Here is a 117,745-nt window from a genome sequence, read left to right on the forward strand (position 1 = left end):
CCAAAATGCTGGCCAACTGGGTATCTTGTGAGAGCCTACTTTCATGTTTCTAGCCAGGATATTTTTGCTGTGTCCTCACATGATGAAAAGAACTAGGGATCCTGTGGGGTCTCTTATAAAGGTACTAACCCCAAGTGTGAAAACTCTGCCCTTATAACCTACTCACTTCTCAAAGGCCCCACCTCCTAATATCATCAACATATGAATTTTGGTTAGACACAAACATTCAGACCATAATACCAATAAAAACATATAAACACCTCTGTAGGAACAAGTCTTAGAGGAGGAAAGGAAGAATAAAATTTTTGGAAGATACTTTTTGAATTCAGGCCAAGAGTTTTCAAAGTTAGGTTTAGGAATATGTAATTTTTCTGGAGATCTGGATAGACATAACATTAAATAATGAAAAACTTGATGTCACCTTGAGTGTTGCTGGCCTGTTTTTGCAGTGATTTGTAAAGGGTGGAAAATTAATTTTGGCAGTTCAGAAAAAAAGAGTTTAAAGTGGGCAAGTCATTAAGTAACAAGTGAGGATACTAAGATGAAAACAAGAAGGAAAAGAAAACAATGACAGAGAAAGAGAGATGGAAGAAGAAGAAAGAAGTACAGAAAAGGAGCAAGAAGATGAGTTGTAGCAGAAACAACAGGTGAAGATCTTATCATCATTTACACTGTGCTGATTTGCTGTATAGGCAATTTCCTCATACATGAACATTGATATTGTTTGGATAATATATAAAATATAATATTACAAAGGCATTGTAAGAGAGAATTAATACTGTCTACAATTTAATTGAGTTTAATATAAAGATCAAGAAATAGGATCTCCTAAATTATTATGTTGACTTTTTGGAAGCTTTTTCATTAAAGCTCACATAATGCCTTAAAATCTTACATATATCATATTTTAATTTTTTCAGAAAATATCTAAATTTGAACATTAAGTAAACAATAAATATTACTATCAAGACCCACCCCACCAGAATCATTTCTCATATTTATAGTTCAGACATAAAGTTAAGGAGTTATTGCTCTACTTGAGAAGTATTTTGTATCATGGAGCCAAAATTATAAGGCATTCTTCCAGAATAAAAAAACAAACAAACAAACAAAAACCATAATTGTTCTTATGGGTAAGGTGGGTAAAAATGAAGGAAGCAAACATTTAAAGTCAATGAATCCACATATTAATAATTTAGACTGATTGTAAGGAATTGGTCTTTGTTTTGCTATTTATATATACTTGAATTCTTAAAAGTATTTATTTTATACCATAATCAATTAATTATACATTAATAACTAATTACAAAAAGTAAAAGCATCATAAATTTTAGAGAAACAGAAGGGACATTAGAATTATATATTTCAATGAAATTAAAAATTTTATAGCATCAACACTATTTATTCAGATGATATCTGATATGAAAAACTGATTATATAAAACATAAAATGCTGGGTAAAATTAATTTAATATGCTTCCAGATATATAGGTCTGAAGAAAATTAACAGAGTCCAGGGAATGTAATGGAATGTGGTTTCAGAAATGTTATTAAGCAATGAAGTTGCCAGATGCCATCAGGGAATAGATGGGACCTAGGTACTAGATCTCTTTCATATAAATATTAGGAGCTCCTCAAAGGTAGGTAGATGAATTTGAGAATACTACACATAAAGCTAATCTTAGGATGAAGTAAATACCTTGGAAAAAGTGAAAGAAAGAAAGAAGGAAAGAAGGAAGGAAAGATAGAAAGAAAGAGAGAGAGAGAGAGGGAGAGAGGGAGGGAGGGCGGTGGAAGAAAGAGAGAGAGAGGGAGAGGGAGGGAACTGAAGATCACAAAGAAAATTTTAAACCGATCTTGTTATTTGGTGATTTTTAAATACCTACCTACATACATACCTTTTGAGCTATAATGGGCATTTTAACAGTGGTTTAACACTGTAAATTCAAACTCTAATCTGTTACTAACTCAGGATTTTTAATTTAACAGAAACTAGGCTTGCAATGTGCCCAGGAACAAGATAAGATCAAGTATAATTTCTTTTGGTAGAACCATGAGGAAAGTCATCCACAAGAATTACCATAGATAGAATAACAATAATGGACTCACAATCAAAAATTATGAACCCCATAGGGAAGAAGCTCTATGAGTAAGAGTCATCTGAAACAACTAACAGAATCAAACCCATAAGTACTTCCAAACTTAAATATACTTTTAAAAATGCAATAATCATGTTTCTATGTTTAAAAAAGTAAAATAAGAAAAACAAAGTATAAATCAAGAACCCTAAACTATTAAAAATCGTTAGACATCCCTGTCATTTAGTCAAATGGAAAATTTAGAAACAATGCAAAAACACACACAGTTTTTTTTAATTTTATTTTATTATGTTATGTTAATCACTATATATTACATCATTAATTTTTGATGTAGTGTTCCATGATTCATTGTTTCCATATAATACCCAGTGCTACATTCAGTATGCGCCCTCTTTAATACCCATCACCAGGCTAACCCATCCCCCTACCCCCCTCCCCTCTAGAGCCCTCAGTTTGTTTTTCAGAGTCCATCGTCTCTCATGGTTCGTCTCCCCTCCGATTTCCCCCCCTTCAGTTTTCCCTTCTTACTATCTTCTTTTTTTTTAACATATAATGTATTATTTGTTTCAGAGGTACAGGTCTGTGATTCAACAGTCTTGCACAATTCACAGCGCTCACCATAGCACATACCCTCCCCAATGTCTATCACCCAGCCACCCCATTCCTCCCACACCCCACCACTCCAGCAACCCTCAGTTTGTTTCCTGAGATTAAGAATTCCTCCTATCAGTGAGATCATATGATACATGTCTTTCTCTGATTGACTTATTTTGCTTAGCATAATACCCTCTAGTTCCATCCACATTGTTACAAATGGCAAGATTTCATTTTTTTTTTGATGGCTGCATAATATTCCATTGTATATATATACCAGCTCTTCTTTATCCATTCATCTGTCAATGGACATCTTGGCTCTTTCCATAGTTTGGCTATTGTGGACATTGCTGCTATAAACATCGGGTTGCATGTACCCCTTCGGATCCCTACATTTGTATCTTTGGGGTAAATACACAGTAGTGCGATTGCCCGGTCGTAGGGTAGCTCTTGAGGAACCTCCCTACTGTTTTCCAGAGTGGCTGCACCAGCTTGCATTCCCACCAACAGTGTAGGAGGGTTCCCCTTTCTCCGCATCCCCACCAACATCTGTCATTTCCTGACTTGTTAATTTTAGCCATTCTGACTGGTGTGAGATGGTATATCATTGAGGTTTTGATTTGGATTTCCCTGATGCCGAGTGATGTTGAGCATTTTTTCATGTGTCTGTTGGCCATTTGGATGTCTTCTTTGGAAAAATGTCTGTTCATGTCTTCTGCCCATTTCTTGATTGGATCATTTGTTCTTTGGGTGTTGAGTTTGATAAATTCTTTACAGATTTTGGATACTAGCCCTTTATCTGATATGTCATTTGCAAATATCTTCTCCTATTCTGTCGGTTGTCTTTTGGTTTTGTTGACTGTTTCTTTTGCTGTGCAAAAGGTTTTTATCTTGATGAGGTCCCAATAGTTCATTTTTGCCCTTGCTTCCCTTGCCTTTGGTTATGTTTCTAGGAAGAAGTTGCTGTGGCTGAAGTTAAAGAGGTTGCTGCCTGTATTCTCCTCTAGGATTTTGATGGACTCCTGTCTCACATTTAGGTCTTTCAACCATTTTGAGTCTATTTTTAAAAACACACACAGTTTTGAATAATGGTGGTGTTAAACATCAGGTTAGACAGAGCTGAAAATAGAATTAATAAAAATTTAAAACTGGAAACAGAAAATCCAAGCTCTATACTCCAGAGTTTTTAGGGATAGAGTTTTTAAAAATGAGTAGAATCACTTAATGAAAGTCAGCATTCTGGGCGCCTGGGTGGCTCGGTCAGGTAAGCATCTGCCTTTGTCTCACTCAGGTCATGATCCTGGAGTCCTGGGATGGAGCCCCGCATCAGGCTACTCTTCAGTGAGGAGTGTGCTTCTCCTTCTCCCTCTGCCACTCCCCCTCGTTCATGCTTTCTCTCCCCTCCTCAAATAAATAAAAATCAAGAAAGAAAGAAAGAAAGAAAGAGAAAGAAAAAAGGAAGGAAGGAGGGAAGGAAGGAAGGAAAGTAGGAAGGAAGGGAAGAAAGAAAGAAAGAAAGAAAGAAAGAAAGAAAGAAAGAAAGAAAGAAAGAAAGAAAGAGAAAGAAAGAAAGAAAGAGAGAGAAAGAAAGAAAGAGAGAGAGAGGGAGAAAAAGAAAGGAAGAAGGAGAGAGAGGGAAAGAAAGAGAGAGAGAGAAAGAAAGAGAAAGAAAGAAAGAAAAGAAAGAAAGAAGAAAGAAAGAAAAAGAAAAGAAAGAAAAAGAAAAGAAAGAAAAAAAGAAAGAAAGAAAGAAAGAAAAAGAGAAAGAAAGAAAGAAAGAAAGAAAGAAAGAAAGAAAGAAAGAAAGAAAGAAAGAAAGAAAGAAAGAAAGAAGAAAGAAAGAAGGAAGGAAGAAAGCATTCTTCAGATTCAGGAAGTCTAAAAAACCTTACCACAATAAATAAAAATATATCCATGCCTAGTAACTTAAGTGTTAAACCACAGTTGACCAATGAAAGTAAAAAGTCATAAACCAGCCATAGGGGAAAAAAAAGTTTTCGGCAACTGGTAAAAGAATTAAATAATTGACTTCTTAAGAGCGACAATGGAAGTCAAAAGAAAATGGAATAAATCTGTGTTGAAAGGTAACCACTTTAAAGCACAGGAATATAAGTGCACTGAGCTATATTTCACTGAAGATTTTTTATACAAACATAATGAATGCTTAAACATAATTAGTATAAATAATTTTAACCTCCTTAAGTTAGAGAAACAAAACTAAATTACAACAGTACAATGTAAATTAGGAATCCAGTAATGTAAGTTTATTTATTTATTTTTTGCATGGCATGTAAAAAACCTCACTTTACATTTTATATTAATTTACATACATGCTAAAAATTGGACTACCTTAAACTGGAAGAAGTATATACACTTTAAACCAGGAGAAGGAACATTTAATAATGAAGGGGGTAAAAACCTCAATCAGACCTAAAGAAAGATGGAAAAAAATAAAATATAACAAAATAAAATAAAATGAGACAAAGAAAACCAAACAAAAGGCAAAATGTAATCTAAATATATAAATAGCTACAATACATGGAGGAAATGGAAATGGACTGAGTCAAATGCATGCAATTTAAAAAAATAACCTTCAATAATGTCTCCAAATCAGTGGGACATAAACATTTCAGATGATGATCAGACCTACAGTAATAGCTAAAAAAAAGGAATTTATAAAATTTTAAGATCTTTTATACATAATATAATGTATTATAATTAATATACATTTTAATTTATAACTGATTTGGTTTGTTTTATCATATATTATGTAATATATTAATATATAAAATAATTTTTATCATTTCCTTTATATATAAATAAAGGTATCAATGTGAACTTTGAATACAGAGATGTCTAAACAAACTAAATTCATACAAGGAAGAGCATTCCTCAGTTTGCATATATCAGTGGCTGCTTTCCTCAAAGAGGTAAACACTTCTTTATTCTGTGAATAGGGATCAGATCGGGCTCAATGTTGGCATCAAGACTCTTCAGGGCACATAACTTGGGCTTCCAACAAGCAACATTAAACTAAGTTAAAAATGCAAGTGTTACGGAATGAATGTCTGTGCCTCCCTGACCCAAATTCATGTATTGAATCCCCAAACCTCAATATGGCTATATTCCAAGATGGAAGCCTCAAAGTAAGTAATTAAGGTTAAATTAGGTCATAAGGATGGGGCACTGGTTTTATATAATTAGCATCCTTTTAAGATGTAAGAAAATACATTTCTATTGTTGAAGCCGCCCAATCTGTGGTGCTTTGTTATGTACCAAAAAGACATTTATTAAGAAGTTATGTTTATGAAATATTAAAGAAAAAGAAGTAAGCAGGATTGGGCAGGGAGATACTTTTTCTTTATGTTGAAACATTTTTTAAATTTAAATTCAATTAACATATAATATATTAGTTTCAGAGCTAGAGGTCAATGGTTCATCAGTCTTATATAAAACCCAGTTCTCATTACATCATGTATCTTCCTTAATGTCCATCACCCAGTTACCCCATCCCCCCACCCTCACCTCTAGCAACCCTCAGTTTGTTTCCTATGATTAAGAGTCTCTTATGGTTTGTCTCCCTTTCTGATTTTGTCTTGTTTTATTTTTTCCTCTCATCCTCTATGATCCTCTGTTGTTTCTTCTATTCCACATGAGTGAGATCATATAATTGTCTTTTTATCGCTGACTTATTTCACTGAGCATAATACCCTCTAGTTCCATCCATGTCATTTCAAATGGCAAGATTATTATTATTTTTTTTTTTTTGATGACTGAGTAGTTCCCATTGTGTATATATATGCCACATCTTCTTTATCCATTCATCTGCCGATGGACATCTGGGCTCTTTTCATAGTTTCACTATTGTGGACATTGCTGCTATAAACATTGGGGTGCAGGTGCCCCTTCAGATCACTACATTTGTATCTTTGGGGTAAATACCTAGTAGTGCAATTGCTGGGTCATAGGGTAGCTCTATTTTCAACTTCTTGAGGAACCTCCATATTGTTTCCCAGAGTGACTATACCAGCCTCATTCCCACCAACAGTGTGAGAGGGTTCCCCTTTCTCTCCTTCCTCGCCAACATCTATTGTTTCCTGACTTGTTAATTTTAGCCATTCTGACCAGGGTGAGGTGGTATCTCATTGTGGTTTTGATTTGTATTTCCCTGATGCTGAGTGATGTTGAGCATTTTTTCATATGTCTCTTGGTCATTTGTATGTCTTCTTTGGAAAATCAGGACTTCTAGTACTATGTTGAATAACAGTGGTGATAGTGGACATCCCTGCCGTGTTCCTGACCTTAGGGGAAAAGCTCTCCGTTTTTCCCCATTGAGAATGATATTTGCTATGGGCTTTTCATATATGGCTTTTATGATATTGGGCTATGTTCCCTCCATCCCTATACTGTGAAGAGTTTTAATCAAGAAAGGATGCTGTTCATTGTCAAATGCTTTTTCTGCATCTATTGAGAGGATCATATGGTTCTTGTCCTTTTTTTTTATTATGTAGTGTATCACATTTATTGATTTGTGGACATTGAACCCCCATTGCAGCCCAGGAATAAATCCCACTTGGTCATAGTGAATAATCCTTTTAGTGTACTGTTGGATCCTATTGGCTAGTATCTTGGTGAGAATTTTTGCATCCATGTTCATCAGGGATATTGGTCTGTAATTCTCCTTTTTGGTGGGGGCATTGTCTGGTTTGGGGATCAAGGTAATGCTGGCTCATAGAGTTTGAAAATTTTCATTCCCTTTCTAGTTTTTGAAACAGCTTCAGAAGAATAGGTATTAATTCTTCTTTAAATGTTTGGTAGAATTCCCATGGGAAGCCATCTGGCCCTGGACTCTTGTTTGTTGGGAGATTTTTGATTACTGCTTCAATTTTCTTGCTGGTTATGGGTTTGTGCAGGTTTTCTATTTCTTCCTGTTTCAGTTTGGTAGCTAATACACGTCTAGGAATGCATACATTTCTTCCAGATTGCTTAATTTGTTGGCATATAGTTGCTCATAATATGTTCTTACAATTGTATTTCTTCGGGGTTGGTTGTGATCTCTCCTCTTTCCTTCATGATTTTATTTGGGTCCTTTCTCTTCTCTTTTTGATAGGTCTGGCCAGGGTTTTATTGATGTTATTACTTCTTTTAAAGAACCAGCTCTTAGTTTCATTGATATGTTCTACTGCTCTTTTGGTTTCTATTTCATTGATTTCTGCTCTGATCTTTATTATTTCTCTTCTCCTGCTGGGATTGACTTTATTTGCTGTTCTTTCTCCAGCTCCTTTAGATGTAGGGTTAGGTTGTGTATTTGAGACCTTTCTTGTTTCTTGAGAAAGGCTTGTATTGCTATATACTTCCCTCTTAAGACTGCCTTTGCTGTATCCCAAAGATTTTGAACAGTTGTGTTTTCATTTTCATTTGTTTCCATGAATTTTTTATTTATTTATTTTTTTAAAAGATTTTATTTATTTATTTGAGAGAGAGAGTGAGAGAGAGAGAGAGCACAAGAGGGAGGAGCAGGAGAGGGAGAAGCAGACTCCCCGCCGAGCAGGTAGCCTGATGCGGGACTCGATCCCTGGACTCCAGGATCATGACCTGAGCCAAAGGCAGTCGCTCAACCAACTGAGCCACCCAGGCACCCCACCATGAATTTTTTAAATTCTTCTTTAATTTCCTGGTTGATCAATTCATTCTTTAGTAGGATGCAAACTCATCTCTGGAACAGGTGTCCGTCTATTCCTATTAGAACAAATCACTTGTCCCTCCAGAAGGTTCCCTATGTGCCACCATGCTGTTGGTAATGCCAACTAGTTGAATCTACTTGGTTGTCCAATTCCTTTTCTATGGTAGATACATTCTGGTGGTCATGAATATGAGACACAAAGATCTTCACACCCATGCCTACTCTAATATATTCACCCACAGGTGTCTACTTCATACCACCCTCTCTTCTATTTTCTAGGCTTTTTCCTTTTATGAACTTGAATAGACAATCAGACCATTTGCCATTGCCCATAAGTCCATATACATTCTTACCTTGAACCAGTATGCATTTCACATTAAGTAGAAGACTAGGTGTAGCACCCACAGACTGCCTCACTAAAAAGAAAAAAATAAAAAGATTTTCTCTTGCTACTTTCTTTCAAGGCCAACCCTGCGTGGCTATAAAACAGCTGTTGCCAATTTTTTACCTAAACCAACATACTGAGTCTTTTCATTCAAATAGGAAGCTCAGTTATTTTCCTTCTCCATCTTCTATGACTCTCCCCACTCTAATACAGCATCCCTTAATATGGCCATAGGACCAGGCTCAGTGAGAGGTGCTACTGCAACCACATGGGTGACACAGCAGTATTGGGCACACACCAATAATACAATGGCTGGTATACATATGTTAATATCAAATTAAACCGTAATACAGGAGTATTATCAGAGAAGAATAAGGACATTTCCTAACAATAAAATAGCCAATTACATAAGAACACCTAACAATCTTAAATGTGTTTATACCTAATAATATAGCATCAGTATACACTAAATTAAATGGAGAAGTCAAATTCACAATCATATTTGAAGGTTTTAACAGTCCTTATTCAATAATTGATAGAAATACAGAAAAAACAAAACAAAACAGTGAGGTTATAAAAGATTTAAACAAGATTTGAATCCACTTCAGATAACCTGTATATTATACACTATTTATACAACCTCAGAAAACCTGCTCTCTTTAGGTGCCTGTGAAACATTCACCAAAATTGACAATATACTATCTCATTAAGCAATTCTCAAAAAAATTCAAAATCATTTGGCCTGAGTAATAACAACTTGAATGTGGGGCGCCTGGGTGGCTCAGTTGGTTAAGCGACTGCCTTCGGCTCAGGTCATGATCCTGGAGCCCCGGGATCGAGTCCCACATCGGGCTCCCTGCTCAGCAGGGGATCTGCTTCTCCCTCTGACCCTCCTCCCTCTCATGCTCTCTGTCTCTCATTCTCTCTCTCGCAAATAAATAAAATCTTAAAAAAAAAAAAACACAACTTGAATGCTACAACCAATTAAGTTTGTAGCAAGCACCTAAACCAGTGCTCAGAAGAACTTTGCCACTTTAAATGATATATTATAAAAAAGTAAGACTTAAAATCAATTATATGAACTCCTCTCTCAAGAAACCAGACCAAGGAAAGCATATTCAGCTCAAAAATATTAGAAAGAACAAAATTATCAGTATAAGGAAAGCAATAAATGGAATAGAAAACAGATATAAATAGTACAAATCAATAAATCAAAAATTCATTTTTTGAAAGAGTAATAAATGTAACTCTTTAGCAATTTTGATCAAATAAATAAAATAGCAAAAACAAATTACCAATTAGTAAGGAAAGGCACACATCATTACAAATCCTAAAAAAAATTTAAAGGATATTATAAGCAGTACTACACCAATATATTTGAAGATTTATTTTTTTTTTTTTAAAGATTTTATTTATTTATTTGAGAGAGAGAGAATGAGAGAGACAGCACATGAGAGGGGGGAGGGCCAGAGGGAGAAGCAGACTCCCTGCCAAGCAGGGAGCCCGATGCGGGACTCGATCCCGGGACACCAGGATCATGACCTGAGCCGAAGGCAGTCGCTTAACCAACTGAGCCACCCAGGCGCCCATATTTGAAGATTTAAATAAAAGGAACAATGCCTGGAAAAAGAGACATTAATGAAACAGACACAAAAAGAAAAAAAAAAAAAAAAAAAAAAAAGAAAAGCAATCTAATAGTTATAGATAGACGCCTGGGTGGCTCAAGTTAGTTAAACATCTGCCTTTGGCTCAGGTCATGATCCCAGAATCCTGGGATTCAGCCCCACATCAGGCTCCCTGCTTAGCTCCCTTCTCCCTCTGCCCCTCACCCTGCTCATGCTCTTCTCTCACACTCTCTCTCTTTCAAATAAATAAATAAAATCTTTAAAAAAATAGTTCTAGATCTAGTATATATATACATAAAGACACTATATTACTTTAAGGATTACTATAAAGTTACTCCATTAATACTGTGTGAGATTCACATAAGTAGAGCCAAACATAACGGAACAGAAGAGAGGGCACAGTAGGTCCTCACTTCTATGGTCACTCAATAAAAACAACCAAACAATTCCATGTAGGAAAGAATATACTTTTAATAAATGGTGCTGCAGCAACTGGAAATCCAGAATGGAATGCATTAGCCTTGACTCCTACCTCTCAATATTCTAAACTTAATTCAAGATGAAACCTAAATATGAAGCTAAACTATGAAGCTTCTGGAAGGAAACACTGGAGAATATAATCATGGCCTTGTGTTAGACAAAGATTTCTGAAACAGGACATGGAAAATGTAACCAGGAAAAAAATGACGCATTTGACTTTATCAAAATTATTAAAAATCTGCTTATTGAGTACACTACTAAGAAAGTAAGAAGGTAAGCCATAGAAGGTAAGAAAATACCTGGAATTCAAATATCTGCCAAGGATTTCATATTCAGAACATAGAAATTGTACAAATTAATAAGAAAAGCAAGCAAACCAATTAAAAAATGAGCAAAGGATTTGAAAATTCTCTCCTAAAGTATAATATTCAAATAGACTAGAAGCACATGAAAAGTTGTCAAACATGATTATTCCTTAGGGAAACACAAATTAAATCAGAGTCAAAAACAACTAGACACTCATCCAAACAGGAAATCAAAACTATTTACAATCCCAAATTAAAATCACAATGAGAGACTGTTAGACACCTTATTAGAGATCGAAAATTAAAATGTGTTATCATGCAAATGCTATATAGCCAAAATCTAGGAACAACACAAATATCCATTACATGGAAAATGGAACAAACTACAGTGCTAAATTCATTCAAAGGAATATTAAGCAGTAATAAAGACCAAATTATGGATAAATGTAATAACACTTTACAATAAAAGAAATTTTGTAATAATGTGGAACAACTGGAACTTTTATATGCTCTTGTTAGGAATTTAAAATGGTATATGTCCACTTTGGAAAACAATTTTTTAGTTTAATAAATACTGAAACATAGACCTACCATATAGCACAGTCATTCTACTATTATTTATTTACCTAAGTGAGCCAGGGGACAAAATTAAAAAGGATCAAGGGAAAATGTGTTTTTTTTGGGGGGGGTAAGTATTATGGGTAGGTATATTCTCTTGATTATGGTTATGATTTCATAGCTGTATACATATGACAAAACTTACCAAATTATACACTATAAACATAAAGTTTAATGCACATAAAATACATCTTAAACTTGTTAAACACACATTTAAGACTTCTCAGAATTTGCTACTAAAATTAAACACACACACACCCAATAACTCAACAATTCTACTTCTGGAGAAAGGAGGGCCTATGACCACAAAACTACTTGGTATGACAAAGTTTATAGTAGCTCTATTCATCATAGCCAAAATCTTGGAATAACACAGATGTCCATTACATGGAAAATAGAACAAACTACAGTGCTAAATTCATACAAAAGAATATTAAGCAGTAATAAAGACCAAATTATGGATAAATATAGTAACACTGCAATAAAAGAAATTTTGTCTTTATTTGGTCGGTTGTTACATAATATAAATATAAAAATTACATATAAAAATTCATACATAAATATCAGGATCTACATTTAAGATTTTATTTCATTGTGTATGAATTATACCTCGAGAAAACACCCAAATGTATATACATGTGTATATGCCTATATTTATCTCTGTGTCTGGATATGTATATACCTCTTTTTCTTTTCCTTTTTTTTTAATAAAGATTTTATTCATTTATTTGACAGAGAGAGACACACCCAGAGAGGGAACACAAGCAGGGGGAGCAGAGGAGGGAGAAGCAGGCTTCCCATGGAGCAGGGAGCCCGATGGGGGCTGGATCCCAGGACCCTGGGACCATGACCCAAGCCGAAGGCAGACGCTTAACGACTGAGCCACCTAGGCGCCCCTATACCTCTTTTTCTATGTATATACATAGAAATACATACCATAATCAAGAGAATATACCTACCCATAATACTTACCCCCCCAAAAAAAAACCACATTTTCCCTTGATCCTTTTTAATTTTGTTCCCTGACTCACTTAGGTAAATAAGTAATAGGAGAATGACTGTGCTATATGGTAGGTCTATGTTTCAGTATTTATTAAATACTATATATGTATACATGTATACATATACATATACAGAAAGATATGTGATGGGGAGGGACAAAAAAGATAGGAAGGACAATACCAATCAAATTAAAGTAGGTATGTATTCATAATAGATAAAAATAAGAAAGTTTCCTACATAATGATAGAAGCTGCAATTTCAAAGGAGAATACAAGAATTCTATATTTGTACATCTAATAATAATTCAAAAACAAGAAAAATTTAACAAATTAAAATAGAAAAATAGACAATTCCACAAAGTATAAGATTATGTTAAAATCAGCCAATTAAAGCTATTAAATATATCAAGATTATCAATTTGTAATAAATAGAAGATTTTAAGAAAATATTTTATTCAGTGAGGGTGTGTATTTTTTTCTGTACTCAATTGGAAAACATACCTGTAGTATAGTACATTTGAGAAAATCAATGCGGTGTGACATACAGAAAATTTCAGAGATTCTGTATCACACATGATATATTTTCTGAGCACTGTACAACCATGCAATTATGTTGAAAATGATGATGTAAACATTTAAAAATTCCCATCTACTGCCCAAAGAAATAAAATATGCCAGTAATACTTAAGAAAACCCAGAAAATGAACCTAAATTTAGACATAGAAGGAAATTTACATAATATGTTTATAATAAATATATATGAGGTTAAAGTTAAAAAAAATTGGGGAGTTAGAAAACAGAATGAAATAGAAATAAGAACAGACTATGGATTGGAGGAAGTTAAGATGACAGAATAGTAGGGGGATCCTGGGCTTGCCTTGACCCTCAAACACAGCTAGATCAACATCAAATCATTCTGAACACCTAGGAAATCAATCTGAAGATTAAGAGAACAATCTGCACAATCAGAGGGAGACATGTATGCAAGTATGAGGTATGGAGATATGAACTGGGGGAGAGAAAAGCTGCAGTACCACAGAGAGGAGGGAGTCCTTGATGTGGAGAGAGGACAGAGAAAGAGAGGGGGAGAGAGGGCAGTGGGTCAAGTTCCCGCAAGAAAACACTCCCCCAAAACCAGTGACTGGGGAAGCAAGAGGAACTGATTATCACAGGTTTTACAAACAGTGAAGCTCAAATTCTGAGGTTTTAGAAGCCTGCACCATTTGGCAGAGTCAAGCAAGGCAGGCGGTGGTGCTCCTGGGGAGAAGGAGGGCAGAGGCCCAGGAGCAGACAGTAGATGGCACGGTGTAGGGATCCCCTCGGTCGCACTGGGAAAGAACGTTCCGTTGCTGGAGTACATTTGGAAGAGGGTATACTGCCTCTCCAAGGACAAAAGACCCACCAGGAGCCACTGAACTGCCATTCATAAGCAAAAGACAGAAGTTCACACAGAGGTCAGATAACCTGGTTATAGCTTTTTGCTGTGCTTCACAGAAAACTCCAAGCACCTGTGGGGCCATGTGACTGCTCTTCTGGGACAAAACCACACCAGACACTCTGGAGCAGGTCTGTGCCTTGCTGGCTCCTTTAAGATTTCGAGTTTTGAATTCCAGCCACCAGCCAGAAATAAAGCATAAGAAACTGTGGCACCGGGCGTGCCTATGTCCTGGGCACAGGCAGGTTGAAGGCAGGGCTCTGACCAAGGCCTGGGACAGAAGAAGGGACATTGTTTGCTTTTCTGTGAGGGCTTCCTGAACAGAAGCAGGTGCAAGCTCCCCTCCCTGGGGATGAGAGAGTGGGGTCACCATCTTCCCCCCAACCCACTAGCATGGTTGGTCTTCAGTGAGCAACACAGTGCCCCCAGTGGAAGCTGGAGCCACTTACACCAAACGTCCCTCCCACCCCTCCCTCCCCCACCCGTGCCCTCAGGGGCATCTTTAACAGGGCAGGTCTGTGAGCAAATGCAGCTGGCCTCTCCCCTAGAGGACCAGCACGGGCCCCTGGCATGCAACAAGTCTACTGATCATAGAGTGCTCCAAAGTGTCAGCTTCAGTTCAGCTGGAAATAGGACCAGGCTTTTTTTTCTTTTTTTTCCCTTTGGAATCAGGCTTATAGTTTTTGTTTGTTTGTTTGTTTTTTCCTTTCCTCTTCTCCTTCTCCTCCTCCTCCCCTCCACCCCTCCTCCTCCTCTTCTCCTCTCCTCCTCCTCCTTCTTCTTCTTCTTCCTTTTTTTTTTTAATCAAGCTTATTTTAACAAAGAAATCAAAGCACACCTTGTTAATGGTCCAAATACTCCCCACTACAAGTAAGGAGGAACTCAGCAGAGGGCTAACCTGTGGGAAAGAGCAGCCAAAACACAACGGCAGAGTGAACACAGCATACACCAGAAACACTTCCTGAACCACCAGGCCCTATAGAGTGTATGACCCCTTCTTAATATAGCATTACTCTCAGGAGCAGGAAACATAACAAGACTTCATAATATGCAAAAGACAGAAACCTAGAGATAATGACAAGATGGAGGAATTCTCCCAAAAAGAAAGATTGCAAAGAAACCACAGCCAGGGATTTACTCAAGACAGATATAAGCAATATATCTGAACAGAGAATTTCAAACAACAGTCATAAGAATATTTACTGGGGTTGAAAGAGCATAGAAGACACCAGAGAAACCCTGGCTGGAGAGATAAAAGATCTAAAAACTAGTTAGGCTAAAATTAAAAATGCTATAACTGAGATGCAAAACTGGATGTAATAACAACGAGGATGGAAGAAGCAGAGGAACAAATAGGTGATACAGAAGATAAAATGATGGAAAATAATAAAGCTGAAAAGAAGATGGAAAGAAAACTATTAGATCACGAATATAGACTTAGGGAATGCAGCAATTCCATAAAGTGCAAAAATATCCATATCATAGGAGTCCCAGAAAAAGAACAGTGGGGAAAAAGGGGCAGAAGGTTTATTTGAACAAACTATAGCTGAGAACTCCCCTAATCTGGGTAATGAAATAGGCATTCAAGTCCAAGAGGCACTGAAATCTGGACCACATTTTTATGTCATACACAAAAATAATTTCAAAATGGATGGATGAGCTCAATGTGAGACAAGACACCATCAAAATCCTAGAGAATACAAGCAGTAACCTCTTTGACCTCAGCCATAGCAGCTTCTTATTAGACACGTCTCTGGAGGTAAGGAAAACAAAAGCAAAAATGAACTATTGGGATTTGATCAAGATAAAAAGCTTTTGCACAGCAAAGGAAACATTCAACAAAACTAAAAGGCAGCCTATAGAATAGGAGGAGATATTTGCAAATGACATATCTGAAAAAGGATTAGTGTCTAAAATCTATAAAGAACTTATCAAACTCAACACCCAAAAAACAAATCATCCAGTTGAGAAATGGACAGACTTGAACAGACATTTTTCCAATGAAGACATCCAAATGGCTAATAGACACACAAAAAGATGCTCAATATCACTTATCATCAGGGAAATACAAATAAAAACCATGATGTGATACCACCTCATACCTGTCAGAATGGCTAAAATTAACAACACAGGTAACACAGATGTTGGTGAGGATGAGGAGAAAGGGGAGCTCTCTTGCACTGTTGGTCGGAATGCAAACTGGTGCAGCCACTATGAAAATGTTCCTCAAGGGGCGCCTGGGTGGCTCAGTCGTTAAGTGTCTGCCTTCGGCTCAGGTCCTGATCCCAGGGTCCTGGGATCGAGCCCCGCATCGGGCTCCCTGCTCAGCAGGAAGCCTGCTTCTCCCTCTCCCAATCCCCCTGCTTGTGTTCCCTCTCTCGTTGTGTCTCTCTCTGTCAAATAAATAAATCTTTAAAAAAAAAAAAAGGAAAATGTTCCTCAAAAAGTTAAAAATAGGGATGCCTGGGTGGCTCAGTCAGTTAAGCATATGCCTTTGGCTGAGGTCATGTTCCTGGGGTCCTGGGATCAAGTCCCGTATAGGGCTCCTTGCTCAGCAGAGAGCCTGCTTCTCCCTCTGCCTGCCGCTCCCCCTGCTTGTGCTCTCTTTCTCTTTCTCTCTCTGACAAATAAATAAAAAAAAATCCATTTTTTTAAAAAAGTTAAAAATATAACTACCCTATGACCCAGCAATTGCACTATTAGGTATTTACCCAAAGGATACAAAAATACAGATTCGAAGGGGTACATGCACCCTGAGGTTTATAGCAGCATTATCAACAAAGACCAAACTACGGAAAGAGCCCAAGTGTCCATCTACTGATGAATATATATATGTATGTATAATATATATATATATATAAGCAATAAAATATTATTTGGCCATAAAAAAGAATGAAATCTTGTGATTTGCAACAACGCAGATGGAGAGTGCACTTGTGATGAGCACAGGGTATTAATATCACACTGTGTGTGAACCAACTGGAATTTAAATAAAAACTTAAAAAAAGGGAGAACGTGGAAGTAGTTTGTAAATAAAGTGCTATATAAACTTAAAAAATGTTAACTAAAATTAAAAAAAATTTGACAAATCTATGACAATATTAATAGAGATCCTAAACCCAAAAATATATGTTAATAAAATAAGTATAGCTACACATGCTGCAAATATTTTTTAAAAACATAAAAATCTTTGTTGAAGAAATTTTAAGCAGAAAAAATATTCTTATTAATTATAACTTGCCAAAACTGACTCAAGAAAAAATAAAAACTTGAAAAGCACTAAACAATAAAAAATTGAATCAATAACTTCCTTTTCACACACACAGAATATGGCCCAAAAAATTTTTAAGTGAGTAAACTCCATCATTTTAATCTGATAATAGCATTTAAAAGTAAACCTGTTCTGACTGAATCTGCAGCTTGAGGTTTTGAAACTACTGCTTGGGCCTGTTGCCTACTCCCCTCTGAGTTACACTCAGACCCAAGTCCTGTGAGTAGATTAGGTGGTGAGTGGCACCTCTGCATTTATAAAGTATGAAACCACTGAGCAGCGGCCCTGCCTGAAGGCATTAAAAGAATATAGTCTGAAAAGCACGATTTGGTCTAACCATTTCAAATTGTATGAAAGGATATTGAGAACAAAGTAAGTGTTTTTTCAGGGGGAAAGAGGGCAGAACTGGTTCTTTAAATATCAATAATGTCAACTGATTTTGAGTCCAGTGCCTTTTCAAAATTCTGCAACAAAAATCTTTTGAATTAAGATATCTCAACCCTATTTAACCTGATTCTCTTTTTGCTGAAAGTAAACTGAAACAGCATCTTTATCTCAATAGAGAAAGAAATATGTGATTGACAAATTATAACTCCAGACCCATCCTCAACATCCAATACAGAGAAGAGTCATCTCCATTTTTCAGCAAATAAATTGGGAAATCAGATGCTATGATACCACCTACAAACTTCAGACATCAAAAAAAATATATTATTGGAGGAAAAATTTTAAAAAACTTTAAAAATTTTAAACTTTAAACTTTAGGGCGCCTGGGTGGCTCAGTTGGTTAAGCAACTGCCTTCGGCTCAGGTCATGATCCTGGAGTCCCTGGATCGAGTCCCGCATGGGGCTCCCTGCTCGGCAGGGAGTCTGCTTCTCCCTCTGACCCTCCCCCCTCTCATGTGCTCTCTCTCATTCTCTCTCTCTCAAATAAATAAATAAAATCTTTAAAAAAATAAATAAACTTTAAACTTTAAAATTTTTTAAAAAAACTTTAAATGTTTACTACTAGAAAAATGGTGTAAAATGATTTTAAATGATTTTAAATGATTTTAAAACTAAGTAAATAAGTATTTGTGGGGTATCTTACTCTTTAATTTTTTTTAAGATTTTATTTGTTTTGGGGCGCCTGGGTGGCTCAGTCGTTAAGCGTCTGCCTCCCGCTCAGGTCATGATCCCAGGGTCCTGGGATCGAGCCCCGCATCGGGCTCCCTGCTCGGTGGGAAGCCTGCTTCTCCCTCCCCCACCCCCCCTGCTTGTGTTCCCTCTCTCGCTGTGTCTCTCTCTGTCAAATAAATAAATAAAATCTTTAAAAAAAAAAAAAAGATTTTATTTGTTTATTTGTTAGAGAGGGAGAGAGAGAGAAGAGAGCACAAGCAGGGAGAGTGGCAGACAGAGGCAGAGGGAGAAGCAGACTCCCCGCTGAGCAAGGAGCCCAATGCAGGACTCGATCCCAGGACCCTGGGATCATGACCTGAACTGAAGGCAGATGCTTAACGGACTGAGCCCCCCCCCAGGTGTCCCTCTTTTATTTTTTTTAATTTAAATTCAATTAGCCAACATATAGTACATCATTAGTTTCAGCTGTACTGATGAATTATTGAACACTACATTTACTCTTTTAAAACAGTTGTTAAGTAGGAACTGTCAGTTAACTCACATAGCAGAAGCCAAGTGGCCAGGAGGCTTATATGACTAAAATGACAGAAAATAAAATACATGAAATTATACCCGTTCATATCTAAATTAGGAACATATCTAAAAAATAATTTTAACAAGAATCCCTTCACATTTTTTCAGGGCAATTAGTACACCTACAGCTTAGAGTCAATGATACATTTCTAACTTATGTTAAAAACATTTTATTTAATTATGCTCTTTATACTACAAATAATCCAAGAAATGCAGATCACACATGTGCTTTTTTCAGCACTGCTTAAATGTAAAAGAAGGATTTTCATTTATCCATATTTAAATATGTCTTTCTTTTCTTTTTTTTAAAAGATTTTATTTATTTATTTGACAGAGAGAGACACAGTGAGAGAGGGAACACAAGCAGGGGGAGTGGGAGAGGGAGAAGCAGGCTTCCCGTGGCGCAGGGAGCCTGATGTGGGGCTTGATCCCAGGACCCCGGGATCATGACCTGAGCCGAAGGCAGACGCTTAACGACTGAGCCACCTAGGCGCCCCTAAATATTTATTTCTATCTCCTGTAGAACAAGTAGACATAAAAACAAACTACAAATATTATTAAAATTTTATTGTGCCTTGTTATTGATGGCTCATATTGTGGAAATCATTTTTATAAAAAAGTAAATTATTGAAGCATTTACTAAAGAAAAATCACCTTATTTAAAATAGTTGGCATGTTGAAGATGTTTAACATATTTGTACAGGAACTAAATGAGTAAGATTTCTCATTTCAGATAATTAAAAGGCATGTATACTTATCTTCCAATTGTAATTGATAGCTATATTTTAACTTGAAACTACTCTTTCTAAATAGATAAAAATGTTTTTAAGTAGTTAATATGACTTAAAAAGCTGATTATTGTATAATGTGTTTAAGTTATGATCTCCTACTTAAATGACCACATAAACACACACACACACACACACACACACTGCTATAAAAGAATAGTCAAACTTTTAACTTTCCTATCATTTCAAAGTTTGGTATTCTCTTATAACAATAATCAGTATCACAACAAAAACAGCAGCATTTAATGGCACTATTAACTCTAAAACCTAAAACAGCAACTACATTAATTATATTCATTATACTTAATTGAACATAATCATCTAACCTAACAATTCCTGTACACTAATTAATAAAACAGCATGTCTTCTAGATCAGAAATATATAAAAAGAGTCTTTCTTTTTGAGTAGATCTTTTTTGGTAAAACGTGTTGAGCCACAATTTAGTGTATACAGAAAATACTGAAAAACATTTATTCTTTTTTTTTTTTTTTTTAAAGATTTTATTTATTTATTTGAGACAGAGAGAATGAGAGAGAGAGAGAGCACATGAGAATGAGAGAGAGAAAGCACGAGAGGGGGGAGGGTCAGAGGGAGAAGCAGACTCCCTGCCGAGCAGGGTGCCCGATGTGGGACTCGATCCTGGGACTCCAGGATCATGACCTGAGCCGAAGGCAGTCGCTTAACCAACTGAGCCACCCAGGCGCCTGAAAAACATTTATTCTTAATATAATTTTAGTGTACCTTAATTTCATATTCTTGCTGATAATGATGTAAGAATATAGTGCCAGATTATTTTTTTAATGTAAGCAAATGTTTTCCAATAATCCTGGGATTTTTACTGCTCTTGTCAGCAAGTAATTTTGGAGAAGGTTTTACCCTTGATCGTTTTATTCCAAATATCATCTCTCATCAAATGCCTTACCCAAACCTTTTCACCCTCATTCCTCTTAACATGATTTTGCATCCTACCTAAGAAAATGCTTATTGCAACTTCGTTTCTACAAATAAAAAACTATATGTGGATATCATTATATTTTACACCCCTCTGAATGGAAAAGGTGTTCCTTCTTCTCCAAAATTTCTGTCCGCAGTGACACAACCCTTGACCAGGTTAATAATCACTGCCATTATTATTCTATCTCACAGAGACTTTTCATTTTTTTTTTTTTTTTTTTTTTAAATTTTTTTATTTATTTGACAAAGAGAGAGATAGTGAGAGAGGGAACACAAGCAGGGAGAGTGGGAGAGGGAGAAGCAGGCCTCCCGCAGAGCAGAGAGCCCGATGTGGGGCTCGATCCCAGGACCCTGGGATCATGACCTGAGCCGAAGGCAGACGCTTAACGACTGAGCCACCCAGGCGCCCCTTTTCATTTGTTTTGTATCTTTTCTGCACCCACTGACTGCAGGTCCCCTCTCAAACTCCCTCTCCCTGTTTCTCCTCCCTCCAACTTCCCAACTTCTTCTTTATAAGATCTCTCATATTCAGCATCAACTTCACCCACCATCATTTACTTGGTCTTCCTTTCCACCATTTTTCTCTTAGTTTTTACATTTTATTTCATTCAAGTTTATAGATAACGTTGTATCCCAAAATCTCCCAAATGGTATCTATAATTTTCCCCCACTATACAAGCCACATTTGCTAATGAAAATGATAAAGCAGTTTCCAAATGCCAACTAACACTAAAATTATGTAATCCATAATTTTCAAATCAACTCAATATTTTTTTTTTTTAAGATTTTATTTATTTGACAGAGAGAGACCCACAGCGAGAGAGGGAACACAAGGGGGGGAGTGGGAGAGGGAGAAGCAGGCTTCCCGTGGAGCAGAGAGCCCAACGTGGGGCTCGATCCCAGGACCCTGAGATCATGACCTGAGCCGAAGGCAGCCGCTTAACGACTGAGCCACCCAGGCACCCCTCAACTCAATATTTTGTATTAATAATCCTCTTTCATGGAAAACAATGTTGAGGATCAGAGAATTTAAGTTGTTTAAGTCTTCACAGCTTATAAACTACAAAGCCATGATGAAAATCTTAGTTTGATTACATATGCATGTTTTTTCTACCAAGACAGGTTGTTTCTCCATATCCAAATGTCTTAGATGTTCAATATATGCCTCACACTCAATTCCAAAAATGATTCTTTTCCATCATCTCTATTCCTCTACCTCCATGCTTTCTCTCTCACAGTGAATGGTACTGCATTTCAAATCCATCATTCAAGCCAAAAATCAGTGAAGTATATAGACTTCTTCATGTATAATCTGTACAGAATTCCTATGGATTCTATTTAATATATTTTTTGAAACCTAGTTTTTCTTCTGTTGAAAAGACAACCACTGATACTGCTTCATGTTAAGCCCTTACTCTTTTTGGCCAGAAGCAGCCCAAAGATTAGTATCTTTCTTCCTTAGAATTCATCTTCTACATAGGAGTGAAAGCGATTTTTTTTTTTTTAAGATTTTATTTATTTATTTGAGAGAGAGAGCAGGGGGAGGAGCAGAGGGAGAGGGACAAGCAGACTCCGTGCTGAGCACAGATCCCACAATCCTGAAATCATGACCTGAGCTGAAACCAAGAGTCGGAGGCTTAACAGACTGAGTCTCCAGGCTCTCTTGAAAGTGTTGGGGATTTTTTATCCTAAGCCAAATCTGGTTACCTGTCTGCTTGAAACAATCCATTGTAGTGAAATCAAAACTACATTTCTTAAGATAGTCTACAAAGGACTAAATGAAGTGGTCCTTAAACACTTCTCATCTTGTACTCTCTCCCCAGCTCCCTGCACTCCTGCCTGCTTATGACTCTCAGTCTAATCCTCCAGCACAACCAGTGCTTCGGCCTTTCCACTTGATGTAAGATATTCACTTCATTGGCTCCTCCTTTGCCATTTAGGTCACAAATTACATATTTGCCCCATTTAAACAAGATTCTTCCTCTACTCATTTTCTATTAAAATGCCCTAATTTTCTTCAAATCATTTTTTTTAAATAGTGGTTATATATTTGTTTACTTGTTTATTATCTCCTCCCAGTAGAAGGTAAAGTTTATGGGAGCTGGAATCTTATTCATCAATACTTTGATTTCCTAAAACAGTATGGGTAGTAATTCAAATATTTATTGAACATATGAAAATACTTTACTGTCTTTCTGAATCTGAATTTAAAAAAGGATACCTATTTATGATTAGATAATTTAAGGAATTATTTCTAATTTCCACATGACATTTTATTGAAATATACCTTTGACTTTAAAGTTACTAGTCCCTCTGCCATTTCCTACACATTTGCCTATATAATTCACGGTCTTTACTCTAGGCATATATTTCCTGACAGAGTACCTGACATAGCTTTTAACCTAATCTGGCACAGATATTTTATACTATAAAATAGGGGGTAATGTAGAGCCCTTAAAGCACTTGTTACTTTTGGAATATTAAAAAAATCTAAGACATACACGGAACTTTCCATTTCCAGGAATATGACTGCATGGTTGCTCTGTTAATATTATGTTCAACAGAACAGAATAGGTATTAGGGCCACCTCTTCCATTGAAAGATGAATTGAAGAGATGATAAAATAAGATTTTCTGCCCCAAGTACAGGAGAAAGCAAAACACAAAGAATTAAATTACTCTTGAAGTTACTCTTCCCATGAAAGCATTTCCTAACCCCAGGAACTTGAACATCAGATTTTTCTGTTTAGGAAGCACAACAATGGAAACCAAATGCAGGATATGTTCCACATGGGCTGTGGAGTGGAGATATATTCACCATAAATGTGGGATCCCAAAGGCTACCCCTCAGTATAACAATAAACCCCATTAAGCTGTTCTACCACTCATTGCCAGAAGCCTGCCAGGAATTGCCTTACATTCAGCAGATCTGTCGCAGGGAGGAAGAAGCTCCACAGAAGCTGTAACCAATATATCTAAACAGCTTATAATTCATTACTTTAGCACATACTACTTCAGATTAACTTGATCTTTGTAACAAACTAGTAGCTAATGTTCATCAAGCAATTGTGCTTATCCCTCACTTTATAGATGGAAAATGGAAAGCAAGATAGGATAAAGTACTTTGCTCAATGTCACTGAGCTAGCAAAGAACACAGCTGAAACTACCCAAGGCAGAAATCTTTCTAAGCTATTAAAGTGCTTCCCTGTTTCATGTTGCTACACAAAATATCACTTAAAAATTTTGACTGCAAAATTCATAACTCAAAAGGATATGTTCCTGCACTCAACTAAAATTTCTGATTGCCAAATTCATAACTCAAAAGGTTGTATTCCTATACTCACTTCAGGTTTTATGGAACTAAAATGTCATGATGTGTACGGTGTATGCGTCGTGTGTGAGCACTGACTCCCTTTCAGATTCCTATGGTGATTTTCTGCCACTAAACTAAAATGTTTATACATTTCATAGGCAATATTTACAAGATAAATGTTTCAATTAAGATAGTTGAATACATAAAAACTTAAAAATAGAGGACACAATAAATTCCTTAAGGATCATCCATTTTATAGATTGTATATAATAACATGTAATAGATGTATACATATATGTATACATATAATTTGCTGAGTTCCTTTAAAATAATAATTTCAAGTATCTCATTCTCTTTTGTCCATTTATTTTTAAGATAAAAATCTTGGGCACCCGTGTGGCTGCGTCGGTTAAGCATCTGCCTTCAGCTCAGGTCATGATCCCAGGGTCCTGGGATCAAACCCTGCGTCAGGCTCCCCACTCATCGGGGAATCTGCTTCTCCCTATCCCCCTACCCCTCTCCGCAACCCCTGCTTGTGCTCTCTCTCTTGCTTTCTCTCTCTCAAATAAATAATCATTTAAAAATTAATAAAAAAAATAAAAATCTTAAATCTATTTTAAAAGAATCTAGAATATCACGGGAACATTACAATATGAACATGTTCTTTAAAAGGAAGGAAACAAGATGTTCCCTTAGATACAAAGGCTAAATAATGATACCACTGTTACTAACCAAATGTATGTCCAAAATGGAAGTTAAGTAAAGATAATTTGGAGTATAATGAAATTAGCAGTAAGAAATAAAACCATTTAAGAGAGCTTGCTGTTGATAAATTAATAATAACAATTCTGGTCCATAATAATGGATTAGTTTAGATCCAATAGGAAGTAAAACATAGGAGTAATGGGAGAGGGGAAATCCCTAACTCCTCTGAATTGTAACTCAACATCATAACCTTACCTGTCTACAAAACCCAAATCGAGTCCTTTCCCCTCTACAACATATTTTATTTGATCTTCAGTAGTCTTTGACCATCAAAAGTTAAGGAAGGGTCTCATGTTCCAAAATACCTTCCTGCTTCTGTAACAGACATTTAGGAGCAGGGTAGGTAGAACCATAACATCTGAGATATGTCAACTTGGTTGCTGAATCTCTCTCTCATACAATGACCCCTTTCTACATGGTGGTTGTCTCTATAATATCGCCTCAAAAAACCATGTGGTAGAAGGCTAATGATTTTAAAAGCACTTTGAACTTCTTACACATATAGATGTCTTCCTATAAGACCATGTGTATTCCTTTGTCATGGGTTTGCCTTTTAGGAAAAATTCACATACTTGACTTGTTTTTCCTCATGGCTGCAAACCATTCTCAATGTTCACAAACTATCTGATAATATATTTTTGATAATAAATACAACCAGATACCAAAAGAGAATTTGTAAAATTAAGTTCATTGATTTACTTTATTTGTAAATGCATACTGCTCATTTACTGTATCCCAAGCACTGAGCTTGTTGCCTTAGATACGACTGTAAAAAGGAAAGACAAGATCCCTTGGGTAATTCATTGTCAAGTAGGGAAGACAGACATTAAGACTGTGGCAAGTGCTTAGATGGAAGTACAAAAGACCAAATAACAGAAGTTCCTAACCAGGCTAAGACTCCAAAAAATGATTCCTAAAAGGCAATATGTAAGTTAAAATCTGAAGACTGAGTAACAGGTATTGAAGGATGAAAGGAACAGTATATGGAAAATCTTTAAGCAAAATATCAGCACACCTGTTCCAGGAAATACAAGAAAAGTTTAGTATGTGTGGGACACAGATTAAAAGACAAAGAAATCAAACAGAAAAGACAGTCTTAGACCAGATGATGCAGGACTTTGCAAACCATGTTAATATTCTGAAGTTTTATGTTAAGCATAATGAAAAGTCTTTGAATCATTTAGATCAAGAAAAAGAATATGATCAGTTTGCATTTTCAAAGATCACTTAAGTTTAGTATCCTAAGTCAACTGTCAGTAGATACATTACAGACATGTGACTAGTTATGAAGCTACCATAATGGTTAAGATATGGATTCATAAAACCAGAATGGCTTCAGGGCTATTCTAGAGCACGAATAAACTCGATCTGGTGGCCAATCTGAGGTACAATAGTGAAGGGCAGGATGAAACCAACTCAGACGAAATATCATGGGATTAGCTTTGGATGAGAAATGGTTCCTCTTCTAAGTAAAAGGTGATGGAAGTGTTGCAGGTGTAAATTTAGGTCTGTTGGCAATAAGTTTAATGAATTTATTAGACAGTTTGTTTTTTCAGGGAAGTGGGGGGGGGAGAGTAATGTGACAGTTTAGAAGCATAAAGAGACAATAATGAAGAAAGTTAATTATTTAATATAGCAAACCAAGAAAAGTGTTGTTGACACAAATAATATTGGATCCTCAGGTAGTGTTAAAGACAAACTATGAGGTTATAGTGGTGCTAACCAGCTGAGAGATTTTTTTTTTTCCCCAGTGGATTAGGTTGTGGTTTTACCAGGCTGGTAGAACAGGAGCAAGGGGCTACAGTAATGGAGCAATATGACCAACTGCCCTGGTTTTGCTGGGATTGTCCTAGTGTTGGCACTGAAAGTCCTGTGTCCACAGACACCTCTCAGTCCAAAGTAAGCTGTGATGTTTGGTGACCCTAAGTGTTAGAAAAATCTATCATAGAAAGGTGGAGAGTGCTAGATAAAATTAGAGACAAGATGGACTTGAGGAAACAACATGGTAGAGGGGAAAAAAAATTAGAGGATTAAAATGAAAGAGGAAGTTGTTAAAAAGAAGTTTTGTTGGAAAGGAATGTCTGAATTTATTCATTCACTAGTCCTACATTTGCAGGTGCTGAATTCTAGGATATAGGTAACTGAAAGGAGTTATGGATGATATGATAAGCTGTTATTGGTGAGAAAGTCAAGAAACTGAGAAGTCATATTGTTGGGTGGGTTGATAAGATCAATATTCTAATGCTGCAACTTACGGGGCAACATTTTCAGTAAAATGGTAGATGCTATTGATTGGTACATTGGGGTAAAGGTATTTTATTCCCATGGCATGGGCTTTAAATAGGCAAGGTTGTTTTTTTGGGTTTTTTGGTTTGGTTTTGTTTTTTTTAGTATATGTGCTGCCGAAGCGAGCACTTGTTTTGTTTTTTTTAATTACATCAAATTAAAACAGCATGGAAGAAGCTGAGGAACTGAAGAGAGCATTTACCATACCTTCTGGACAGTACCCAAAGTGTGAAAGAACAAATAAACTCCACATGGAAGAGAGGCAAAGAAGTAATTTCCTAAGGAGAGTGTTAGGTTTTTGTTAAATCAGAATTATGAGAAATGTTGGTTGAAGAGATTGATCAGATAAGAGCCTTCATTAATCCTGAAAAGTGACTTCTAGAGGCAAATAAAAATGCTATCCAACTTGGTAAGTGGACCATGAATTTTTCCTTAACATTTTTACCACAATTACCAGTGGGCACTAAATTTTATCAGGAGGTATATAAACTTCAGACCTTGTTTTCAGTTTTTCATAGTGCCTATGCCAGTGAAAATTTTGACCAAGTGTATAGAATGATCTGCAGATGCTATATAAACCATTTAATTATACCCTTGTAAATATAACCTATACTCAGGGTATAAGCACTTTTTGTTCTGTTCCCTCTTTAATAAATTAAATAAAATCTGTGATATGCTTATTTTATATCTCTATGAGAGTCATGATTTTATTATCCTCTTAAAATTTCTCTTTTAACTCCACAGCATGGAAATTTTAAATTAAAGTTTAATATTCTAATAGACTTCTACTGGTGTGGGTGTTTTACCATCTTAAACTGCAATAATATGAAAACATAGCTGCTAATATTTACCTAATACCACTATAATTACTACTGTGATTAAACCACACACACACACACACACACACACACACACACACACAAACTGATGTGACCTAAAAAGAAAGAAAGAAAAAAAGTGCATGATTACTATAAAAGCTTATTGTGTTTTTTAAAAAATGTAGTGAGTGAGGTGATTCTATACACCCAGCTTTGGCTGTTGATATTTTATACATAGAACACCTACCCAGAGCAAACCCTTTTCCAAAGGCATCACATGAGATGATTGTTAATAGTAAAGACAGCTTAAGGTAACCATCATGGGATGGTGAACTAACTTCACTTATCTTGTTTTTAAGCAGCGCCTACTGATTACCTCTTATCCCCAAGCAGATCCCTTTTCCTTCCCCATTTCTCTTATTTGAGAAGTTTATTATTCTTATTGAACACTTTTTAATAACAAAAACTATACATTTTGTTTTGCTTTTCAGATAAAAATTAAATTGCATGCCAAACCTTATATGAAATAATATGTGAGAAAGTCTGTTTCTATGATAAAGTACCACAAATTATAAAATGTAGGCTTGTCACAAATCAGATGATGAGATAATTGATAGAACAATGCTAAGGGATACAGGTTGAAGTGGAAAATTTAGCTTGATGAACCACAAACAAAGCAGCCTTCTGCCCAGAGATTCAAGCTTCCCTGGCTTTCAAACCTTCACAAATTCTGTCAACTGCGAATAATAATCCCAGCTCTCCTGGTGTAACCTCAGCACACTCCTGATGTTTACTATAAGGTTGAGTGCATCAAAGCTGGCTTTTTTCCTTTGTCACCCAAGGTTTTACACCTGCCTGAGGTATCATATTGTTGAAATTAAAAACATACTATTTATTATTAAAGAATGAGGATATATTGATCTAATGAGCTTTAATAAAATAAGTGCTAGATACAGAATAAGCTATAGACCGTACTCTTAAACAACAAGAAATGCTAAAAAGCTTTGAGTTTTTTTGAGTTTTTATTTAGCCACTGAGTGTAAGAATAAGATACAAAGGTAAATTATGATAGTGACATTCCAATTTTAAATACTTTTTCAAGTTTCTACTAATTTAACAATTTTTAAATTTGCTATATAAAATGTTGAACTTGATAAAAATCTAACTTTTAAAAAATGTATTCCTTTAAAAAAGAAATCTTTAGGAATTTGAGGTTTTTTTAATCAGCAAATACTCTGACCAAAAAAAAAAAAAAACAGTGAATGTTAAGTCTAATGATGCAATGTATCTAGTTTGTAGCCTTATTATAAATTACAGATTATAAAATTCACTTACCACATTTGTCCAATATATTCCTATAAGTTTTCAATATTTTTATAAGTGTTAGACTTAGCATTACAAGGAAGTTCTGGCAAGAATATTCTGTCATGGTCACATTTACTAAAGCAATTCTTATTCAAAAACCTTTTATGATCTATGTGCAAAACTCTGTGAAAGATACAGGATAAACCAAGAAGCAAAAGCAGATAAATTCTAGTTTCTGAATATTTGAAGCTTATATTCCAGCAAAGGGAAATATACATAAATAAACAATAAAATCATAATAAGGACTGTAATAAAGGTATATATGAGTTAATAGCTAAGAGTAGGGATTGTATGGTAGAAATACAGACATTAGAGAACTGAGTGTAAGCCATAAACAGGAATTAAGTGCTGAAAAGCACAACTAGTAAAGCGAGAGCAAAGGAATAAAGATAAGAGAATATAATTAATAAATTTCAAATAATAAAATGTATTAGCTTCCTAGAGCTGCCATAACAAAGTACCACAAATGGGGTGTCTTAAAACAGTTCTGGAGTCTGGAAGTCTAAAATCAAGGTACTGACCCTGGTGGTTCTTGAGTGCTCTTAGAAACTATTCCATGCTCCTAGTAACAGACGGCAGCCTTTGGCATTCCTCAGATCGTAGATGCATCACTCCAATCTCTGTCTCAATCTTTACATGACATTAACCCATATCGCTGCATCTTTACATGGTCATCTTCTTGTAAGGACACCCGGCATTGGATTAGAAATCCACCCTAGTTCAGTATATCCTCATCTTAAGTAATTACATCTGCAACAACTCTATTTCCAAATAAGGTCAAATTCTGAGGTGCTGAGTAAGGGTTAGGACTTCGACATACCTTTTTGGGAGACACAATTCAACCTATATTCTAAGAGCTAATACATATTAAGTAGTAAGAAAACATTTTATATGCTTTACGCATTTTGCTCTCACAATATTATTTTATAATAGTTAATATTCTAATTTTGATTTTACCAAAGTAATTTTACCAAAGTCAGAGAAAGTTAAGTGACAGAGTAAGCCCTCAAACACCAGAGCTAATTTAAAAGTCCATTTTTTTTTTTTTTTTTTTTAAAGAATTTATTTATTTATTTGACAGAGAGAGACACAGCGAGAGAGGGAACACAAGCAGGGGGAATGGGAGAGGGAGAAGCAGGCTTCCCGCGGAGCAGAGAGCCCGATGTGGGGCTCGATCCCAGGACGCTGGGATCATGACCTGAGCCGAAGGCAGACGCTTAACGACTGAGCCACCCAGGCGCCCCTAAAAGTCCATATTTTTTAACCATTAAGCCATCTAAGCCATTATTTAACAGCTATGTTACCCTGCCTCCCAGAGTCTGATTTAACTGGATCTATGTATGGCATACGACTGAAAAAAAGAGTTGGGAAAGTAAACGAATGACATATCTGAAATGGATGGAATTCATACTTCACTTGGAGACAATTACAAATAATAGTTATTTATTAAAGAGGCATTCATTGTCAGATCCCTGTTTTGCTAAAAAAATGGTGGAAATATGAATCACAGCAATTTGGGGAGATGTTGGAGGAAAGAAATAGTTTAGAGGTTACTGTAATAATATGTAAGGATGTATGAATGCCTAGACTTTGGGACTGGGAAGTGTTAGCTTAAAAATGAAGAGAAAAAAATTCAAGAAAAATGGAACTTGAATATAATTACACGTGAGGCTAAGAAAGATGAATGATTCAAAGATGACACTATGCTATTGTACCACTAACTAAGACGAAGGGGGAGAAGATAATCACTTTACTCATTTAATCTAATGGATATAAATTATATTTTGAGTTAATTTTCCCCATTGTTCTCTGTTGTTTGCTTTGCGTCTATTGTTTAAGTTTGATAGGAGACTATGTCACTTTTTAGATAAAAGCTAGGCTCTGGGGTCTCAAAAGTGTGGATCTCAGGAAATCTGCCACTCATCAGTGAACCTCACAGCAAAAACATACAGTATGAAAGGCAAAGCACAGATATTAAATATATTAATATATCAGATTGGGATATGTATCATAGCCAACTTGGAAATGACTTTTAAATTTCTGTGTTATTTTATTAGAGGTCTTATCCTTAGTATATATGCCAACGGACTTAGGATACTGGGTTCTCTTCGTAGGGTTTCCAGGTTTCCACATTCCACATCTTTCTTCTCTTTAGTAAGTTATCTTTTATCTACTCTTTTCTTTATAGATGTCAGGTTTGTTTGTTACTGGTTTGGCATAAGTCTGCTCAGCAGGCAAGTTTCTAAAATGAGGGACACAGCAGAAGTTTGGGCCAGTGATTCAGACTCTTGTAGGTGGGTTTTTATCTTCTGTCAGTACGTATTGACAACCAACACACGGTTAGGAGATGAACTCTAATTTTCTTTATCATTGCTGGTTGGTAATAAATTTTGTTTCAGTGTTTTGCTGTCATCCTTTGAGAAGGATAGCTTTTGTGATTGCTCATGTAATGCAATAATTAGGATTTTTTTCAATAATGCTGAAATTGTATGGGAAGACAGCACATTGTTATCTTTTCATATTTTGAAAGATAAGCCTTCAAGATACATGGTGACGATTTAATATTTTTATACATTGCAAAATTATCCCCATGATAAGTCTAGTTACCATCTGTCACCATACAAATATCGAATGACTATGATGTACATCTGAAACTTATAGGGCATTGTATGTCAATTATACTTCAATCAAATAAAATATGCTAAAAGAAAAAAAAAGACACGCAGTAGCTTGAAATAATAAAGCTTTGCATGTTGAAAGTATCTATCTTTCATAGAATTCTTGGTTTCACCATGCAGTTGATATGCATCTCCAACTGACTATTAGGCATTTTTGATTAAGAATAAATTTACTGGGTGGCTCAGTCTGTTAAGCATCTGCCTGTGGCTCACGTCATGATCCCAGGGTCCTGGGATCGAGCTCTGAATCAGGCTCCCTGCTCAGCAGGGAGTCTGCTTCTACCTCTCCCTCTGCTCCTCCCCCCTGCTTGTGCTCTCTCTCTCTCGCTCTGTGTATGTGTGTCAAATAAATAAATAAAATCTTTACGAAAAAGAACAGATTCACCAAGTGGCTTATAATAAAAAAAAATATTGATAATATTTTGCTGACCACATAAGCCTCAAATATCTCTGTTAGATTATTTTAAGAAAGAAGAGGGTAGTAATAGGCTACTGGTTGTCAACTTAGATGCACGTAAGAATCATTTAGGGGTATTTTTGAAAAATGCTGAAGCAAGAGATCTACCTGCAAAGATTCTCATTTAATTAAATGTTGATGGATTGGGGACTTGGATTTTAAAACTAATTTTCGTATACAGCCAGTATTGCAAAATGGTGGGTTGAAGAACCCAATCTCTGTGCACTAAGTCTGCCCCTTTAGATTGATTCCTTTGGCCCTGAGTTCAAAACTAAAGGATCCCCCTGCCTACAACAGCATGCTTTAGTTTTGAAAAACAACAGTAATGATGAACAAAACTGAAATAGCTTATTAAACTATCATTGCTGAATTTTGTTGTTTTTTTTTTTCTCTTGATGAGCATAACTGAGTTTTTGAAGCTGAAAAAAGCCTGCAATTAACCCTATTATTTACAGCCACTGTGATTTGCCAGCGGAATCTAACACTTGCTGGGTCAAATGGTGTCTGAAGAAATATTTGTCATTTTTCTCTGCTTGATCTCTTTATGTTGAACAAATGTGCCCAACAGAAATAAAATATGATGTGCCATGATTGATGAATCATGTTACTATGCATTCCATGTGGCTCATCTTTTTGATAAAGTTGTAAAATATTTTTCTCAATATCAGAGCTTTATAAATTAAAACTCAAAAGATTCTCTCTGAACAGTAATGTATAAAGGCAGTTAACATACACATCTATAGTCCTGAAATTATGTATTTGTTTTTAAATAATAGCATCCTGCTTACTTCAATTTATTTCTAATTTAAGTTTAATTCCTAGAGTTGTGTAAGTGCTATATCAAGGATATATACCAGAGAATCTTCAATTCCCTGAGAGTGCTCATGCAAATTGTGAGATATCTGATTGGTTGACTGTTTTCTTTAGGAGGGGTCAATGCTAGCTACACTTATGAGTCAATTTTATACCATTCTATACTGTAGTTTAAAAAATTAGAAGTAAAACTATCTCCAATGACTTCAGTTTTATTTCAGAAAAAGAAAAAATATTAGAATGATGAAAATTGTGACTTATTTTTTTAATATTTATTTGAAAATTTATACTTTGAAATTAAAATGCTGTGCAACCTAATTGTGTAGAGTGGTATGAAATTTATAAGGAAGTTTACTTTGTAATATACTAAAGACCTAAATTTAAATTAGAATGATCTGTATCTTCTTTCAGTACTTTCAATGGATAGCTGCTAAAACTTGTTTAGAGATAACATTAAAACTTGTTTTGAAGTCCTAGAAAAATATTAGATGCAAAACATGTAACTCCTTTATACCACAACTTCAAACCCAGAGTATACTTTGCATATAAACCTCAAAATTTTAAATTTCAGTGATCAGATATGATCAGATCAGTTGTCCACATTAAAGTAAATGAAGTGGTTGTATGAAGTACTTTACTTCATTAAAGTAAATGAAGTGGTTGTATGAACTGTACACTGTCAATCGTAGTATCTTTCAGTTCCTCTAGAAATGTCAAACAAGATAATTTAATCAAGTCCTAACTTTTACAATTGTAAATAAAATGCTAAAAAAGTTAAAGATGTACAAATGTGATCAGTACCTAGAGCTACTTAATATTAGAGGTAGGAAAAGGAGCCACATATTTCAATTTAAGTTCAAAGTTTTTCCACCTTACCAACTACCCCATTTGCAAAGGTTTTCTCACTTGAACTGTACATTCAGTCCACTGTTTTGTAATGCCTGTTTCATTTATCTAATGCATTTTAATATATATGCCCTTTATAGTCTGATCAAATTTTAAGTTACTACTACTGAAAGATCTTGTCTTATGATTATTCTTTGCTCTGTAGGTTATAATAATATAAAAACAATTAATAACATATTTTGGATTCTTAAATTTAGCATCCCCCCATTGATCTTTTCTTCCTACTCAGTAATATAAATAAGTAATAAATATATATAAATAGGTTCTATATCTATCTCTCTATATATATACACACACACACATATATGAATAATATGAAATGATTTTGGTAAAATTGTCTAGAATGTGAGGTTGATAAAAAAATTAATTATCCCTATTTTAGATATTGTGTTGAAGCTCAGATTAAAATTTAGACATGGCATGGGGATTGCTTTTATTATTTTTGAAATTAACATTTTTATGACTGAAAAACAGTATTTTCTAGAACAGTATGATCATGCTGTAGCCTTGTTCAGCCATTTGAAATGTGAACAGTCTGACTTGAGATATGTTTTAAGTGTAAAATGCACAATGGTTTTTGAAAATCTAGTTTGAAAAAAGAATGTAAATGTCTCATTTTTTAATATGGCTGATATAAAATTACATTTGTTGTTCACATTATATTCTGTTGTACAGCACTATTCTAGAACAGTGGTAAAAGTACCTGATAAGCATAAATAACATTAATAGATACTTATAAAGGAAATCCTTATAGAATTTTATACATTTGTGTTCAACTTTTGGCTCAATAGTAGTTATATTAAGTTCATAATCTGGCTCAGTTTTAAGTGTAATCAGTAACTCCTACTTAACTTAGTATGTGCACAAAATTTATTAGAGAGGATATCAGTCTTAATTTTCTGCCACTGTGAAATGGTCAGGAGGTTATATACAATTCAGTGATAAAACAGGATTGTTAGTGTTTTTTTTTTTCATTTTATAGGATATAATTAGTACATCATATTTAAGATCTCACTTAAAAATTTTAATGCTGTAAGTACCTAGTCTTTAGAATTTAGTTTGTTTCTGTATTTGATTTGCTCTGTTAATTCAACTAAAAATGAGAGCAGGTCCATTTATTGAGATTCTATTCTGTTTCAGGCATTACACACTTGAGAAATGTTACCTCATTTAAACTTTGAAACAATCCTATGATACCGATATGATCATATGTTGAGGGTTCTCTCACAAATGGTTTTCACTATTAATTCAGCTGTTTTCAGTCTATCCTAGAAAGAATTAAAATGCAACATTTTGTAATTTGGGTCCCTCTAAACAAACACCAGAGGGAACATGGCTTATATTTTGGTTGCTGAATACAGTAACTGCTATTTCAAATAGAAAATAAAGATTTTGTCATATTTCCAAAAGTAAGATGTGAATAAACAAAAAAAATAAGATCACTGTGTGTAGTGAGAAAGGACTGCACCAGAAAACTGATGGATTTTGTTTTTCAGGCAGTGACTCCCAACGTTGGTTTTGACGCATCCCGAAATAAGATTGCTTCGTTGTAGTTTTTTTTTTTTTTTTTCAGTTTTGTTTTTGTTGTTTTGTTTTTTGAACAATTGAAAACAATTCTCTTCTATGGAACTCTTTGTTAATAAACTATGACATGAATTTGATAGTATGTTTTGTGAATTATTACACCAAAACTTTAATATTAGCAAACACTTACATGTACAATGTTCACAGTATTCAAGTGACTTGAGATATAAATTCAACTCTTACAGAAACTAAGAGTAATATATTATCTCAATTTTAAAGTGATACAGAATGATAAGTAACTTATTCAAAGTCACATAGTTAATAGTCAGGATTCATCAAATCAGGCATCTCAAATCATGAATATGGCAGAGCAAGTATACAAATACTTTGGACCTCAAAATCCCTTTTCTGTTTGCTGTTGTTGTTTCGGTGAAAGTCAAATTCAGTAAAGTAACAGTAAAGACAAACTTCTTTCTGACATTGGTAAGGCCCACTTCCATATCCAGAGGATATAGTCGAGATTTGGAAATGTAGAGGAAGAAATCACTGTCAATTTCCTTGCCTGCTTGCCTCTTCTGGTTCCAAAAGCTGATAGTTAGATATGTAGTCACTTTGTTCTAGACAGATCTCTAATTACCACAAGGAATTTCACAGAATTCTGAAATAACGGTAATTTGAATTTTAAATACTTAAAATAATTATGTGTCATATAGCTTTTGGGGACAGAAAGGGGTTTTACACTATTAACTGTAAAGTTGGAGGTTTCAGCCATCCAAAATGCCAGAAATAATTATTACAGAATTTCAAGCTGAAATTAACCAGGACAGCACATCTTTTCTTAGGTTTGATAGAGCACTTTGAGAGAGTCAAATATAGGTTTCTATTCAGTGTATGAATCTCTTTTTTTAAAAAAAATTAGCACAAGGGGTGTTTATAACTGAATCGAAGTCCTCCAGCAGGATGCTTCAATGGAGTGCACTGTTTAAGTCAGTGTCCGTTCATGGTGACAGGATCTTTACTTGATACGTACTTTGCCAATCACTTTGAAATGGCAAATATCAAAACGGAGAATTTTCTATTCATGACACTATTCAACCAAAGAACATTTATTACTTTCTGCTAATAGTAACATATCTTGAAAGGATAGAAACAAACTTCACTCAAATGTCTTCATTATCAAATGGAGTATTAATCTAGTGTTAACTCTTTTGTGGTTATACAATATTGTGTAGACTCAAATATTTAAATGTATAATTATCTTTTTAACTTTATTTCTTTCTTCAATGATAAATGTCTGTAAAATATAGAGAAGAACATACTTGTAGACTGAAATAAGCAAAGTAAGCTAAAGGCTGAAATAATCATACCATAGAATTTCTGGCTTCCATGCTGACAATTAATCAGCTTGGAAGTTGTCACTCCTGCCTTCATAACAACAACAACAACAACATGAAGAAACTAAAACCAATGGCTATTCTTGCACCCATTATAATCAATGATTAGAAAATAAAAATTTCCCCCCTAAGATCTTGAGGAGGCAAGGATGTCCTCTCTCACCACTTCTATTCAATATCAAATTCTAAAATGTAGCTTTCCAATATGTAAGCAATGAACACTTGGGAAAAGGAAAAAAAAATAACAAAAAACAATGCAATGACAACAGCACCAACAATAGAAATATTTAGGTAAAAACCTAAGAGAATATGCACAGCATTTATATGCAAAATACTAGAAAACTCTGATGAAAAATCAAAGATCTAAATAAATAGTGTTCTTGGTCAGAAAGACTACTGTTAAGATGTCAAATCATCCCCACTTAATTTATAAATAAAAGGGGAAGAAGAGACAAATCTCCTGTGCAGAAGAATTGCAAATAATTTATGTCGATACTCCACACTCAAGAAGTGGGGAGCATAACTATATCTCCTTATGGATGAACTAGGCATAGCAAATTCCTTCCAAAGAGTATAGTATGAAAAGGGTGCGGGGAAGAAAAAGAAGAATTTTACAATGGAGAAACCCTACAAACCCTACCTCAGCCAGGGAATCAGGCCAGCATGAGTGTTCATAAATCATGTTGATAGTATGTACCTTTGATACAATGTGATGAAAACGGCATTTTACCTCTATGGTCATCCTTCCCAAAACCCATAACCTCAGTCTCATTATGAGAAAAACATCAAATTCTAATAGCTAGACATTCTAGAAAATACCTGACTAGTTTTCCTCAAAACTAACAAGGTCATCAAAAACAAAACAAAATGAAATGAAACAAAAAGCAAAAACAAAAAATGAACCAAAAAAACAAAGTGTAAGAAAATGTCATTGCTAAGAGAAACCTAAGGAGAAACAATGATTAAATGTAATGTAGTGTCCTAGACTAGATCCTCCAACAGAAACATGACATCACATAAAAATCAAGAAAACATGAATAAAGTATGGATTTCAGTTAATAACTTACAACCTTATAACTAATGTATCATACTAATATGTTAATAATAAAGGAACTAGATTTGGGGTATGTGAGAACCCTACTGTCTTCATAGTTTTTCTGTAAATCTTGACTGCTCCATAAAATAAAGATGGTATTTTTAAAACTCCCATAGTCATTTACGCTTGGAACAATTTCATTTTAAATCTAATTATTGTGTGTATACTCTGGAATATTTTAAGCCTAGTTCTGCTAGAATCTCATGTAGTTTGTTTCATTTCTTTACAGGTATACTATATTTACACTATGTTATCAAAATCTTCAAAACAGGGGCACCTGGGTGGCTCAGTCGTTAAGTGTCTGCCTTCAGCTCAGGTCATGATCCCAGGGCCCTGATATTGAGCCCCGGGAAGACTGCTTCTCCCTCTCCCCCTCCCCCTGCTTGCGTTCCCTCTCTCGCTGTGTCTCTCTCTGTCAAATAAATAAATAAAAATCTTTAAAAAAGAAAAGAATTTCCAAAAGAGAAACATACAACTAGTTAATAATAAAAAAAGGAATAATTTTATTTTTCTTTCCTCATAAAAGTGGTAATTCATAATTAGCAACCCACAATTAACAACACACATTTTCTCAACATTTATTTAACATGACATCAAAAGTGTGATCCACAAAAGGAAAAAAAAATCCTAATTTGTACATAATTAGCAACCCACAATTAACAACACACATTTTCTGGGTCATGATCTCCAGGTCCTGGGATCAAGTCCCGCATGGGTCTCCTTGCTCAGCAGGGAGCCTACTTCTCCCTCTGCCTGCTGTCCCCCCTGCTCGTGCTCTCTCTCTCTCTTTCTCTCTCTGACAAATAAGTAAAATCTTTAAATAAATAAATAAAATTAAATAAAATAAATAAATAAATAAATAAATAAATAAAAATAAAGTAAATCATTTAACTTCTCTAAGATAACACAGCCAAGATAATGAATTTTAGGTCACTTGACTTTTGAGAAAGTTGTAATAGCAATTCAAAGAAAAAATTAATCTTTTCATATTTTACTGGAAAAGCTTCAAACCACACTGAAAATCTTATACCTGAACATAAGACCTAAAATTCTAAAATTTCCCGAAGAAAACACTGGAGAAATATTTGTGAACTTGGGTTAGGTCAACATTTATTTAACATGACATCAAAAGTGTGATCCACAAAAGGAAAAAAATCCTAATTTGTACTTTATAAAAATTAAAAACTTCTACTCTATTCCTAAGATACTACTAAGAGAAGGAAAAGGCAAGCTTTCATATGAGAAAAACTATTTGCAATTATATATCTAATAAAGCACATGTGTCTAAAATACATAAAGAACTCACACTAAGAAAGCAAACAATTCAAAAACCAAATGGGTAAAGTACTTGAATAGGCACTTTGCCAAAGAAGATATAAGGATTTCAAATAAGCATAATTAAAGATATTTAACATGATTAGGAAAATAAAAATTTGAACTACAAGGAGATATCACTGTACATTTATTAGGAAGGCTCCCCATTCCAAGTTTTGGTAAGGATATAGAGCAAGTAAACCTCCCAGACACTGGTAGTGAGAAGGGAAAATGGGACAGCCACTTTGGAAAGTTTGGCAGTCTCTTAAAAAATTTAAATATCTATCATATAACCCAGACATTACTACCCCCAGCCCCCCCCATGACAAATGAAAGTGTGCATCTATAGAAAGATTATTACATGGATATTAATAGCAGATTTGTAATAGCCCCAAACTGGAAATGGACGAAATGTACATCAATAAGTGAATGGAAAAATAAATTGTGGTATATCCACATAATGGAATGAACTCCTGATATGCACAAAAACAGACTTTTCAGAAAAATTATGTGAAATGAAACAGGCCAGATAAACAAGAGGCCAGATAAGCAACAGAAACATATTGTAGGCTTTCATTTATATAAAATTTTAGAGTATGAAAAAACTAATTGACAGAAACAGGTTAAGTTGTCTTGAGATAGGATGAAGGGTTAGGGAGGGGTAGAAGGAAGGTATTACAGAAGGGCATAAGGAAATGTGAAGGCTGATGCTTGTATTTATTGAGCATGATGATTTTACAAGGGAATACGTATTTCAAAATTTGTCAAATACACATTAAATATGTGCAGCTTATTGTGAGTCAATTATACCGCCAAAGAGCTTTAAAAATATTTTGTCAAGGCATCTGTTATTAAAATTCTTCTATAAATTTAATTTTCTTATCCTCTTTATGAGATTTATATCTTGGAAGAGTTGGTCTTTTCTTCCTGCATGTCTTTCCTCACCTTGTGTTCACCCCACAACCCATGCCAATCTGGCTCTTGCCCCAAGCTTCTGTCAAAATTGTTCCCACTAAAGTAAACAATGGTCTCTAATTATTCAATCCAAGTTACTTTTTCCTTTCCTGTCTCACTTGACTCTTTAACAGCATTCAATATTGTTAACTCCTTCCTTTTCCTTCACTGTTTTGGTACTAAAAAAATCACTGCATCAGGTTTTTATCCATATTTTAGCCAATCTCATTCTTCAATGTTGAATCAGTTCTTGTGAATAGACATAGCTCCTCCCCCATTTTTTCTGTTCTAAAATCTTCACTCTTTATTTCAACTACCATCTCTATACTTCAAATTATTTCAAAAATTTTTTTCATAACCTATATATCTTCTCTGAATTCTAATCTATACATTAATGTCTACTTGGGATATATAAAAATACCTCAAACTTTTTAGTCATCTGTTTTTTTATCCCCTTTATTTTCTACAAATGTAGCCAGTGTAGCATTTTTAAAGTACAAATCTCATGTGTCATCCACTCTGGAAAACACATCAATGATCTTGGGTTAAAATTTAAATATTTAGCATGATCTAAAACATAATCTTGCCCTTACCTACTTGTGATCATCTTATATACCCTGTTTCTAATTTTTTTGAATTCCAGATATATGGACTTTGTTTAAATTACTTGAACATTGCTTTCTTTCAAAGAAGGCTTTAATATGCTTTTCCCACTGGCTGGCACTCGTCCCAAGCCCTCCCTGCTTTTCATCTTTTTAAACTGTCTTTCTCAGATCTCAGTTCAAATGAATTTTCATTAGGAAAGTCTATTTCCTGTTATTTGATCTATTCTTTTTCTCTGGGCACTGTAATACATTTTTTTTTTTTATTATAAACTGATATATTTGCTTAGTGGATATATACTGCATGCCTAAAAGCCCATAAGTCCACAGTCATATCTGTTTTGCTCATTGCTGTTTCCTCATTGCCATGAACAGTACCTGACACACAGAAGACAAACTAATATTGTATGTGCTGTAGAAAGAATGATCACAGTTAGCTCTTTTAATAACGTATAAAGGACATAATATTATAGTCTAAAAACATAAACTTGGAGACAGGAAGTTAGAGCATCAGATTCAGCCTCTACAGCTCCTTAGATGTGTGACATTAGATAATTTATTCAACTTTCTAAGCCTAAATTTCCTCATCTCTATAATGGACGTAATTAATGAATAGTTTTCCCTTAAGGTTTTAAGTATATTAAAATCAATGATCAATACAAATTCCTAATAGCCTCTAAAACTACATTCCCAATACTTCTTAATATTATTACATATATATTCATATATATATATATATATATATATATATATATATTAAAGGAAAGTTGTAGGCAATCAGTTCTTATATAAATTTCAGGAAAGAATTAAATAAAACTAGGTTATGTATCAATATGATAGGCTTACAAATATTTAGTTTAAGAATTTGAATGCAATAAACCCCGTTTAGAAAATGACCGGTCTGTATTATGACAGCATGCTTGCATAACACCCAGATCAAGGGCTTGCATAACACCCAGATCAAGGGTGTGACAGTATATATAATTATAACCACTATGAAAACAATCTATTTAAATTGTATATCACGTTATTCACCATCTTATAATTTCATCAGCTCCCAGCTTTATTGACATGCTTTCAATGATTTAAGAACAAAATCATGAAATAATTAAGTCATAAATAATTTCTAATACTTAGATATTTAAAGTCATAAAGAAATGTGGAATAAAATCCTATCATTAATTTGGCAGTTACTAAAAAACTTAGTCATTTCAGTCATTATTCTTGGTGTTTTGATGTAATACAATCAGGCGAATGTATGAAACAAAATGTGGTCTTTTTTTTTTTTTTCTTTTTCATGGAAAAGTAACAGGACTACATTTCCTTGTCCATGGAGAAAAAACTGTGCAATGTCAATTGTCAAAGGACTCCAAAAATATAAAAATCACTAGTAAGGAAAAAAAAACTACAAAGAAGTGGTTTAATATAGATACTGGATTAGAAAAACATAGTAAAACTTATAAAATTGATGACAAAAAACATTTAATATCTCTATTTTTTCCAACAAAAATGTTTCCTTCCATAGGCTAATAAAGCATCCCATTAAGTATACAGTCACAGAAAGATTAGTTAATACATCGGTGCTATATACCTTTAGTGTTTGTGATTCAAATAGTATAAGAAAAAACAGAAGTTAATCATTTAAAATAGATCTCTAAGGGAATTCTAACTTCATTAAAATATAAACACTAATTTTTTTATTGAAATCAACATGACCTAGAGTATAATAAATTAGTAGCATGGTAGATTAAAATGGTTACATATTTTTGGCCACATCTCCCAAAAAGAGAGGGACATCTATTTCTTATCCCCTTGGTTCTGGGCTAAATCTACAACTTTCCTTGACTGCTAGAACAAAACCAAGTACCTATAACTTATGAGGTTGGACCTTAAGAGATCTGCAGTTCCTACTTTCATATGTTTAGAAAGTTTCTTCTTAAGAACTCACCCCCCACACAGAGAAAATTCCAACGTAGAGGGGAGGTCACAGCTAAGGTGCTCCCATTGACAGTTTCAGCTAAGTGTTCAGCCAACAGCCAACACCCATAACTTAACACCTCCGGAAAACCCCACCTCTCTTTAGTATCATTACACTGAGGTTTAGGATTCAACATATGAATTTGGGGGGATAGAAATATTCCATTGATAGCACCAGTCAATCCACAATATTAAGAGAAACAATATATCAGACTGTTCTTTAGAACTGCCTAGTTCAGGGATGGTTTGCTGCGCAGAAGTAGAAAATGAAATGGAGGGTAAAAGTTCAACTGTGCTTTAAAATAAACAGTGACTCCAGAATCCCTGGACTGACAGTAGTTGTAGGACCTTGGACAATTCACATTTCTGAGTCTTGGTTTCAACAGAAATCACCTGGTGGGATTGTTGTGAGAAGTGAAGAGTTCCTGTAAAGCACTTACCCAGGACCGGAACATAGTAAGAAGTTCAGTAAATGCTTGCTGTCTGCTGTGTTGTTGCTATTGAGGTTGCTGTTAAACTGGTCTATATGAAAAAGTCTATGAAGTTTTACTCTGCTGAGGCCTTGGGTTGAGCAGTGAATGGAGAAATAAAAAGCATAAAATCAGAGAGATCTTATGATCAATATATATATTTCCAAAAATACATATTTTAATAAGCTGTTATTTTAAATAACAGCAATACAGTTGTACAGAAAGGTAACTCTGACATTACATTAATAATCTATAACTGATTTTTCCTAATTTGTTGTTTTAGACAAAATATATCACGGTTCTCTTTTTTTCCAAAAATATTCAAATGGATACATTTATTATGATGTTATTATGAAGATCAAATACCTAAAGTTAGTTGACTATAGTTTGGTACGATGATAGAATTGGTGTTTTTGTTTATCTAACAAAAATAAATGATTTTGAGTGCCTGCGTGGCTCTGTCAGTAAAGCGTCCCACTCTTGATTTTGGCTCAGGTCATGATCTCAGGGTGCTGAGATGGAGCCCTGCATTGGGCTCTGTGCTCAGCAGGGAGTCTGCCTCTCTCCCTCTGTCCCTCCCCCCACTCACACAGGCACTCACGCTCTCTCTCTTTCTTTCTAAAACAAATAAATAAATCTTGAAAAAATAATTGATTTGGCTATATAACATAAAACTGAAGTCATCTCATCCCAGAAATATGTCATATACATGTCTCAATATTTCATTACATGATGCATTACGTACTTCATTTATCTGATTACATTTTAGTTTCTGACAAGAACTTTCATTTATACTGAGCTCTCAGAAAATCCTTTTTTATTTATATTTTTAAAATTTCTCAGTGGCATTCTCTAATTAGCTTAAATTTTCATTTCACATTTAAAATGGCTTTTCTTTGTTCTTAAGAGAAAATTAACACTGGATTGATACTAATAACTAGTATCTATTTGTGTTACCCAAACAAGTATCTTTATCTTTATGTTTGACCAATTGCACATTGTAAACCACTAATTTCACTTGCAAAGAGTCAAACTCTTAATTTCCTCTTCATCTACCCTTTCCAGCTCAGCAGGACATGTCTCTTCTCTCAAGCCTCCATAATAGACTTAATTTTCCCAACAGAGAAGAACAATCATTCTGATACATGGTTATGAAAAACTCTGCTATTGCTCTCTACTGATCTGTCCACCAAATCTCATGGACATCTCCCTTAAACTTGTCCCTTTAAATTAGAGGTCAGCCTTTTTTTTTTTTTTAAGATTTTATTTCTTTGAGAGAGAGAGAGAAATAGCGAAAGAGAACACGAAGGAGAGGGAGAAGCAGACTCCCTGCTGGGCAGGGAGCCCGATGTGGGGCTCGATCCCAGGGCCCTGGGATCATGACCTGAGCCGAAGGCAGACGCTTAACTACTGAGCCACCCAAGCGCCCCAAGAGGTCGGTCTTTTATGCCTGAGTGGTTTGTATAGATTCATAAACCTAGAATTTTTCCAAGACTATAGGAAAAATTAAAATAAACCTAGAATACTTCCAAAAGACTATAGGAAAAATGCGAAAGAGAAGTAAATTAAGAGAACATTATATTTCTGAAAAGAATACACTTTTCTTTATAAAATTGACTAAAGGGAATGCACATATATTAAAATCATCTGGTAGTTCCTAAAGTCTCCATGTTATTTAGCATAGATTTAAGGTAGCTACTTAAGTTCAGTCAGAGTAGTTTGTTCAGCTAGTTCTCTTACTCAGACTTGTCTCACCCAGAAGTTTCTTGATCAATATGAAAGCTGCATTCAAATTGCTACTTTCTCCTTGCCCTTCAACAGACAAATGGATAAAGAAGATGTGGTCCATATATACAATGGAATATTACTCAGCCATCAGAAAGGATGAATACCCAACATTTGCATCAAAATGGGTGGAACTGGAGGAGATTGTGCTAAGTGAAATAAGTCAAACAGAGAAACACAATTATCATATGGTTTCACTTATTTGTGGAAAATAAGGAATAGCATGGAGGACATTAAGAGAAGAAAGGGGAAAATGAAGGGGGGTAAGTCAGAGGGGGATATGAACCATTAGAGCCTAAGGACTCTGAAAAATTGCTACTTTCTCTAATTACCTGAGTCAATAGAAAAAAGAAGAGAAGTGACAATAAAAATCATAGAATTTGCCCAATATATTTTAATGATTGAATAGGAAATCCCGGTAGAGCCAGAAGTCTGATGAGAAAATTTACTTTAATGATAAGGTACAGGGACAAGTTCATTGGCCAATATCAACTAGCAAATTAATAACTAATTACTAAAAATTAACGTTTTTAGATTTTCTATCACAAGACTTCTGTTTAATCCTTTTAATAGTATTATTTTTTTTAAACAATCTTTATTGGCATAATATAAATTATATTATTTCTAAAACATGAGGAACCTAGAACACAAGAAGCTTCTTCAGTTGTCCAGGCTGTGACAGAGGCAGAACTCACTTAATCCTTGTTATCTAGTGGTAATTCCACAGTGGATAGCTATACCAAAATATAACACCTGACACATGGAAAGAAGCATCATGATAATAATGTCACTTAAATGTCAGAGCAAAACCATATCTCTGTGAAAAATAAACAGTTTTAATGATCAATTATCACCTTCCTTGTGCAATAGAGACTCAATTAAGGAATATGTGAGCTAAGCTGTCCATCATCAATTAGGTATCATTAGATAACCTACCATACAGATAGGCATGAGCATGATCAGCAACATTCCAACACTAAGTAGAAATACTATATATGAAACAGAATTCAGTGGGTTCTATAGGCACAGCTAAATTGTATGAGGACCTGGCTCACACTCTCAATTCCATCTATTCTTGCTGCATGCCATCTCTCCCTCAAATCACAATTATGGCCCCACAAGTCCCCAGATTCAAATCCAGCTTACAGATGGTAACACAAGTTGGTACTACTGAGATTTAAACTGCCACAGCAGTACCACCACATTCAGGTGGCTCTAAAGGACAGTGAAGAAGGAAAATCCTCCCCCTGGGCATAATTTCAAGTAATATATTTGACTGTCCATTTCACCTGAAGGACAGATGGCCAAAGATACAAATCTAAGGTGGGCAGAGCCGAGATGCCCTTCAACAGATGAACACATAAAGAAGATGTGGTCCATATATACAATGGAATATTACTCAGCCATCAGAAAGGATGAATACCCAACTTTTACATCAACATGGATGGGACTGGAGGTGATTATGCTAAGTGAAATAAGTCAAGCAGAGAAAGTCAATTATCATATGGTTTCACTTATTTGTGGAACATAAGGAATAGCATGGAGGACATTGGGAGAAGGAAGGGAAAATGAAGAGAGGGAAATCGGAGGGAGAGATGAACCATGAGAAACTATGGACTCTGAGAAAGAAACAGGGTTTTAGAGGGGAGGGGGGATGGGTTAGCCCGGTGATGGGTATTAAGGAGGGCACGTACTGCATGGAGCACTGGGTGTTATATGAAAACAATGGATCGTGGATCACCACATCAAAAACTAATGAGTTATCGTATGGTGACTAACATAACATAATAAAATTTAAAAAAAAAAAAAATCTAAGGTGGACAGAGATATTCCTTCTCCCCTGGACTTGGCGGGTAGAGAACCAGGTGTTTGCCCACTCAGATTCTCCTAGCTGAATCTCTGAAATTTGAAGTCTGAGAACTTTATTCAAAGACACAGAGTCAAATTAGAGATTGTGTCAACTGTTGTGGAGTTAAGTGTCCAGGGACAAGGCAGCAACAATAACAGTCAATTAAAACTAGGATTAGTGGTGATGTTCTAATCAGGTAACTTCTCTGGGTTGTCCTGCTGACACTGACCCTTGTCCAAACCTAGTTCTATAACCAGAGTTCATTTGGTTTTAGAAGTTAATAAATCTGACAAATACAGTGTCATCTGCCTCTTCACATAAATATAAATTAGTTTAATTTTATTCATCAAGAAACATTTTTATGAGTTTATGCAGGGTCTATTTGAAAAAGAAGAATACCTTTACTTCAAACATATGAATATTTATCTATAGCAATTTTTTTTTTTCAAGAGAGAGAGCAGAGGGAGAATGAGAGAGAGAATCTTAAGCAGGCTCCATGCCCAGCACATGGCAGAATGCAGGGCTCGATCTCAAGACCCTGAGATCATGCCTGAGCCGAAATCAAGAGTCAGAAGCTTAACTGACTGAGCCAACCAGGAGCCCCTATTAATAGAGATTTATGTTTCAGAGCTAGATTGACATTCTAGGATTATGTTTTACAGATAATATAGCCATAGTTAATAACAAATCTCCATAAATTGCAATGCACTAAAATATATGAATGGTTTTCCCATTAATATAACATGAAAAAATATAGATATGTAATTAGAAAATGTCCTAAAGTGCTAGAAGCCTTATACACTAACTAGTATTTGGTAACTAAGATTAATGTTTTATTTTAAAGGGAAATATGAAGATTTTTCAGATTATTGCAGTTGAAGTAGAATGGAAATTAAAATTTAATCCATACATTTTAATTAGTTTAATATGAGAACTAGACTAAGTCTACTAATGTGGCAAGACTGTGAAATAATCAGCAAGCAATAAAATAAATTTTAAAAATGCATAATTAGAAAGCAATAATAAATAATGTTTATTTTGTTTTAAATAATCTGTGAACTATAATTGCTGGTTCTGTTTATTTGAGTCTGGCTCAAAACATAAATCATCTTAAGACCAAATAAACTGCTGTTTTCGTCTTTTGATCTTTTGTTTCTTTCAAAAATATTTGCAGGGGGGCAAGATTTCTACTTTACCCGGAAGTTGGAAGAAGCCCCTGCTGAACTCATGAATAGAAAACTTAATGGCATCATTTACCATATGAATTATTATAATTAAGCATGTTAAGTGGGCGATGGCTCCCATATCTGTGTTCAGAATACTCAAAAATAAATACTGAAGATATTGTTCCTCATTGAGCCAATAAAGTATCATCAAAGGAAGCAAGTGACTGAAAGAAACTGTGGTCACTACAAATGTCAATGAAGCCAGAAATAGTCCTTTAAAAATCATCTATGCTGCCAGTGAATGCATAAAGGACAAAGCTTATGAGTCATTGACATAATCAAAATAATAGTTGAATGGGCTACTAATCAATTAATTATACAAACTAAAATATTCCAGCATTTTAATTCATTTGGATATGTTCAATCTAAAAGACTGTATTTCATTATAATGAGATATAACATTTATATTACCAAAATATGTTTTTCTACAATTTCTTTAAAAGAAAATAAAAGTGAGCTAGAGCCGTGGTCTGATCCTCATTCTATACTTAAACATGTAGCTGGGAAGCATTAGAAATAATAAAGAACATTCTTCCTTTCCAATCTCCAAAAACGCATTTAATCGGAATAATGTAACTGATGGATGTCCTCCACAAAAATATGTAGAGGTGATGGACCATGCCCAAGTTGCTCATAAGGCACTTAATAAATGAAAGCAAGAGAGAGAGAGAATAATCAAGAATTTCAGAAGGAGTAAGTTGTAGGCTTTTCCAGGTAGAGAGACATAAAAATGTCAATTATTTTAAACTGTTTGATACATAAATATGTAATAATGTCTTGGTATCTCAAAAGAGATAATGCAACTTGCAAACACTCTTCGGTCAGAATTTATGTACTCATTTTATCTCACTTCAGAAGCTAAATTAAAACAAGCCTTGACTCTGATTACATACTGATGCAAATTAGTTTACCCGAGTAATGATAAAATACATGCTTTGATAAAGTTGTGCAGCAGGGCTCACAAAATGGAGGCCGCCACCAGTGGCCAGTCTCATGTCACAAATCTAAACCTAAGCCAATTTGCATTTATGGGAAACACCTGTCAAAGACAGCTAACATACACCAATCACAATCCTCCAACTCTGCTTTAGCTAGCTTATCTTACCGTAGAACCTAGGACCTGCTTAGTCTTATAAGGAAATCCCCAGCCTCCTAGCCAATCACGCTCTATTTCTGCTCACCTCTTTCAATATTCTATAAAACTCACTTTGGCCCAAAATCACTCAGGCAGGGTGTTCCCCTGCTTGTGTGGCACTGTATTCCCCCAATCCATGGATAATTTTCCCTCAAATAAAAGACATCAAATTCATTTCTAATTGTTCTAGTTTTGTCACTTGGCAGTCTACAGCAATCCATAGGCACGTGTTGATGCCACCTAACACGGCACTTATTATATAAATGAACATCATGTAAAATATTCAATTCACAATTTAAATTATAACAAGGGAAGTTTTTAACAGTTTCTCCAAATACCCACTAAAATATCTATGAGAAAGGAAAGAAAAAAGACAGGAATATTTATTCTTTATTGAAAAATAAGATTATTGTTACTATATGAGTAGTTTCCCTTAATTATATTGTTTAAGAATTTCATTAAGAAAAAATTCAACCAAGGGAAATAAAAACAAAAATAAACCCTTGGGACTACATTGAAATAAAAAGCTTCTGCATAATGAAGGAAACAATGGAAATCAAGGTGTTGACAGGACTGTGTTCCTTCAGGGAATCTCTAGGGGGAGAATCCATTTCTTGCCTTTTAAAACTTGTAGAGGTTGCCTACATTCCTTGGTTCATGGACTTCTATCTTTAAAGTCAGCATTGGTGGCTTGAGAACTTGCCTAACACCATTTTAACCTTGCTTCCTTCATCACATCTTTTCTGACTCTTCTGCCTCCTTCCTAGACATTTAAACAACCCTTGTGATCCCATAGGGTTCATCAGTATAATCAGATAATAATATTTTAAAATCAACTGATCAGCAAACTTAATTCCATCGGCAGTCTTTTTATTTTATTTTATTTATTTATTTGAGAGAAAGAGAGCAAGTGAGAGAGAGCACAAGCAAGGTGATGGGCAGAGGAAGAAGCAGACTCCCCACCGAGCAGGGAGCCCGATATGGGGCTCGATCCCAGGACTCCAGGATCATGACCTGAGCTGGAGGCAGACGCTTAACCAACTGAGGCACCCAGACACCTTCCATCGGCAGTCTTAATTCCCCTTTCCTACGTATGTAACCTGACACATTCAGGGATCCTAGGGATTTGGACATGGACATCTGGGGAGGTTGGGGCATTATTCTGTCTACCCTAAGCAGTATAACGTTGCTTCCCGGAAACTATTATAAAATTTTATAATGGATTTAAAACTGAAATACTGGGGTTCTTCCAGCAGATTATGTTTCCCATGTACTCTAACAGTCTGTTGTACAAGTAGCTCTATAAGGATACAAGTAATCTATGTCAGGCCAGCAAACCCACATGATACATGTCAAATAAACACTGAATTGAAGCTATAAATAATACTTCCATCAACACGGTACACTCAGCTAATTTGAAAAGCTCTTCCCAATCGAAATACAAACAAATAGATATTCTGGATAAAATTTAATATAGAAAAACTTAAAATACATAGCTGAATTTGGAAAGGGAAAAAAGATGGAGGAGGAGGAGGAGGAGAAGGAGAAGGGGAAGAAGAAGAAGAAACAAACAAAAAACAGAGAAGAAAAAGATACAGCAAGGGCCAGAAATAGGAAGAAATTCAAAACCTCTACAGTGAGAAGGAAATGACACCATGGTAGTTTATGAAGATTTGACTTCACCTATAAGCCCGAGAAGATAACTGAATTGTGTTTTAATGAGGGGAGGTACTACTTTGAACAGACATTAGATGGAAAACTGAATCTGAGAGATTTACACAAAGTCCAAAAGTGATGTTTTCATTTAAGAAAGAAAGAAAGAAAGAAGAAAGAAAGAAAAAGAAAGAAAGAAGGAAAGAAAGAAAGAAAGAAGAAACTAAGAAGAAAGAAAGAAAGAAGAAACTAAGAAGAAAGAAAGAAAGAGAAAAAGAAAAGAAAGAAAGAAGAAAGAAAGAAAAGAAAGAAAGAAAGAAAGAAAGAAAGAAAGAAAGAAAGAAAGAAATGGAAAAGAAAGTGAGGAAGGAAGGAAGGAAGAAAAAGAGAGAGGAAGGAAGGAAGGAAAGTAGGAAGGAAAGAAGGAAGGAAAACAGTAGGGGAAAAAACTATTTTAATGTCCTCTCTTTTACCTAGGCAAGTAAGGATTTAAAAAAATATGTGAGAGAAAATGACACAAGTTTTCAAGTGTGGAATCTAAATTTTAAATATATTTTTGAACTTGAAACTCCAACTCATGAAATTATATAAAATGGGCTGGAAAAGGTGAGAGACCAAAGACTTTTGGCAAAAAATAAATACAATGCTTTTTACTAAAGTTCTTACCCTAGAATAAACAAAGTACTACTAGAAATAAAACATCCAAATGAAAAGCATACAGAGAAAACATCCATATTTACTTAAGAAAATAAAGCAGTATGAGAGAGTGTCATTAGATACGGTATTTCTTAATAACCCAATGGTTGTAAACTATAAATAATAAAAAAAGTACTGTTACTTTACAATAAGTATGTATTAGTGATTAGAAGTTAAGGAATGGATACCTTATATAAAACAGAATATTATGAAACAGGGTCATTTTAAAAGAAAAAATATAATTTCTAAATAAAAAATGGATTTTTTATTAAAAAATAGGTAAGTAAAATAATACACTGAATGTTTTGGAAGAAAACTTAGAGACCTGGAAGTTCCAAATGATATAATCACCCAGGTTAAATTACAGATTATATAGCATTGAGGAGATGAAGATTTAACTTCAGGGACCACCAAGAAGAATGTCCCAGGGAACATTCTAGAGTGTTTGAAATCCCTGCCTAGCTTCACCCAAAGAGAGTGGGTAAAAAAAGAACAAGAAACCCTTACGAAAACTCCAACTTTACCTCAAGACATCTCAATCCATGATTAGTTCAAGGCAATATTTTTTTTTTTAAGATTTTATCCATTTATTCGGGCAGGGGGGCACGAGCAGGGGGAGGCGCAGAGAGAGAAGCAGACTCCCAGCTGAGCAGGGAGCCCTACGTGGAGCCAATCCCGGGATCATGACACAAGCCAAAAGCAGACATTTAACCGACAGAGCCACCCAGGTGCCCCCAAGGCAATATTTCTTAAAGTGTAGCCTACATAGGCAGCATATCTTTTCATAATACCACCAAGGTGCTGTTTATCCTTTTCATTTTGTCAGTATTTGCACCAAAGGTACAGAAGCAATGATGATAAAAAGTGTTGGTGCCTTAGCACAAATTGAGGTAGTGGTATTAAGCTGTATTAGCACTCATATTATACTCACTGTTTCTTTGCAGCTTGCACTCACAATTAAGATGCAATTACAATTTTTTATTTTTATTTTTATTTTTTTTAAAGATTTTATTTACTTATTTGACAGAGAGAGACATAGTGAGAGCAGAAACACAAGCAGGGGGAGTAGGAGAGGGAGAAGCAGGCTTCCCGCGGAGCAGGGAGCCCGATGTGGGACTCGATCCCAGGACCCTGGGATCATGACCTGAGCCGAAGGCAGATGCTTAACGACTGAGCCACCCAGGCGCCCGCAATTACAATTTTTAAATGCCATTTTCATTTATGATGAAGCAGTAAAAATAACTATTAATTTTTGACTGTTAAAAATGCTTTTTTAGGGCGTCTGGGTGGCTCAGTTGGTTAGGCAACTGCCTTCAGCTCAGGTCATAATCCTGGAGTCCTGAGATCGAGTCCCACATCGGGCTCCCTGTTCAGCGGGGAGTCTGCTTCTCCCTCTGACCCTCCCCCCTCTCGTGCTTTCTCTCTCTCATTCTCTCTCTCAAATAAATAAATAAAATCTTAAAAAAAATGCCTTTTTTATGATCATATAACTATTCACAAGGCAATTCTGCCCTCTTCTAAATATATTAACTTGAGAAAAAATATTTATGTGAATTTTTTAGTTGCAAGATGAACTAGCCATTTTTTTTTCATGGAATATCATGGAATCAAAAAAGAAAGAGCAGACAGATAATGAGGCAGAAGCATCATCTGAAGAGATGACAGCCAAACTTTTTTCCAAAACTAATGTAAAAATAATGTAGCACTGGAAAGGTAATATAGGGAAAATGAGATAATTTTAAAATGCTATTAATCCAAAAGTAAAAAAAAAGAAACTGAAAAAGAACATAATAGTAAAATAAGTAGAAAACACGTAGTATGTTGATAAATATACAACTATATTATTTCTTACATTTAACATAAAAGGAATCAATACCCTATTATTTTCAAACTGAAATAAAAAATCCTATTTATCTGCTGCTTTCAAGAAACATGACTTAAGGGGCATCTGGTGGCTCAGTTGGTTAAGCATCTGCCTTCGGCTCCATTCATGATCCCAGCGTCCTGGGATCCAGCCCGGGATCGGGCTCCCTGCTCAGCGGGAAGCCTGCTTCTCCCTCTCACACTGCCCCCTACTTGTGTTCCCTCTCTCGCTGTCTCTGTCAAATAAATAAATAAAGTCTTAAAAAAAAAAAAAAAGAAACATGACTTAAAACTAAGGACACAGAAAGACTGAAGGTAGAATTACATAAAAAAAGAAAAATCACACCCACCCACAAAAAAAAAAAGAAAAAAACCCTGGTTTAGTACAATATTTAAAAAATGGAAATCTTAGAATTAATATCATTATTAAATGCAAAGAGAGTCATATCATAATAATATGGTCAGTCTACCAGAGGATACAATACTAAAACCATAAACCCCCTATAATAAAGCTTTAATTTTTTTTTTTTTTTAAGTAGGCTCCACACCCATCATGGAGCCCACTGCGTATCTTGAACTCAAAACACTGAGATCAAGACTTAAATCAAGAGTCGGGCGCTTAACCAACTGAGTAACCCAGGTACCCCAGCTTTAAAATTTTTAAATCAGTAATTGACAGTAATCAAAGGCGAAATAAATTACATTCAAAATATTGACATATGACAGATAACAATGGCATTCATAGAAGCTGGACCCTACAATGACAAACTTTACTCTTTTCAAGTGCATGAAGCACAATTACCAAAATTTATGACTTTCCTCATTATATAGCAAGTCTCAACAAGTTTTAAAAGGTTAAAATCCTTTTCAGTATATTCTCTGACCACAGTGAAATTAAACCAGAAACCAGTAACAAATCCTAACTACAAAATATCCAACTGTTTGGAAATTAAGGAAAACATTTCTAAATAATACATAGGTCAAATAAGAAATCACTATAGAAATTAAAAAGCATTTTCAACTGAAAGCTAATTTAAGACATAACATTTCAAATTTTGTGAGATAGATCTAATGCAGCACTTAACTGAATACCTAGAGCCTAACACACATACATTATAAAGGAATGAAAGTCGAGAATAAATGATGTATTTTTCCATCTCAAGATGATAGAAGAGAGCAATAAATCTTACCAGAGAAAATAGAAAGGAGGAATTAATAAACGTAAAAGCAGAATCAATGAAATAGAAAATAAATAAATGTACAATAGAGAAAAATCAACCAAGCTAAAAGATGTTTTATTTAAGAATATAAATTTATAATAATTCCCTTAGAACTAATCCAGAAAATGGAAAAAAAATTACCAACATCATGAATTAAAAATGAGAGCACACCATAGATCTTGCTAACATTAAAAAGATGAGAATATTGTGAATAATCTTATACTAAAATTTGAAAATATAAATAAAATGGACATATGCCTTGCAAAACCCAACTGAGAAAAAAAAAAAAAAAAAAAACCTCTTTACATGGTTAAAAACTGGAATCCATTTCTAAGAACTTTTCACAAACCAAACTCCACTTGTGAAAGTTTCCACTGGCAAACTAATTCAAGTATTTAAGAAAGAAACAGAATCAATTTTATCTTCCAGAAAATTATATGAGAAGGAATTATTTCCAACATACCTAAAATCTCACACAAAAATCTGAGAAGGGCATTATAAGAATGAAAAATTACAGATAATCTTTTTTTTTACATTTAAAAAGTGTTTTTTATTTACCTTTACATTAGTACTTAAAATACATATTTCTATTTCAAGATGACATTTAAAATTTATTCTAATACCAGAGCAACAAAAATATAATTCTGCAATTACAAATAAAGCTAAACTGGGATCCATAGTTAAGTTATTCTCATGTTTGCAAGTCTGATTCTGAAATAAATACTAATTCTATGCAGCTGTTAGCTTTTTAGGTTTGATTTAAACACACACACATTTTCAGTTGTGGAGAAGCTTATAATGTTATATTCCATGCACTGTTCTGAAGGGCTCATTAACAGCCAACCGGCCCTAAAAACTGAAGTACTCTATCAATCTGCAAGACAGGCAGAAAAAAGTTAAATTAATTGGGGCAAATAGGATTCCTACGTAACATCAAAAGCATGTGATATTCTGTAGCAACTGGGAGTACTTCAGAATTGGCAAATTGTCTTCTTTAGAACTAATTTCATCAGAAGAGTTTAAGAAGGTTCATTTTTTACCTCTATCAAGGACATTTAAAAGTGACAGGTTTCTTTTGTGCCAATGTGACTCCCCTGAATGACCTAGCTAGTTAACTAGTCACTAGTAATTTCAAATTACCATGTTATTGTCTGACCCACTCAAACAATTTATTTTCAATATAAACATATAAAGTCAACATGAGATGTCTAACTAAAGCAAGCACCACCAATAAAATCAAGACAGCGTCTCTTCTTCTGTTTAGGCTTTGCCCAGAATTCCGTATCCATGGAATAGCCCATTCCAAGAGTCATTGTTTCCACAGCAAAGCCTTGGGCTGTCACACACATTTGGACCAGGTGAACAGACATTTTAGTATTTCCCCTATTCTTCGATTTATACAGTCCATTTGCAATGATTGCTGCAAAACCCGTCTTTCCAATAGGAACAAAAGGTGCCTCTCTAGCTTTTTGGATAAGTTTAGATCCCTGCTCTTCATCATATGAAGAAAGAGAAACATCTGGCCAGCTTACATAGTGTCTGAAGAATCCTCCTAGAAGGACAGGACTTCTCAAGCCCCAACTGACAGATAACCCTTTCTTATTAACAGATGCAAATACCCTTAACAAAATATTTTCAAATTGAATCCAGCAATATAAGAGAAGAATAACATGTCACAAACAAGTGGGTTCTATTCCAGGCATGCTGAATTTGTTTACCATTTGGAAATGAACAACATTGGTTGCACTAAAATAAATGCTATCTCAATACATTTTTTAAAGCTTTGATAATATTCAAAATCATTCAACATTTAAAAAAAAAAGCCTCTGGAACAAGGAAAATCATGTACTTCCTAAATATACCACAAATGTATCCATGAAGACACAAAAACAAATCTTATACTTAATGATGAATTATTATAAGATTTATTCCTAAAGTCAGAAGTGATACAGAGATACCCACTAACAGCCATCAGAAAGGATGAATACCCACCATTTGCATCGACATGGATGGAACTGGAGGGGATTATGCTAAGTGAAATAAGTCAAGCAGAGAAAGACAATTATCATATGGTTTCACTCATATGTGGAATATAAGGAATAGTGCAGAGGACCACAGGGGAAGGGAGGGGAAATTGAATGGGAAGAAATCAGAGAGGTAGACAAACCATGAGAGATTCTGGACTCCTGGAAACAAATTGAGGGTTACAGAACAGAGGGAAGGTGGGGGGTATTAAGGCGGGCATGTGTTGGGATGCACACCGGGTGTTATACACAACTAATGAATCATTGAACACTACAACAAAAACTTATGAGGTACTGTATGTTGGCTAACCGAACATAATGAAAAGTAAAAAGAAAATTTAAATTAAAAAAAACAATGAACATAACTACATTATTGGTTGAATCTGTAATTTTAGAGATAATTATAAGAAAGATCTTAGCATTGGTTGACGGCAACACATTCAGCAGTCAACAGCAAAGCCGAAAATTTGTGTCAATAAGATAATAAAATATAAATCAAATAATGCAAAAAAAAAAAAAAGTGGTAGGCAACTGTATTCAGGCAAGAAAAGCCTTTATAAAATGGCAGTTAAGGGAATAAGAAATTTTAAAAATATACGTATTAAGCTTTCATTATTCACAATGACTTGACTGTGATGATAGAATATCAAAAAGTATCTATAAGGGCGCCTGGGTGGCTCAGTCGTTAAGCGTCTGCCTTCGGCTCAGGTCATGATCCCAGGGTCCTGGGATTGAGTCCCACATTGGGCTCCCTGCTCTGCGGGAAGCCTGCTTCTCCCTCTCCCACTCCCCCTGCTTGTGTTCCTGCTCTCGCTATGTCTCTCTCTGTCAAAAAAATAAATAAAATCTTTAAAAAACAAAAGTATCTATAAAAAATTTAAATTAATAAGGAGTTTAGCCAGATTTCTGGATTAAAATAAAATCAACATGTTACAAGCCTTACAGCACTTCTATGCACCACAAACAATATAAAAATTAAAATTTAAAATGTTGGGGCACCTGGGTCACTCAGTCAGTTAAGCGTCTGACTCTTGATTTCAGCTCAGGTCATGATCTCAGGGTCCTGGGATTGAGTCCCTTGTCGGGCTCTGCACTCAACGGGGAGTCAGCTTGAGGATTCCTCTCCCTCTCCCTCTGTCCCTACCCCCACTCGCACAGAGTCTCTCTCTCTCTCTCTCAAATAAATAATTTTTTTTAAAAATGTTAAATGTTACTCAATTTTCAATAGATTAAACAAAGTATTTAAAAATAAATCTAATGCAAGATTTGCAAACTGGGTACACTGAAAACTTCATGACATTAATGAGAGATTTCTGTGGAAACCTTAAATAGAGGAATATAGCATATTTATGAATTGGAATGTTGACTGTTTGGTTAATATAAATTTCTCCAACTCATTTATAGATCTAATACTATCCAGTTTAGGATTCAAGCTGGTGCCTGTGTGTGTGTGTGTATGTATGTATGTATGAAAAAATTGAGAAGCTGTTTCTACTATGTTTATGGGCATATAAAGAAGGAAGAAGAGTAAAGTCAATCTCAAGGAAGAAATCTAGAGGATTTATATTACCAGATATCAAGATTACATTAACTATTATAATTAAGAAATTGTTAATAGGGTCTAGAAACAGTTATATCTAAGTTTACATTATAGTGCAGCACACTGGGAAACAATAATTATTCTAGAATAGTGCTTGTATCTACAAATATGTAAAAATACATTTGCCAAAAGATAGGCAACATTTGTTCATAGCAGTAATATGTAATATAAATTAGGAAAACAACCCAAATATTCATCAGCATGACAATAAATAAAATGATATATTCATACAATGGCTTACTATATAGCAAGGAGAAAAAAAAGAATTACATCTTTGTGCTACAACATGGATACATCACACAAACATCATGTTGAAAGAAAGAATCAAGGATGCAAAAGAGACAAGCTATATATATTTGATATATATGAATATGTATATGCATTATATATATTAAAAATGTAAAAAAAGACAGCAGCAATAATACTAATGTATGGAGGGAAAGTCAGGATAAACATTGCCCTTCAGAGTTGATAGTGATTGCAAAAGATAAGCATAATGCGAAACACTTTCTGGAATGCTGGTAAAGTTCTGTTTCTGTATCAGGTAGTAGTTACAACAGTAATATTTACTTTAATTTTATCAGGATCTACATTTAAAATCAGTGCACTCTTTTTCTATGTACGTTACAGTTCAATAGGCATTTATACAAAATACACACAAAAGATACAAATTATAAATAATAAATATCCAAATTTAAAATCTATATTTTAACGAATGTAATTTTATTCAGAAATTTCAATATAATTTTTAACAAAATAATGCTATTTATCATTTTAATGTTCACTGACCATTTAATTGTCAAAAAAAAGCTAGTATGTTTCATTCATGTTCTGTGTAGACCACATAGGTAAAGCTTCAAGAAAATTTGAATTGTATAGAGTTGCAAAATGTTTCTCTCCTGTTTTATACAACATTTATGAGTACCACATTAATGAATGTGTAACTCCAGGATCATGAATTGGAATACCAAGTGAAGGAAGTTCTGCAATACTGAACTTGATACTTCATCATGCAAAACCTACTGCTCTGGTCCTTTCTAAAAGAAGGATTTGGCAAGGTAATTAATAAGCGTTCCTTAGCACTTCTGTTCAAATCCTCCTTGTGCTCCGACCTCCATCTCCACACTGGCAGCAGTCCAACCTATAAATTTCATATCAATGAATTCAGTCACCTTTTTTGCTTAAAACACGGGGCAAAAGATGTAGAGTGTTTTTCTGGAGCCTAAAACACGTGGGAAAGTTTATGTTTAGGATTCTGGGATGCAATACGTGAGCAAATGGTGCTGAGTTTACATGTGGATGTGCTAGTGGTATGCTGGACTCTGTACGTTGAGGCTCATAACAACATCTTCAGGAAGTTTACAAGCCAATGTTTAAAGACAGACATTATTAAGAATTAAATTTTGTAAATGTACATGTAAACAAATTATATTAAAAGTTAAGGAAATGGGGGCACCTGGGTGGCTCAGTCGGTTAAACCTCTGCCTTCAGCTCAGGTCATGATCTCAGGGTCCTGGGATTGAGCCCCACATCGGGCTCCCTGATCAGTGGGAAGCCTGCTTCTCCCTCTCCCTCTCCCTCTGCTGTCTTCCCCCTGCTTGTGCTCTCTCTCTCAAATAAATAAATAAAAGTTAAAGAAAACAAGGAAATGAATATTCAAAATGAGTCACTATATTCATAAGTTTTCTTATGTTCTATACTGAAGAGGATTTTATATCTATCTTACCCGCGTGGCAGAGCCAGTATCCAACAGTGTTCTACTGTGCATCGCTTCCACATGGAGATGAAATCTGCCGTGTTGGGAGCATTTATATAACCGAAAAAATAAAAAAAAAAAAAAGGCAACTACTACAATCGGGTATTTATTATTTTGTTGACCGTCTGAACTTAAGAAATTGAAAAAGAAAATGTTAATAATAGACATCAAACCAGAAGTATGTCTTGTGTGTAGCAATTACATTGAAAGTAGAATAAAAAATTGAAAATATTATTCTGTTGTTCTAAATCTACTATCCAATTCAGCAAAGAAGTGCTTGCAGCACTGATGAACAAATGAAATCCTAATACATGTCTTCATTATTTCACTTTGTCTTACTAATGTAAATGAAAAATATCAGCCAACATTCATGTCAGGACCATACTTGCTAGTCCAACATTCAAAAGTTGGTTATATATACAGGAGTGAAGCAAAAAAAAAAAAAAAAAAAAAAAAAAATCAATGTAAACATTTTGTGAAAAGCAATTGGCTATATATAGTTTACAATAAATGGTATTGAGTATTTTATTATTTATAAGTAGTATGATACATAACCCTTTGTAGCAATAAAATTTGTAAGTAAATACACATGTAGGCATATGCATACACACACATTTTTGACAGCCTGTTGTTAAATATTTACCAGCAAAACAATAAAAGACATTCAAGTATTATTTAATAAATTCATTTTTTGTGTGATTGTGATACATAGGACCTTCCCAAAGGGCAGGGCCCAGAGGAAGTTTCCCTTTCACCGACATCTAAGATTGTTACTGTTAGGGAAGTGAACCAACTCCCCCAAGCCCGTAGTTTACAAATGGCATAGAAAGTCTTACAACCAGAAAGTCTAACATGGAAGTAATGCTTCTTTGACTTTGCAATCTCTTCTGAGAGCATGGGATGCATCTCAAAAAAAGCCCAAGTTTTTACAGTAGAAAATAGAGGCAGAAAAAACATTTTTAAAAATTAAGCCCTCATTTATAGTTTTAAGAGTGGGGAAAAATAGAAAGGAAATAACTTCATAATGTTAACTATTAAAGCAGTAAAACATCTTGCTAAATATTTAGAGTATTCTACTTTAAATCAAATGCAATACACTATCACCCTTGATAATGAACATTTTCCTGGAAGTCTTAGTTAAGGTAATATATAAACAAGTCAACATGAGTAGTTTAAGGATTGGAAGGTAACTAATAAATTTATTGCAGTTATGCACATAAAGTAGTATTATTTAATTAGAAAATCCAAGGTAATAAACCAATGGTAGAATCACTAAGAAGATGACCCAAGTTCTTAGGGAGGCATTATCAGATAATGGTGAAGATTCTAAACTCTGGATATAAACTGCATGGATTCAAATAGCAGCTCTTCCTCTAATACACCTTAGCACATGTTATTAAGTTCCCTGTATCTCAGTTTCATCATTAGTATAACATAGATAATAATACTTCCCACCCATAGCAATATATGATTTGATATACAAACAGTACATTGAAAACATCTATCACATAGTATCCACCATTCAACTGGTTGTTGCTATTGTTACTCCTCCTCCTCCTCCTACTACTACTCCTACTCCTATTACTACTAAAAGTGCATACTAATATTCAAAAAAGGAAGTGAGTAATGTATCCACAGTTGGAGAGACTAAACATTGTGAAGAATGCCAATTTTCTACAAGTTAGTCTATAAATTGGATGGAATTCTGATCCAAATCCCAAAAATGATTTTCACCGCTGACAAGGAAGCTACAAATCCATGTGGAATAATGAAGGGCTATGCATAGCCAAGACAAATTTAAAGCTATAGCATTAGGAGGAGCACTTCATCCTGTCAAATATTACGACACTTAGTGATATCAAGTGTGCGATGCTGGTACAGAGATGGACAATGAACAGATTAAGAAGCCATATTCAGATCTTCATATACGAATATTTGTATCTGGTAGCGGTGCCTTTACAAATCAGTAGGAAAACACTTCAATATCTAATTCAGCAGATGATGTTGGAATATAATTGATTACATACAGGAAAAACATTATACCAGATAGAAAGTCAAATCCATTTATCATATAACTTCTGGGTGATAGTACTAGGAGATAAAACACTGTATCGGACCAAATTCAATCCCATATTAATGCCTGAAAGAGGTCTACAAAAGAAAAATAAAATCATGCCACTGAAATATTCTCATTTCATTTTGAAGGAGGATGAACAGAGAGTTGGGGAGGTGATTAGGTTATCAACTTATGATTCCATGTACACATTTTTAAATTCATGACACTATGGAAGAACTGTGAAATTAATTTATTTTGAGCATCTGTAACTACAGCTGAAATTTAGATAGGTCCTCAGTAGTGGAAATCTGAGTTTTGGGTCTGTGTGTGTATGTGTGTGGTTGTGTGTGTGTGTGTGGTTGTGTGTGTGTGTGTGTGTGTGTGTGTTTTAATTACTTTTCCCCTTTATCTGGTAGATGAGCTTCTATTTCATAAATGGGATTCATTCTATGCAGTTGTTTTTTTTTTAAAGATTTTTTATTTATTTATTTGACAGAGAGAGAGGTAGCGAGAGCAGGAACACAAGCAGGGGGAGTGGGAGAGGGAGAAGCAGGCCTCCCGCCGAGCAGGGAGCCCGATGTGGGACTCGATCCCAGGACCCTGGGATCATGACCTGAGCCGAAGGCAGACGCTTAACGACTGAGCCACCCAGGCGCCCAGCATTCTATGCAGTTCTGATGTGTCCATATACCCAAGGTTAGACAGCTGGCATCAAAATTATTTTATAGCAAACTATTTGCTGTAGAAATGACGACATATAATGAAAAGTAGATTACAGCCCTCCCAAAAAGAGATATTGGAGAAGCAGCACACTACTCATCAGAATGAGCGCTATGAATTGTGTAAGACTGATGAATCACAGACCTGTACCCCTGAAACAAATAATACATTATATGTTAATAAAAAATAAATTAAATAAATAAATAAATAAATAAATAAATAAATAAGAATACCTAGAGTTAAAGGCATTCTAATGGGGTGCCTGGATGGCTCAGCTGCTTAAGCGTCTGCCTTCAGCTCAGGTCATCATCCTAGGGTCCTGGAAACCTGCTTCTCCCTCTCCCTCTGACCCTACCCTTCCCCCCACCCCCCGCTCATGTGCTCTCTCTCTCTCTCTCTCTCTCTCGTTCTGCTCTCTCCCTCAAATAAATAAATAAAATCTTTAAAAAAAAAAGGCATTCTAAGCTTGAGTCAACCAGTTGCCATTTTTACCACAAACACCTGACTAGCAATGAAGTCAACATAGAGGAAATCCAAGCTAAGAGAAATAAAACAGATTCCTGATAACATAACAACACCCTTCAACCAGTCATGACAGAAGCCAGTAATAATACCCTTTGCCCTTATCACTTTCTGTGTTGAATTTAACCATCAAAGTCATTTATTATTGTCAGGTAAAAAATAATTTGGGAGAATTAAACATTTAATTAAGGCTACATAGGTAAACAAGAATGATTATAAAATTGATTACAAATAACAATAAGGGGCTAGAAGTTGAACAGGTTTCATTCAGGATTAATTTATTAATACATGTCTTTACTGCTCTTTTAGTAATCTTGTTAATATTAGGCAAGATTGGCTAATTACTGCAACAAATGGAGACCAAAATAAATAGCATGTTACAGACTGCATGTCTATGTCCCCCTAAAATTCATCTGTTGAAATCCTACCCCTCAAAGTGATAGTATTTGGTGGTGGGACCTCTGAGAAGTAATTAGGTAATGAAACAGAGCCCTCACGAGCAAGATTATTTCCCTCATAAAAAGGGACCAGAGAGCTAGTTTCTGCTACTTTCTGCTACATGAGGATACCAAGAGAAGACAGTGATCTGCAACCTGGAAGAGTCATGGGGGCATTCTGATATCAGACTCCCAGTCTCCAGAACTGTGGGAAATAAGTTTCTGTTTATAAGCCAACCTATCTATGATACTCTGTTATACCCACCCTCACTAAGACATACCACAAATATATTAGAAGCTTATTTTTGCTCAAAAGAATAAAGGTCAGTAGGGTAATCCTCCTCCAAACGGCCAACAGACTTTCTGCCATGTTTACCCTATGCCAATCCAAGGCCTCTCTGGAAATGCTCTCCATTCCAAATAGACAGAAAACAAATAGACCTCACAGGAGCACACATGGGAGTTTTTAATGAGCCAAGATTAGAAATGTCAACTCTTCTCACACATCATTGGCTAGAACTCAGGAAATGTCCACACAAAAGAGCAAGAGAGGTAAGAAACCTCTACCTCTGAGATCAAGGGGTACAGAACAAGTGCATTGTTGAGCAGCTAGTAATCTCTGCACAAACCACCTTTCTCTTGATACATATCCTTGTGCGCCCTCTTCCCACAGGTGATATATACTCACTCTTTCCCCAAAGGACACAATCCAAAGTTTTATTCACTTACCATAGGTAGCTGAAAATTCAGGATCTCTGGATATTGAGCAGTCTTCTCCATTGTTGCTGGATCTAGTTGTTGTGGTCCTGCAAAATATGATATAAAGGACTAAATATCAGTCCTGTATATGTTACCAGTGGTAGAACAACAATATAACCACAGTAGAAAACTTGCATTTTGGAAAGGGAAGAGAAAACATAGGGCACACAGCTGCTAACAATAAACAATGCTGTGGCTAGGCCCTGTAAGGCACTCTATCCTCAAAGTAACTCACTTTGACCTGCTGTGGAGAAAGTTACTTTATTAGACACACATTCCTGACCAAAGGGAACCTCCTTGCTTGTTGTTCGCTCGGATATGAGAATCCACCCTCTGGGAGACACATAATTTTTCATTCCTTATGGAAACTATACATCTTGCACAGGCTATTTCCTTCTTGTGGGAATCTAAGGACTGTTTTGAGTCTTTTTTTTTTTTTTTTAGTCCTAGGCTCTCTTAGGAAAAAAGAGTATAGTAGGGACAAGGTCTTGAAGTAATCAGGGATTTTCATAAACCTATAATTATTTTTTTTTAAAGATTTTGTTTATTTATTTGACAGAGAGAGACACAGTGAGAGAGGGAACACAAGCGGGGGGAGTGGGAGAGGGAGAAGCAGGCTTCCCGTGGATCAGGGAGCCCGATGTGGGGCTCGATCCCAGGACCCTGGGATCATGACCTGAGCCGAAGGCAGACGCCTAACGACTGAGCCACCCAGGCGCCACCATAAACCTATAATTATTAAGAGAGTGTGATGTCAATGAAAGATGATCAATGAAACAAAACACACTAAAACATATATCATTGATAAATGGCAAAAGAATATTTTATTTATTTTGTTAAAGATTTTATTTATTTATTTGTCAGAGAGAGAGGGAGAGGGAGAGAGAGAAAGCACAAGCAGTGGGAGTGGCAGCAGAGGGAGAAGCAGGCTCCCAGCTGAGCAAGAAGCCTGATGTGGAACTCAGTCCCAGGACCTTGGGATCATGATGAGCTGAAGGCAGATGCTTAACCTACTGAGCCACCCAGGCATCCCAAAAAATGACATTTTAAATCAATGGGAACCTAGGTTCTATTTAAAAAATAGTGTTAAAAAAAGTATCCATATGATTTGGGGAGTGGTTTCACAGCTGTTAAAATCAGACACACACACATATTCATAGATACATACATGTAAATATAATTTTGTATATTATAGTAATATATGAAAAATTAAAAAGAAAAAGAAAATACCAACTATTTCATTGTCATAAACTTCATATTAAAAACTGACACATGCGGGGCGCCTGGGTGGCTCAGTCGTTAAGCGTCTGCCTTCGGCTCAGGTCATGGTCCCGGGATCCTGGGATCAAGCCCCGCATCGGGCTCCCTGCTCGGCGGGGAGCCTGCTTCTCCCTCTCCCTCTGCCTGCCTCTCTGCCTACTTGTGCTCTCTATCTCTCTGTCAAATAAATAAATTTATAAAATAAATAAATAAATAAATAAAATAAAATAAAATAAAATAAAATAAATAAAAACTGACACATGCAGTGGAGGGTCCCAGTTTCTAGTTCCCTATGTAGGGAGCTTGGAAGTCACCAGTCCATCCTAAAAACAACTAAAATGCTGAACAGACTGAAAAACCAAAAACTCTTCTTGGATCCATAAGAAAGGGGAGGACACAAGGCAAACTGCTGACCCACAAATTAGAAAGACAAACAAGCAAATTAGGAAGTCTTAGCTTATGAGAGCAGAGACTCACATGCAGAAACTGCTGCAAGAACCCAGTGCCAGGTAAGAAAAACTGAACTACTGATGAATTACTGGAGGTTCAGTGCAGACAACTATGAAAGTTAAAAACTCGAGGGAAACACAGTCATAATGGTGTTCCACAATATTTTGAGATTTACCTCCAATAGCCTGACCAAATTCCCACAGTAAATGTTGGAGAAATATCTCCCAGGGCTTCCAGCAGGAGAAGGAAAAAATAAGCCATTTTTATTTAGTTATTTATTTTTTATATAATCATTTTTTATTGTGGTAAAATATATATCTAACCCAAAATTTGTGATTTTTATTAACTTTTTCAAAGTGTAAATTTGGCAGCACTAATTACATTCATAATGCTGTGCAGCCATCACACTGTTTCCAAAACTTTTTCTTCTAGGGATATGGTCATTTTTTTTTTTTTTAATTTTCCATTCTTTTCCTTGTATTTTTTTGGTTTCAAATTTATTTAAATTCTAGTTAGTTAACATATAATATAATATTGATTTTAGGAGTAGAATTTAGTGATTCATCACTTACATATAACACCCAATATTTAACACAAGTGCCCTCCTTAATACCTCTCATCCATTTAGCCCATTCCCCACCCACCACCCTTCTTTCAACCCTCAGTTTGTTCTCTATAGCTAAGAGTCTCTTATGGTTTGCGTCCCTCTCTTTTTTTCTTTTTTTCCCTTGCCCTATGTTCATCTGTTTGTTTCTTAAATTCCACAATGAGTGAAATCATATGGTATTTGTCTTTTCTGACTTATTTCACTTAGCATAATACTCTCTAGTTCCATCCACATTGTTGCAAATGGCAAGATTTCATTTTTTTTGATGGCTGAATAATATTCCATTGTATATATGTACCATCACTTCTTTATCTATTCACCAGTTGATGGATACTTGGTCTCTCTCTACTATTTGGCTATTGTTGACAATGCTGTTATAAACATCAGGGTGCATGTGCCCCTTTGAATCAGTATTTTTGTATCCTTTAGATAAATACTTACTAGTGAAATTGCTGAGTCATAGGGCAGCTCTATTTTTACCTTTCTGAGGAACTTCCATACTGTCTTCCACAGTGACTCCACCAGTTTGTATTCCCACCAACAGTGTAAGAGGGTTCCCTCTTCTCCATGTCCTTGCCAACATCTGTTGTTTCCTGAGTTGTTAATTTCAGCAATTCTGACAGAGTGAGGTGGCATCTCATAGTGGTTTTGATTTCTATTTCCCCGATGATGGGTGATATTGAGCATCTTTGATTTGTAGTTCCCTGATGATGAGTGTCGTCCATCTGATGTCTTCTTTGGAAAAAATGTCTATTCATGTCTTCTGCCCATTTATTAACTGGATGATTTGTTTTTGGGTGTTGAATTTGATAAGTTCTATATAAATTTTAGATACTAACCCTTTATCAGATGTCATTTGCAAATATCTTCTCCCTGTCCAAAGGCTGCCTTTAAGTTTTATTTCCTTCGCTGTGCAGAAGCTTTTTATCTTGATTAAATCCCAATAGTTAATTTTTCCTTTTGTTTCCCTTGCCTCCGATGTGTCCAGTAAGAAGTTGCTACAGCCAAGGTCAAAGAGGTTGCTGCCAAATTGATTAAACCCCTAACAGACTTACCAAAAAGAAAAGAGAAAGGACCCAAATAAATAAAATCATGAGTGAAAGGGGAGATATCAAACCAATACCAAAGAAATAAATATAATTATTAAAAAATATCATGAAAAATTATATGCCAACAAACTGGGCAATCTGGAAGGAATGGATAAATTCCTAGAAACATACAAACTACCAAAACTGGAACAGGAAAATAGAAAATTGGAACAGACTGATAACCAGGAAAGAAATTAAATCAGTAATTTAAAATCTCCCAACAAATAAAAGTCCAGGACCAGATGGCTTACACCAGGGGAATTCTACCAGACATTTAAAGAAGAGTTAATACATATTCTTCTCAAACTATTCCAAAAAAAAATAGAAATGGAAGGGAAACTTCCAAACTCATTCTACAAGGCCAACATTACCCTCATTCCAAAACCAGACAAGACCCCACTAAAAAGGAGAATTACAGGCCAATATGCATGATTATATGTAAATGAAATGAATGAGAGCAATGATAAGAGACAGAAGGAAAAAATAAGGATTTTGTTAATATAAGATATAACCATCATAAAGTGACATGGGATTATTTGAAAAGTGACTTGGACTATAAATGTATATTGCAAACTTTAGGATAGTCACTAAAAAAAGTAAAAAAAAAAAAAGAAGAAAAAGAATAAATGATATGCTAAGAAAGAAGAGAAAGTTGAATCATAAAATGCTTAAGAAAATTAAAAAACAAGTGCTTAATTAAAACCACAAAAGGCAGAAAAATGAAAGACACATATAGAAGCAAAATCAAGGGCAACAAATAGTAAACATTAATTCAACTATATCAATAATCACTTTCAATGTCAATAGTATAAATGTACCAATGAAAAGACAGAGACTGTCAGAGTGGATCAAAAAATATGACCCAACTGTATGCTGTCTACAAGAAAAAACACTTTAAATATAAAGACTCATATGAATTAAAAATAAACGGAGAAATATATACCCCATGCTAACAGTAATCAAAAGAAAGCAGGAGTAGCAATATTAATTTCAGACAAGACAGACTAAAAGGTAAGGAAAATTAACAATGACAAAGAAGGGCATTACATAAAAATAAAGGAGGCAGTTCTCCAAAAACACTTAAACCTGAATGCACCTAACAACAGAGCATGAAACTACATAAGGCAAAAACTATAGAATTGCCAGGAGAACCTGATAAATCCACTATCATAGTTGGAGACCTTAATACCCCTCTATCAGAAACAGAATAGACAGAAAATCAGTATGAACACAGTTGATCTTAACAATCCCATCAACCAACTGGATAGAATTAACATCTGTAGGCTACTTTATCCAGCAAAAGCAGCAAAAATCCTCAATAAATAACTAGCAAATTGAACCAAACAATGTGTAAAAAGAATTATACAAACTATAGAAATGATTCCTGAACTCTGAGAAACAGAGGGTTCTAGAGGGGAGGGGGGTTGGGGGATGGGTTAGCCTGGTGATGGGTATTAAAGAGGGCACATACTGCATGGAGCACTGGATGTTACACACAAACAATGAATCATGGAACACTACATCAAAAACTAATGATGTGGGGCGCCTGGGTGGCTCAGTTGGTTAAGCGACTGCCTTCGGCTCAGGTCATGATCCTGGAGTCCTGGGATCGAGTCCCGCATCGGGCTCCCTGCTCGGCGGGGGGTCTGCTTCTCCCTCTGACCCTCTTCCCTCTCGTGCTGTCTCTCATTCTCTCTCTAATAAATAAATAAAATCTTTAAAAAAAAAAAAAAAAAAAAACTAATGATGTAATGTATGGTGATTAACATAACATAATAATAAAAAAAAAAAGAAATTATCCCTGAAAGTACAGTACCTCTGAAAAAAATAATACATTATCTGTTAAAAAAAAAAAAGAAGAAGACAGTAGGAAGGGAAAAATGAAGGGGGGGATATCGGAGGGGGAGACGGACCATGAAAGACTATGGACTCTGAGAAACAAACTGAGGGTTCTAGAGGGGAGGGGGGTGGGGGATGGGTTAGCCTGGTGATGGGTATTAAGGAGGGCATGTACTGCATGGAGCACTGGGTGTTGTACAAAAACAATGAATCGTGGATCACTACATCAAAAACTAATGATGTATTGTATAGAGACTAACATAATAAAATTTAAAAAATTAAAAATAAAAATAAAAAGTATTATACACCATGACCGAGTTGGTTTATACCAGGTATGCAAGGATGGTTCAACATTCAAAAAATAATTAATATAATCCATCACATCAACAGGTGAATAAAGAAAGAAAGAAAGAAAGAAACCAAGAAAGAAAGAAAGAAACCAAGAAAGAAAGAAAGAAAATCACACAGTCATATCAATAGATGTGGAAAAAATATTTGAGAAAATCCAGCACACATCTGTGATAAAAACTCTCAGTAATTTAAGAATAGAGGGGACCTCTTTCAACTTCACAAAGACTATCTACAAAAACCTACATCTAACATCATACCTAATGGTGAGAAACTTGAAGCTTTCTCACTGTGATCAGGTATAAGGGAAGGATGTCCACTCTCACCACCCCTTTTCAACATCATACTGAAAGTCGTTGCTAATGTAATAAGGCAGAAAAAATAAATGAAACATATATAGATCGAGAAGGAAGACATAAAACTGTCTTTGTAGAAGACATGATCATCTATGTAGAAAATCTAAAAGAACTGATTTAAAAAAAAAAAACCCTCTTGGAACTAATAAGTGATTATAGCAAGTTTGCAGGATACAAGATCAATTACGCAAAAGTCAATTTCTTCCCTATATACCTATGGTAAACAAGTGGAATTTGAAATTAAAAACATAATAACATTTACAATAGCAACCAAAAACTGAAATACTTTGATATAAATCTAACAAAATATGTACAGGATCTATATGAGGAAAACTACAAAACTGTGATGAAAGAAATCAAAAAGCTAAATAAATGGAGAAATATTCTTTGTTCATGAATAGGAAGACCCAATATGGTCAGGATATGAGTTCTTCCCAATTTGATCTATAGATTCAATGCAATCCTATTCAAAATCCCAGCAAGTTATTCTATGGATATCAACAAACATTAAATCTGAAGTTTATATGGAGAAGCAAAAGCCCTAGAATAGCCAATACAATATTGAAAGAGAAGAACAAATTTGGAGGTGTGATGCTACCGATTTCAAGATATGCGAAGCTACAGTAATTAGAACAGTGTAGAACTGACTGAAGAATAGATAAATAGATCAATGGAACAGAATAGAGAGACGAAAAATAGACTCCATAAGTATAATCAACTGACCTTTGACAAAGAAGAAAATGTAATAAAATGGAATAAGACACCCTCCTCTATAAATGGCACTGGGACAAGTAGAACATCCACATACAAAGAAATGAATCTAGATATTGACTTTATACCCTTCATAAAAACTCAAAATGAATCTAAGATATAAAATTCCTAGATAATAACATATGAGAAAACCTAGATGATCCTGGGTATGGCAATGCCTTTTTCAATACAAAGGAACAACCAAATGAAAGAAGGAATTGAAAATCTGGACTTCATTATAATGAAAAACTTTTGCTCTGTGAAAGACATTATCAAAACAATTAGAAGAGAAGACACAGACAGGGAGACTGGCAAAAGACACAGCTGATAAAGAATTTTTTTTTTTTTTTAAGATTTTATTTATTCATTTGAGAGAGAGAACGGGAGAGAGAGCACGAGAGGAGGGAGGGTCAGAGGGAGAAGCAGACTCCCCGCTGAGCAGGGAGCCCGATGTGGGACTCGATCCCGGGACTCCAGGATCATGACCTGAGCCGAAGGCAGTCGCTCAACCAACTGAGCCACCCAGGCGCCCTGATAAAGAATTTTATCCAAAATATACAAAGATTCTTAAAACTCAACAATAAAAAAAATAACCCAATTGAAAAATAGGCCAAGGTTTTCAAAGAAGATATACAGATACCATAAGTATATGAATGATGCTCCACATCATCTGTCATCAGAGAAAATCAAATTAAAACAACAATGAGATACCACTACACACCTATTAGAGTGGCCAAAATCTGGAACAACAAATGCTGACAAGGATGTGGAGCAACAGGAACTTTCACACATTGATGGTGGGAATGTAAAATGGTATAACCACTTTGGAAGACAGTTTGGCAGTTTCTTAAAAAAACTAAACATTCTCTTAACCGTATGACCCAGGAATTGCACTCCTGTGTATTTATCCAAAGGAGCTGAAAATATATTTCCACACAAATGCCTGCACATTGATGTTTATAGCAGCTTTATTCATAATGGTGAAATAATGGAAGCAATCAAGATGTTCTTAATCAGATAAATGGATAAACTATGGTGTATCCAGACAGTGAAATATTATTCCGCACTAAAAAGAAAGGAGCTATCAAGCCATAAGAGACATAGAGTAACCTTAAATACATATTACTAAGTGAAAGAAGTCTATCTTAAAATGCTATATTCTGTATGATTCCAACTATATACAACATTCTGGAAAAAGGCAAAAAACTATACAGACAATAAAAGATCAGTATTTGCCAGGGTTGGGAAGGAGGAGAGGATAAATAAGTGGAGCAAAGAGGATTTTTAGGGCAATGAAAATACTCTAACTGACATTATAACATATTTCATTATGCATTTATCCAAACCCATAAGATGTACAACACCAAGAGTGACCCCTAATGTAAAGAATGGACTTTGGGTAATTATGATGTGCCAATGTACTTTAAAAACTGACCATTGTGATGAATGATATTGATAGTAGGGGAAGCTATTCATCTGTGGGGGCAAGAGATATATGAGAAATCTCTATACCTCTCTCTCAAATTTGTTACAAACCTAAAATTGCTCTTAAAAATAAAGTTTCGGGCGCCTGGGTGGCTCAGTCGTTAAGCGTCTGCCTTCGGCTCGGGTCATGATCCCAGGGTCCTGGGATCGAGTCCCACATCAGGCTCCCTGCTCGGCGGGAAGCCTGCTTCTCCCTCTCCCACTCCCCTGCTTGTGTTCCTGCTCTCGCTCTCTCTCTCTCTGTCAAATAAATAAATAAAATCTTTAAAAAAAAAAAAAAAAAGTTTCATTTTTTTCTAAAAAGAGCAAATAAGCAAAAAAGTAAAAAAAAGGAAGATTACATAAAAACTCATGGTTAAATTTAGGTGCAAAAATTTTAAGAAAAATACAAGCAACTGAATCAATTAAGATTTTAAAAAAAGATAAAAGAGACATGACAAAATTGAATTTATTCTGGGAATAAAAGTGTGGTTTTATATTTTTTAAAAATCAATACAATACATCATATCAGCATATTAATGGGGAAAATTATATGGTCCCTCTCAAAAGATACACTGATAAAATTAAACATCCATCTATGATTTTTTAAAAAGGAAACTCTTGGCAAATTAGAATAAGAAATTGGCTCCCTAAATTTAATAAAAGCATGCAAAATAAATAACTTACAGATAAAAACATAATTAAGACATTTTCTTTAATATCAAGGACAAGATTAGGGAGCTTGCAGTTCTCATTTCTTATTAGAAGTGTACAGGAGTTTAAGCTATTGCAGTAGGCAAGAAAAATAAATAATGTTTAAGAATTGGGGGGGTAGACTCTTACAGATGACAAGACAGGCTATATCAAAAATGCAAATAAAATTATGGAAAAAAATTATATAATTAGCACAAGATTCATAAAGGTTGCTAAGCACAAATCAATATATAATCAAAAGCATCCACAGAACAAAACAACCTCTTACAAATAGTTTTTAAAATTCAATGGGAAAATAAGCAGTGTACGAACAAGCTCTTATAAAGCAATATAAAGGGCCAGTATACATATACACACCCATGTATATTTTGCATATATAAATAGATATGCATATATATTAAATATATATAATATAAAATACTCAAGTGTACCAATCATCAAAGAAATGCAAATAAATTAGTAATTTTTTCACATATGGACTGACAATACAATTAACGGCATGTATTAGGAAGAATTTGTGGAAATGAGTACTCTCATACATATTTGATGAAAATGTCCATTAGTAAAATCTGTTTGAGGGACAAGTAGATGGTACTTGATAAAATTAAAATGTTCATAAATTTAGACAAAGCAATTCAAATTTCTGGAAATCTATCCCACATTAACATTCATATAGAAGCACAGAGATATAGTCAGTCATTCATTCTGTCAGTCAGAAATGACTTATTAAGCACCTCTGTATAGTAGGACCTATTTAGGCACTACAGAATTATCCGAGAATAAGATAGACAAGAATCACTCTATTATTCCAGAAGTCTTACATACTAGAAGGATGGGGTGTTAACAAACCAACCAATAAACTACACAATTACTAATGAGCATAAAAGAAATAAAAGAGGGGCACCTCGGTGGTGCAGTTTGGTTAGACCTCCGCCTCTTGGTTTCGGGTTAGGTCATGATCTCAAGGTCAGGAGACAGAGCCCCGCATTGGGCTTCATGCTCAGTGTGGAGCCTGCTTAAGATTCTCTCTCTCTCTCCCTCTGTCCCCCACCACCAGCCCCGGATCATGCTCTCTCTCCCTCTCTCTCTCTCAAAAAAAAAAAAAAAAAAAAAGATAATAATAATAAATAAATCTTAAAAAAAGAAAAAAAATAATAAGTTCTCCTTTTCTGAAGCATTAATAAATGTATTGATGAGGGAGGCAACATCAACTGTGAAGAGCTTTATGGCAGTTGTCCTGTGAGAGATACTGCAAGGAAATTGGGTTCACTGTTTCTGATGGGAAAAATGGAATCCCACTACAAAATAGGCCAGATGAAGAAGGCATATGAATTAATACAAAACCACAAGGGAAGAGTGGTAATGAGAGTATATTGACTTGCAGGGAACTGGAGCAGTGGATATTTTATTATGATATTCCTAGAATACAATAAATGGGCAAACTTGATGTGCTTGGCATTAATAAAGAAAATAAAGTTAAGTCCTGCAGATAAAAAAATAACACAGTAGATTAGCAAATTTATGGCCTTGGGTCAATTCATAGATCCTGAGTCCTTTGATTAATGAATGGAGAGGCTTTGTGGAAGACCCCTGCCCCTGCAACGGTGCTTATAGCTATGTTAAATGAACAGGTGCCCAAGCCTTCTCCAGAGAGATATGCAGCCATTTATTTGGGTGCCTTATAACTGGATACAGATAAGTACCCAAATCTCCAAAGGTTTGTTAAATATAGGCTCTGAATTAACACTAAAGTTCAGAATACAAATATATCTCAGGACCAATTGTCAGAATGGGAGGTCAAATGACAGAATCTTCATATATGTCTCCCAGTGGATCCTATGGATCCACAAACAATCCTATGGTTATTTTTTCAGTTCCTGAATGCAAAGTTAGAATCCTTCCATTGACTCCCCACTATTAGGGTCATAAAAACTAAAAGGAAACTCTTGAAACTGCCCCATATATACAAATAGAAGATAAAAAAATAATACAATACCACATCTGCAAGAAAACTGAAGATTTTTACTACAGTTTGAAGATTTGAAAGTTGCACAGCTGGTGATTCCTATCCTATCCATTTTTACCTTGTTGGTTTGACAGTGGAAAAGACTATTAGATGTTAGAAAATAACTGCAGATTACTATTAAAGTGATTAAGTTGTACAGTTCCAACAATATTGGAAGTGTACATAAGCAATGACGATGGTACATGGAGTATCTGTTAAGTCTCAACAGGAGAATCACATTAAAAACTCATTAGTTTTGGAGTAAAGCTATGTCTTCTTCTGCCAAAAATCATTCTACTTTTGAGAAGCAACTCCTGGCAATTTACTGGGCTCTGGTAAAGACTCTAATTAAAGAACATCAAGGAAATATGCAACATGAATTGCCCATCACGAACTGGTTTGTATTTACTCCATCATTAAATGGAAATGGTATGTATGAGACTGAGTCCAACATCAAGAACACACAGTTAAATTGCATGAGCTGCTGGCTGAGAATCTCATGATGGTTATTCATGCTGCGCACAAACTTTTCCTAAACCCACAGCTATGGCCTGGGGGGATGGGGGGGATTCCCTGTGACCAGCTAGCAGGAGATGAGAAATGCAGACCTGATTTGTGGAACTTGGATAGACACAGGATTACTGCATTACTGAGGATTGTCAGTAAGGAAAATCCTACAGAGTGTATAATTTCAGGCAGTATATCTGGCTGTCCACTCTTCCTAGAAGAAAAGAGGTTTTGACATTCGCACTCATGGGCAAGAGCTGAGGTTGGCTGCTGGCCATTCAATTGGAAAGGGAAAGTTTGAAAAGTGGGAATAAACAGGTCTGAAGGAGAGGTATGCATGAAACTTTCAGAATGGCCACAGGGTATGAAGATAGTTGTGAATGGCCATTCAAAGTTCAGCAGTCCTCAAGATCACCCTCACTTCTGACATGGATTTTAAGTTTGGGGGGGTCCCAAGAACACTTTTAGGTTCAATAATTCACCAGAAGAAGTGATAGAACTCCTAAAAAGCTCACAGCTTTTTAGTTCCAGGAAGTTATACCTATTTGCAAGGTTAATAGGATACAGTTTATTACAGCAAAATTGTACATACTAGTATCAACAAGGTCCAGGAGTCACCAAGCATAAGCTTCCATTCATCCTCTCCCAGAGAAGTCATTCATACAGTATCTTTTTTTTTCCCCCAAAGGTATGACTCAGTATGTATGACTCAATATGCACTGAGTAGTGCCAAACAGGGAAGCTCACCTGGGGCTTTGTGTTCATTTGTGCATGCCAGGTACAATTCCAAGCGTTTTAAAAATAAAAAGTAAAAACACATTATCTTGTCCCACATAACCATCTGATGAGGTAGTATCATTTTTATCCCCATTTTACAGTTATGGAAACTAAAACATACAGAAATAACCTGATCAAGGTCCCAGGTAGTAGAGACAGAATTATAAACCCATGCCATCTGGCTAAAAAACAAACAAACAAACAAACAAACAAACTCTTAACTACTATGGTATGCTGATTTAATTACTGGAGTGCTGCTCTTATTTTCTTGCAAATAGGTTTAACTTCCTGGAACTACTTTGATAGACTCTTTCATTTTTGAAGAAACCTCTGCTTTATATTTGTTTAACTTAAAAATTCAAGAGATGCCTCTCTCTGTGAAAGGCAGGACCATGGGGTAGGGGGTGGTGAATAAGAGAGAGTTTGCCCCATGGTGCTTTTACATTGCAACCTTTACAGAAAATATTTGCTGATTTAAAATGGAAATACACAAAGGCACCCGTTGTCTAGACTTGAGGTTTTAAAAAATTATTGCTTTTTCCATTTAACACAGCAGTTAAATTTAAGTACATACCAAAAAAGCCCTAATTCCACTAAATAATAGGAATTTTAATGATTACTTCACCAAGTTTTCTGAATATAACATTTATGTCTTAAAAAATTCCCACTAGCCAGTGAAATATTTTTCATTCACAGTAGTTGAGTGATCTGTCTTTTGAATAATAGTAAATATGGCTCACATTTATTTTAAAATGTCAGAAAACAGTCCAGTTGACAATATTAATAGAGTAGAAAATCCATGATCATAGAAGCTTTCCTGTCAAACATGACAACCTTCTAAATTACTTGTCCAAGTTGACCTGCACACAAGCTTAGATGAACTAAGTAAGTTAGGCAAGTTAACAGTGAGTGTAAAATTGAGATAAATCTCAGAATTTCAATGATACTTATCACATATCTTGGAGTAGAGAAAATAGAAGAAAAGCTTACCTATTTTCTGTAACCATCTAAGAATGAAAAGTATATTTATACCAAGTTCTGAGAATGGAGACTTTTAGCACATATTTAACGCCATCATTCAAACAATACAACAGGGATTTATTTCACCATCAATGAAAGAAACTTAATAAGGATGTCAAATAAATACTGTTTATGATAAAATCAAGCTATAAAGACGGCATTTACAATTAGGAATATTAACTTCTTTTCTAAATTCAAACTTTAATTCCTGAAACCTAGGACTAGAAAATAAATAAGGAATAGTTCCATGAGATAATCCATCGCCCAAATGCATTATGATTGTTCAGCATATTTTAAATGCAAGAAGAAAGTAATTCTTAAAACTTAAATAATATTTCATGAACTATATTAAGGATAAATTCGGGGGTGGAGATTAGAAGTTTATTATCATGCTTAATATTTAATGAACACTTACAATGTGCTGGACACTCTTGTCATCTTATACGAATTATTCACTTATTAATCACAATACACCTATGACCAGGTCCTATTTCTCATTCCACTTTTTTAGATGTGAAAACTGGGGATCAGAAAATGTAAGAATTTGCTCACGGTGGCAAATGTAGAGCCAAGATTAAAACACAGATGTTACACCCTGCATTTTTAAGCACCAACACAAGGAAGACTTTGATGTTAAAGATTTTACATTATTGGTTTTTTGGTTTTGACAAAATTATCCAAACATATTCCCAGTCTGAAAATCCATCAAGTGTCTATAGAGGTTTTATAATAGGGCGCCTGGTTGGCTCAGTCAGTTAAGCATCTGCCTTTGGCTCAGGTCATGATCCCCGGATCCTGGGATCAAGCACCACATTGGGCTCCCTGCTCTGCAGTGAGCTTGCTTCTCCCTCTCCCTCTGCCTGCCACTGCCCCTGCTTGTGCACGCATGCACGCACTCTCTCTGTCAAATAAATAAATAAAATCTTTAAAAAAAAAGTTTTATAATAAATTTTGAATTTGTCTTGAATCGTTCTTCCTAAAATATTTATTAAAAGTTAGGTCAATTCTTTCATTATATGATGAAGACTAATTTTTATGCCAGAAGAGATCTTGTATGTGTTAAGCATCATGTCATGGGAACACATACTTTGAGTTTATCCAGACACAGCAGAAATTGAGCATGCAATAAACCACAGAAAAAGAAGTCAGGAAAAAACTTAAAAGTACTGGCCAATTCGGATTTCTTCCCCTTGTCTCCTGTGAAGTACATTTCTAAGACACTGCAGGATCATTTTGGCCCTCCATTTTCTGTTTTTATCATAGTTATTTTATTATGCACATTAATTAAGCAAGAAGTCTAGATTTCCTCTTGGTGCAAAAAGAATTTACTGGCAGCAGAGAAAACTGACATTTCTTACAGCTGCAAGATAGCTGTGCTGGAGACCCACAAGGTCTATAGTCAGAGGAAAATAAAGCAAAGTAAATTGCGGCCATTGCCTGAGCATCACCTAACACCTATGACATAGTGTACTAGGTATTTTAAAACATTATTTCATTTAGTGCTATAAGAAATTCCTGTGCATACCTAAGTGTACTAGATGGCTATAATTTTCCAGCACTAAAGGAAATTTTAATTTATAAACAATTCTGAGTCAGAAAACATAATATCTACTGATTGCATATTTCCATTCCAACGCCTCAATCTAAAGCTTTCCTGGCAAATGCCAGGAATGGTGCTTTTACATTACTAATATTACTGACAGTAAATGTTCTTAGTATACTAAGAACTTGTTTTAGTACATTAAATCCTTAAAGGTATCAGCATTTTATGCACTGTCTTTAGCCTTTAATTCCTCAATTATAATAACAATGAACAAGAGAGCATAGCTTAGATTCTTTCTCAAAGAAAATTAAGATAAGATATATTGGTAAAGACCTTAGTTATATATTTTTTAAATTGCTTTAACAAATATTTAAAGATTCTATGATATGCTGGTCATTATGTGTGGTACTAGAAGCTACCTATGTCAAGGCATTCACATCAACGTCATGGATTCTGTGTACATACATGTGTGTATGTATGTTGGAGAGTGGGGTGCAAAGATAAAACCTAATAAAATAATCATGTCTAATACATATATGGATAGATAATATATTGTTGGATTAAGTAGTGTTGTTTTTTTCCCCTCCCAGACTTTTTTCCACTTTCCTTTCAAGAAAGTAGAAAATTCCACGCTTCAATGTACTCAGGATATATAACTGGGAGGAAAAGAAAGCTTGCCAGAATCCTTAACCCTTGTTAGGATAACCCAAAATCCTAGACCCCCTGAGCATAGTGTCAATTGTAAATCAAAAAGGGTCTTGCAAAAGCAGGAGGCTAGTTGGGGTTTCCCCTACAGTTTTTGTTAGGTTGGTGGGGTCCCAGAACTAGAGACACAAATGTGAAGGGAGAGTGCCCCAGGGCCTCCAAAAGGAATAGCTGTGTGGGAGTAGAGGAACAAGTGACCATTGTCACTGGTCACTGGTCACCAGACTCAGCCGAGATTTGGTCACAAGAAGTATGGCATGGGAGCAGCTAAAACGTGGCAGACAAGTAGAGTACTATGATAAGCAAAGGCAGTGGGACTGTGAGCACGTCCATCCCAGTCACCAGAAGCGCATTTCCATTCTCTGGGCACCAAGTAGGCTCTCAGAGTACAGAGGAACATTAGGTCAGGTTAGGAGAACCTACCATGCTGAATATGGGATTTCCTGTGAGGTTAGAAAATTAAGAAGTCACAGTCAAATAAATTACACAGGAAATAAAGTAGTATTTTATACACATCTTGGCTTTTTGACTGTAATTAACACCTGCATGATTGTAAAATAATAAAAGCATGTATGAAGTACATAAGAAAGACACAGAAATTATTAAATGTGTCACAGATAAGGTGACTGATTATCTGAAAAAGACTTGCAAGATGAGAGAAAGCTTCCTTAGCAGTGAGAATTAACACATGCAAAGTTAGAGATATCTCTAATTCCGTATCTTGATCTCAGTACCATCAACAATCCATTACTGTAGGACTGGAATATAAAAATCCACAAGCAACTGGTTTTAAGAGATATGGAGTTGTGATAAACATAAAATGTATTGAATGAACAGGATAATATTCTTCAATAGCAGTAGTTCTTAAAAAAAAAATACAGCAGTAGTTCTTGAAGTATGGTCAAAGGACTCCTAGTGATTCCAACAATTTTCAAGAGGTCCACAAGGTCAAAAGTATTTTTCTCATAATAATAAGCCCTTTATCTCTCTTTTTCTCTCACAAGAATGTTTTTGATACTTACTGTAAATGGGATGGATTTCTTTATTCTTTTTCAGAAATTTTGTTGTTGGTGTATAGAAATGTTACTCATTTTTGTATGTTAATTTTGTATCCTACAAATTACTGAATTCACTGATTAGAGCTCAGAATTTTTGGCTGAATCTTTAAGATTTTCTATATATAAAATCATGTCATCTGCAAACAGAGACAATTTTACTTCTCCCTTCCCAATTCTAATATACTTTTTTCTTTTTCCTGTCTGACTGCTCTGGATAAGACTTCCAGTATTAGGTTGAATAGGGGAAGTGACAATGGGCACACTTATCTCATGCATCCTTTCACCGTTGGCTATGATGTTAGCTATGAGCTTGTTGTATATGGCCTTTATGTTGAGATATGTTCCTTCTATGGCTAATTTGCTTAAAGTTTTTATCATAAATGGACGTTGAATTGTGTCAAATGTTTTCTCTACATCTATTGAGATGATCATACTATTTTCTTCTTTCTTTCTATTAATGCAATATATCACAATCATTTGCATATTTTGAACCGTCCTTGCATCCCAGGGATAAATCACACTTGATCATGGTGAATGATCCTTTTAACATGCTGCTGAATTCAGTTTGCCTGTATTTTATTGAGAAATGTTGCATATCTATTCATCGGAGATACCGGTCTGTGGTTTTCTTTTCTAGTAGCTTTCATTTTCTGGATTTACTATCAGGATAATGCTGGCCTTCTAAGTTCAGTTTGGGACAGAGTGTTCCTTCCTCTTGGAGTTTTTTGGAAGACTTTAAGAAGGTAATTCTTTCAATATTCAGTAAAATTCACCAAGTAAACCACCTGGTCCTATGCTTTTCTTTGTTGGGGTATTTATTTACTGATCCCATATCCTTACTAGTAATTGGTTTATTCAGATTATCTACTTCTTCCTGATTGGGCCTCGGTAATTTGTACGTTTCTAAGATTTTTCTATTTCTTCTAGGTTGTTCAATATGTTAACACGTAGTTGTTTATATTAGCCTTCTATGATCCTCTGAATTTTTTCTTTTTTTTTTTTTTAAAGATTTTATTTATTTATTTGAGAGAGAGCATGAGAAGGGGGAGGGTCAGAGGGAGAAGCAGACTCCCTGCCGAGCAGGGAGTCCGATGCGGGACTCGATCCCGGGACTCCAGGATCATGACCTGAGCCGAAGGCAGTGGCTTAACCAACTGAGCCACCCAGGCGCCCTCTCTGAATTTTTTCTTAAATATTTTATTTATTTATTTGACAGAAAGAGAGATAGCAAGAGAGAGGGAACACAAGCAGGGGGAGTGGGAAGGGAGAAGCAGGCTTCCCACAGAGCAGGGAGCCCAATCCTGGGATCATGACCTGAGCCAAAGGCAGACGCTTAACGACTGAGTCATCCAGGCACCCGATCCTCTGAACTTCTATGATAATTGTAATGTCTCCTTTTTCTGTAATTTTGCAGATTTGAGTCCTTTCTCTTTGTTCCTTGGTTTATCTAAGGGTTTGTCAATTTTGTTTATCTTTTCTAATTACCAACTCTTAGTTTGCTTAACCTTGTCTTTGTTTTTCTGTTCTCTATTTCATTTATTTCTGTTCTAACCTTTATTATTTCTTTTATTCTGCAACTTTTGAATCACTTTTTTTCTTTTCTTAGTTCCTTAAGGTATACAGTTAGTCTATTTATTTGGAATTGCTCTTGCCTCCTTCTTAATTTTTTTTTATTTTTATTTTTTAACTTTTTAATTTTTAATTTTTTTTATTTTTAGTTTCAAGTTTTTATTTAACTTTCAGTTAGTTAAGATACAGTGTAACATTAGTTTTGGCTGTACAATTTACTGATTGATCATTCACATACAACACCCAGTGCTCATCACAAGTGCCCTCCTTAATACCCATTACCCATTTACCCCCATCCCCTGTCCACTTCCACTCCAGCAACCCTCAAGAGTCTGTTTTATGGTTTGCCTCTCTTTTTTTTCCCCTATGTTCATCTGTTTTGTTTCTCAAATTCCACATATGAGTGAAATCATATGGTATTTGTCTTTCTCTGACTGACTTATTTCACTTAGTGTAATACTCTCTAGCTCCATCCACATTGTTACAAATGGCAGGACTGCATTCTTTCTGATGCCTGAATAATATTCTATTGTGTATAAGTATATATACACAATTGATAATGTATAGATATATATGTGTGTGTATATATATATATATATTTGTCTTTGTATATATATACATACCACCTCTTCTTTATCCACTCATCAATGGACACTTGGGCTGCTATACATTTTGGGGTGCATGTGCTCCTTCGAATCAGTATTTTTTGTATCTTTTGGGTAAATACCTAGTAGTGCAATTGCTGGGTCATAAGGTAGTTCTATTTTTACCTTTTTGAGGAACCTCCATACTGTCTTCCACAGTAGCTGCACCAGTTTGTATTCCCACCAACAGTGTAAGAGGGTTCCCCTCTCTCCATGTCCTTGCCGACATCTGTTTCCTGAGTTGTTAATTTTACCATTCTGACAGGTGTGAGGTGGTGTCTCATACTGGTTTTGATTTGTATTTCCCAGAGGAAGAGTGATGTTGAGTATCTTTTCATGTGTCTGTTAGCCATCTATACATCTTCTTTGAAAAAATGTCCATTCATCTCTTCTGCCCATTTCTTAACTGAAGGATTTGTTTTTTGGGTGTTGAGTTTGATAAGTTCTATATAAATTTTAGATACTAACCCTTTATCAGATGTCATTTGCAAATATCTTCTCCCACTCCATGGGCTGTGTTTTAGTTTTGTTGATCGTTTCCTTCACTGTGCAGAGTTTTTATCTTGATAAAGTCCTAATAGTTCATTTTTACTTTTGTTTCTCTTGCCTCAGGAGATGTATCTAGTAAGAAGTTACTGCAGCCAACCAGTGTCAAAGAGATTATTGCCTGTGTTCTCTTCTAGGATTTTCATGGATTCCTGTCTCACATTTAGGTCTTTCATCCATTTTGAATTTCTGTGTATGACATAAGAAAGTGCTCCAGTTTCATTCTTCTGCATGCTGCTCTCCAGTTTTCCCAACACCATTTGTTGAAGAGTCTTTTTCCCATTGGATATTCTTTCCTGTTTTGTTGAATATTAGTTGACCATATAGTTGTGGCTCCATTTCTGGATTCTCTATTCTGTTCCAATCTATGGTCTGTTTTTATGCCAGTGCTATACTTCTTTTTTTTAAGATTTTTTTTTATTTATTTATTTGAGAGAGAGAGAGAATGAGAGACAGAGAGCATGAGAGGGAGGAGGGTCAGAGGGAGAAGCAGACTCCCCGCCGAGCAGGGAGCCCGATGCGGGACTCGATCCTGGGACTCCAGGATCATGACCTGAGCCGAAGGCAGTCGCTTAACCAACTGAGCCACCCAGGCGCCCACCAGTGCTATACTTCTTGATGACTACAGCTTTGTAATAGAGCTTGCAGTCCAGAACTGTGATGCTTCTAGATTTACTTTTCTTTTTCAAAATTGTTTTGGCTATTCAGAGTCTTTTGCGGTTCCACACAAATTTTAGGATGGTTTATTTTAGCTCTGGGAAAAATGCTGGCGGTATTTTGATAGGGATTGCATTAATGTGTACATTGCTTTGGGTAGGATAGACATTTTAACAATATTTCTTCTTCATTTCCAGGAGCATAGAATGTCCAATTCTTTGTGTCATCTTCATTTTCTTTGGTAAGTGTTTTATAGTTTTCAAGGGACAGATCTTTTATCTCTTTGGTTAGGTTTATTCCTAGGTATCTTATGATTTTTGGTTCAGTTGTAAATGGGACTGATCCCTTCATTTCTCTTTCTGCTGCTTCATTATTGGTATATAGAAATGCAACAGATTGGGGTGCCTGGGTGGCTCAGTTGGTTAAGCGACTGCCTTTGGCTCAGGTCATGATCCCGGAGTCCCGGGATCGAGTCCCACATCGGGATCCCTGCTCAGCGGGGAGCCTGCTTCTCCCTCTGACCCTCCTCCCTCTCATGCTCTCTGTCTCTCATTCTCTCTCTCGCAAATAAATAAAATCTTAAAAAAAAAAAAAAAGAAAGAAATGCAACAGATTTCTGTACATTGATTGCATCCTGCAACTTTACTGAATTTGTGTATTAGTTCTAGCAAATTTTTGGTGGAGCTTTTCAGGTTTTCTACATAGAGTATCATGTCATCTGTAAAGAGTGAACATTTGACTTCTTCCTTGCCCATTTGGATGCCTTTTATTTATTTTTGTTGTCTGATTGCTAAGGCTAGGACTTCTAGTACTATGTTGAATGACAGTGGTGAGAGTGGACATCCCTATCTTTTTCCTGACCATAGAGGAATAGCTCTCAGTTTTTCCCCATTGTTGAATATTAGCTGTGGGTCTTTCATATATGGCCTTTATGATCCTGAGGTATGTTCTCTCCATCCTACTCTGTTGAAGGTTGTTTTTATCAAGAATGGATGCTGTGTATTTTAAAATGCTTTTTCTGTATCTATTGAGAAGATCATATGGTTCTTACCTCTTCTTTTATTAATGTAGTATATCACATTGATTTGTGAATATTGAACCACACTTGCAGCCCAAGAATAAATCCCACTGATCATGGTGATTGATTCTTTTAATACATGGTTGGATTCAATTTGCTAATAATTTTGTTGAGAATTTTTGTATCCATGTTCACTAGAGATATTGGCCTGTAGTTCTCCTTTTTAATGGGGTCTTAGGTTTTGGAATCAAGGTAAAGCTGGTTTCATAAAATGAGTTTGAAAGCTTTCCTTCCATTTCTATTTTTTGGAATAGTTTGAGAAGAATAGGCATCAACTCTTCTTTATATGTCTGGTAGGATTCTCCTGGCAAGCCATCTGGCCCTGGACTTTTATTTGTTGCAAGATTTTTAATTACCGATTCAATTTCTTTGCTGGTTATCAGTCTGCTCGAGTTTTCTATTTCTTCTTGTTTCAGTTTTGGTAGTTTATATGTTTCTAGGAATTTATCCATTCCTTCCAGATTGCCTAATATGTTGGCATATAATTTTTCATAATATTCTTTTACAATTATTTGTATTTCTGTGGTGTTGGTTGTGATTTCTCCTCTCCGTAGTTTTGTTTACTTGGGTCCTTTCTCTTTTCTTTTTGATAAGTCTGGCTAGGGGTTTATCAATTGTATTAATTTTTTCAAAGAACCACTTCTTGTTCTCATTGATCTGCTCTACTGGTTTTTGTTTGTTTTTTCTATAGGATTTATTTCTGCTCTAATCTTTATTCTTTGCCTTCTTTTGCTGGCTTTTAGGCTTCATTGTTTTTCTTTTTCTAGCTCCTTTAAGTGTAAGGTTAGGGTGCATATTTGAGATTTTTCTTGCTTCTTGAGGAAGATCTGTATTGCTATATACTTCCCTTTTAGGAATGCGTTTTGCTGCATCCCAAAGGCTTTGGACTATTGTGTTTTCATTTTCATTTGTTTCCATGTATTTTTCTTTTAATTTATTCTTTAATCTCCTGGTTGACCCATTAATTCTTTAGTAGGATTTCCTTTAACCTCCATGTATTTATGGTCTTTCCAAATTCTGTCCTGTGGTTGACTTCAAGTTTCATAGCTTTGTGGTCTGAAAATACGCATGGTATGATCTCAATCTTCTTGTACTTGTTGAGGCCTGATAAGTGACCTAGTATGTGATCCATTCTGGAGAATGTCCCATGTGCACTTGAACAGAATGTGTATTCTGATACTTCAAGATGAAATGTTCTGAATATATCTGTTAAGTCCATCTGGTCCAGTGTGTCAAATTTTCTTGTTGATTTTCTGCTTAGATGATCTGTTCATTGATATAAGTGGGGTGTTAAAGTCCCCTACTATTATTGTATTATTATCAATGAGTTTCTTTGTCTGTTATTGTTTTATATATTTGGGTGCTCCCAAGTTGGGTGCATAAATATTTACAATTGTTAGATCTTCTTGTTGGATAGACCCCTTTATTATGACATAATGCCTTTTTTCATCTTATTGCAGTCTTTGGTTTAAAATCTAGTTTGTCTGATACTAGTATTGCTACTCCAGCTTTCTTTTGACATCAATTTGCATGTTAAATATTTCTACATCCCCTCGCTTTCAATCTGCAGGTGTCTTTAGGTCTAAAATGAGTCTCCTGTAGGCAGCATATGGACTCTTATATTTTGACTGGAGCATGTATTCCATTTACAGTCAGAGTGATTGATGATAGATATGATTTTAGTGCCATTTTATTACTTCTTTTGTCGTTTCTAGAGATTTTCTCTATTCCTTTCTAGTATTTGTAGTTTTGATCTTTCTTTCCCAAAGAGTCCCCTTTAATGTTTCTTGCAGGGCCAGTTTAGTGGACATGAACTCCTTTATAGTTTTTGTTTCTCTGGGAAATTCTTTGTCTCTCCTTCTATTCTGAATGATAGCTTGCTGGATAGAGTATTCTTGGCTGCATATTTTTCCCATTCAGCATGTTGAATATATCACTCCACTCTCTTCTGGCCTGTCAAGTTTCTGTGGAGAGATCTGCTGCTAACCTTATTTGTCTTCCCTTGTAAGTTAGGGACTTCTTTTATCATGCTGCTTTTAGGATTTTTTCTTTATATCTATATTTTGCAAATTTACCTATGGTATGTCTTGGTGTTGGCCTGCTTTTGTTCATTTCTATGGGAGTTTTCTGTGCCTCCTGGATTTGGAAATCTGTTCCCTTCCCCAGATTAGGTAAGTTTTCAGCTATGATTTCCTCAAATAAGCCTTCTGCCCTCTTTTCTGTCTCTTCTTCTTATGGGACTCCCATGATATGAATGTTAATCCATTTGATGGAGTTACCGAGTTCCCTAAGTCTACTTTCATGATCTAAGACTACTTCCCTCTTCTGATCAGCTTCACTTTTTTCATAATTCTATCTTCTATATCACTTAATCCGTACCTCTACTTCTTCCATCCTTGTGGTCACTATATCCAGTCAGTTTCAAATTTCAGTTATTGCATATTTCATTTCAGCCTCATTGATTTTAAGCTCTTTTATCTCTGTGGTAAGGGTATCCATGATGTCTTCTATGCTTTTCTCAAGCTCAGCTAGTATCCTTATGATTGTTGCTTTAAATTCTGGATCAGGCATATTACTTATATCTGTTGTGATTAGATCCCTGGCTGTGACCTTTTCTTGTTCTTTCTTTTAGGATGAATTCCTCCATCTTGGCATTTTTGTCTAGGTCTCTGTCTTCGTCTTTTTTATTGTATGGATGGCGATTTCTATGATTTGTCGTGCATAACTGACCACCCCGACCTGCACATACACCGGCAGGCTAAAGAATGTTTTTTGTGAGACTTGTGCTGCATGAGTGACCTCGGGAGCCTGGTTAGTTGACATTAGCTGGTCTCCAGGTCAGAATTGACCCTTTTGGTCTGGACGCCAAGAGCTATAAATTTTGCCTTGTATCTCCTCTGGCTCCAGGCTGGGCTGGCCCCCCAGAATGGAATCTGGAAGGGGAGACATCACATATTGCCCAGGCTCCTTGAAGATATAATGACATGATAGAAATGCAGCCTGCTTCAAACTGCACATAGGCAAACAAATGTTTAACTTCAGTCCCCATCATTTACCCCATATATATGGCCATTATGGGGATGGTCAGTCGGAAGTCTCACCTGAGGGGAAGACACTCCACCCACACTTCTCAATCGGGACTCCAGCCTGGCTGTCTCTACAGGGCTTTCCCAGCTAATGAGGTGGAATGTTGTAAGTACCTGATTTGATAATTTGATGTAACTCTGTCTTATTCTACTTCACTGCTTACTGTTGCCCTCATCTATGCTCAGATTTTCCTTTTCTTGTTTCTATTAGATTTTTGCAATATCAATAATGTGTTTTTTCCCCTTCAAAACTGAGAGTACAGCTGTCATGAATCTTTTCTTCAGAACATCCGTGTGTTAGTAAACTCTGGTAGGTTTCCTTCTCCTGAGAGTAATGGCTTTACGAAGAAGTCATATACTCTCCAGGTCTGGTGCTTCAGGAGGTGTCTCCTGTGTATTCTGCATGCACTCTGCTGCTGTGTTATGGCTGCTTTATCCCTCAAGTCAGTCTTCAGCAGAGTTTCTCCTTGCCTGCAGTGGGGTGTGTTTGGACTTTGGCCAGAGTATGGCGAGTTTTAACTAGGAGTGCTCTGATCTACTTGTTAAAAGAGACCTAATGCTATTTCCACTAGAGCTGAAGCTCTGCAGAACTCTATGGTCAGTAGACGTGGTGCATGCAGGGGTTTGTGCCAGTCTTCTGTGGGAGGCGCCCCCTGCACTGGTTTTCAGGCACACTCGCCTGAGAAAAGCAGTACCAGCAGAGCACAGGGTGGGCAGGACTTGGTGTAAGCAGATCAGGCAGCCACTGTTGGCACTGTGCTGTTTACTGAAGTTAGTTTATGCTGAGCAGCGGAGTAGGGAAATGGCACCAGCCAGCTCCTTTGTCCCTGGAGAGAGAAGCTTGTGCTTGCTGGTGTCAGGGAAGCCCTCCCAGGAGTGAATAAATGTCCCTCATGTCTCCTAGGTGTTTTTCAGATCACTGTTTTCACACTGTGTCCCTGTTGCTTGCCTGCCTGGAGTAGTGCAGTGCACTCTGGGCTCTATCCCAGCCAGGCTGGCTGAGTTTTTTTTTTTTTTTTTTTTTTTTTTTTTTTTAAAGATTTTATTTATTTATTTGACAGAGAGAGACAGCGAGAGCAGGAACACAAGCAGGGGGAGTGGGAGAGAGAGAAGCGGGCTTCCTGCCGAGCAGGGAGCCCGATGTGGGACTCGATCCCAGGACCCTGGGATCATGACCTGAGCCGAAGGCAGACGCTTAACGACTGAGCCACCCAGGCACCCATGGCTGAGTTTTTAAAACTCCAAACTTTAGGGACCTGGTGTGATGGGGACCCATGCTGGTCTTCTGAGGGAGGGTCTCACTATGCTGGGATTGATGCAGGTTTGACTCAGAAGGCCAGGCACACTAGAGAACAGGAGTGTGGGGTTTGGAGCAAAGCACACCATGGAGTCAGTGTCCAGGTTAGCCACCCTCAGCAGGTGAGGTGCGTAGGCTGAGGGGCGGGGGAGGGGAACGGGTTCTACAGGCTCCTTTGTCCCCAGAGAGGCAATGCCACCTCTCTCAGATGAGCTCCAAGAAGGGGGAAACTTCTCTTCCAGTGCTTCTCTGGGTGATCCTCAGATCATGTGGTGTGACCCCTCCCCCCATCACCTGCCTGCCTTCTCTACAGGAGCACTGCAGTGCCCTCAGGGCTCTATACCAGCCACACAGCAGACCTCTTAAACTCTATAGTCTTTGAGCTCCACTGGTTGTAAATCTCAGGAAAATCAGCCCCTCTCATTTTCCCAGTCAATGGCTTCAGAGAAGTGTTTTCCTTGTGTGATCCCATCCTCTGCACTCCTCTCTCTCAAACTCACCTCTCTCTGAAACCAGGGCTCCCTCCCCTCTGCAGCACCCAATGATCCTTTTCTCCCACAAACCACATCACTGTACCTCCTACTTTCCAAAATGTGGCCTCCTCTCTCCCTCTAGTTGTGCAGTTTGTTCTGTCAGTCCTCAGATCAATTTCTTGGGTATTCATAATGATGTGATATTTATCTAGCTGTGTTTGAGGAAAGAGGCAAGCCTAGGGTCCTCCTACTACTCTGCCATCTTAGCTGCTCTTGCTTCTTAAAGTAGGCATTTATTGCTATAAGCTTCCTGCTGAGAACTGTTTTTGCTGCATCCCGTAAGTTCTGGCATGTGGTGCTTCCACTTTCATTTGTCTCAAGAAACTATTTCTCCTTTAATTTATTCTTTGATCCATCAGTTGTTCAGGAGAGTGTTGATTTCCATGTGTTCCTGAATTTTCCAGTTTTTCTCTTGTTACTGATTTCTAGTTTTATGCCACTGTGGTCAGAGAAGATATTTGGTATAATTTAAATCTTAATGAATTTTTAAGAATTGCTTTGTGGCCTAATATATGGTCTATTCTAAAAATGTTTCATGTGCCCTTGAGAAAAATGTGCATTCTGCTGTTGTTGGACAAAACATTCTGTACATGTCTGTGAGGTCCATTTGGTCCATAGTGTTCAAGTCTGCTGTTTCCTTATCGATTCTCTGTCTGAATGATCTAGCCATTGTTGAGAATGGGTATTGAAGTCCCTAACTGTTACTGTATTGCTCTTTATTTCTCCTTTTACTTCTGTCAGTTTTTGCATTACATATTTAAGTGCTCTAATTTTGGGTGCATAAAATTACAACTGTTACAACTTCCTGATGTATTGACCCCTTTATCATTTATAGTTTAAAATGTTTTGTCTGATATAAGTATAGTTTACATCTGTATTTGTCTTATATAAGTATACTTATATCTACGTATATTGCCTTTTTGGGTTATTTGCTTGAAATGTCTTTTTCCATCCCTTTACTCTCAGTCTTTGTGTGTCTTTAAGGCTAAATTGAGTCTCTTGTAGGCAACATATTGTTGGACCTTGATTTTTTTTAATCTATTTAGCCATTCTATGTATTTTGATTAGAGAATTTAATCCATTTATGTTTAAAGTGATTATTCATAAGTAAGGACTTAACTATTGCCTTTGTTAATTGTTTTCTGGTTGCAGATCCATTGCTCCATTTCTAATCCTGCTTTCTTTTTTTTTTTAAGATTTTATTTATTTATTTGACAGAGAGAGACACAGCGAGAGAGGGAACACAAGCAGAGGGATTGGGAGAAGGAGAAGCAGGCTTCCCGCTGAGCAGGGAGCCCGATGCGGGGCTTGATCCCAGGACCCTGGGATCATGACCTGAGCAGAAGGCAGATGCTTAACGAATGAGCCACCCAGGCGCCCATCCTGCTTTCTTTTTTGTTTTGATGTTTTTTAGTATCAGTATACTTTGACTGTTTCATTGTGTTTTTGTGTGTAACTACTACCAAATTTTCCCTTGTAGTTACCATGAGGCTTAAATAAAACATCTTAAAGTTATAACACTATTTTAAACTGATAACTTAAATAAAATTTGTAGACTTTACACATTTTTCCTTCTCCCCCTCACATTCTAGGTTATTTCTGTTACAATTTACATGTTTTTTTAATATTCTGTAACAATAACAGATTATTGTATTTATGATTATTTTTGCTACATTCAGTTCTTTTTTTAACTTTTAAACTACTGCTTTGAGGTAATGTACCACCATTACCATATTGCAGAATCTAACTATGACTATATATTTACCATTACCAGTGAGATGTATGCTACCTTTTTGTGTTTTTATGATGTTAATTAGCATTATCTTATTTCCACTTATTAACTCCCTTTGACATTTCTTGTAAAAGAGGTCTGGTGGTAACAAACTCTCTCAGCTTTTGTTTGGAAAGTCTTTATCCTTCCTTCATTTCTGAAAGGACAGCTTCAGTGAGTATAGAATTGTTGATTGAGTTATTTTCTTTCAGTATTTTGAATATGTCACTCCATTCTCTCCTGACATGAGAAGTTTTTGTTGAGAAATCCACCTATAGTCCCTTGTATGTAACTTCTCACTTTTCTCTTAAAAGTTCTTTGTCTCTAACTTTTGACAATGTAATTATACTGTGTCTCAGTGTAGCCCTATTCAGATTCAGTCTATCTGGGGTCCTTTGGGCCTCACAGTTCTGGATGTCTCTTTCCCTGGATTTGGGAAGTGTTAGCCCTTATTGCTTTAAATATACTTTCCATCCCTTACTCTCTCTTCTCCTGGAATTCCCATAATGTAAATATTATTTATTTTCATTACATCCTACAAGTCCAGTAGGCTTTCTTCCCTCGTTTCCATTCTTTTTTCTTTGTGCTTCTTTGACTAATTTCCAATAATTTAATTTCTAGGTTGCTGATTCTTTCTTCTACATCATAGAAGTCCACTTCTAAAAATCACTATTAAATTCTATAGTTCACTTGTTGTATTTTTCAACTCTAGGATTTCTTTTTTTGTTGTTTTTAATTGTTGCTATTTCCTTGTCAAACTTCTTATTTTATTAAGGCATTGTTTTAATTTCATTTAGTTATCTATGTTTTCTTATAGTTCACTAAACTTCCTTAGAGGATTATTCCCTATTCTTTGATGGTTTACAGATCTCCATTTCTTTAGGTTCAATTATTAAAGTTTTATTCATTTCATTTGGAGGTATCATATTTACCTGATTTTTTTTGTGATCCCTGATTCCCTACAGTGGTATCTGTGCATTTGAGTAATGGGGCTTCTCTTCCAGATTTTACAGGTTTTGGCAGAGACTATTCTTCACCAGTCAGCTCAATCTGGGTTTCTGGGTATGTCTGCTGATAATGTCCTTGAGCAGCTGGGGCCTGCTATCATGGTCTATTTTGAGGCTAGGCAACTGTTTGAACTCTGAGGACAGGGATAGCAGGTGTCTCACTGACAGAATAGTTGGATAACACTGCTGGCTTGGTTACCCACCCAGGTGAGGCTTAGGATACTCCGCATTTGTGAATATTATGGTCAAACTTACTAGATGGTTGGGACTGGGTACTATAGTAGTAGACAGCGTTATGAATTAGCTTCCCTGCCCTAGAAAGATAGCAAGCCAGGGCTACAGCCTGTACGGCTTGTTGGGGGCGGGTGGTGGTGATGAATCAGGGCTGAATGTGCACTGAGTTCTTTGGTCAGATAAGGCCACCAGTTTTGTTCTGCAGACAGGAGAAGTCACCGGCTATACTCTGCTCAAGGACCACTGTACATAGTCCCACTGTTGAATTAGCTATGCAGCTTCCTGTTTGCTCTTATTAAGTTCTCTGGTTGGACAGGCTGGAGGCTGTATTTAACAATGAACAGGGCTATGAACTAGATTCCTTGCCTGGGTGCAGCCGAAGTAGCTCTAAAACTGGTGAAGCTCTTTGTTGTCTTAATTTAAGCTGACCTGCACCCCAAGGTCCCTGGCTGTACAAGGCCACTGGCTTTGCTCTACAAACTACTGTCTCTGTCTGCATTTCTCTTGGCATGCACACTGAACTGCACACCTTTCATGTGTTTTTGCCAGATCTTCTGGCCAGAAGGAGCTGAAGACACTCTCCACAGCAGGTGGGGCTGTATCTCAGCCTCTGTGCCAGGACAGGATGGGGAGGAGCCACTCCACACTACTCTCAATTTCCCAAACAGGCTCTCTGTTTCAGTGGGGCCTGGAGCCTTAGCCTTATATGAATTAATCCTCCTGACTGTGCATAGCACAGGAAGCCTCAACATGCGGTACTAGTTTTGCTCTGGGGGCAATCAACTCTGCTTGTCTGCCTGTCAGCCCCATGAGTCACATGAGCCTGGAATGCAGTCTCCATAGTGGGTAGGGCTATGGCTCATCACCCAGCCTCTATGCAAGTATACTGGGCTCTAGGCTAGAAAACTCCTCCTTTGAGGATCTGAATCAGGCAGATCTGCACCCTTCCAAGTTCCTTGGTCAGAGTGCACCTCTGACTAGGTTCTGCAGATGAGCAGAGGTGCTATTTGGGATCATTACTTGAGCACTACAGGTATCAACTGGGTCTGCCAAGATCTATGTGCTGGTTGTTGCAAGTCCCTCCCCCCCTTCTCTATAGCAGTCAGATTCTCAGTGATTGAGCCCCACAGATTCCCATGCAATCTTCATGATGCAAGATCAGAGAGTGAGGGCACCCACAAAGACACGCAAGTTCTCTTTTCCTACTGGAAAAAACAGAGACTCAAGGGAGACCTCCCTGTATGGTGCTACGCTATCCTGGGGAGGGGCGATGCAGTCAACATGTAGCTCTTTCTGTTACCCTTCTAAAGCAGTTTGTCTTGGTCTCTGAAGTGCAGGGGGTGTGCTTCAGCCTCACCCTGTGTTCTAGAATTCTCTCAGCGATATCTTGTTCTTGAATAGATATCAGCTGTTCTTCTTGTGAGGGGAGCAAAATCAGGAATGACCTATGTTGGCATATTGGTGATGTAATTCTCCAAAACACATGATTTGATATACATTCTCAGTACCTGTAGTTTCAGTGTTGAAATTCACTGTTTCCAAAATCATTAAATAAAGATGTACTTTATGAGCTTACTATTCATTGACAATATAGTAAGTATAATAAAATTGTACTACTAAGCTATTAATCCTGAATAATATGCCATGAACTTGCATTCCACAAGGAGAGAAGCCTTAGCCCTTACCTACCAAAGATGAGTTTAAGGCTTCTAATCCCTTTAAAATGTTCTAGAAAATTAATTAAATTACTAGCCCACCATCTATGAGAATTCTTGAAGCAATTCCTCAGGATTTCATTTGGAGAATAAGGCTGTAAGTCAATTAAAATGCATGACTTTATGCTAGTTGGGAATACACAAAAGGAAGTTTTTTGTTTTTCAAAATACACTGTATGAACACAAAAGCAACATATATAATTGATATCAAAGATGTACATATATACTACCTTGTACAGAAACATATACATATGTGCATGTATTATGTTTATAATGCTAAAAAGTATTCTACTGTATTGGTAAACTAAAATTTAAAAGAAAACTAAATGCAGAAATAATTTCAAATGTGTTTCTGAACAATCTAATAGACTCTGCAGTGTAAAGAAAAACATTTGAAACATGAATATCAATAAAATTCTGAAGAAAGCCAAAACAAATATTTAAAGAAAAAAAATGTTTTAAAGGTTCAAGAGGTCTTCCTCATTTTGATCTCATTATTTAGAAAACTCAACCCTAAGCAAGACAACAGTAGAAGCCAGGAGACCAGGTTCTGATTGACACTTTACCACTATTTCACTTTGCCACTTAAAACAAATCAATTAAACCTATCTACATCTTAACCTATCTCCTCCTTAAAATTAAGAAATAGATTAGATGATTTCTATAGTCGCCTCTAGTTTTAACAGTTTAGGATTCTGATTACATTCTGGCTTGAAACCAAAAATCTTTAGAGCAAGATAAAGGCTACCACTTAATGATGATGTGCCCTTTATAGATGATATTCCCACAAACATTGTAAGAGGGGCGAAAGCTTGAAGGTAGTAGGATGAAAGACTTATACTCCCCCAGAGAGGTACATGATTCATTGCCTCACTTCACTCAGGGCTTGGCCAAAATACCCCTCAACACAAAGGTCTTTCCTGAATACCCCATGTAACCACCCACCCATTGTTCACTGAACACTACCATTTTTATTTTTCTTCCTAGTACCCCTTACCATTGCATATTTTACATGTTTAATATTTTGGATGTTTATAATTCCTCCACTAATATAAATTCCATGAGAGCAGTTTTGTTTTGTCTTGTTTTAATTCACAGTAGTGCTGCCAATAAAATGATACCTAGTATACCAATGGAGCTCAATGAACATTTGTTGATTGAATGGTTGATGCTTTCAACAGTAAGTAGACCCACATGACTGGATCCATAAGGCTGGAAAAGTATGCTAGAACATGTTATGGAAGCGTTGATACAACATTCTAAGGCAGAGTTGTCCAATAAAACTTTCTGTGATGATAGAAATATTTTAAATTGGTGCTATACAATTCAGTAGTCACTAGCCACTGTGGCTTTTGAGTACATGAAATGAAACTGTGATGGAGGAACTTATTTATTTACTTCTAATTAAGCTTACATTTAAATATTAAGACCTGAATATGGCTGTGGCTACTCTCTTAAGCTGTGCATTTTCTAAGGAATTTGGAACTTCAAAACCAAAGAGCCATGGAAGATTTGTAGGAGGAAAAATAATGGGATAAAAACTGTATTTCTGAAAAATAATACTGAAAGTAATGTTTAGAATGAATTGAAGTAGAGAGAAACTGGAAAACAAAACAGCCAGACAGAAATCCCAAAAATCTGGATGTTAGGGACTGAGGACCTGAATTAGGGCAGTGACAGGATGAACAGAAGGGAAATAAATAACTGGGAAATATTGAAGAGGCAAAATAAACAGGATTTTGATTTTTTTTAAATGTCTGCATGATCAGACAAAGGCTAAGAGAGAATATCCACCATGATTCATGTTCAGATTTCCAGGAAGCCCTCTACAGCCCATTCCTGCAATTCATGGGCAATAGGGATGTTAGGAATTCCTAAGGGTTCTCTTGTTTTCCCAAAGTAAGTGTGTAAAACAATACACATCTTTCAACCTCTCTTCACCCAAGTTTTGGGGTCCCTTCTTTATCAGTGGAAAGATACCCACCCCTTTCCTTTTGGGTTGGGTTTTGAGACTTTAGAGGGCTCTCCAGTACAAGTACCATAACTCCTAGAGCATAGGACAAGGATGAAATAATAGCAATACATGGCCTCAGAAAGAAAAAAAGGGGGGAGGGGCTTATGGAGAAGCAGGAAGACTAGTTTTTTACCAAACTATGCTGAAGCATGTGCATTTCAGCTCATCCAGAGTCTATTTCTGTAACTGTTCAGGGATCAGGGTTCTCATGATTCTCCCCAGGATTTGGCTTGCATACTTTGGAGCAAATGATAGATGTCTTCCCTGTCATTCTAGACCTCACTCATGAGCCATCTTCTGCCACTGAAGCACAATTCCAGCACCATTGGGACTTCTCTTTTCAGTCATGCCTGCTGAGTCTTGGCTCCTCCAACTCCCAGGGCCTTGGCCAGAGGAGCTCTGAGCCAGGATTTTGATGTTTTTAACTGTGAACCCATCTTTGCTGCTACAGGTGATTAGAATGAAAACACCACCACTAATAAAAGAACCCAGGTAGTAGAGAAAAACCATACTAGTGTCAAGAAACACTCACTGATAAAAATTCAGATCATTTTGAATACGTTTTAAATCCAGATGCCAAAGTATCAGTCATGTTCAAAAAACAAATACACAAATTTAAAAAAGGAAAAAAAAAAAAAATCCTTGCTTGCTTGCCTAGTTGGTGAAAAAACAAGTCCAACTAAATTCTGTATCCAATTTATTTTATTTTTTTTTTAAAGATTTTATTTATTTATTTGAGAGAGAGAGAGAATGAGAGACAGAGAGCATGAGAGGGAGGAGGGTCAGAGGGAGAAGCAGACTCCCTGCCGAGCAGGGAGCCCGATGCGGGACTCGATCCCGGGACTCCAGGATCATGACCTGAGCCGAAGGCAGTTGCTTAACCAACTGAGCCACCCAGGCGCCCTCTGTATCCAATTTAAAGTTGACATTAAATTAAGACTGTTACTAACATTAGATATGTGTGTGTGTGTGTGTGTGTGGTGTGTGTGTGTGTATACACACACATATATAAAATATATGTAAGCACACACACATATAATTTAAAAAATAATTTAAGATTTAAGATGTTATCAAATAAATCTACTTTGTTCCTCATTCCTATAGAAAGCCATCTGGGACAAGCAGGCACAGGCTTTTTTTTAAATGGAGGAATACATTTTTATTTTAAGTTCACATCTTAACAGTGAAACCCTTTCTATCACAACACAAGGAAGATTTCTCCCATACTGGCAACTGTTTTTATATGGCTGGCAGGTCTCAATGGGTCTGAACTCATATGAATAAATTCCAACTACTCCACTGGATGAAAAGCTCATACACTTCCGCTTTTAAAGATGAAGTAGAAAATAACTGTCAGGTATAAGAAGACTAAAAAGAGTGATTTAATATTTCATCAACAAAGAAGCCTTGACCCTTATTTGCACTATTAAAATCTTAATATAACAAAGTCATATAATGGGACAGTCAGAATTTAGAAGCAAATAAAATTCCTTGGCAGACCAAGAATTCTTGCCACCTGTATCTCAAAGCAGAAGGAAGCATACTCTGCGTTCAGGTTCTGTAATAAGCACATTAAAGTCAAAGGTGCATCTATATATCCCAAGCTAAGTAAAAATGAAAAGAAATGCCTGAGGGCTCATGTTCTGAATAAAACTGTCTACATTTTGAGAAATTCCACTCTCTAAGGACTTCTAATGATTACAACAGCAGAAGATTGAGCCAAAGAGACTCAAAGGAAATTGAAAAGCATGATTTTCAGGGAAAACCCCAACACCCAGAAGAATGATAATATAGATTACTCAGATTTCAATCTGTATCAACTAGTAAGACAATGTATTTGTGTTTGGACAACAGCAGCATTACATAGAATATAATTCATCTGAGAGACAAGCATATAATAGCCACCTTTTCTATTGTTCTTCTGAAAGACAAGTGATTATAACTATAAAGTACAAAAAAAACTTTTGAAAGAATTAGATTTCAAACCTAGGAACTACTAAAACTTTTCAAAATGAGAAATCATACTAAAAAGCAACCATAGATAGGAGCATGTGCAGAATACAGCTTATCATTTAGTGGCTAATGCTAGTCTAGGTTCAGTCTTATTTTGAATAACTAGATGTTCATTAGAATTCAGTATTATATGGATAATATAGTAATTTCTAAGAATTAATTAAAAAATAAATTATTCATAGCCTTATGCTAGGAGACAAATGAGGATTAGAAAATCTCACAACTGTGAGCATATTTATCTGAAGGTACTATATTGAACTAGACACTACATTATACATTTTTTTCTCAAAATTTATCAATTCATTACTATATTTTCATCACTTTGTATAAATAGGGTCAAAAGATATCTAACTTTTGATAGATACTCCCATTTTTATTTATTTATTTATTTATTTATTTATTTATTTATTTATTTACCACTTCCCTTGCCTATCCCATAACCTCAGAGGTATAGCCTTCATCACTGATTTGGATCTAGTAGAAGCATTTGGAATTACTGAGTCTGTTTCTAAAGAATAATTCCTGAAATATAAGGTTGGAACTTATCCTATCACAAACATCTAAGTGTGATTTTCAAGGTTTTAAAGCAAATAAAACTTATGTATTCTAAAACTGTATTAGCTTAACTGGAAATAAGTATCTTCTTAGGAATCAACTTTCAAAATGTCAACCATAGTCAAATCTATTGCAGACAAATGGTAAGTGAACTTCTCTAATTGGATCTTTTTTCTTGTCTTGCCCATCTTGCCCTTATTTCACTTGTCCAAAATACTTGCTAAAAAGCAAACAAGGAAGAAAGTCTATTTGCTAAGCAAGTTGTCCTCGAAAGACTCCCTATGACTCACCCCAAAATTCCTCAAAGAAAAAGAAAATACATTAGCTAACATGTAAAACAACAGGAATAACTTTTGAAAAGATTATAAATGTAAATAATTTTATTTGAATATGGATAAGGCAAGAATGCTCATAGGGAGAAATTTGGAAGTAGTTTAAATTAGAGCAGGGCTCTTTCACTTATTTTTAAATTGGCGATGTCATGTAAAATATGTGAATTTGTAACTTTAAAGTTTGAAACTGCATTTAAGGAGAGACATCAAAGGAGTCTGAAAAAAAAAATGAGAGTTGATAACATATTTTAACTCATAATTTCCTAGTTTCTCCTTGAGTATATTATTTAATGTGACTCAATCTCATAATTTTCATCAATAATATGATAATTATATATATAAGTATTATATATAAATATACATATATTTATAGCTTTCATGAGATAATTGAAATGTCACATGTAAAATATCTGGTAAAGAAGAAATTTTCCATGCAGTCAGATTCCTAACTAACATGAAGTAGGACCAACACTGAAATCAGTTGGGGAGATTCTTTATCCAAAAACACCATCAGAGTAAAACCAACTTCAAAGCCAACCCACTTTTATCCATACTTACTAGATAGTGAAGGCCCACTGTAAACAAATCTCCCAAGAAGATGAAAATGAGCAAATTAAGATTGGCCTCCAAGGGGCGCCTGGGTAGCTCAGTCATTAAGCGTCTGCCTTCGGCTCAGGTCATGATCCAAGAGTCCTGGGATCGAGCCCCACATCGGGCTCCCTGCTCAGCGGGAAGCCTGCTTCTTCCTCTCCCACTCCCCCTGCTTGTGTTCCCTCTCTCGCTGTGTCTCTCTCTGTCAAATAAATAAAATCTTAAAAAAAAAAAAAAAAGATTGGCCTCCAAGTTAACCTAGAAAAATCAATATGCAAGAAATGTACAACACACCTGAAAGTGACAGAATTGCTCCCAATAAGCAAGACTTGATTGTAACCTAAAAATACCACCATCTCTAAAAAAGAATGTGTCAGAAAAGGTTTGGTTGGTTAAAGAAGCACAGACAAAAGGAATTACAAACAGTAGCATTGGTAGGAAAGAATAAGAAATTTTTTTAAAAGCACTAATCATAAAGAAAAAGATGGATTGAACTGATGTTAAAAAAGAACTGCTCATCAAAACATACACTAAAAGAGAAGAAATGCAACCATTATATGATAGGAAATATTTACATTACATATAATAAAAATGGGCTCCTACCCAGAATTATAAGATAAAAGAGAAGTAACAAGAAAAGACAAATTGGAAAATGGGAAGAAGAACTGAACTGGCAGTTCATAAAAGTACAAATCCAATAAATCTATGATACTCATTGATAATCAGAGATACTTAAGTGAAAACTGTCATGGAATTTGGCTACACACCTATGAAATTATCAGATAACTAAATTTTCAGCCGATGCCATGGGTTATTAAATATGTGAGAGCAATGGGAACTCACATAAACTGTTGATCAGAGGTATATTGCTACAGTTGCTTTGAAAATACATTTTCATCTAATAAGCATATATCTCACATAAAATTGTACAGTTATACGAGGATAAATATACAGAAATGTTCATAACAATAGTGTTTGTGATAGGCAAAAAAAAAAGAATATAACAAACATATGCAATAAAAATAAAATTTACAAGTTGTAAAGAAAACAAATTAACCACAGCCACCCTCAAGGATATCTATGATTCCTATAAATATAGTTTCAATTGAAAGCATAACACAAAATAAAATATGTAATAATGTTTCATTTATATAAAATTAAAAAATATATAAAATTATTATTTCACTACATGAATAGCAAAATTTTAAAGAAAAGTAAGGAAGTGACTGACTTAAAGTCAGAACAATTCTAATAACACAGATGGGGAGATAATCATTAAAGGAAACAGCATATTTTCAGATTGCTGGGAATGTTCTATGTCTTGATATGGGTGGTGGCTACCAGGTGATCACTTTATAATTATTAATTATGTTGTACATTATGTATTATATATTTTTCTGTACTTCTGTTATATTTCAAAATTTTTAAATATTTTAAAAATTTGGCCATGCCCACTGTAATGGGTTGAAAAGTGATCTTCCGAAAGGTCTTTCCACCCAGAACCTCAGAATGTGATCTTATTTGGAGTAAGAGTTTTACAAATGTAGTTAAGATAAGAATCTCTAGAGACCATCCTGGATAAAGGCAGGTCTTAAATCCAATAACAAGTTTCCTTATTATCCACAGAAAAAAAGAGACACTGAGATACAAGGAAGAAGGCCATGGAAAGACGGAGGAGGCAACTGGAGTTACATTGGCATATGCCAAGGAAAACTGAGCCACCAGAAGCTAGAAAAGGCAAAGGAGAATTCTTCCTTAGAGGCCTTGGAGGAAGTCAACACTTGATTTTGGATTTCTGGCCTCCACACCTTTGAGAGAACAAATTTATGTCGTTTTAAGCCACTAAGTATGTGGTAACTTCATACAGCAGCCTGAAGAACTAACACACGCAATCTATAGACAATATTGTACACTGAATCTTTTACATTCTGGGCTGTGGAAATGGCTTTGGTTACAATTCTGACCCAATAATTTACAACCCTTGGACAATTCATAATATTTTGTAACCTCAGTTTTCTCATGTGTAGAATGAGAACAGAATGTAGAATAATACCATCAACCTGAAAATGCTACGGTAAAGGGTAAACAAAAGCATTAAAAGATCTCAGTACATTGTACATGCTGAGGGCCTGGATAATTATACAGGTTTACATACTCTCCTCACAGTGTGCCACTAATAATGGACTATTCTTCAGAGAAGACCATCATGAGATGAGAGATGAATAAATTAAATAATTTTAGTAATACTATAAAATTAAATGAAATAAATTTGCCTTAGTCTCATTTCAGGAACACCTAGCAACTGGTCCCAGAGGAGGCTTAACTACATGAAGTAAAGAAGGTTCTCTAGTCACACAGGTCTTTACAGCTCTGGTCTCTGTGAAGTTACTCATTGTTGTGGTTAAATACATTCTGCTAATATGCATCAGTCTTATACTGTTGGTCAATAAGAAATGATACCAGAGAAACAGAAACAATTTCAATACATTCAAAGAATCAGGTTATTCAGCAACCTTGAAAAATCCACTTAAATGAAGACTTCTTAGGAAATAAACTACTGGTCCTTCCCTAAGAAGAAATCATACTCTTTTTCTATTCTGTACACTTATTTTTGAACCTCTAGTGCAAAGCATGGTTCTAAAGAACAAAATCATCTAAAAATGTAGTAACCAACTACATAGATTTTCATGGTATCATTTTCACATAAACAAAATTAATTCTAATTATAACATCACAGTTATCAAAATTGTGCTTTATTTAAACTTTTAAATGATGAGAGACCAACTAAAACTAAAAATAATGAAATGCAAAACATAAGCGCTAATTCCCTTTATTAAGGCAATATTTATAGTTCAAAGAGGATAGTAGTATTAATTTTATTTAAAATATGATGATCGGCTTCTGCTTTGGAAACATAATTAGAACATGTACCTTTGGCACCTCATCTAGTTTCCTGGTAAAACAGTTTTGAAATTTGTCATCATTAGGAATTATTTTTTCCACTAAAAGCCTACTCATTCATTCTCCATTCTGACTAAATCTATCCATTCACCTTCACTGAGCTCCTTACCTTCCTAACTAAAAACAGAAGTATTAAGTTGGATGGTGGTTCAGAGTAGAGATCCTGTCTAATTTTTTTAAAGACTTATTTATTTATTTATTTATTTATTTATTTATTTATTTATAGAGAGAGCGTTCGGAGGAAGAGGCAGCAGGGGAGGGAGAAGGAAAGAACCTTAAGCAGACTCTGCGCTGAGCACAGAGCCCAAAGCGGGGCTCAATCTCCTGACTCTGAGATCATGACCTTGAGATCATGACCTGAGCTGAAACCCAGAGCCGATCACTTAACCAACTGAGCCACCCACGCGCCCCTAGGAAGATCCCGCCTAATTAAGAAGAAATAGGTAAATTGGGATTATGGGTTGACAAAGGGTCACTTACATATAAAAGTCTTAGATCTAGTATTTAGCAACTCTGGGTCTCATTTTAAGTCATTTAATCTTTCAGACCTAAGTTTATTCACTTATAAAATGGAGATGATAATACCTACAGCAAAGGGTTAGTGCATATAAATACATCGATAGATAGCATCACCTAATAAATATTGATTGGTCATCAGCCTTAACACATCCTCCATTCCTGAGTCACCTCTTTCTGAGTTAGCTTTATTCTTCACAAACCCTATGTTTTTGGACTACTATCCTATTTCTCTCATCTCTCATCCAAGCCTTTTGAAGGATTTGTCTGTTTCTCTTTAGTTCCTCATCTGCCATTCATTGCTCAATCCACAAAAATCTGACTTCAAAATAAGGTTTTTTAATATACATGCTGTGATTTATACATATCCACATTTCAAAATGCAATCTATATGCCAGTGACTTAATATAGGACTGTGAGATGCATACTCCATTCCATTCCCTTATTTCTATTTAAATATAAAAAGCCATTTTTTTGTTTTCTTTTTAGCCTTCCATGTTACCAGAGTAAAAGACAGTATTTCCAGGGCTTCCTGGTAACCTGGTGAGATACAACTAAATTCTTGTGAAAGAGGTATAAACAGAATGGGGTGGAAGTTTGGCTAAGACTCTTTAAAAGGCAGGAGCTATGCCTTCCTCCATTTTGCTAGTGGAGACACAGCTGTGATAGAGCATTTACACTAGAAATTTTGGACCTTGTGGAAGGAGTGCCACACCTTGTAATGGCAGAATGAATATCTGAACTAAGTCTGGATGAATGACATTTTAGTGCTCAATTCAGCCTAAGTTGCCTCCCACTGTGCTTCTTCCACAAAAGTGAAAAAAGTCTCTATCTTGTTTAAGCACCTGTGATATGGGAGTCTTCCTGTTCTGTGCAGCTCAGCTAATTCAATCAATTCTATATATTTGAATCAAACCTTTCTGATGAGGTCCAGTCCTATATTACAGATTGCTATTTAATATTTCAAAAGATCCTCAAGGTCAACGCATCTGAAACCAAAACAGTTGTCTCCCCCAAACTTCTTTCCCATGTATCATGTCTCAATTAATCATATCAGTATATGACCACTTATTCAAAACCTACATTCCCTCGGATACTTCCTCTCTCATTTGTAATATGAAATAGTCAACGATATTACTTTGAATTGACTTGAATTCATCTCCACCCTGAGTTTACCCCCATTTCAATAGTACATTCTTCTCTCTAACTCAATTACAGAAATTTAATGCTACATATCAATATGCTTACTGAATTCTATACATTTGAACAGGACATTTTATGATATTGGCCAATGATATCAATATTTTTATAAGCATCAGCAATGTCTAAAATGCATGGACAACAACAGTGGCAATTTTTCTAGCAATAGGCTAAACACAGATTCCAATATTACTCACAGGATGTCTCATCCATACATTTTTTAACATTTGGAACTGAATACTATAGAAAATCAAATTGAACACTCTGGTATGATTAGTGATACATTTTTACTGATGAAGGAATTCAATCAGTATATAAATATACGTATTTTTAAATCATACCTATTTTATTCCAGTGGAAGAAAGATCAGATTTGAATTCTGTAGTTAGCAAGTAATAATTTCTCACAAGAACATTTTGCCATCTCAGCTAACGTAAACAGTTATTAATGTGCATTCACTAAAATAAAATAATAACAATTTTGAATTTTCGTGAGTATCACAAATTAAAATTATACTACGTGACTTCTAGTTGAACATGGCTTCCCTCTGATGCCTCTCAAAACTGTATTAAAATGACAAGTAAATTAATTTTTAAGAAGTTACATACACAGAAGAGAAAGAGAAGACACCACAGCAGATGAGAGATGTCAGGCAATTTTTTGGTAAAAGAAAAGTAGATGGATACATGATAACTGACATAGCATTGTGAACAAAGCCAATGCTAAAGTGCTCTCACAGGAAGCAAGCCATATCCCTCCTTAGACACCACTGAATTACTCAGGAATTGGAGTTACCAGTAGAACACACGGGATACGACTGAAAATAAGGAGATTTGTTAAAAGATGGTATAGATCACTTCTCAGATCTTTTTAATCTTCCTCCCAGTCCTAAAACTACCCTTCCCTCCCCTCAACACACATTAACTTTATGGAAATGGTAAGTACAAGAGGCTTTTATCTCTGGGTCACCAGACAAAGGTAACAGGTGGGGGTGAGGTACTCAAATAAAAACAGAAGGTTTAGAACGAAAATCTGCAGAGTCAAAAGTGGCATTCCCGACCCATGTTATGTTTATCTGCAAGAGATTAGAAGATCCTGCTTTATGAAAATTAGTCCAGGATAAATGATCCCAAACATTCATATTTAAGGATCCTTGATTAAATGATTCTTCCTACTGTGAGGGACAGGTATCATTCCCAAAGTGACCCTTATACACTGAGCATCCAATGAACTCTTTTATACATAATAATACCCAGTAGAAAACTTGGAAGATCAAACTGAGAAAAAATTTAGACAGCAGGGAAAAAATCACAAAGACATGGAAAATAGATAGGAAAATATAATAAAATTAAGGCACTAAGTTAATTAAGTTTCAAGAAAAATTAGAACAGCAAAATAAAGTAAATTTAAGAAATAGTATCAAAATATTTCCAAAAACTGAAAGATACATATATATATATATATATATTTAAATGTAAGTATTTTTAAAAACACACATATTTTAGAATGCAAAATGGTCCAGTGAGTACTCAGCTCAATGAAATGTGTTTTTTTGTTTTATGTGGAGTAGCACACAGGTTGTATCATCTTGAAATTTCAGAATGCCAAAGATAAAGAGATAACCCTAAAATCTTCTGGAAAGATAAATTAGCACAATAGGTCACATGACACAGAGCTAGGTTTAGAATCAGAATGTCAGATTTTTCAAGAGCAACCCTGGAAGCTAGAAAAAATGGAATATTCAACTTTTGGAAAAATAAACATTTCTGAACTAGAATTAGATCTTCAGTCAAATACAATGTTCAACAATGTTTTTCAGAATTGTACAATCTCAAAAATGCGACTCCCAAGACACACCCCTTTCTCATACGTTTCTGGAGGACACATTCACCTAAAATTAAGGAATAATCTAGAAGGAGGATAAATGTAAAGTGAACACAAGAGAACACATAGGATGATGGTTAAAGGAAGTCCAGGGATTGATAACTGTATCTCTGACCTGCAGCTCAGTTGCTGCAGAATAGAATAAGACGCTGGTAGTGAAAAGGGAAAACAACAAAAGAATCTAATAGGTTATCTGATACATATGTATTGAGGGAATTTTATACTGTTTCTGGAGAACTTGGAGTGATAGGTATATACAAATTAAAGACATAATTTATCATCCACTCCAGATAAAATCCATTGCAAAAGAAAGCAATTAACATTCATAGTATATAGCATTTAACTCATCTAGATATAAACAAATTACATACTTATAATAATGTAAATACCAACTAATGTTTTAACCAAAATTATAAGACCCCAGTGGGATAAGTGTAGAAGCATGTTTTTATATGTATGAGTGGATTTTTTTTTTTTTTTTAAGATTTTATTTATTTGACAGAGAGAGACATAGCCAGAGAGAGGGGACACAAGCAGGGGGGAGTGGGGGAGGGAGAAGCAGGCTTCCAGCCGAGCAGCGAGCCTGACATGGGGCTCAATCCCAGGACCCCGGGACCATGACCCTAGCCGAAGGCAGAAGCTCAACGACTGAGCCACCCAGGCATGCCATATGAGTGGATTGTTAAAAGAGCTTCTGCTCTGGGATATCAACAGCTATATGCAGTCCAAGACTTAGAGGTCAAGAAATAAAAATATCCATGAGGCATTTAAATACATAGCTAGAAATGTCAAAAGAAAAAGCTTATAAAGTTCAAAATACTTGTCCTTGGTGACTGGGTATCTTGGATGGGGAGGGTGGGAGCAGAAAATCCCAGTTTTTGGCACATTGAACTATTTAGTTAAAATGTATGTAAATGTATTACATTAAAAAATTAAATTAAAAATTAGTTACTTTTAAGCAACTGTAAACTGAAATATGCTAAAATCTAAAACAAAGAAATATTTCTTAGGAACATAAATGCTATAATTAATAAGTTGAAACTGTCATGTCAGTGATTGAAAAATAATGCTTTGAACATTTTCAACTATTTTTAAAACTTTGAAAACTGCTTGATCTCTAAGTATGTGTACTTCTCCTATATAATTTTTTACGCTATTTATTTGTTTAGTATACTCCTTTCCACTCTGTCAAAAAAGTTCAATACTACACTGAAATTTTCAGAATTCTAAATTAATCAAGGGTGAATTAATATATATTAGACGCCAGACAGCAAAATCCCAAATGTTGGCATAAATTCTGCCTTTGAATCAACCTCAACTAAAAAGTAAAAAAAAACTGAAAATAATCTCCATAAAAACCCAATATTTTACAACATAAAAACAATCACTGGTAAGGAAAAAAAGACAGTCTTCATCATCTATCTGAGTTGAGGTAGGAAACACATAAACAAAATGTTACTCATTCTATTACTTGTGCATTCAATTCTGCAATTTATGTTCCCCCTGTCTTGTGTTCATTTTTTTTTTAAATAATTTATTTATTTATTTGAGAGAGAGAGAGCACATGAGAGGGGGGGAGGGTCAGAGGGAGAAGCAGACTCCCTGCTGAGCAGGGAGCCCGATGCGGGACTCGATCCCGGGACTCCAGGATCATTACCTGAGCCGAAGGCAATCGCTTAACCAACTGAGCCACCCAGGTGCCCTGTCTTGTGTTCATTTTAAGAAAAGTTATTCTTTGCTTTTTTATTAAAGTGAAAGGGAAAGGAAAACATTAATTGGACTGGCCTGGTATAACACATTTGTAAAAGTGAAACTTTAAAGTGAAATCGAATGGGGCACAGGAAATCAAATGAGCTTAAGGATTTAACTATAACCAGGGAATAAAAGGTTATTCACTTTTGCAAAATCAAAGCAGTCTCTGATGAGTCTAATTAATGAATAAAATTATTGTTTCTTTTACAATAGACCTTTAAACTATTTCTACTCAGAAGTCTCAAAATGATTTCACTAGGAGCCACTAGAGTTATTGAGGTGAAATGGCAGCAGCTGTTTTTCTTAGTTTCCTTTATTCCATAAAAGGATTGGTAACTTATATTGGGCTTCAAAACCTTCTCCACTAGCAACTCCCCTCTGCTTTGTTTCTCCCCGAAAAGTTTAATCTAATTTAGAGTATTCAAAGGGGGAAAGATCAGGTTATTTTTATAAAGTAATTAAAAGCATGATGACTTTTATTCAATTGCTTCTAAATCAGGACTGTCCTTTCAAAGAAATATTAAGCTGAAACAGATAAAGTTCATCTTCGTAAACACTAAAATGAACTGCGGATGGAAGAATCTATATGTAAGCCAAGTTCTCCACACCTGTGGTTTACCAATATCCACATGACAGATTAAGAAGCTCTCAAACTGCATTTTGAACTATTCAGTATATGTCAAAATATTAAATCCCTTACTCCTAAAGATCAATGAAATCTATTTCCATATTTGAATACTTCTTTATCATAAAAACATATTCATGCCTTTCTGGTAACAAAATACGACTGATATTGACCCTAGATTTGACCATAGAGAGGCTTCAACAAAATATTACTTAGACAAAAGTATGCAGTCTGGAACTTTTTAGTGAGTCATTTAGAGTGAATAAAACTAAATCAAATGAGTACAGAGAAATGTAAAAAGGTAAAAAATCCCCTGATTCAATTAACTAAAGGCAAGCTCTCTCTGACTTTTTACAACTAAAGATTCTTCTGTGGATACAAGTAGGCTAATTAAATAGGTAGCTTTGTGCTTCTTAATTTCTCCCAGAAAGATATTATATGAAATTTAACAATCATTCTATAGAAACTAAAACACACATTTCCAATTGCATGTGATGAAATTATTAGAAACAAGACATCCTCAAGCATGTATAAGATAATTATATATATGGTGTACTGTACTGAGCTCAGTGTATGTAAATGCAAGAATGATATAAACATGATTGTTCTAACATTTAGGATTAAAAATATATTCATTAACTGCATTGCAAATCTGTAAAATAGGAAATTCTTTTTGTAAAAAAATAGGTTTGCAGCAAATCAAGTATGGCAAATCAGAAAGCTAAATATATATGGAGCATCTTTTAAAAAATAGATTAAATATAATCTATAATGGTATAATTTATTCATCAAAGTCTAAAAATATAATCCACACAAAATAATTTTCTTTACAAAAGAACTTCTTAAAAATAACTAATCAAGGACTTCACAAACATCTTAAATACATAAATGTAAAGGATTACCATTAATGTATTATTAACTTTGTATAAATGTGGACCACTGTGTTGAAATCATTCTGAAACGTATTAAAAATGTCTCTTTCTTATTAAAAGGACTATAGGCAAAAACATTATGTACATATAGCACTCAACTTAATTCATACAGATTTCTGTCTCTCTGCTTTCAAATCTGGTGTTACTTCTACCCACATCCTGCCTGTCATCCATCTCTTCTTTTCTAATCTATATAGCGATAAGCTAGAAAGAACTAAACAATGGCTCTCAAATCAGGTACTCAGACTAGTCATATCACCTTATCACTTTTCATATGAAATTTTTTTTAAAAAGATTTTATTTTTTTTATTTATTTATTTGACAGAGAGAGAGGCAGGGAGAGAGGGAGCACAAGCAAGGGGAGCACCAGAGGGAGAAGCAGGCCTCCTGCGGAGCAGGGAGCCCGATGCGGGGCTCGATCCCAGGACCCTGGGATCATGACCTGAGCCGAAGGCAGACGCTTAACGACTGAGCCACCCAGGCGCCACCTCATATGAAATTTTTTAACTAGAAAAAGTTTTTGTAAGCACCGAGCACAATGTCCCAAATATACAGGACTTCATTTCACATTTTTAAATAAGTGAGTAAATAAGTATATGAAGTTAGTAGCAAATAAATAAGTAAGCTTGGGAGATAGGCATTTTGCTAAAATAAAACTAGGAAATTGAGGCAGGCAGGAGAAAATCTTTCGAGCATTAAAACAAGAGTGAGCATTTTGTAATCACAGAGTACGCATTCACAGAGGACATGAGTTGTTCTAAGACCATTGCTTGCATAAGAACGGTATTTTTGCAAAGGGCAATGGAGGCAGGCTCTTGGACCAGTTAAGTTTGATAAAGTTCTTTGTCGTCAGTTTCCATATGAAACTTACTTGTTCAAATGACAATAACTACATTTTCTTTTTCGCTTTTAATTGATCTTTTTATTCTTTAGCCATTCCTCATGGAAGATAAGGGTTTTGATAATGTAACCAAGAAATTCTTCCAAGGTCTCCTTCTGGGAACTCAACAACTTAAACCACAGTTACACCTCCACTGACACATTCTTAAATACTACCTTACGTTTCTGCCAAAAAAAAAAAAAAAGAGGAAACCTACTCTCTATCCAAATATCCCTTTACCTCTTCTTTAAAAGCCTTCTTGCCATTAGAATGACAAAGTTATTTTAGTGGTTCTCCCACTAATTTAGTGTTTGGGGCAAATTGCCTAGTGGGAAAACACTCAATTTAATGGCTAATGAGAAATCTACTTTGAAGCAACTCCTGAAGGAAATCTTAAAAAAGAACAGCTAAAGTTGTGTTTGTTTTCTCTTCCCATAGCAAAACAACCCTAGTCACTTACTAATAACACACTCTATTTCATCTCTGAATTCTATAACACTCATAAATTTCGGAGATACTTACTCTTAAATTAAAAGATCCTCTTAACCTGTTCAGCTTTTCCTATTCTCCAAAGCACTTTTCACCTTCTGACATACTAGATGATTTATTTATTTAATACATTCATTTGTTGTTGTCTGTACACACACGCACTAAAATGAAGGCAAGAACATTTGTCTGTTTTATTCACTAATATATCCTGAACACCTTGACACATGGTAGGTGCTGAATATGCATTTCTTGGAATGAATAAATGAATGAACCAAAATCTCTTGCCATTTTTTATTTCAAATTGAAGTTACATGGAGCATAACAATGTATTAACTTCTGGGGAAGGCCCTATATTTAATAAACTTGAGTTCATAAACTTGAAATCTAGATTATCATACAGGTTCATGCAAGCACAACCTAAATAAATGATTTTTTCCTAGGCTCTAGCCAAACATGCAAAATAAGTCAACCGTACTCACACTGCAATATCCATCGACATCTTGAAGATTTTTATTTATTTATTTTTTTATTAAACCTAGGCATCCATAGTGGGAAAGATTGAAATCTCAACTAATATAATAATAAAACATTCTTAGAAAGACATATCCTGCGGGAATATGACAGCTCCAAGCATAGTATTTCTTTCAGGTGAAAAGATATCATTCTTAACATAACTATTCGACTCAAAAGCTATCTGAGAGAGTAAATTATTCAAAAACAGGGAGGCTAAATCCTGGGGTCCACAGCATTTCTCCAACCCAAATAGGAGGAGGTTTGGGGTTGGTCTCCTAACATTTTCATGGTTTCAATTTGTTTTTCAAATAAACTTAGCGCAATACATTTAGCTAATGTCTTCTTACATTTCTACAGGTCTATGCCTACTTTAGACTCCAAACGCTTAAGGGTATTCAGACTTCCAAATGCTAGAGAACCACATCTTATCAAAAAACAATAAAACCTGTTGGTAAGTACTTAAGAAACATTCAAGTTTTGAGAACTTATCTTTTGGACCTTGAAAAAAATCTGAAAAACAGTTCCTGAATTTCTCTAAGTCTACTTATTTCTTATTAGAATTAATAATGCTTCAATATCAGCTTGAGAGAACCAAATGATCCTAAAACAATTGCCCAGCATTAATGTGAGCATTTGCAAGCAAGCAAATCTATTTGAAAATTATAAGCTACATAGAGGCCAAAAATTGCAAAGTAACTGCATTAAAATGAATAAACAAATTATGGTGGGGAAAGGGATAAACAAAGCAAGCAAGCAAGCAAACATAAAAAACTCCCCGCAATGGAGAAACACATACACAAAGTAAATACCACTTACTTGGTTAGCAGTACAGTAGCAGTATTGGGTAATGTCAGCCCTACACTACTAATTATTGACTTGACCCTCAGCAAGTAGCTGAATCTACTCCATTCTCAATTTTCTCCTTTATACATAGGATTTTGGATTAGATAAAATGGTTTTAGTTTCAAAGGGAAAGAGATTATTTTACAAAGTTCAATATGTAAAACAAAACAAGAGGAAAATTGCAGGGCACCAGAGTGTGACCTGCTTGCCTCTTTGGCTCTCACCTCCACTCTGCCCCATCTTTCAACCCCCTTATGTCTCTGAGGAACCTTCATAAAACCTTTGGATGCACTTTGTGAAAATTTCTGGAAGGAATGGTGTCAATGGACCACTCTAATGCCTAATGTTCTTATTCTCTGTAAGATGGGTATGAGTAGTGATAATCAATTTAAAGTTTTTCTGTTTCTCTACATCATGTATAATTTTATAATCATACTCATGAATATAATGCTTTCAGAGTGGATATGAGGCATAAAGAACAGCAATTTTGTACTTATTCTCAAAGATAGATATCACACTTCAAGATAGTAAATCAAGAAAGTATTGAATTTTTACAATTAGCAGTCAAAACACATTTGCTTGTAACTTTTAAAACAAGATGGAGAGACAGAATAAAAAGTCTCTTGTCATTGGTTTGATATGTAATTCTAAGAAGACTTTCAGCTTTAAAATTCTGATGTTAATATTAAGTCAACTGGTCAGTGAATATTATACTGTTTCTAATGTATCTTTAACAACATTACAAAAAAAAAAAAAAAAAAAAAAAACCTTTGTACCTTTCAGAATAAACCTGAGCTTTAAAATACTTCCCAGGAGCATGCTCTTATGTGAGAGAGTTTATCTGATGTTCTTACATTAAAAACAAAAAGGAGAGGGGAGCTAGAATTGGGAGTTAGAATAGCAGTTAGAATTACAATAAGCTTAAATATGAAATTGTTAACCAACTGAGATATTTTCTATCTACCTGCAATAAAACATAGAATTTAGCTGTGTATACTGCCACCTATAATTCACTGAAATATAACACATTCTTCTCAGATAAAAAAAGAAAATTCGCAAATGTTGCTGAACACAATACAAATCAGCAGGGATTCTGTGACCATCAGCAATTTAAGAGAACAGCGCCATATTAAAATGATGTTCTTAAATGCCATAACCTTTAATTTTTAATCCATTTTATTCATAATTATTAAAGTTAGAATAAACTATAAAATCAATAACATTTCTGTCTTTATATCTAAAATTCTTCTTCATATGTAAAATTTCAGAGCACAGAAACAGAGTTCTTGTTATAGTCTCCAATCTATAAATCAGATCTCATGCTCCCAAGCACGTCCTTATTTTAAACATAAAAATGTTACATAAGTTATGAGAAAGCCACCTAAATCCAAGCTACTAACTTTAAGGGTGAGAAAAAAGTGCACCTTTTTAAAGGGGCATTCATTTTAAAATCATAAATGAATTTTCCCATCCTAGATTAATTCAGGTGTGCTATTAAAAAGAATCATGGCAAAGATGAATAAATTTTTAAAATAAATAAATCATGTGCTCTAGGTTGATATTTACTTTTTTTTTTTTTTTTTGCCTTTCAGAGGTAAATCTTATATATTTAATTCTACAAAAACAGTTAAATAAAAAATGATATACTAAAACATGAATGAAAAAACAAAAACCTTTTAGACAAATTTTAATGTGAATTTCAGTAAGAAATAGCCATAAAAACAACAGTAACTTAGTTTTCCAATAAGAAGACATTGTCAAAGCTATCTAAGCATGTTAGAAATACTCTCCACTTGGGGGGACACCTGGGTGGCTCAGCCGGTTAAGCGTCTTTGGCCGAGGTCATGATCCTGGGGTCCTGGACGGAGCTCCCCATCGGGCTCCCTGCTCGGCGGGGAGTCTGCTTCTCCCCCTCCCTCTGCCTGCCGCTCCCCTGGCTTGTGCTCGCTCTCTCCCTCTCTCTCTCTCTCTCAAATAAATAAGTAAGAAAAAAAAAAAAAAACTCTCCACTTGGAATCTGAAAAACAGGTTATTATTTCAAAGTCTCTCTAACTGAAAGAAACCTCTTGAGAGTTTCTGGGATCTCAACACCAAAAATTGGGAATTTTTCTAACCCTGGTAATGAGGAATATATTGAAAGGCTAACAATATTAATTCCCCTCCTCCCACGTCAATGTCAAAAGGAACTCACGTTGCAATAAAGGTCCAAAAATTTCAAGCCTCGATTTCCCCTTGCAGAATCGCCATCCGTGGCCACCATCAGCAGTTTCAGTAACAGGGGATCCAGGATCGCCTCCCAGGAGAAGGCTACTGTCTCCACTCGAGGGCCTCACGCTGTGGGAAGAGCACAGTTTCTGCTGTCTCTCACATATCTGTTCGGGAAGTTCTTTTACTTGCCTTCAGGAGTAAACCCGAAGAGCACAACGTCAAGCCCCGTTGCAAGAAAAGCATCTGGAGTGATGTAAACGCGCCACGCGCGGAAGGATTTCAGTCTAAAACCGAAACCAAGCTTCTGAGTTTCCGAAATGGAGTATCTCACGCATGCGCTCTTAGGGAAACCTAGGCCTGATTTCTTGTGAATGCCCATTAAAAAAACTGTGCTCGCTCGCTCTCTCTCTCTCTCTCATGAATAAATAAGAAAAAAAAATACTCTCCACTTGGAATCTCTCCATTTAAAAAAGAGGGAAACTTCTCTCTGGGCAAAGGAACATCCACGAAGAATCTTTCCCTCTCCTCAAGCCCAGTAAACTTACTGCTTGGATTCTGGCTGGACTTCCCACTCTTTGCACTCCTTGCCCATTGCAGCCTGCTGAGGCCCTCAGGCTCGCAAAAGCTTGGTATATTTTGCCTTCTGATTTGCAATTCTTTTGCTATTCCTGAATAAACTCAATTTCTGGTAATTCAAGTTTACCTTTTTTTTTTTTTTCAGTTGACAGATGCTATCATAAATCTAATTATCCCATGGTTTTATATCTTTTAATAAATGCTCAAATCCAGCGGGGAATTCATTTTCATATATCATGAAAGATGAAAAACTAAACCTTTTCACAACAGACATGAAATTTCTCCATTTTAAACCAAGCAGACTTCAACATATAGCATCACCTGATGTTGTGTGGTCTATCCTGTTTCATTGATACTTTTTTTTTTAATTTTCCTATACCAAAAACATAGTTTTAACTACTATGCCTTTTTTCTTCCTAAAGTGTGTACTTTACCTTTACACTGAAACCCTTTCATTCTGGTCAACTAATCCTGACTTTACTAGTCTGTGAAAAACCTCACAGGATTACTCTTAATCTTGCATATGTAAAATAGTTGTCAGACTATTACAGAATTATTTCCAAACTCCATAACATCTAAACCACAATATAGGCCTGGCAGTTATGGAATAAGGAAGCTGGGGGATCTGAAAGAAAAAAAAAAAATATGTATCTATATACACTAAGGCAACCAATAGCCTTTTCTTGAAGAGACATAATTCCATTTCAGGTGATTGAGGAATAGAGAAGCTAGAAGCAAGACAGTGTCCCCTCTGGCTTGAAATTCAGTATATCGCTTTGAGTCTACGAAGTTAATCAACATTTCTTTTTAACTGAACCCTGAAGTACTCTTCTAAATTATAGTATCTCCTGATTCTATCTGAAGCAGCAAATGTCCTCCCATCTCGTCTATGTTTACCCTTAACCTCTAACATTCTAATCACAGAGGACTCCATAGCTTGTCATGACCTTATAAAAGGAATAAAACACTTCAGAATATTGGCCATTTTACTTACTCTATTCATATTTGTATGCAATGTCAACATAGTATATATGAAATAGGGTGAAAATTAGAAAACAAAATCATAATTACATATCACTTTTGAGTAGTAGTTGGAGAAGAAATGCATTTCATTATTTGTAAGCACTTACACAGTGAACTTTCCGTCTTAGTTTCCTTTGCAATAACCGACTTCAAAAGACCTTTCTCAAATACGGATTATTAAAAACATAGATTGTGGAATTGAGCAAAATATCTTAGAAATATCTTTTAAGATGAATAATAATAGAAA

The 117,745-nt window shown here is 35.5% G+C and overlaps 1 protein-coding gene across 1 annotated transcript; it reads right to left on the minus strand.

Moving 5' to 3' along the window:
* Positions 1–3,522: 3,522 nt before the first annotated feature.
* LOC144381304 (uncharacterized) lies at positions 3,523–116,491 on the minus strand. The gene is made up of 4 exons (XM_078068241.1): positions 116,445–116,491; positions 115,883–116,088; positions 64,934–65,010; positions 3,523–3,749 (listed from the first exon to the last, which is right to left on the minus strand). The coding sequence occupies exons 1-4, from the start codon at positions 116,489–116,491 to the stop codon at positions 3,735–3,737; spliced, it is 345 nt and encodes a 114-aa protein (XP_077924367.1). The 3' UTR covers positions 3,523–3,734.
* Positions 116,492–117,745: the final 1,254 nt, after the last annotated feature.

This window comes from Halichoerus grypus, chromosome 3 (assembly GCF_964656455.1).
Source record: "Halichoerus grypus chromosome 3, mHalGry1.hap1.1, whole genome shotgun sequence".
NCBI classification, from domain to species: domain Eukaryota; kingdom Metazoa; phylum Chordata; class Mammalia; order Carnivora; family Phocidae; genus Halichoerus; species Halichoerus grypus.

Coding starts and splice junctions, on each gene's coding strand:
- LOC144381304 (XM_078068241.1), bottom strand. CDS start 116,491: ATGGGCAAGGAGTGCAAAGAGTGGGAAGTCCAGCCAGAATCCAAGCA. Junction 116,089..116,444: donor GTCCAGCCAGAATCCAAGCA/GTAAGTTTACTG, acceptor TTACTCCTGAAG/GCAAGTAAAAGAACTTCCCG. Junction 65,011..115,882: donor TTTTGGACCTTTATTGCAAC/GTGAGTTCCTTT, acceptor CATATTTTGCAG/GACCACAACAACTAGATCCA.